Source organism: Leptodactylus fuscus, chromosome 2 (genome assembly GCF_031893055.1).
Source record: "Leptodactylus fuscus isolate aLepFus1 chromosome 2, aLepFus1.hap2, whole genome shotgun sequence".
Taxonomy (NCBI): Eukaryota; Metazoa; Chordata; class Amphibia; order Anura; family Leptodactylidae; genus Leptodactylus; species Leptodactylus fuscus.
The window spans coordinates 91153220-91297398 of record NC_134266.1 but is presented as its reverse complement, the minus strand read 5'-3'; the positions used below and the strand labels follow the sequence as shown (position 1 = coordinate 91297398).

The window sequence follows — 144179 nt, the reverse complement described above, 5'->3', positions numbered from 1 at the left end:
GAAGTGACAATTTCTATTACACTCTTTTTCTTGTGATGTGATTGCATTAATTGTATAGGATCACATTTATTTCATATATGTTATTGACCTTAACCCCTTCCCGACATGCGCCGTAATAGTACGGCGCGTGTCGGGTCTTTAACTATGGCGACCGCCCGGGAGCCGGGCGGCCGTCATAGCCGCCGGGTGTCTACTGCTTCAAGCAGTAGACAACCGGCTCTAATGCCTCCGATCGGTCCCCGGACCGATCGGAGGCATTAACCCCTCCGGCGCTGCTGTCAAAGGCGCTGGAGGCGCCATTTTCCCGGTGGCGCATGGGCGCCGCCATTTTGGCAGGGATCGCCGGCTCCTGGAGCATGCTCCAGGGCCGACCCCCCGTTGCCATGACAGCCGGGAGCCTTGTTAAAGGCTCCCAGCCGGTCTGCAAATTCTCTCTTTTGCAGGCTGGTGTATACAGCCTGCAAAAGAGATGATGCTTTTTTGCAATGCATTGCAATGCATTAGCATTGTAATGCATTGCATTAGTGATCAGACCCCTGGGGTTCAACACCCCTAGGGGGTCTAATAAATGCAAAAAAAAATAAAAAAAAAAGTAAAAAAAAAAATATAAAAAAATATAAAAAGTATTAAAAGTTCAAATCACCCCCCTTTCCCTAGAACAGATATAAAAGTAGTTAAAAACTGTGAAACATATACATGTTAGGTATCCCCGCGTCCGAAATCGCCCGCTCTACAAATCTATACAAATATTTTTCCTGTTCGGTACACGCCGTAGCAGGAAAAATAGTCAAAAGTACCAAACCGCCGTTTTTTCACTGTTTTAATTCTGATAAAAATTTGAATAAAAAGTGATCAAAGCAATAACATTTCCCGAAAATGGTAGAACTAAAAAGTACACCCGGCCCCGCAAAAAAAGATGCCCTATGCATCCCCGTACACCTATGTATAAAAAAGTTACGGCCGTCGGAATATGGCGACTTTTAGAAAAAAAATTTTTTAACACCGTTTTGGAATTTTTTTTAGGGGTCAAAATGTAAATAAAACCATATAAATTTGGTATCCCTGGAACCGTACCGAAACACAGAATACAGGGGACATGTCATTTTGGCTGCACAGTGAACGCCGTAAAACCAAAGCCCGTAAGAAAGTCGCAGAAATGCATTTTTTCTTCAAATCCACCCCATTCTGAATTTTTTTCCTGCTTCCCAGTACATTATATAGAATAATTAATGGTGGCATCATGAAGAAAAAATTGTCCCGCAAAAATTAAGACCTCATATGACTCTGGGAGCGGAGAAATAAAAAAGTTATGGGGTTTAGAAGGAGGGGAGTCAAAAACGAAAAACGAAAATCAAAAAATGCCATCGGCGGGAAGGGGTTAAATACCAAAATATTCTGTTGTTTTACCTATTTTTCTTTGTAATTTCAGATATATGATGATGAGACATGTTATATTCAGACTGAAGAGCAAGATGGCTGTGAGCAGTAGGAACGTATCAATTCCATTCCAGTTGTTCCTAAAAACAGAAAAAATATTTTTTTTAAGCAAGTGCAAATGTGTAATAAGAAATAATGGATAATAATAATAATAATAATAATAATAGGATAAATAATAGGATAATGCTCCCCTGTGATCCATATACAGAGTGTAAAGTTCGCCAGTGGTCCCTACACACAGTATAATGTTTTCCATTGGCCCCTCTCACAGTATATTGCTTTCCTGTGGCCCACATACACACTATAATGCTCCCTAGTAGCCCCACTATATTATAATGCTCCCCAGTGGCCTCCACACCCAGTATAATTCTCCTCAGTGGCCCACGCACAGTATTATGCTCCCCAGTTGGCCTTCATAGAGTATTATGCTCCCCAGTGGCCCACGCACAGTATTATGCTCCCCAGTGGCCCACGCACAGTATTATGCTCCCCAGTGGCCCACGCACAGTATTATGCTCCCCAGTGGGCCTTCATAGAATATTATGCTCCCCAGTGGTGATTCACACAGTATAATGCTCCCCAGTGCCCCCCCCCCCACACACACACACAGTATAATGCTCCCAGTAACACCCATTCACAGTATAATGCTCCCCAGGGGGTCACACACAGAATATATTGCTCCCTAGTTGGGCTCCACAGAATGTAAATCTCTTCAGTTGCCCACTCTCCCTAGTGGTCTTCACATACAGGATAATGCTCCTCAGTGGATCTCCACACAGTATAATGCTCCCCAATTCCCCAAGATCTCCCCTTATATAGCGAGTCCTGGTACTGGAGCAACTTAAAGATCAGGTTACAGCACAGTGGGGGATTACCTTTCCACTTGTACCTGTCAGGTGCAGACAGTAGTTATATATCACAGTATAAAACGCGATGACATGTTGCTTCACTCATGAACGGTCACCTACTTAAGGTTTCTAACAAAGCTTCTGTCTTGTTTTTAACATTACATTGAATGGTGACGGATACAACCAGAGGAGGCTTCATTTGCATATGTCATTCTATTACTTTTTCAGTCTGGTCAGAACAATGGATAAAACAGCAATAGTGCAGAGACTTTTGTAATGCTTGTACTGTGTATAATGGACAGTAGGCAAGCTTTGATTATAGAGCTGACATACAAATACAGGTATAGCTGTAGGTGTAACAGCTAGTCATCTAGTCATCTTTTTAGGAAATTCTTGATATTTACGTTGTACTGTATGGTGGTATTTGCGTCTACTTAGATACAGTACTTCACAATATATGTATTTTGTATTGCTTGTATTTTAGCAATGTTATAATTATTTGTATACTGTATGACTGGACATCAACAGATGGTATTACACAGGACATAATCCAAAAGAAGAGTGGCCCAAACTAAAATAATCTAGTTTGTACATACAGCATATTGGACCATTTACAGTGTAGTGATCAGGAAGTAAAATAGCTCCTACCATGTCTCGTTCATTGATGTTTCTCCTTTTGAAGTCATTTCCAACAATTGACAAAGCTCTGCAAATCTAAAAAAAAAAAAAAAAGCCGGCTGAAGCCAGCAAAAGCGGTGAGTGAATTATGTAATTTGTCCAATAGGTACATGGTTATAGCAGTGTCACATCCACTGTGTAAACAATGGGAGGAATAAATTCACATAGCAGATAAACAAAGCAGAATTTCTAAAGAAATATATTTAGAAAAAGGATTCAATTTACATAAGCTACCAGTATAGATAGCATCCTTGAGATGGGACAACCACTTTAACAATAGCCTCCTTGCAAATACTCTCAACCCCCACATGTAACCTCAGATCCTCCCACACCTAACCTCAGATCCTCCAAAGACCCCCTACTCCGTTCTACTCTCATCCGCTCTTCACGCAACAGTCTCCAAGATTTCTCCCGTGCATGCCCCATACTCTGGAACTCCTTACCAAGACATAAGACTGACCCCAACAATCACAGGCTTCAAGAAGGCCCTGAAGACTCACCTATTCAGGAAGGCCTACAACCCCCAATGCTGTCACCACACCACCATCTGAACAGTCTCTACACTCACCTTCTGTCTCTATCCCTCTTCCCTCATAGACTATAAGCCCTCGTGGGCAGGGCCCTCTATCTCATTGTGCCAGTCGGTCATTTTTAGTATTATATCTGTTTGTATATTTTGTGTACTGTATGTAAACCCTCAACTGTACAACAGCATGAAATTAATGGTCATATATAAATAGATAAATAATAATAATAATAATAATAATAATAATTTGCGTGTACAGTAGCTGTGCAGTGGGCCAGAATGAATTTTACCGCTGAGTCCTAAGCACCCCGGCCTGACACTAAAGAACACTATGTGACAGCACACTCAAGAGGACAATTACCTACCATATTATTCTTCTTGCGCTAGCTTTACACCTGTGCTTAGGTTTCCATTGTTTAGGTCCATGGGGCACCCGAAAGACGGAAACATTGTCTTCTTAAAAAGCAGTTACATGCGGAAACTGTGGACTCTGTAGTCTATAATGGGGTCTGCTGGGTTTGCGACGAAAACGGGGGAAAGAAAAGTACTCCTTGCAGGACTTTTCTCTATGCCAATTGTAAGTGGTATGTGGGATGGGGTCTTGTACAGACACTTGAATAGAAGTGTGAACCTAGTGTTAATTATATTATGCATCACCAGCTCCCAACCTGCTGCATATCACCCTGTCTGATCCAACATTTCCAGCATCTTACTACACACTATATAACCTGAGCCTACAAACTATTTATAGTCTGCTGATCTTACATCCAAAACGCACTATCATTTCTGTCATTTTACATACATTAAGGATTAGGCCCTATGTGGGTTCAGAGCTGCCATATGTTCATATACTGTACAGATGCACATATATCAAGTAAAGATTAGCAAGATGGTTTAATAACCAATAAACACAGATCTGAGTCAGAATACATGAACATGAGGCATAAAACAGGAAATCATAAGATACAAAGTAAAATACTGCTGCATTGGTGGAAAAAGAGAAAGGCATGTGCCGTGTCAGCTGTCTGCCTTACTATTTGTCTATTACATTATATTTATAAAAATCTTTGGAAAAACAATATAAAAAGTGTTATATTGGGTGCAGGGTCAGACGGTAGTGAATATGACTCTTTGGTATCATTTAAACCCTTGTGTCATTTACCTCTCCTTGGGCCTCGACTAGACATTACATGTATTAGTTTTGCTATGAGATAATATAAAATACATAAATATATGTATATACATAGTTGTCAATATATTGGTAAGTAGATAGATACAGTGCTCTACCTATTTAGCTATCTCATACCTATCCTGTATATTTTGTGTACTCTATGTAAACCCTCAAATGTAAAGCACCATGGAATTAATGGTGATATATATATATATATATATATATATATATATATATATATGTATATATATATAAAATAGAAAAAGTTGCCGCAAAAAGGCAATGAAAAACGGAGGGAAAAAAACGTGAGGTGTTTCCGATCCATATTATTCTGCAGCTGCGTTCTGCAACATAATGTAAAATGTTGCATTTTACAACCTGGAGCCCTGGTCTATGTGTGGTTTTCTTTTATTGCTACTTAAAGTAGAAAATCTTCGCTATGAAGACTATTGTCCTAATAATATTGTCCAAACCCTGCAGTCAGGTGAGTCTCAGATCTGGCATTCCAGCACCTCTGCCATATATTAAAAAATAATAATACGTTATTGTCATGATGAGAAGATGTAGAATCTGGATATTTAGATTAATTACTGAGATATACAAAATACAAACTCTGTACTTTTATATGTTCTGGTTCTCTTGTCAAGAAAAGCATTCTTAGATTGTAAGCTCTTGTGGGTATGTCCCTCAGTCCCATGGTGTTTATCTTTTTGTCTGTACTTGAACCCAACATTTTGTACAGTGCTGCAGAATATGTTGGCACTGTATACATAAAATGTATTATTATTAAAAGCACAGTCTGCACTGACATTACCATCAAAAATAACAGAACTCCTGTTTTGAAACATCCATCAAACTGTAACTCATACTCTGAGGCTTGGTTCACATCTGCGTTGTTCTCTCTGTTTTAGTCTGTCAAAGAATGGAAGATTATGTAGATAATCTGTTTTCCCTTAGCCCAAACAGCAGCACAAGATGGGGTATTCCTGCCCCTGTGTACTGTTAGGACAGGTGGAACTTTTAATAAACTAACTAGTTACCCTCCCATAAAAGGTCCAGGAGACCTCCCCCTCCCTGTGTTAGTCTCCAAGTACCATACCGACTATAATAATTTATCCCTTAACAAGAAAGGGAGGGAGCTTTGTGCTGCTGTTTGGGCTAAGGGAAAACAGATTATCTACATAATCTTCCATTCCCCCTACGCCCAAACAGCAGCACAAGATGGGGATTTAACAAGTAATACCCCTTCTAGGGAGGGCGATCCTGACAAGCAGAGGTCAGGATAGAATAACCAAAAGATTTTGCCTTGGAAACATGCCAGTCTAACCTATAGTGTCTGGCGAACGTCAAGTGGGAAGACCAAGATGCAGCCGCACAGATTTGGTCTACTGAGAGGGACTGCCTCTCTGCCCATGATGCAGCCACCGACCTGGTAGCGTGGGCTCGCAAAAATTCCGGAACCTGCAGCCCTTGTGTCTGCAAGGCCACTGAGATGGCTTCTCTGATCCACCTTGACAGAGTAGGTTTGGACGCCTTAACCCCTCTGTTGTGACCAAAAAAATTGATGAGCAGGTTTTCTGACTTACGGAATGGGCCTGTTCGGTCCAGGTATATTTGCAATGTTCGCACAAGATCCAGACTGTGCATCTTCTCCTCCCACTCCGAGGAAGGAGAGGGGAAAAAGGTGGGCAAGGTTATAGTCTGGTTTATATTTTCCACTGACGGAACCTTGGGCAGAAAACCTTGAACAAACCTAAGCTGGACTCTGTCTGGAAAAAAGACTGTGTATGGCTCTGATGCCGCCAAGGCCTGGAGCTCACCCACTCGCTTGGCAGATGTGATTGCCAGCAAAAAGGTCACCTTCCAAGAGAGGTACTTGAAGTCCACTTCAGCTAAAGGTTCAAATGGAGGGCCACATAGCCCTTGCAGGACCGCAGCTAAGTCCCATTGGGGAGCCGGGGGCCGAACCGGGGGTCGGAGCCTGGAGGCCCCTTTCTGGAATTGCCTTATAAGAGGATTCTGAGACAGTCTAGTCCCCAATAGAGCGGATAACGCCGAGACATGTACTCTCAAGGTGGCTGGGGACAATCCCTTGTCCAACCCTTCTTGTAAAAACTCCAGGACTGATTCGATGGATGTTGTATCGCACTGCCTCCTGGCTCCCCAATCGTTAAATACTTGGGTGATCCTCTGGTAACTACGATTGGTTGAGTCCGCTCTAGAGTGGGCCAGTGTTCTTAAAACGGCCTGGGACAATCCTCTGTCTCCACGTACGGTGCGGTCAACCTCCAGGCAGTGAGGTTGAACCTGTCCAGATCCTGGCAGAGCTGACTGTCTAGAGTTACCAGGTTTTGGACACACGGAAGCCTCCAGTAGGTCCCTCGACTCATTAACATGAGGTGGGTAAACCATGCCCTTTTCGGCCAGAACGGCATGATGACAATGGCCGATGTCTGGTCCTGCCTGAGTTTTGCCAACACCCTGGGAATCATTGGAATGGGAGGAAAAACGTATACTAGTTTGAAGCTCCAGGGTATTGACAGGGCATCGATCGCCAAGGGATTGCCGTCCCGGTACAGGGAGCAAAACCGTCCCACCTTGGCGTTGTGTTGGGTGGCCATCAGATCCACCTCGGGGAGACCCCATATCCTGGTAAGCTGTTGGAAAATTTCCGGGGACAGGGACCATTCGGCTGTTGTCACTAGTCCCCTGCTTAGTTGATCTGCCAGGACGTTGAGGTGGCCTTTGATATGTACCGCTGACAGCCGGGACAAATTCTTCTCCGCCCATGAAAATATCAGGTCGGTCACCCGCATCAAGGAGGGGGACCTGGTGCCCCCTTGTTTGTTGATATATTGGACGGCTGTAGAATTGTCTGTTCTTACTCTGACAGCCTTCCTTTGGAGATGGGGAGTCAGAGTCCGTAGTGCCAGAAAAACTGCCGTAAGTTCTCGCCAATTGGAGGAGCGAGTTCTCTCCTGCGGGTTCCATGTTCCCCGTATTAGGGTCTCCCCCAGATGCGCTCCCCAGCCTGTTAGGGAGGCATTTGTGGTCAACAGGGTCCAGGAGGTCTGGACCGTGGACCTCCCGTCTTTGAGTTGGGACCACCATTGTAGTGATCGACGGGCACTGATGGAAAGCTGGATAGGCTTCTGAAGTCCCATGGGACTGTGGTTCCATACTCTCAGGATCTCGAGTTGTAACGGGCGCATATGCCATAGAGCCCAGGGAACTGCCTCGATGGTCGCGGACATGAGACCTAGGACCTTCATCGCTGTCCTGATTGTAACCTTCCTGGTTCGGGATAGGTAGTGAACCGCTCGACCAATCTTCTCCTTTCGAGGAGAGGGCAGGGAGATCATCATACTGAGAGAATCCAGGTTGAACCCTAGGAATTGAATCCGGGTAGATGGAACCACTACTGACTTTTGCCAGTTTACTAGCCAGCCCAGTTCGCTTATAAATGCCACTGTGATGCTCAACTGCGTGGCGAGGAGCTCCCTTGACTGAGCTTTTATTAGCCAATCGTCTAGATATGGGACAATAAATATCCTCTGGAGGCGCAGGGCGGCTATGACCGGGGCCACTACCTTTGTAAAGGTGTGGGGGGCTGAAGTTATACCGAACGGGAGAGCTGTAAACTGGAAGTGATGTAATCTTCCATTTAGATATGTGGCAATCCGTAAATATTTTCTGTGTGGAGGATAGATAGGAATATGGAGGTATGCGTCCCTCAAATCCAAGGTGACGAATAGATCTCCTGGCTGCAGGAAAGGGAGAACCGACCTTATGGTCTCCATCCGGAACCGGACCTTGCGGATAAATTGATTTACATACCTTAGGTCGATAATCATGCGCCACCCTCCGGTCGATTTTGGCACTAGAAACACGGGTGAGTAAACGCCTTGCCCTTGTTCGTTTAGAGGGACGGGTTCCAATGCAGCCTTGTCGATATACTCCAACACAGATCTTTGCAGATGAAGTTGTCTGGTGCCCTGAAGAGGGCGGGTCCTCCTGCATCTGTCTGGAGGAAGGGAAAGGAAGCTTATCTTGTAGCCTTCCCGTATAAGTTGGAGAACCCAAGAATCCTGGATATGATGGTGCCAGGCGGTTAAATGTAAGGAGAGACGACCCCCCACCTTGGCCCTGCAGGCAAGGGGATCGTGACAGTCAGAAGGTGGATCTCTTCTCACCACCACGGGAGGAACCTCGACCGCCTCTTGGGCCCGAGGGGCGCCTACGGAACTGGCCTCTAGACATGCCTCTGGAGGGGGCGTAGCCCCGAAAGGATCGTTGCCTGGATCCTGTGGACTGGGGCAGGTTCTTACCCTTTGAATCGGCCAGACCCTCCATTATCCGGTCGAGTTCGCTGCCAAATAGCCTGCCGGGCTCGAATGGTAAGGCGCATAGATTAAACTTGGAGGCATTATCTGCCCTCCAGGGCTTAAGCCAAAGGGGGCGCCTTGCGGCGGTGGACAATGCCATGGATCTTGCGGCCAGCTTGACCTGGTAGAAGGCCGCCTCCGAGAGATAGTCAGACATGAGGGAAATATTTGTCATGGCCGACAGCAAGTCGTCCCGATGGACCCCGGAGTCAATATCTCTCTCCAGCTTAGAGATGTCTGACCGCAGTTTAGCGACTACCTCGCTAGCCGCAATGCCCACTGAGGCCTGTGCCGAGGAAGAGGCGTATATACGCCTCAGGGACCCCTCCGCCCTGCGATCCATCACATCTTGGAGGTTAGAGCCATCCTCCGCTGGTACTACCGTGTGCTTTGACAGTTTGGAGACGGCTATGTCAACCTTGGGCGGAGGGCCCCAGGAGCTGGATTGTGCCTCGGATAGGGGAAAAAGAGACCTAAAGCGTCTAGACGCAATGAATGGGCGTTCAGGGAACCGCCATTCAGCCTCCAGCCTTCTTACCAAGTCTGGGTCCGCCCTGAAGGCTCTGAGAGAGGTAGATGGAGCCTCCTCAGCCGCCTCCTCCAACTCCTTAGCCCGAACCACTCTTAGCAGTTTGGGCATCCTATCCACCGAGAATACCGGCTTAGATGGGTCCAGGTTGTCCTCTTCCGAGGATACCTCGTCCAAGATCTGGAGACCCTCCATCGGTGGGAGAGAAGGAGGTGAATCCAGGCGTGGTCTCTTGGACAATTGAGAGATTGAGAGTTTCATCTCTTTCATCGACTCCTCGACGAATTCCCTTACCCAACCGACCACGTCACGGACCGAAGTGTCTTCTGAGGGGGGACCCCGACACCCGCGACAACATTGATAAGCGTAGCCATCAGGCAAGGGGACTTCGCATTTGGCGCAGGCAAGGTGGCGACGCTTACTGGAAGCCTTCCTTTTAGGGTTATCCGCCACTGAAGAGGAGGATGACATCTAAGGAAAAACATATTACTCATTATTTTCCTTACCTTTGCAGCCTCTACCCTCAGGGCCCACCAGGGGGCATACATCACCTTTGAAGGAATTCAGAGCACCTGTAGTGTCAGGAAAATTTCTTCTACCTTCTGGTTGCCCAGGGAGAGTAGGAACCTGCAAGCTAAGCAGACAGGCAACCTACTCTGGGCAGACCAGGATTAAATAGGAAAAAAACGGGGGCGGGGCGGACCTTAGCTCCGCCCCTTCCATCCCCTCGGCCAGAGCCAGGATAGGGGGCACCATTCTACTCCCAGCCTAAGCTGGCTAGGAGGAAGGAGAGAAGGGGGAACACTATCCCCTTAAATTTAGCCCAAAAGCGGGGTGGGAACGCTGCTCAAGCGCTCCCAAAGTCCGGCCGAGCGGGGAGGACGGTCCACGCATGCGCGAACCGGATTCCCGCGCATGCGCGGGAAGAGCGGAAGTCCGCGGAGCACCGCTAGTAGTGCCCGCGGCGAAACAAGGAACTGCACATACAGTTCCTCCCCCGGCCGCCGGAAAAAACCTCCTCAGGCAGCGGGGAAGCCGGGAGCGTGTGGCGCCGCAGCGCCGAGAACAGAGATGCTGCCTCTCACCACCTCCCCCCCCCCCCCGGGGGCCGCGCCAGACCAGGGAAGGGAGGAGGCGCCGTCTGGAAAACAAAGAAAGCCCCAAACCCCAGGTAAGACCCGACAGCAGCAGCACAAGATGGGGGGAGGGGGGGGGGGGCTAGAAAAGGGAGATTTCCTCCACAAAAAAGAAAGGAATGTGTGGGAGAGGAGGAGACCTCTCCCTCCACCTGTCCTGGTAACAGGACAGAAAAAAACACAGGGAGGGGGAGGTCTCCTGGACCTTTTATGGGAGGGTAACTAGTTAGTTTATTAAAAGTTCCACCTGTCCTAACAGTACACAGGGGCAGGAATACCCCATCTTGTGCTGCTGTTTGGGCGTAGGGGGAAAGACTGCTAAACTAGCCAGAGCCGATGATTTCAGGCAGATGCTGTGACAGTCTCCTACAGAAACTCCGATACAGATGTAAACAGAACCTAAAATGTCTGCATTTTGAATATATTTAATCAAATAAAATTTAGATTTTTCTCTTTGAATATAAATTTCAGTACATTAACAGAATTCTTAATCTAATTTACATTGTTGATCAGATTTAAGTGATTTATTATATTAATACTAATAGTATTATACAATTGAGAACATCATTTTATTTATTAACCCTTTTGCACTGCAGCCATTTTTTTAATTTTTCATTTGGGCCTAATCCGGAGCAGAGTGCGCGACTGGATGCCGTTGCACTGCACCGGCATCCAGTCGCAGCTACCCGTATTTTGGTCTGGAACCTGAGGCAGCCTCTGTCTCAGGTTCTGGAACAAAAAACTCTGTGTGAACTTACTCTAAGTGTTGATGGTGGGCAATAATACAGCAGAGACCACTCTATTTCAGACCTGGTTTCTGCCATATTAATTACAGCAGATGTTAGAAAAGGGTTAAAATAAGAATTATTTCCAGAACTTAACACAACTACTTGTCACAAGAAAATCAATTATGATGTTTTTTTTCTTAGACTGTACCTTAGAGTCATAGTGTAACTATTCACTTACATTAATTGCCATCTTGTTCAATACTGAGTAATGTAACCAAAGCAGACAACAACACTGTATTATATGTACTGTATATGTTTTATGTGATTGTATATAGAAATATTTTATGTTGAGATTTTTCTTGTTTATGTATATTTTTTTATAAATAGTAAAAAATAAATAATAGAAAATAGTGATTTTATTTGACAAAAAACTAGATAAGTGATTTTCATTGTGAACAGTTTAGATAGGTCACCTGTCACAGAAAAACCTGTGTCCTTGTCTGGTATATTTGCCTGCCTGAATTTTTGCTTTGTACACCGAAAATTGGGTTGTGCCCAAACAAAAAGATAAGCTTTCTTTTCAGCAGCATTGAATGGTTTTACCTGGCTGTATGACTATCTTGTATTAAGCTAAGGCCACACCTAGTGACATGAAGTTACATAATGCGGCTGAAATACAGCAGAACAAATATAGCTGCATTTTTCCTTTCCCTTCTTTTTTTTTTTTCTTACAATTTGTCCATGAAATCCAATCTTATTCTTTTTGCTTGGACTATAAAAAATTGCATTTTATTCTACTGTATTTCCACAACTTAGTCCCAACTCTCTTAATATGAATTTTAGCAAAATAATACAAATTGCAGTCCAAACAGAGTTTTTGAGACATGGACTTTTCCAGTCCTCTGAAGGTGTCTACTACCTGGAACAGAGATGTGAACAGTAACTTCACTCAGTTCTATAAATTGCAAAGTGCAGCCTCCATGGATTGTATGTGTCTTCTCAGCATATCCCATGGTTACTCAGTTGGACTGAGAGATAGCGAATTATGAAGTCAAGTGAACACAACAAGCTCTCTGCCATGTTCCTCAAACAATTTCTGAATAGTGTTTCAGTGCAGCACCGCACATTATCCTGCTTTAGGCCGGGGCCCCACAGGTTGGAAACGCCGCGGGAAAAATCGCTGTGTTTTATAGTACTTGCAAAGTGGATGGGATTCATATGAATCCCATTCCCAATTTGCGGAAAAAAAATCGCAGCCCGGACACGTTGCAATTTTCAAAATTGTTGCGGTTTTGAAAATCACAGCATGTCAATTATATCTACGGAAACGCCAGCGGCTTTCCCGCAGATATAATTATAACAGAAAGTCCACGGAGGAAAACTCTGTGAACTTTCTGTTCAAAGCGCTGCAGGAAGAACCGTGATGCATTCATGCCGCAGTTCTTCCCGCAGCGCTTTAACGTGGCGTTTGTGACCCGTGGGGCCTTAGCCTTAAGAAGCCAATGACATCTGTTGGTAATTGTCTCTCTTATGAATCCGCCATCAAGGCATTTGTTGATATTTGATGTTTTTTTTCTCTCTTATGGATCCCCGTCAATTCCCGTTCACATGTGATTTATTTTTTTAACCTGAACTTTACAGAAAAAAACACAATGATGAAATGTTCTATTAAATAAGTAAGGCAATTCTGTAAATATACCGTATCTAACCTATATGGGGTTTACCAATGAGACGTGTAAAACTCACCCAGATGTATCTCTGCACGCTCCACTCGCTGCTTTCTCTCTTCTCCTGACACTTGCTCAGTGTAATATTTTTATCCATTTGGTTTCCTTTCATTTATCTCTGCTTGTGTGAGAGATATTTTCAGAGGGAAGGTAAGATGTAAGATGTTATCAGGAGTAAAGGAAATCACATTACTACTGTAATACCACAAACAGGGTCCTACTTATATCAAAGACAAGATCAGGCAACCAAAATGGCAAACATACTAACAGTAGAATCAATAGAGAGCTAGTAGGAAAACATATTTTATAGCTTTAATATTCTAGGCATATACTTCCATATGCTACATGTCCACATCAATCATTTGGAAATGATAAGTCACTTATTTATAAGCACATGTATATTAGTGTAGGATAAATGAACAGGAAGTGTTATCAGCACAGAGAGATGTTCTGGCTTGTCTACATAGATACAAATATAGATATGCACTGACATTTTTGTTTTTTTTTCTGTTTAGTTTGATAATAACACCGATTTGGAATACAGCACAGAATTAGATTTAGAACATACATTAAACCTCTAAATCTAAAAGTACTTTAAATAGGTTGTCCGGGCATTTTATTTTATTTTAAACATGTCGAGGGAGGTGAATAAAAATCTTAGTGTCCATTCACATGGAGGAAAATGGTGAGGAATTTGGTGTGGAATTTCAACGCTGAAAAAAAGCCTCCCATTGACTTCAATGGGTTCCTTTTTCTGCTAGGAACCCATTGAAATGAATGGGAGGCGCTTTTTTTTTTCAGCGCTGAAATTCCACACCATTTTCCTCCGTGTGAATGGACCCTTAAAGATGGCAAAGTTGGCGGCTATTTTAGTCACAAATCTCAAAAAGTTTGCAACTTTTTAACAACAAAATAGTCATGCAGATCCTTAGCGAATCTACCTAATTGTACAACTGACATTATACACCTAAAATATTTCCAGGTAGAGGAAGTGGAATGAAAATAATTTGCAACATTGTTTTATTTATACTCACACGCATATATATATATATATATATATATATATATATATATATATATATATCTAGCATATACACATTTATATACATTCATATACCATATATACTATATATACTCACATATATACATACACTCACACATTATTATAGCATACTGTATATACACACACATACCTGTATACAAACATACAGTCCTCACACAGTATACAAGACACATGCTTTAACCCTTAAGTACTATCATGGTGTCTATCATAATGATATGTGTATGGTCGTGGTGTATGATAGACACCATGATAGCACTTAAGGGTTAAACAAATGTACACATATACATATTAAACATTACATTTTCCAAAAAAAAAGAAAAAAATATACTCACATTTGTGAAGCAGCAGCAGACTCCTCTGTCCCCACACGGTCCGATGTAAGCGATGACTCACTCTGAAAAGGAGGGGGAGGGGGCTTGCAGAGAGATCGCTTCCTAAGATTGCACTGGCAGGAGGCCTCTGTGTAAGTGTCGGGGCCCTGGGAAACTTCCGGCAGCCATGGTTCTTTATTCATTACAGCGCTGCCAGCAGCCTGGGGCCCCGAGATTACTGTTCCAGCCCCTGCCACTAGCAGTGCTCAGTTTATCAATGCAAATGCACTGAGTGATTCTGCATTGAGGAAATGAGCACTGACAGTCAAGGCTCGAGGCCTACCGGGGGATTCCCTGGTTCCCCGGCGGGCCAGTCCGACCCTGCTCCCTGCTGTCCATATATGTTAATGTTTTTCATATCATGCATTTTCTGCTATTGTTATATGTGTGATTTTTTTTTTTAAATCATCCAATAAATTATACTTGGATTATGGATTATGCTCTCCTTTTGATATTTTTCTATAGCCTGTAATCCCACACTACTTGATACATGTTACTAAACAGGTTTGTTTCTTGATATCATATGGTAAGGTGAATTTTTTTGTGATCTGTTCACATGGTATCTGCTATTGCTGCAGTACCTATGGGGCAATGTGGCCCAGAGCCTGGGGGCTTATCCTGGCAGCAGGGGTGTTGCTGGACTGCTGGGTCCCTCTTCCTGTGGGCACTGTATTGAGGTAGTGGCAGTCACTGGTGCTGCACCCAGTAGTGTAGGGACCCACTATATAGAGGTTGCCGTGAAGTGGCTAGTGGGCTTGTACACCTTGATTTTTTCTTAGCACACAAGCCGTCTCCTTGTTTGTTTCCTACATCACTGAGGGCTGGTCAATGACATACAGTCCTATGAAAAAGTTTGGGCACCCCTATTAATCTTAATCATTTTTAGTTCTAAATATTTTGGTATTTGCAACAGCCATTTCAGTTTGATATATCTAATAACTGATGGACACAGTAATATTTCAGGATTGAAATGAGGTTTATTGTACTAACAGAAAATGCGCAATATGCATTAAACCAAAATTTGACCGGTGCAAAAGTATGGGCACCTCAACAGAAAAGTGACATTAATATTTAGTACATCCTCCTTTTGCAAAGATAACAGCCTCTAGTCGCTTCCTGTAGCTTTTAATCAGTTCCTGGATCCTGGATAAAGGTATTTTGGACAAACAATTCAAGTTCAGTTAAGTTAGATGGTCGCCGAGCATGGACAGCCCGCTTCAAATCATCCCACAGATGTTCAATGATATTCAGGTCTGGGGACTGGGATGGCCATTCCAGAACATTGTAATTGTTCCTCTGCATGAATGCCTGAGGATTTGGAGCGGTGTTTTGGATCATTGTCTTGCTGAAATATCCATCCCCGGCGTAACTTCAACTTCGTCACTGATTCTTGAACATTATTCTCAAGAATCTGCTGATACTGAGTGGAATCCATGCGACCTTCAACTTTAACAAGATTCCCGATGCCGGCATTGGCCACACAGCCCCAAAGCATGATGGAACCTCCACCAAATTTTACAGTGGGTAGCATGTGTTTTTCTTGGAATGGTGTTTCTTTTTGGACGCCATGCATAACGCCTTTTTTTTATAACCAAACAACTCAATTTTTGTTTCCAAAATGAAGCTGCCTTGTCCAAATGTGCTTTTTCATACCTCAGGCAACTCTATTTGTGGCGTACGTGCAGAAACGGCTTCTTTCTCATCACTCTCCCATACAGCTTCTATTTGTGCAAAGTGCGCTGTATAGTTGACCGATGCACAGTGACACCATCTGCAGCAAGATGATGCTGCAGCTCTTTGGAGGTGGTCTGTGGATTGTCCTTGACTGTTCTCACCATTCTTCTTCTCTGCCTTTCTGATATTTTTCTTGGCCTGCCACTTCTGGGCTTAACAAGAACTGTCCCTGTGGTCTTCCATTTCCTTACTATGTTCCTCACAGTGGAAACTGACAGGTTAAATCTCTGAGACAGCTTTTTGTATCCTTCCGCTGAACAACTATGTTGAACAATCTTTGTTTTCAGATCATTTGAGAGTTGTTTTGAGTAGCCCATGATGCCACTCTTCAGAGGAGATTCAAATAGTAGAACAACTTGCAATTGGCCACCTTAAATACCTTATCTCATGATTGGATACACCTGGCTATGAAGTTCAAAGCTCACTGAGGTTACAAAACCAATTTTGTGCTTCAGTAAGTCAGTAAAAAGTAGTTAGGAGTATTCAAATCAATAAAATGATAAGGGTGCCCATACTTTTGCACCGGTCAAATTTTGGTTTAATGCATATTGCGCATTTTCTGTTAGTACAATAAACCTCATTTCAATCCTGAAATATTACTGTGTCCATCAGTTATTAGATATATCAAACTGAAATGGCTGTTGCAAACACCAAAATATTTAGAACTAAAAATGATTAAGATTAATAGGGGTGCCCAAACTTTTTCATAGGACTGTACATTACTGACCAGCATTTGCTCAATTTTAAGCTTCAGGTTTTTTTTTTTCTATTAATTGAAACTTAGAATTAGTTAGAATTGCTATATATATTGATAGAAGTCTCTACAAGTCTCTTTCTATATCTATAGAAAAAATTTAAGTATCTTTTAGGACAGGGTCTTATATAAAGGTAAATTTAACTTCATTCTTTTTTCTCTTTTTTTCGGTTCAATAAATTTTTACATGTATACAAGTGTTGAAACATAACATACACCCTATATTTTCAATAAATAAGATTTCTGTAAAGTTTCAACACATGTGTAAAAGCACATTACTAATCCAAAATGTCCCAGTATTAAAATGTAAAAACTGTGCAAGAGCAGCTCGCACAAGTTTATGATTTATGAAGGAAGAAACACACCAGAATTGAACCTCCCGAATGCCTCTAATCCTAGGAGTTAGTGGGAAAATAGTGTGGGATTTGCTGCACCCACTGCTGGACCAGGGTTATCACCTCTGTGTGAATAACTTCTACACCAGCATACCACTCTTTAGAAGCTTCAGTACTAAAGGAACTGCAGATTGTGGGACAGTGTGCAAAAATCAGAGAGGCCTCCCTAGGGCAAAAGTTACGCAGCGCCTCAGAAGGGGTGAGAACAGGGCGCTCTGCAATGAGAACATGTTGTTGGTCGAGTATAAAGACGAGGGATGTCCTTGTACTGACCACAATTCATGTTAACGGCAGCACCTTTGTTCCTGTATGTGGTACCATACCACTACCAAGCCAGTCTGCATCCTGGCCTATACTAAGTACACAGGAAGAGTTGATCTATGTAACTTGAAACCATATAGTACCATGAGAAAAGTAAGAGTGTGGTACAAAAAGCTGGCCATGCACATCGTACAGATGGCAATGTATAACACTTAAGTGATATCACAATGTGCAGACAGGACAGGAACATTTCTTGAGTTTCAAGAGGAAATTATCAGGGCCATGATATTTGAGAGAGGTTTTTTTTTTTTTTTTTTTTTTTTTTAATCGACATTTATTTGGTTTTCTCATAACATTTGTAAAAGAACAAAACAGAAAATGTCAAAATGTCGTACAATCTAAGAGACATAACAGTAATCAACACAAGTCGTGTAACAGATCAATACACATGGGGGATGGAGAATCATCCTGCAAATAACGAATAACAGTTGATAAACTGTAAATATCATCGGTATTTCAATTAGTAAGTAAAGAAACATAAGACGTCCATACACTAACAGTGTCGTTCAGCAACCTAACGTTTGGCAAAGGGATGCTTATCGAACCAAGGCGAAGGGGGATCAGGAAGAGAAGTAAAAGGAAGTAGTAAAAGAAGGAGAGAAAGAAAAGGAAGAGGGGAGGGTCGAAACGAGGAGGTAGAGACAAGAATGAGGAGACAAAGGAAGTAAAGTATCCAACAAGTACTGAGGAGAAGATTAGAGAGAGGAATAAGGCAGGAACGTAGAAGGAGATATGTGAAGGAGAAAAGTGGGGAACAAAACATCTGATCAAGAATGATATCGAATCAGCTGCCCTATCCAAAGCCTGACTAATGTTTATTAAGAATCCAGGGAGTCCAGGTCTTTACGTAGCGTTCGTGAGAACGAGCGGACCAGCACATCAGTTCATTGAAACGCTTCACCTGATTGACCTTGTCTATCCACAGTGAAAGAGGGGGAGCAGTAGGATTTAGCCAGTACATGAGAAAGTTTTTTTGGTCAGGGTTTTGAGGCCGTATTCACTTCAAAATCAATGGGAGCCGCCAGCTCTTTTTTCCGGGAGCTGTTTCTTCTGCCTCCCGGAAAAAAGAAGTGAGGTGCTCATTCTTCAGGCCAAGTCACCTCGTGATTCGGCCTGAAGACACACCCTCCTCCGGACTTAGGCCCATTCATTTCAGTCGCGGCTACCCGGTTTTTGGATCTGAACCTGAAGCGGAGACGGAACCCTGTGTGAAGTTACCCTCATACTTCTGAAACTGAAGGTCCCTGTATTGTGCAACACTTTCCAAGTGAAGCTATTACAACAAAATCTGCCCTCCAAACAGAGTTCTGTCCTAATGTATGGGATGTCCACTTCCACATAAGGGACATTTCCATAGTTAGGAAAAAATGCTTAACAAATTATGAGAACATTTGAGTGAAAATGAAAAACAATGTTGCCTTCCATTTTCTCAGCCCAATTCTGTAAAACACATAAAAGGTCAATGTACTCACTATGCCCCTTGATAAATAATTTTTCTACTTGTCTTCAAGGGTAAGGCAAGAAAAAAATTGCTTAAAAACTTGTGAGTGCATTTTCTCTTTTAACCCTTGTAAAGATTAAAAATCTGGGGCTAAAGTGACATTTTATTATATTGTATTTATTAATTCTGTAAAACAACTGTAGGGTCAAAATGATCATTATACCCCTTGTGGGGAAGGTAGCTCGGTAGCAGCAGTGGTGCGGATCCAACCAGTCAGAGACAGGGACACAAAACTGTGGCAAACAAGTTTATTTTAAAAAACATCCAGAAAAATAAATATACCTTGACATCAGGCACAAAAAATTAGCACAGCCTTAACTTCAGGCAAAAACAGTGTGAAACAAAATCCTGCTCGTCTGAGCGCTAACTAACAGTATAAAAAAAAATTGAAATGCTTTATTGATACTGCATCACAAATAACCAAATAACTTTTGGGTGGAGGAGATTTGTCATGAAGGTATGTTTAGGCAAGCTAACCAAACAAACTTTCTTTCTGACTAGCGCAAATGGCGACATAAAATGTTAAATATTTTCCAACTTTTGATGACAGATTTCTGGTTTACAGGGCTCGATAATTCCCCCTCCCCTCATTTATACAAGGACCCATTATCATGGCAGCTTGTTTGAAACTGTAGCTGTGTGTACTGGACTCATACTGGACACATAATGTTATGTTGACATGCGACTTGCATCAATGAGCACCTACAGTTGTGACCCAAAAGTCATTCCATAATTTGTAATGCAGTTTTACTAAAGTGAGCAGAACAGAAGCAACTCTGAGGCAGCTCTGCAGCAGGTTTGGAAACTTGCACTGACCAGAAAATTCATTACAGTTGTAAAACCTTATGGACTTCACTCAGTATAACATCCGCAATAGCCACCAATACAATAATTTCTCCATCTTAATGCCCCCACACACTATGATGTCCCCACCTTGTAGCCCTCAAAAAGTATAATGCCCCCTCTTTGTGGCTCCACCACATTATAATTTTAGCCTCCTTGTAACCCACACAAAGTGTAATGCCCTCTCTTTGTGGCTCCAAGAGATTATAATGTCTTCTTGTAGACCCAACAAATTATAATGGTCCCCTGTTTGTGGCTTCCACATATTATATTGTCCCTCTGCCACTGACTAAGCTTTTAATATATGCCAGGAGAGGTAAAATTCCATTAGGCATGACCTATGACTCAACAGAAAATAGAGTAAGGATCCTGTTAGTTGGAAAATATGCAGGGCTATTACAGGCAATGAGCAATACTTGGAACCCTCATTGCCAATAATAGTCATGCCTAATAGTGCTGTCTGTTTGGCCGATTGCACCTTTCATGATGGTGATTATTGTTCTGTGTAATGAGGGCACTGCCATTGATATTCCATACCATTTAGTTGGCATTGGTCAGTGTAATAAAGTAGTTGCAAAGTAGAGTGCCGACCATCATGTTTTCTCTTTGATCAGCACTTGAAGGGTTGATATCTGGCTATCTAATACAACCTTAGAAAGTTGAATGGACAACCAGTTTAATGTATAGTATTAGTCATTCACTGGATATCAGGAAATGTGCTCTTTACCGTAGTAAGTAAATAAGCATACACTGGTACGGAACTGATAGCGACATGAATGACACTGTACATATAGAGAGTGACCTATATCCTTTTGACTTATGTTACTAAATAGGTGCTCACATCCTGCTTGGAGATCTTCGACATCACATGACTCACACAGTGGGAGAGTAGAGGTCTCTGCTACATATCGAGTTTGTGGTGGACATAGCACTTCAAAAGCATTACAAAAAGAGAAAGAAAAGAGATGAACTCATAGAAAATTACCTACTTGCCCAAAATGGGTTAAAATCTAATATAAGGAGCTGGTACGTTAGGACACCCTCGATAACATTTCGGAGGGGTCGGAACCTCCGTGACAGACTAGTACATAGTCATTTGGCACCAGTGACAGCAAATACATGGTTAAATAGACATATCCCCAATGGAATGTTCAGATGTGGTAACTGTAAGGCGTGTGAACATGTGAAACCTGGTTCCACATTCAGGAGTGTTCACACTGAAAAGGAATATGACATCCGCAGTTTTATTAATTGTGTCAGTGAGGGAGTCGTCTATTTGGCAACATGTAGTTGCCCAAAAAACTACGTGGGTATGACATCACGCCAATTACGTCAACGTATCTTAGAACATGTGGGTAATGTTAGACGTAAAGAAGATAGACCATTAAGTAGACATATTTGGGAGCATCATGGAGGTGACATAAAGGCGATTTATTTTCAAGGCATTGAACTTGTGAGACCCAGTCCAAGAGGGGGTGATCTGTATAAGAAAATTCTTCAGAAAGAGGCTGCGTGGATATATAGGTTACAGTCCCTGAGTCCCAAAGGACTAAATGAAAACATTGGGTATACATGTTTTATTTAAATAAACTATCACATTCTATACCTGTGTATTAGTTCTTAGACGGATTGGATTTGATTGACATCAATGTAAATTTTCCGGACTACTATTATTATGCTTTACCACACAGTAGCATATTTATATATATTCCCACCTGTCCTCATAGGTATATGTAAAGGTGTTAGTAGAACATTGTTCACACAGTGCGTTTTTTCAGGCGTTACATCTTTATATTATATGGTGCGGTTTAGACATACTGTACACATCCGTGACATCCTTCTCTGTAATCCACATAGATATTACGTGATACAGAGTCTGTGGCCATCTAATGTAGATGTTTTCTCCAAACGGATATGTAGAAGGAGAAATCTTGATTTGGACGCTTATATGATATATCTGGCAATCCTGTTCTGGAGCCGCTTGAAAAATTATCTTCACTTACCTGTCATTTGCTCGTTTCTGCGGTACGTCAGTATCTTACACGATCGCAGTACACGGGGTCAATGTACATGATTGCATGACACAGCAGCTTCAGCCTTCAATAGAGATAGGAAGGTGCGACCAATAGAATCGCGCCACGACACAGGAGGCGGGAGAAGGGGCGTGTCTTTGGGTTTATAGTCGTGAGGAACGCCGCGCTCGGCGGCATACATCGGTACCCTGTCCTACCACACGGGACAGGGGAACTGCGGTTTTCACCGCACTTCATCTATTTAACCACAAAACTCCTCCTGATGAACTGTCCTGATACAAGGACATAGAAACGCGTTGAGGGGATTTATGATAGAAGTGCAGGCAGGTTATCGGCAATTGATATGTAGCCTTATTATAGGTGAGCAGACTGGGGAAATGCTATGCCCAATACCCTAGCTGTGCCTGCTAAATTGGTCAGAGCCTAAATGTAAATTATATGGCTGTGACACATTATTTAACCCCTTATTTGCCATTATAGGGGTAGTGATATGGTGGTACAGGGAACAGTAGCAAATTTACTAGCCAGTTTATCCAATAGGCTCATCTGATAATCAACCTGACCCCATATATCTAAGTATGCTGGACTAATATTTTAGAATCCTTTTATGTTTATTTATTAAAAGTTATGTTTTAGAGTTACTCCCTCAGTGAAGTGTTGGTACGTTAGGATGTCAGAAAAATCACACCTTCCATAAAAGAAGAAGTAAAGGAAACTGCCAACCACTTCGGGAAAGCCTAACGAGTAATGTAACTTGCTTAGATGTGGATGAGCAGGATAGATGACAAAAGCTTAATCCCACATTAGGGATCTCATAGGAGATAAGTTATATCTCACCAACAAGGTAGAAGACCGGAAAGGAGAAATCTAGGGTTTTTGGCCTCCCAGACTCAATCACATAGTGCCCTATTCCATATTTGTTTAATCCAAATCCCTATTCTCCTCAGCCCTGAGGGGCTTAAGGCTAGATTGACATGACCGAGTTTCACTTGTGAAACTTAGTCCATATATGTGCCGCATATACTCAACATTGAACAAGGAGAGGAACGCCTACCATGATAGTTTACTATGATGCTAGGAGACCTTGCTTCGCAGTGACATACATATATAGTCACAGGAAAAACTTAGCCTTACAGAACATGGACCCCAACAACAGCGAGCTGACCACCACTTCAACAGTTCAGTAGAACTCACAAAGCACTGCACGGCCTTTAGCAAAGTGTGCACAACCCTTTATCAACATAAATAGCATTTTCAGCTTTTGTACCTTGCAATCCTGCAAGTGTATCATTCTGATGGTTCGGAGAAATCATACATAGACCCATGGGAGGCAGGCATAGCTATTGGAGTCCTTGGTCTGAAACAGTCACGAAAAGCTGTCTCACCATCTTCCTCTGAAGGTGACTGGTTGTCCATGGGCAACAGGGATCATCAGCCAGAAAAATATCCCAGGCCTACTAGATCTCCAAGATTTATAGCAAAATCAATTAAACACACTGCAGACTCCAGATACATTGGCCATGAACAGCAAGGTGAGGAAAAACTCATTGAGGAACCTATGCATGTAAGATTTGCCCCTTTTTGCCCAGTTCAAATGCAGCCGTGTCTGTTATACATAGCCATTCTGTGGAGCTAGTTATCCCCCCTCAGAAACAATCATGCCTTACTCCTGGGATCTTACTGTCATTATCGTTGCTGGTATTGTTATGGAAATATGAGAAGTCTGCGGCAAACTATTCCCTTTTACCATGATGAACACTCTAATATTGTTCAGTATATTACCCATAAATGGATAGTTATGTTATTTGTTACATGTCTCAGGCAAAAATTCAGTAGGTATGCACATTAGGACAACATGACAAATGTCAATACTAGGGTTGAGCGATCAGGATTGGAAATGTTCGGATTCTGATCGGCGATCGAGTAAATTTCGCGATCGGAATTCCGAACCCGATCTTTTCCGGCAGAATCAAGGTCGGAGGTTATTTCCCACAATGCTTGGCTACTGGCCAATCATTGTGGGAAAAGCTATAGTATCAGATGAGCGAGCACGCACCCATAGGAATTAATGGAAGTGGCTGGCACGCAGACTCTGCCGGCGTCCGGCCGCTTAACCCACTGCGTGCCGACTGCGTCCATTCGTTCCTATGGATTTACCGCAGCCTGCCACTTGTCTGCTTCGTCCCTCTTTTACCGTATACTCAACTCTGCTACATCTGAGATGTAGCAGAGCTGTGTACTCAACTCTGCTACATCTGAGATCCGGTTCTGTTCTTCTCGCTCCTCTTCTGTTAGAGATGCTGGGAGAAGGCAGGGCTTGTGGCTTAGGAGAGTGTGGCCAGGTAATGGAAGGGGAGACGTGAGTGATGCACTCACGTCTCCCCGTCTACACTCTCCTAAGCCACAACAAGCCCCGCCTAGTCCCATCATCTCTAACAATAGCCTAGGGAGGAGGGGGTGCGCACGGCGCTCTGAAGGCATGTCAATCAGAGAGGACTGGACCGACAAGAATGGGGAACTGCAGCGACAGCGGAACTGTGCAGGTAAGTGGACACCATGGGACCTAAGTAGCCGGGAAATTTTTTTTTTAATCACTACACAGCGTGGAGTCCAAAAATTGAAACAATTTTTGGACTACATGCTGTGTAGTGAATAGGATCTTTTTTTAAATCTGATCTTCGATTATTAAAAAATCCCTTTGACTTGCATTGGGATCGGGATCAAGTTCGAATGGAAAATGATCGGAAATCGGATTTTAAAAACGATCCTGAGATTTCAAGATCGGTTCAACCCTAGTCAACACTGTTACTTCTGGCTGTTACTGTACTGGCCATAGATCAGTGGGCACCAAGCTATGGATCATATATACAGACACTTACACTGGAATATTAAAAAGGCACTAAACCCAGAATCCAAACCAATAAAAATAATAAATAATTCCCTATATCATGCCTCACATCATCCCATGATATTTCTTGCTCTTCTTTTCTCTTAAATCATAATTACATAGCCCACCAATTTTTTATAGGCACTACATCAACAATTTTCCCCAATGTTACCATCTTACTACAAGCCTCTCTTAAAGGTGAACCCAGTACCTGAAGTTGCAAATAATACATATATTAATACATATATTAAAGTGCTATCTAAAGAGGGCAAAGATCCCTTCCTACCATCTCCTATTGGCCCATTTCATTAGTAAATCATATCTAAAACTAGTGACAAAACTACTGCCAAAAAGATTAGCAGCAATAATGGCAAATTTGAAAAAGGATTCTCAAGTTTGATTTGCATGAGACAAAGCAGAAGTGACTAACATATATAAGTTCCTGTTGGGGACTCGCCACTGTCAGTCTACATGGCCACCCTGGTGGTCTTAGCCAAAGAAAAAGCTTTTGACAAGGTCCGCTAGCCTAGTGTGGGATACGTTTAGAATACAGCATGATTTTCACATTTCCTCAATATATCCCCCAAAGCTGATGTATATATACCCCAGGTTTTTGAGCTACATACACTCCTATGAAAAAGTTTGGGCACCCCTATTAATCTTAATCATTTTTAGTTCTAAATATTTTGGTATTTGCAACAGCCATTTCAGTTTGATATATCTAATAACTGATGGACACAGTAATATTTCAGGATTGAAATGAGGTTTATTGTACTAACAGAAAATGCGCAATATGCATTAAACCAAAATTTGACCGGTGCAAAAGTATGGGCACCTCAACAGAAAAGTGACATTAATATTTAGTACATCCTCCTTTTGCAAAGATAACAGCCTCTAGTCGCTTCCTGTAGCTTTTAATCAGTTCCTGGATCCTGGATAAAGGTATTTTGGACAAACAATTCAAGTTCAGTTAAGTTAGATGGTCGCCGAGCATGGACAGCCCGCTTCAAATCATCCCACAGATGTTCAATGATATTCAGGTCTGGGGACTGGGATGGCCATTCCAGAACATTGTAATTGTTCCTCTGCATGAATGCCTGAGGATTTGGAGCGGTGTTTTGGATCATTGTCTTGCTGAAATATCCATCCCCGGCGTAACTTCAACTTCGTCACTGATTCTTGAACATTATTCTCAAGAATCTGCTGATACTGAGTGGAATCCATGCGACTCTCAACTTTAACAAGATTCCCGATGCCGGCATTGGCCACACAGCCCCAAAGCATGATGGAACCTCCACCAAATTTTACAGTGGGTAGCATGTGTTTTTCTTGGAATGCTGTTTCTTTTTGGACGCCATGCATAACGCCTTTTTTTATAACCAAACAACTCAATTTTTGTTTCCAAAATGAAGCTGCCTTGTCCAAATGTGCTTTTTCATACCTCAGGCAACTCTATTTGTGGCGTACGTGCAGAAACGGCTTCTTTCTCATCACTCTCCCATACAGCTTCTATTTGTGCAAAGTGCGCTGTATAGTTGACCGATGCACAGTGACACCATCTGCAGCAAGATGATGCTGCAGCTCTTTGGAGGTGGTCTGTGGATTGTCCTTGACTGTTCTCACCATTCTTCTTCTCTGCCTTTCTGATATTTTTCTTGGCCTGCCACTTCTGGGCTTAACAAGAACTGTCCCTGTGGTCTTCCATTTCCTTACTATGTTCCTCACAGTGGAAACTGACAGGTTAAATCTCTGAGACAGCTTTTTGTATCCTTCCGCTGAACAACTATGTTGAACAATCTTTGTTTTCAGATCATTTGAGAGTTGTTTTGAGTAGCCCATGATGCCACTCTTCAGAGGAGATTCAAATAGTAGAACAACTTGCAATTGGCCACCTTAAATACCTTTTCTCATGATTGGATACACCTGGCTATGATTTTCAAAGCTCACTGAGGTTACAAAACCAATTTTGTGCTTCAGTAAGTCAGTAAAAAGTAGTTAGGAGTATTCAAATCAATAAAATGATAAGGGTGCCCATACTTTTGCACCGGTCAAATTTTGGTTTAATGCATATTGTGCATTTTCTGTTAGTACAATAAACCTCATTTCAATCTTGAAATATTACTGTGTCCATCAGTTATTAGATATATCAAACTGAAATGGCTGTTGCAAACACCAAAATATTTAGAACTAAAAATGATTAAGATTAATAGGGGTGCCCAAACTTTTTCATAGGACTGTAATTCTTCTTAGGCAAAGGTACCCGTCAAAGGTGTCCCCTTTCAGCCTTTTTGCTCAATTTGGAAATAGAGCCATAGGCTCACTACTTTCACCTGGCATCTACAGGGATCTTGGTGGAAAATGACTATATCAAAGTGATGTTGCTCCCAGAGACCTCCCAGAGGTCTTGTTCCACATTGCAACATTGGGCACAATATTGGGCTTCAAAATCAAACTGCTCTGCCTTTACCAACTTTCACCAGCAGATGCCATTATACTTTGAGATCAGAATTTGGACCTGTTGAATTCCCTCTCTAGTCTCAAATATCTGAGGATAAGAATTGACAAAACAGGTGCCATGCCAACAGGTGACGCATTCACTGTGTGCAGACTAGGCTCTGAGGTGCTTCAGAACCATTCAGAATGCTGGCAAGGTATTTGAACTTCGCACTGACTCTCAGGTGCCTGCTATTAATTGTTACAAGCTAGGATATTGTGCTCTGTACATATCTGTTTATTTTTTGTTTTTCAGGGTACTTATTTATTTATTTTGCATAATTTTATAGCGCTATCATGATCTTCAGTACTTTACCGATATAGTCAATACTGCCCCAAGTAGGGCTCACCATCTAGATTGACTGTGAACCCTCGGATAGATCTGAGCTCAGATTGGGCACGATTTTCGATTTGGATAATCTACACTTTCCTGGTTTAAACTTTCTTGTTTTTTGTTGTGTATCCGGTCCTATTTTCAGGTTGCAGATTAATCTATTTTTCCCACTAGCTACTGTTCTTGATTCGGGTCTTAATTCGGCCAAGTCCATCCAGCCTCGTGACGGGCTCTAGTGAAAGCATCAGTGTAGCTTTAGGCTTTAGGTAGCTTATTCTATTGCTCTCTGCTAATCTCTCAGTATACAAGTATGTAGCTTTGGGCATTGATTTAATTGCAATCCCATAACACTATGAGCTGGAAAAAGCCCTACTAGCTCCCTTAGATTTGTCAGCTCTTTTACAAAACACCTACTTTAAACCCCAACATATAGGCAAACATTCCATTCCCCAAATTTCAGTCTTTTATACCCTACCTCTTTAAGTGATGTGACACAATGCCTTCTTCATCGTTGGAAAACTATCAATAAATATGTCATAAGCAAAAAGTTGAATGAATCTCATTTCAATTCATACATGCTGCCATATATGCATTTGATATCCCCGTTGCACAACCAGATTTTGGTGCCGTTTTAGCCGTTTGCCTAAGGCCCAAGGTGGAAGTGGTAGCAAAATGGCTATCCAAAGATGTCCCATCTACATCTGAAACCACTTCCCAATGGAAACATTATTTGGCAGATGACAAACTTGAGGAGGAAAGTAGAATGTGTTTAACAGCCAAACCCTTCTTTCGCAAATGGAAACGTTTTTCACAAATCAAGTGACCACGACAAAGATAATCTCCCTAAGGATCCGCTTTAAACACTATTCATAATGTCAAACTGAAAATCTGAATGGCACGCTAGGAAAATGAAAACAAGTGATTACTTTTGCTTCTATACTATGAGATCTAGATCAAAGGCATTTACATGTGGATATGTCACATAGTAAATAGAGACACGTAACCAAGATAACTGATTGTACTGCACTTTTAGACACATGACATTATTCCATAGACTAAATGTTAAATGCTGTTCTTTTTCTATATGTTTAATAGTTCATTGCAATGGACATATTGGGTGCATAATGCGTCTTTCTGCACTGATGTATAAGTTATGATGATCTCAACTTTGTAACTATACAATGTCTATCGATGAACATTGTTTGTACTTGACTTTTGAAATGCAAATATTAAAATAAAAAAGGCCGGGCCCTCCGACCCCGCAGTGACGACCCCAGTAAGCCAAGAGATGTTATTTGTCGGATCCATTTTTACGCAGTCAAGGAGGCTATCATGCACAAGATTAGGGAGGTTGGCGTGGTGGACTTTGAGGGCTCCTCTCTGTCGGTTTACCCGGACCTTTCCAGATACACTCTCCGGCAGCGAGCGGCACTGAAGCCTCTCCTCTCCCTTCTCCGGGAACGCAGGATTCCTTATCGTTGGGGCTTCCCATTCTCCTTACAAGTTCGCCGAGGTGACCGACTGCGATCCCTTGCTCATCCGGATGATCTTCCGACCTTCCTCCGTTCCTTGGGTCTACCACCTTTACAGCTTCCTGAGTGGTCCTCCCTGCTGGCAGATCCTAACCAATCCGGCCCTTTCCGTCTGCAATGGGATGCTGCGGATGATCCCGGTGTCTCCGGTTCGCTGCGCTCCCAGAGGCCGCAACGACAACGTAGACCCCCGTCTGCCCGGGGCTCCCAGGATTGACTTGTCCTACTGCACTTTGGCTGTTCGTGACCGGACTTTGTGAGTTTGTTCCGTGCCCTGTTTTTTCTTTTCATGACTTTCTCTTTAAGTTTGCCTTTTACGTTGTTGCCCATGATTCTAGATTGTTTGCACTTGTTATCTAGCTACTGCTTTGATCTCTCCCCTCATATGTATGTCCAGATGCCCGTGTGTCGGAGTTGGAGTAGCCTCGTGTTCTGTTTTGTCCCTCTCATTTTCCCTCTGATTCACAGTCAGTGTTCTGTGTCCTGCTGCGTGGATTGCCTTCTTCGTCCCCACATAGCTGCGTCCCTGCAGTGCGGGGTCATTCGGACACTTGTGCTCCTGTTCTTTAGCCTACCCTTGAGGGTACCTTGTAGTCCCTCTTTTTCTGTTCATATTTGGTGTTCTGTTTGTTAGTCCCAATTTTCCTTTATCCTTGTGCTTCTTGTTCCCTTCTTTGTGCATTGTTACTTGTGCTCTAGCTCCTTAGTTTCTGTGTCTTTGTTGTATAGTGTGGTTTCTCTGTCCTCTCCTTTGTTCTTCCCTTTTGTGTCTTCTCTGTCCCCCCTTCCCTCTTAATGTCGGAGATATCGGTCTCCTCCTTCAATGTTAAGGGGCTCAATGTCCCTGAAAAGCATTCGCAGGTCCTGTATGATGCCCATAAGCGTAAGGTACACATTCTTTGTCTACAAGAAACTCACTTCTTAGCTGCCAGCACACCTGCGATTAAGAACAGGTACTATCCTCAGTGGTTTCATAGTAGCAGCGCGGCGGGTAAGGTTAAGGGTGTGGCCATCTTTTTTCACAAAAATCTTCCTGTGAAAGTCCTAGATTCCTTAGTAGATGGGGATGCGCGGTACTTGTTCATAATCTGTGAGATATCGGGTGTTGTTTATACTATTGCTAATGTTTATGCTCCTAATGTAGGCCAGGTTCCTTTTCTGCTATCTACCCTGTCTGCACTCCAGTCCTTTGCTAGAGGTCACTTGATTGTATGTGGTGATTTCAATCTCCCGCTTAATCCTCTACTTGATACCTCCACGGGTAGGTCCCAGATCTCTTACGGTGACTTAAATAAAGTCAGGAAGGCGCTTAACGCCTCTCTGCTTTGTGATGTTTGGCGGATCCTCCACCCGACTGACAGAGACTATTCCTTTTTCTCCCACCCCCATGGCTCCTATAGTAGGATTGACTACATTTTCTTTTCTGATAACCTTCTTCCCTCTGTTTCAGCAGCCTCAATTGGAGTGGCCTTCCTCTCTGACCATTCCCCGGTCTCTTGTGCTTTTCGCTCGCCTGTTGCCAGCATGCGGTCTAACACTTGGAGATTGAATGAATCGCTCCTTCTTGATCCTCAATGCTTAGCAGAACTGAAACTTTCTACCTTGCACTTTCTTCAGGATCACTCTTGTGACACCTCCACTCCACCGATACAGTGGGAGGCCCTTAAGTGTGTCCTCCGCGGAGTGCTGATGAAACACGGCGCTCGTCTGAAGAGGGAAGCGGGTCGGAAACTTCGTTCCCTCCTGAGCGATCTGGCGACCTTGGAAGCTCAGCATAAGCGTACGCTCCAGCAGGCGACCTTGGCGTCTCTGACTGCCACTCGTCAGGAGATTAGGTCCCTTCTTGAGACGAAACATCAGCGGCTTCACCTATTGGGTCAGCGCTCGTTCTATGAGTGGGGTAACAAAGCGGGCCGCGTGCTGGCACGGGCTGTGCGAGAGTGCCATACGGCCCAACATGTCATGGCCCTCAAAACGCCCTCTGGATCGATCACTCACTCCACATCTGTGATTGCCTCAACCTTCCAGGACTATTACAGTTCCCTCTACCATTTACCCCCGCCGGGACAGGTCCATCCGGCTCCTGCCGCGGGAACCTCCCTTCCGCACTATATCGCCAAAACTGCTCTCCCATCTCTGTGTCCAGAGGACGTGGCTATGCTTGAGGCTCCCTTCTCTGAGGCTGAACTGGAACTGGGCATCACCTCCCTTCCAGGGGGCAAGAGCCCAGGCCCTGATGGCTATACGGCGCGATTTTTTAAGGTGCTTAAGGCTGAGCTGGCGCAGCCGCTTCTGCGCCCGTTTAACTCTGCCACTTCCGGGACCCCCTTCCCCCCTGCCTTTCTTCAAGCTCATATTACTGTTATACCCAAAGAAGGGAGGGACCCTCTGCTTTGTGCTAACTACAGACCAATCTCGCTCCTGAATACGGACGCTAAGCTGTATGCCAAGTTAATTGCCATCCATCTGGGCCCTTTCATGGGAGAGCTTGTACATCCTGACCAAGTGGGGTTTATCCCTTGTAGGAAGGCCCGGGATAACACCCTAAGAGCCTTCTCTGCGATCCATCATGCTCAGCGTTCGAGAACTCCCATGATGCTGCTGTCTCTTGACGCGGAGAAGGCTTTTGATAGGGTGGATTGGAGGTTCCTAGAAGCCACTTTGGCTCAGATAGGTCTTGGACCCGCCATGATTATGCGTATTCAGGCTCTCTACAGCTCTCCTATGGCTCAGGTCCGGGTCAATGGCTCACTCTCCTCCCCCTTCACTATTTATAATGGTACTAGGCAGGGCTGCCTGCTTTCCCCCCTCTTATATGCGCTAGTGATGGAGCACTTTTTAATCGCTATTAGGAATAACCCTGATATCCGAGGCCTGCAGATTCGCAACCGTCATCTAAAGGTGTCTGCTTTTGCGGATGACGTTCTCCTGTTTATCACTAGTCCGCTTACTTCACTTCCCTCTATCCTTAAGGAGATTAGTGCTTACAGCTTCTTTAGCAATTATAAGATTAACCTGTCGAAAAGCACAGCCCTAGATGTTTCGCTGCTGCCATCGGCCCTTGGTTCCTTGCGCTCTTCCTTTCCATTTTCATGGCCCCCTAGATCTATTAAGCACCTGGGAGTGCAACTACCCCGTGATTTGGGTGACGCGTATACTCTGAATTTTCTTCCAATACTGCGTACCTTGCGGTCTGATCTTGAGCGCTGGGACACCAAGGGCCTCTCGTGGCTGGGACGCATCAATTTATTGAAGATGAATGTTCTTCCTAGGTTGTTATATCTCTTCCAAACTGTCCCAGTGATCCTGCCCCCATGTTTTTTCTCGGTGGTTAACAAAGCCTTTAACAAATTCATCTGGGCCTCAAAACCCCCTCGTGTTGCCTGTAACACGTTGATACGTTCCAAAAGGAGAGGAGGCCTGGCAGCCCCAGATTGCGCCAAATATTATTTGGCGGCGGTCGCTACACGCATCCTTGATTGGCACCACTCAGCTCAGACTAAGCTCTGGATTTCTCTGGAAGACTCGTTGAGCCCCATCCCCCTTACTGCTCTCCCCTGGCTCCATGAGAAATACTGGTCCGACGATAAACGGTATCCGCTTCCTTACGTGGCGCGTCAGACCATGGGAGTGTGTCGTAAGTATAGTGCCATGCGCCTTCTCTTCGCTAATGATGGCCCTATGACCCCCGTTTCGGGTAATCCGGACTTCCCTGCAGCTCTGGGCTCTCCCTTTCTATCTTACCGTGTGGGCTCTCCCATCCTCCGCTTAAAGCAGGTCACTTCGTCTTCCTCGCTTCTCTCTCGATCTGAGATTCTGACCCAAGCCTCATGCTCGGATACACCACCCTTCTCTTGGCAATACTCCCAGCTCTCCCATTTTTACTCCTCTTCGCGGTCCTCCCGAGACCTTCATAGGCCTCTGTCACCGTTCGAGCGTCTCTGTATCTCCCCCTCCCCTCCCTCTCACACTGTCTCCCTTCTCTATGGTCTTTTGTTGGTTGGGGCTGAGGATTCGCCTCCGTCATTTATTAACGGGTGGGAGAGGGAATTGGGGGTCTCGTTCCCCCCAGGTATGTGGTCATCGGCCTTTCGTGCGTGTCATACTTTCTCCATATCATGTAGGGCGCAGGAGACCAACTTTGAGATACTTTCCAGATGGTATAGGGTTCCGGCCCTCCTACATGATATTTATCCCTCCACCTCTGATAGATGCTGGAGATGTCTCTCCGACCGCGGCACGATGGCCCACATTTGGTGGGGATGTCCTCTCCTTCGTCCCTTTTGGACTGGGGTCAGACAGGTTATTCGGCAGGTGACGGGGATTGATCTGGAAGATGACCCAGCCCCGCTGCTTCTTTCACTATTCTCCCGGATGTTCCGTAAACCCACCCGTAGACTTCTTGGATTTTTATTGGTGGCAGCTCGCTCTGTCATTCCCAGGCTATGGAAGTCCACGACCCCTCCCTCGCTCATTTGTTGGCTGAATGAGGTTCTTGCCTTGCGAACTATGGAAACCCTGGTGGCTGAGCTCCGTCAGGATGATACCAAGCATCAACAAACCTGGCTCCTTTGGAACCATTTTTATTATTCTGCCGACTTCCGTTCCCTCTTTCCTTCTGTGTCCCCTGTGTAATGTCCCCCTGTGTGGTTTGTTTGTTAACTTCTTCCTTATTTCCTCTGTCTATTGTTATTCATATGTTCTAAGGTTCTCGCATATGGTTTGTTCCTCAGCTCTGCTGCGCCAGAGCGTTTATCTGTATTGTGCCCATCTCCTTCCCCTCCCCTCCCCTCCCCCCCTCTCCATCCCCTTCTTTTTCCCCAAGTTTTGCCATTATTTGATACTTCTGTACATTATTTCCTCCCCCCCCAATCCCCCCCCCCCCTTCCAACCCCCCTTTTTCTTCCCCTCTCCGGTTTTGTGTAAAAAATTTTGGAAAAACTTTCAATAAAACTTCTAATGTTGAAAAAAAATTAAAAAGGCACATCCAAGCGGCCTAAAAGTTTGAGTTTCGCACCTTGTCTGAGAATGCTGTCATAGGACACATGCCTCTCTGAAATCCTAGCCTATATGTTTCACTACACATACATTAAATAACTAAAGGTATGTGGACAATTCATCTAATCACTAGGTTTGGCCATTTCAGCCCTTCCCATTGCTAGAAGGTGAATAAAATCAGTCATACAGCCATGAAATCTTCATAGGCGAACACAGCCTAATGCTAAGTAGGTCTAAACACTCTGAAGTGCTTACATTTTATAATATTCACTATACGTTAAATGCAATATATATCATCTGGTTCTTGCTGAGCCCCTGAACCTCTTGCATTTCTCTGAGAAACTAAAAAGCTTCCAGCCCACATGGAGAATCAGAGCTACAGTAGTTTATAGGGGCTATATCTTTTGAATGGGCGGACAGATGGACGGATTGTAAAAAGAAAAACACTAACTTGTTCAGGGACATAGGGAGAATCAAAGGATATATACAGTATATGTATATATACATATATATATATATATATATATATATATATATATATATATATATATATATATATATATATATATGAAGAGCTCAACGGAAAAATGGCCTAAGTCCACATTTTGTCATATTTCAAATTATTACCTAGAAAGCTTCTTTGTACCTCGTTCTATGCATTGGGTTTACAAGGTACCTAGGATTAATGACCTAAGTCCATATATTTCAATGCAGAAGAATTTACATTCAATGGAATAATGGCCTAAGTCCAATACAAACTTACTTACTTCACTCTCGTTGGTCATTTTTTCATTGAAATCGTGACTTCCGGTCTGTTGTTTATATTAGTGTAAAAACTTTTTCTTATTGTTTAAAAGGCTCTAAATCGACTTTTGCACATATTTAGCGCCGAAAAGGGAGGCAGGTAATTATTATTCTTCATCATTTAATAATAGTAGTAATTAATTAATAATATTAAATAAATAATATTTATACATGAAGCTGCAATTTTTTTAATAAATAATACAATTTATGATTAGGATTAACGGTGTTCATTAGCTGATTACATTGGATAGATATATTCCACAATAATGCCCATTTGCTTTAGGCTAAAACTTTAAATTTCGTTTTTCTCACAATATTGATTTTTGGACTTAGGCCATTTTGATACTTGGCTACAGATCCTCTTTAACTTAAAATGAGAAGGTAAGCAGTAGAAGGGGGTGGCAAAATGTTATTGGATAAAGGTATTGACTAAAACTTTGTATATAGCACCTTCATATTCTGGGGCATCTTACAAATCAGAGGGTATATGTTTAAGAACAATCAGACACAAGAGGTAAAATGGCTTCCTTGGTACGCTGGCCAGAAATTTTTATTCTCCAGCCCATCAGAAGGTATGTGATGTGACTGTTACTGAAGGTAATCTTCTTACTGGAGACTATATTTGTTAGTTATCCAATCCTTTTAGGTCCTCTGCTGTGTCATGTGACCAGCAATCACTCTCTCCAACTGTCTTCTGTGGACAGCAAGTCATGGCTTTCTTTTCAGTAAATAGACAAAGCTGAACCACACTCCAATAAAGGTTCTACATAATTTAATTGAGTTATAATAGCAACATTTTGGGCTGGAAATTCTTCATCAGGCAAGTGAAAAATAATTGGAAATATACAGATAACAATCTGTAGTTCGGAGATGGATTGTTAGGATCAGGCTCAGTCTGTTTTCGGTGTGAAGTACATAGTGGTACACCGGAGGAGTTACAGCCAAGTGATGACTTGTTCAAGAAAAAATCCTGATTTTTCGGGTGGTCAGCGACTTGTGTAGATATGGGATTGGGACCAGTGGCGTAACTACCACCATAGCAGCAGTAGCAGCTGCCACAGGGCCCGGGACATTAGGGGCCCGGTGACAGCTGCTACCGCTGCTATCATTATTCTCGGAGGTCTTTTCGGACCTCCGAGTATAATGATCGGGGCCCCCTGTTGGTGGAATACTTTCCACCAACAGGGGGCCCCGAAGCTGCAGCAACGTCTGAGACACAGGAGCTGCAGCTCTGGCTCCTCTCAGCGCTTCAGGACGCTCCCCCTCTCTCCCCCCTCCCTTTCTCTGCCTGTCCTCTGCCCACCAATGAGAGGAGAAGGCGGGGCTTATCCCTGCCGAGCTCCTGCCATCCTGCACTGAAGAGGAAGAAGGAAAATGAAACTGAAGATACACAGGTACATACTGGGGTTACTTATTAATATCAGGTACACAGGTACATACTGGGGTTACTTATTAATATCAGGCATTTGGGGGGATTACTTGTGTTTTAGTAACTCCATGTGCCTCATATTAATAGCAGTTAACCCCATCATGTCCCTCACATTAACCCCTGTGTGCCTCACCATAAGAGTTACTGATATGTCAGACATATGGGGGTAATAGTAATGAAGATACTTTATTATTACCTCCATGTCTCTCACATATCAGTAACTCTTATGGTGAGGCACACAGGGGTTAATGTGAGGGAGATGATGGGGTTAACTGCTATTAATATGAGGCACATGGAGTTACTAAATTGTAATGCACATGACCAGATTTTTTATCCACAATTTGTCCTAGTATAGCGGTCAGCGGTGAGGTGACAGTATTTAGTCCTGTAGGGGCCACTAAGGGACATAATACTGTGTGCAGTGGCCACTGTTGGGTATAATACTGTGTGCAGGGGCCACTATGGGGGATAATACTGTGTGCAGGGGCCTCTAAGGGACATAATACTGTGTGCAGTGGCCACCATTGGGTATAATACTGTGTGCAGGGGCCTCTAAGGGACATAATACTGTGTGCAGGGGCCACTGTTGGGTATAATACTGTGTGCAGGGGCCACTATGGGGGATAATACTGTGTGCAGGGGCCTCTAAGGGACATAATACTGTGTGCAGTGGCCACCATTGGGTATAATACTGTGTGCAGGGGCCTCTAAGGGACATAATACTGTGTGCAGGGGCCACTATGAAACATAATAGAGCGCGCAGGAATGTGTAGGAGGGACTCGGTCGAGATCTTCGGTGTCGGGGGGGCCCTATGTCAAAAGTTCGCCACGGGGCCCCGCCATTCCTAGTTACGCCACTGATTGGGACCAAATAGTCAGGTATGATGCTGTTGCTGTTTCTGTGCATGCCTGGGTCTGGGTATAAAATTATTATTATGCCCTGGGCTACCTTTCCTCCACTATTGGATAAAGACTCTCTTTTCAGTTCCCATGACAATCTCATTGTGACAATTATTAGTACCATGGGACCTGGGGCTGTCCACACCTATTGTTTCCAGTGACATTTCCTTGGATGGGACACACAGAAGGGCATTATTCCAAACATGAAGTCATGATACACAAAAGTACAAACAGAATCTGCAATATTGCTCAGGCATACAGACAGAAGGACAGAATGTGTCTAAACATGATACAGAAAACTGAAGCAAATATAATAGAGCTTTGCTTAGAATACAGACAGCACCTGCTGGATAAGGTATTACAACAGCAAGCACAGAGTGTCAGTGCTACACACTTTAACCCTTAAGTACTATCATGGTATCTATCATACACCACTACCATAGACATACCATTATGATAGAAACCATGATAGTACTTAAGGGTTAAGTATTTTGCTACTTCTTCAATATGGTATTTTCTGGAAAGTGAGGAACAAGATGATTCTTCCAAAACGGTGAAACCTTGTTATAACCTTTGACTGTGCAGTGGGTATTGGATTTTTGTGCTCGAGCTACAGCACTAGGACACACTACTGCCTGGCACCTTTAGGCACACAGAGCAGATAATTGTTGTATAATACAACTTTTTCCTGTGTCTTTTCTGTCTTCTGCCCAGTCCTCTGAGGCAACCACTTTGGCCATCTATCACTTCACAGTGTTTGTGCCAGTCAAGGGTTAAACCGAAAGCTAGCAGACAACTGTTGGCATGTGCCTGGAGAAACAGGACCTGAGCACAACCCATGTGCAATAAGGAAAGCTACTACACCACACGCTAGGAAGGGTTGCTGAAGTTGTGGAAACTTTTACACAAAATCTAGAGATAAATCATCACTCCGGTGATTACAGCAGATAAAAGTTTATTTATAAATGAGGTTACAGCAAAACGAGTATTATAGATAGAGATAATAAACCAGATAATAAACAGACCAAAGAGATGTAGCTACGGAGACTTCTGATAGGGCGGAAAAGTCTGACATATGTCCCAAAACAGGGGTTCTTAAGCCAAATTTCTCAGAACATCCCATTACAATCACCATGACTCTCATAGGAGAATTACGTAATTATACATGTGACTTCTGGCTAACTCTAAAGAACATTATGTGGCCTAAACATTACAGCTGTCTCTCCTCATATCAGCTGTTTTGACTTCTAAAGCGATGTTTCTGGACTGGCTAGGATCCAAATAACTGGATGAACATTGTTCTCATCACACATGTGACATGTGAAGATGTCAGCAATTAAGGATTTAGCAGTATACATATATACCATGGGATTACAATATATTAGCAATTAATTACTAGTAAAGACTAGAATGAGTTTTCTTTATCACTAATATTGAGTTCACATGGAGTTTTTTGGATGGGATTTTGATGCGGGAATCCGCCTCAGAATCCGCTCAAAAAAACGCCTTCTGCAGTTAGCCACGAATGGACGCAGTGCACCGGCATCTAGTAGCATCATTCTGCTCCAGATTAGGCCCAAATGAATTGGCCTAGTCGGGAGGGAGTGTCGTGCCACAGACGCCACGGCTGATTCAGCAAGATTGGGCAGGTCGCTTGTTTTTTCTACGATCAGGAAAAACCGCTAGCGGAAAAAAGAAATGAACGGCTCCCATTGAAGTCAATGGAAGGCATTTTTTGGAGTCGCATTCTGAGGAGGATTCAGCGTCAAAATCTGGACCGAAAAACTCTGTGTGAACTCAGTATTAGTGTTCTATTAGACTGATAAAAAGTTGTTGCTAACTTTTGCTGTGCAAGATCTGGCCCTGTGGCACACTGTGGTTCCTGTTATCTGAGTCAGTAAATCAGGATACTCCTTATATACGACTGTGAGGACTTTACCTCTTAACCCCACAAGGGGACCCATGGACTCTTATTGGACACCAAATCATGTAAGCGGTAAATAAATATAACACCTAGGTGTGATTTTAGTGGAGAAGGCGAACCAGAAACCTAAAAACAACTATCCCCAAAACCTGTATTCCGTTTTAAACCAGCTTTCTCTAACCAGTGCACCTGTGAGTTTTTTGATCATGTGGTTCCGGTCTGGTCCGAGATCATTCCAAGGGCTCGGTGGCGGGGCGCTCGGTCCCATAGGGCTCTGGAGCGCTCCCGCAAGGTCTTGAACGTGCGCGTGGCTAAACATGTGTGGGCTCTTGGGGGTGTGGCGATCCGCCATTCAGAATTGGATGGGGACAATAGGGATCTCTTGCATTCGGATGGGGTTCATTTGAACCCCATTGGCCTTGATATTTTTCTAGCCGAGCTGCAGGATGGCCTGGAGAGGGCCCTCCTTTTGGCTGGTGGGGTTGGTCGGTGCCAGTCGTAGTTTGTTTACGCTGTCCCCTCCGTGGCGGGAGTGTGCCATGTCTCGTGGCGAGCTGATCGAGGACGATGGGCCCGCTGTCCACCAGCAGGCCGTATGGGAGCCGTCACGGAAGTTATGTTTCTCGTATGATTTGAACTTGTTTAAAATGTTGTTAAATAAAAGCTGTGGCCAACCCACTTTAAATCCATGCCTGGTGTCTTGGAGGTTATTTGTAGGCTTGGTTACACCAAGGGGCGTTTAAGTAAGTGTTAAGAGGGGACCAGTCACAGCAGTCTTAGTGGAGAAGGCCGTAGCTTTATTTAACCAGAAACCTAAAAACAACTGTCCCCAAAACCTGTATTCCGTTTTAAACTAGCTTTCTCTAACCAGTGCACCTGTGAGCCCCCTTTTTCATGGACACAGATCCCACCATAGCTGACATCTGTAATAGAAGAAAAATCCAGCAGCAAACGAAAATACCATGGAACAAGAAAAAAGGCGAGTGAGGTTGGGTGTTCTTTTTGCCGGTCTTTGGTAGAATGTGATGTTGAATCGTCAAAACAAGGTAATTTATTGCAGGCATTGAGGCCCCCAGGCACCTTGGGCATCTGCTCTATGCAGCCTGTAATAGAAGTAGCAGGTGTAACAGAAGTAAGGGGGTCTAATAAATACAATATATAAAAAACGGGAAAAAAATAAAAAAATAAAAAAAGAATTATAAATTTGAATCATCCCCTTTTCCTAGAACACATATAACAGTTAAATGTACTGTGAAAAACATATACATTAGGTATTTCTGTGTCTGAAAATGCTCGCTCAACAAACGCGTAAAAATATTTTTCCCATACGGTGAACACTATAGTGGGAAAATAAAATCAAAAGAACCAAACCGCTGTTTTTCTGCTCTTTTGCCTCTGATAAAAAATTTTCTAAAAAGTGATCAAAGCAATAGACATTCCCCAAAATAGTAACTAAAAACTACATGTGCTCTGAAAAAAAGAATGCCATAAGCATCCCCATACAAACAAATCTAAAAAAGTTATGGGTGTTAGAATATGGCAACTCAAATGATTTAATTTTTTTTGCAATTTTTTTTATAGGGGTTAAAATGTAAATAAAGTGATAAATATGTAGTATCCCTGAATTGTATAGAGTATACTGGTGACATTTTTTTTCCAGCTTCCCAGTACATTGTATAGAATAATAAATGGTACTATTATAAAGAACAATTTGTCTCTCAAACACCTCATATGGCTCTGTGAGCACAAAAATCAAGTTGGGGAGTCGAAAAACGAAAATCGGGGTTAAACACAAAACGAAAATAAGGGGTTAATACAGTTGTTCCTTCAGCCAGCCCACAATCTCTCTGTATTATAAAAATGAATTCTTGTCTGTCTGTCTGTCTATCTTTCTGTCAGTCTGTTCTCTATGCGCAACCAAACGACTGGACCGATCTTCACCAAATTTGGCAAACAGATACTTCAGGTGTTCGGAAAGGTTTAAGATGAGGCCACAACTCACATGGATGTACCGTTCCGGAGATACAGCTTTCCCAACACCCTGACCCCCACCCCCCCTTTAGACAATACAAACCTGCAAGTCTTTCACTCATATTCCAACTGCAATACACACGGTCACTCCACATGAACAATCCAACACTGATATCCAAACTGAGATACACACATCAGAGGATTAGATACACAGGTAAGCACCCAGTATCACATGCCAGAGGATTAGATACGTGCGTCTATACACAGTTCCACATGCCAGAGGATTAAATATGTGCGTCTGCACACAGTTCCACAAGCCGAAGAATTAGATATGAGTATCTGCACACAGTTCCACACGCCAGAGGATTAGATACACGCGTCTGCTCAAACTACCACACGCTGAAGGATTAGATAAACAGGTCAGCACACAGTATCACATGCCAGAGGACTAGATATGCAAGTCTGCACACATTTCCACAACCCAAAAGATTAGATACGCATGTCTGCACACAGTACCACACACCGAAGGATTAGATACACAGGTCAGCACATAGTATCACACTCCAGAGGATTAGATACATGCGTCTGCATGCAGTTACACATGCCAAAGGATTAGATATGCACATCTGCACACAGTTCCACATGCCACAGGATTAGATATACGCGAATGCACAAAGTACCACATGCTGGAGGATTAGATACACAGGTCAGCACACAGTATCACACTCCATAGGATTAGATACATGCGTCTGCACACAGTTCCACATGCCACAGGATTAGATATACGCGAATGCACAAAGTACCACATGCTGGAGGATTAGATACAGAGGTCAGCACACAGTATCACACTCCATAGGATTAGATACATGCGTCTGCACATAGTTCCACATGCCAGAGGATTACATACACGTGTCTGCACAAAGTACCACACTCCAGAGGATTAGATACGCACGTCTTAACACAATACCACATGCTAGAGGATTAGATATGCATGTCTGCACAAAGTTCCACATGCCGCAGGAATAGATATGCGCATCTGCACACAATACCACACGCTGGAGGATTGGATACACGCCAATGCACACAGTTACACACACTGCAAGATTAGATATGCGCGACTGCACAAAGTACCACACGCTGGATGATTAGATACACTGGTCAGCACACAGTATCACACGCCAGAGGATTAGATACATGAGTCTGCACACAGTTCCACATGCCAAAGGATTAGATACGCGCGGCTGCACACAGTTCCACATGCCAGAGGATTAGATACGTGCATCTGCACACAGTTCCACATGCCAGAGGATTAGATACGTGCATCTGCACAAAGAACCACATGCTAGAGAATTAGATACACAGGTCAGCATAGAGTATCACACACCAGAGGATTATATACGTGCATCCTCACACAGTACCACATGCCAGAGGATTAGATACGCACATCTCCACACAGTACCACATTCTAAAGGATTAGATACGCGTCTTAACACAATACCACACACCAGAGGATTAGATACGCAAGTCTGCCCACAGTTCCACACACCACAGGATTAGATACGCGCCACTTCACACAATACCACATGCCAGAGGATTGGATACGTGCCAATGCACACAGTTACACATGCCACAGGATTAGATATGCACATCTATACACAATTCCACTTGCCAGAGGATTAGATACACGAATCCTCACACATATACGCCAGAGGATTAGATACGTGTGTCTTCACACAGTTCCACACCGGAGGATTAGATATGGGCGTCTATACACAGTTCCACATGCCACAGGATTAGATACGTGCATCTGCTCACTGTTAGGAGTATTTTGGTTCATTGCTTTCTATTTTTCTTACCTGGGGAGTTTTTGGCTGCGCGGTGTCTGGGGTGGCATCCTGGCGCTGCGGGGTTGTCCTGTCGTGGGTATTGGTGCACACCTTCTGACTTGCACGCGCGCACTGTTGGTAGGCAGCTTTATTTCCTGGTTGATTAGTCTGTCCTCCCATTTGCACCTGGGAGGAATGGTCTCTACTCTGTATTTAAACCCATGCCTCCCATGGTTCTGTGCTGAGTGTCTCTTTTACAGAGCTAGGCCTTAGCAGGAGGAGTAGGTGGTTATCTGGGATAGAGGAAGTTCCGTGGTTGGTTTTTGGGAGGTTTGGGTGAACAAGTTGGTTTATGTGTTTTCCCTTCTGTGTTCACCAATCCTACCTCTGTGTGTTATTGACTGTGTGAGTGAATTGCCTTATCCTTTGATTTCTACTCAGTTTCCCTGTGTTTGTTTCCTAGTGTAAGGTTCCTTCCCATATTGGTTTGGGGGAATCCTTTCCCACATTTTTCCTGTGTGCTGCTTGTGTTGTTAGTCAGCGCACACCCTTGTCAGTCCCTGTCAGTAGCAGCTTCACTTGTTCGTTAGGGGTGACCCCTTTAGTCTCCAGTCCCTAGAGATCTTATAGGGCATTCCTTCTCCCACTTCCCTCTAGGCCTACGGTATCAGTGAGAGAGGAGCCGTCGGGGTCAGGCTTAGCCTGAGAACAGCCGACCCACACCCGTGAGGCAGGGACCGGGATAGCTAGTGGGAGTAGTGCAGGGCGAGATTTCCTACTGCTATTCCTTAGCCCCGTTGCAGCTACCTGGACTGACATAACAGTACACTCAGCCGTAAAAAAAAAAAAAGGAAAGGTTCGTTTGCATTATGACGGACCTGAAACAGTTGTACCAGGCGGTGCAGCAGATCTCCACTGAGATGGAGGGGATCAAGCTACGAATGGATGCCATCCAAGCTTCTGACGTATCTCAGTTACAGCAGTTGACTCAACACACAGCCTCTCAGGTGGAGGGCATACAGAGGCAGGTGAGTAGCGCCCCTGTGGGTCGGCCTCTGGAGCCAAAAGTCAGCTTACCTGAACCCTTCCGAGGTAAGAGGTCAGATTTTTTCCGATTTCAAAAGGACTGTCTTTTGTATTTCCGGCTACGGCCGTTTTCCTCCGGTTCTGAGGTACAGAGAGTTGGGATTATTATTACTTTATTGAGAGATGATCCCCTCATCTGGGCACATTCGTTACCAGCCGACTCAGCTTGCTTACTAACTGTAGAGGCGTTTTTCTCCACAATGGGGTTACTGTATGACGACCCAGACAGGGTACGCACGGCTGAGTATAACCTACGACGTGTGGTGCAAGGGGATCACGCTATAGAGAAATATTGCACAGAGTTTCGTAGGTGGGCAGCAGAAGTACACTGGAATGACCCCGCTCTACTTAGTCAGTTTGAGACAGGACTCTCAGACCAGGTTAAAGACCATCTAGTTTCTCACCCTGTTCCGGGAGATCTAGATGAGGCCATGCAGCTGGCAATTAGAGTTGGACGGCGCCTCCGGGAGCGTGGAGACAAGAGTCCTGGGGGGGGTTAACCCTCCTCAATTCTCTGTTTTTAGAGAGGACACGGGGGACCAACCCATGCAGATTGGGGCCACTGTGCGAAGTGCTAGACCCAAGAGTGAAGGGTCCCGCACAGTACGCTGTTTTGTGTGTGGAGGGATGGGACATTTAGCAAGGGTATGCCCCTCCAGAGAATGGTTCGCCAAGGAGAGTAATAACCCCAGGTCTATTGAGGGTAAAGGGAGAAAACCTACTAAGGAGGGAGGTGTGTATGTTTCCTGTACTCAGACTGCCGGGTTGACCCTTGATGGATGGGTAAATGGGCAGAAGTGCCGGATTTTGGTTGATTGTGGTTCGGCAGTCAACCTTATTGACTCAGAGTTTTGCGAGCAACTAAGGGTGAGTCCTTTGGTCTTGAAGTCTCAGATACCGGTGTGGGCTATTGATAAGACCCCTCTACAGCAAGCTGTCATCTCCAAACAGGTGGAGGGTCTGGAGTTTATTGTGGGTGGCCACAGGGAAGAGATTAACTTGTTCTTATTGTCTAAGTTACCAGCACAAGTAGTGTTGGGGTGGCCCTGGCTGAAGCAGCATAACCCTATTATCAACTGGGAGACCGAGTCAGTAGTTTCTTGGGGGCAGGGGTGTAATGGTCGATGTCTGCCCATATCCGTTATGTCTTTGTCTATAGACAATTTGCCTCAAGAAATATGTGAGTTCAGGGAGGTCTTTGAGGAAAGGGCAGCCAAGACATTACCACCACACCGCACCTATGATTGCTCAATTAAATTTATACCAAATGCAGTGTTACCCAAGACAAGGTTGTACAATCTCACTATTCCGGAGAGGGAGGTGCTCAAGGAGTATATTGAGGGGAGTCTAGAGGTGGGGCGTATTCGCCCATCTAAGTCCCCAGTAGCAGTGGGGTTTTTCTTTGTAAAGAAGAAAGATGGAGGGTTGCGCCCTTGTTTGGATTTTAGGGAGATTAATAAAATCACGGTGCGGAATCCCTATCCCATCCCGTTGATCTCGGATCTATTCAGCCAGATTACGGGAGCTCGCTGGTTTAGTAAAATAGATTTACGTGGGGCGTATAACTTGCTGAGAATCAAGAAGGGGGATGAGTGGAAAACAGCGTTTAACACACCCCTAGGACACTTTGAGAGTCTGGTGATGCCTTTTGGTCTAACCAATGCGCCCGCGTTTTTTCAGAATTTTATTAATGATGTACTAAGTGCCGTCATAGGGAGGGGGGTTGTGGTCTATCTGGACGATATACTCATTTACACCCCGGATTTGGAGACTCATTGGGAGAGAGTGAGAGAGGTTTTAGATCTCCTGAGGGTTAACCAATTAAGTGCTAAGCTGGGGAAATGTGTGTTCACGGTCAATAAATTATGTTTCCTTGGCTATATCCTATCGGACAAGGGGTTCGAGATGGATCCTGAGAAGGTCAGGGCAGTCTTGGAGTGGCCGCGACCTGAGAACCTAAAGGCGGTCCAACGGTTCTTGGGATTCTCCAACTATTATCGCCAGTTTATTAAAGGATTTTCTGAGGTTGTGAAACCCATCTCGGACTTGACTAAGAAGGGGGCTGACTGTGCTAAGTGGTCGCCAGAGGCGCTAGCCGCGTTTGAAGAATTGAAGAAGCGATTCTCGTCCGCTCCCATTTTGAGACAGCCGGATGAGAGGTTGGCCTTCCGAGTGGAGGTGGATGCCTCCTCGGTGGGGGTGGGAGCAGTACTTTCTCAGGAGTTCGAGGAGGGTACGCATCCCTGTGCCTTCTTTTCTAAGAAATTCTCTGCCTCTGAACGGAATTATGACATTGGAGATAGGGAACTACTGGCAATAAAACTAGCGTTCGAACATTGGCGTCACTTCCTGGAGGGGGCCAGAAGGCCAGTCCAGGTATTTACTGATCACAAGAATTTGGTTTATCTTGGGTCGGCGAAGAGATTAAATGCACGGCAGGCCAGATGGGCTCTATTTTTTGCGCGGTTCCACTTTACCGTGACTTATGTGCCGGGTTCGAAGAATGTTAAGGCTGATGCTTTATCCCGGTATATGTCGACCGAGGAGGAACGAGAGGCGCCTGCCACTATTCTTGGGGATGGAGTGGTGGTAGCAGTATTGGGCGCGAAATTGGAGAAGGCCTTGATCGAAGCGCAACACGCTGCACCTTCCAAGATACCTAGAAACAAGCTGTTTGTCGCAACTACTCTCCGACAAAGTCTCCTGAGGGAGTGTCACGAGTCGGTTCTTGCTGGTCACCCGGGGGTTTCAGAGACCATGAGATTGGTGTCTAGGAATTTTTGGTGGCCAGGGTGGAGTAGGGATGTCTTGCAGTTTGTTCAAAATTGTTCGGTCTGTGCAAGAGCCAAGGCGTCACATACCCGTCCCCACGGTCTTCTACATCCATTGGAACCTCCTAAGGCACCTTGGACTCATCTGTCTATGGATTTCATCACGGGCCTTCCGGTGTCTAAGGGTTTCACGGTCATTTGGGTAGTTGTTGACCGCTTCATGAAAATGTGCCATTTGATCCCGTTTTCCAGGCTGCCATGTGCCAAGACACTATCAGAGGCATTTATTAAAGAAATTGTAAGGTTGCATGGTCTTCCTGAGGAGATCGTTTCGGACAGGGGTCCGCAATTTGTGGCTAAATTCTGGCGGGCTTTTTGCAGCAGGCTGGGAGTTACACTGTCGTTTTCCTCCAGGTTTCACCCGGAGTCTAACGGGCAAACAGAGAGGAAGAATCAGGATGTGGAACAGTTTTTGAGGTGTTTTGTTCGAGAGAACCAGAATAATTGGGCTGATTTTCTCCCCCTGGCAGAATTTTCCCTAAACAACCATGATTCCAACGCCACAGGCACCACACCTTTTTTTTGCTCCGGTGGTAGACATCCTGTTTTCGGAGTATTTTCTTCCATTTCTTCCCCAGTTCCGGAGGAGGAGCTATTTTCTAAAAAGCTGCAGGGGGTATGGTCCCGTATCCGAGAGAATCTGGTGCGGGCGTCGCACCAGGCTAAGGTCCAGGCGGATAGGAAGAGAGGAGAGTTGCAGTTCTTCCCTGGTGAGATGGTTTGGTTGTCCACCAAGAATATCAGGTTGAAGGTTCCTAGCAAGAAGCTGGGTCCCAGGTTTGTGGGTCCTTTTAAGATCATCAAGATGGTAAATGAAGTGGCGGCACAGCTGCAACTACCTAAAAGGTGGAAGATAAACCGGGTGTTCCATGTCTCCTTGTTAAAGAAGGCCAAGAAGGGAACGTCTCCAGTTAAGGTTCCACCAGTTTCTGAGTCCGGGGAGTATGAGATATCCCGAGTTCTGGATAGCAAATATGTTCGGGGGAAGCTACGGTATCTGGTGGCATGGAAGGGATACGGTCCTGAGGATAATTCTTGGGTTCTGGAGTCGGATATGTCAGCCCCCAGACTCGTGGAGAAATTCCACAAGGAGTTCCCGAAGAAGGATGCTCCTAGAGATTCCGGAGTCTTCTCCTTGAGGGGAGGATCCTGTTAGGAGTATTTTGGTTCATTGCTTTCTATTTTTCTTACCTGGGGAGTTTTTGGCTGCGCGGTGTCTGGGGTGGCATCCTGGCGCTGCGGGGTTGTCCTGTCGTGGGTATTGGTGCACACCTTCTGACTTGCACGCGCACACTGTTGGTAGGCAGCTTTATTTCCTGGTTGATTAGTCTGTCCTCCCATTTGCACCTGGGAGGAGTGGTCTCTACTCTGTATTTAAACCCATGCCTCCCATGGTTCTGTGCTGAGTGTCTCTTTTACAGAGCTAGGCCTTAGCAGGAGGAGTAGGTGGTTATCTGGGATAGAGGAAGTTCCGTGGTTGGTTTTTGGGAGGTTTGGGTGAACAAGTTGGTTTGTGTGTTTTCCCTTCTGTGTTCACCAATCCTACCTCTGTGTGTTATTGACTGTGTGAGTGAATTGCCTTATCCTTTGATTTCTACTCAGTTTCCCTGTGTTTGTTTCCTAGTGTAAGGTTCCTTCCCATATTGGTTTGGGGGAATACTTTCCCACATTTTTCCTGTGTGCTGCTTGTGTTGTTAGTCAGCGCACACCCTTGTCAGTCCCTGTCAGTAGCAGCTTCACTTGTTCGTTAGGGGTGACCCCTTTAGTCTCCAGTCCCTAGAGATCTTATAGGGAATTCCTTCTCCCACTTCCCTCTAGGCCTACGGTATCAGTGAGAGAGGAGCCGTCGGGGTCAGGCTTAGCCTGAGAACAGCCGACCCACACCCGTGAGGCAGGGACCGGGATAGCTAGTGGGAGTAGTGCAGGGCGAGATTTCCTACTGCTATTCCTTAGCCCCGTTGCAGCTACCTGGACTGACATAACACTCACAATTCCACATGCCGGAGGATTAGATATGCACGTCTTTACACAATATCACACAATGGAGGATTAGATATGTGCCACTGCACACAATACCACACGGAACAGGTTTAGATACACGCTACTGCACACCATACCACATGGGGAGGGTTAGATACACGCTTCTGCACACATTACCACACGTCAGAGGATTAGATACGCATGTCAGCACACAGTACCACACGTGGGAGAATTAGATACACGAGTCTGCACACAGTACCACACGCTGGAGGATTAGATCCACAAGTCAGCACACAGTAGCACACGCCGGAGGATTAAATACGCATGTTTGCACACAGAACCACAGGCCGGAGGATTAGATACACGCATCTTCACACAAATCCACACGCCAGAGGATTAGATATGCGCCACTGTACACAATACCACTCGCCAGAGGAATAGATATGCACCAATGCACACAATAGCACACAGGGGAGGATTAGATACGCGCCACTGCACATAGTACCACACTCCAGAGCATTAGATATGTGCCACTGCACACAGTACCACACGCTAGAGGATTAGATATGCACCACTCCACACAGTACCACATGCCAGTAGAATAGATACGTGCATCAGCACACAGTACCACATGCCGGAGAATTAGATATATGGCTCTGCACAGACTACCACATATTAGAGTTTTACTCCAGGTTTCCATAGCAACCCAGTTATTTTTCTTCACTACTTTACGTAGCCTTAAAGGGGCAGGGACCTATGGAGGACACTGTTACATAAGGTCACATACACACAGCTTTACTCCAGGTCTCCATAACAACTGATTGCAGGTTTTTCACTGATATCCAAAATGAGATACACATGATCACATGACGCCTATGGACACACACAAACGTTATACAAAATACACCACAAAACTGGCCAATTCTTATTGGGCCACTACACAAACAAAAAATTAAATATACCCGTGCAAAGCCGGGTCCTCCTGCTAGTTCTATATAAAAATGAATTTCTGTCAGTCTTCCTGTTGTCTATGCGTGGTCAAACAACCAGACCAGTCTGTACCATATTTGGCACATAGATAAATGAGGTGTTTCCAAAGATTTTAGACTGGGTTCAGCTCTTTAGGATTTATCGTTCTTGAGACATTTGCAAAAGTAAATATTGCACCACAGGCTTCTACATCAAGGACTTGCCTCCATATCACATAACCTATCCTAGCAAATAGAAGCTTGCAGGTCCTTCACCTGAAATACAGAATTGTCAAAGATTGCTCAATTACAATTGCTCTCTGTTTCGGCCATTATCAGAAAACAGCACTCACCTGACCAGTATTAGCCAATAGAAGCTCGCAGATACCTCATTCATAAAGGGGTTGTCTAGGAATTCACAGAGGAGGTGGGGGAACATTACAAAAAATTATACTTTTCTCCTGCGCTCCTGTATCTGCTGTCTGTTTGGGGTTACACCATGCCTTTGCTGCCAGGAGCCATGTGGTGTACATGAATGGCCTCAGAGATCACTGGCAGTGCAGGACTTCAGGCAATGAAGGCATGGCGCATGCCAGAACAGACAGCGGAGGTGGATACCAGAGCACTGGGGACAGGTGAGTGAATTTTTTTTTTTTAATGTTACACATTCCCTGGCCTTCTCTGTGTTATATCCAATTCCTGCACCATTCACTCACTAATGTTCTCTGTTATCAGTCATTATTACAGGACAACACTCACATAACCTGTATACACCAAGCCACTGTTGTCCTCTGTTATCAGTCACTATCAGAGGATTGTATCCACAGACGAGATAGACTGATGACAGCTGACATCAGACACTATGAGCAACTGTTTCTTTTTACTTTTTCTCCACTTGAAATCATTCCCCATTGCATCTTATTTTTTTTAACACATATTCAAGTTTTCAGTCATAACTCTTGAAGATGGGTGGCAGCTATGGTGAACGGATCTGACTTTGGTGGAATCCTTTGCACCCACACTTTATACCCCAGGCCACACCTGCTACTTTCTCTAATGTTTTTCTATGAAGCCAGCCAATTACATTTACAAAGTCCAATAATATAATAGACTTTTCCTTTAAAGCAATTGATATTCAGTTGGTGCTGCCAACAGAGCTGAACAAGTCACCAAGGGGTGTGAAACAGAGTAAATATCAAAGAACTGCCAACAGATTAGTTGGTCTGGACTTGTGGATGGAGGTAGTTCAGCCAAATTACTTAACGTACTCACACTTTTATGCTATGCAATACTATAATACTATTGTCAAACAATCTCTTATTCTATTCTTCTTGTTATTTTCTTGTGTATAAATACCTTGTCCTGTATTAAAAAGAAAAATTCTGGCTTAAGTCAGTGCAAAATACCGTTCTGATCTAAATGTACTTATAGTAATGCATACAGCAACAAAACCAACAAGATTTAGACTAGAGTGTCCTGCATGTTGATGGAGAAAGTCCTGTGTAGGGCTAACATTGGCGGAAATTAGTTGCTCCGCATAATCAACCCATATCTCAGATCACCACCCTGGCCTGGCCTATCTTCAAGACTCTCTTGGCACAGGCCATTTGAAATGTTGCTTTGGAAATAGTCCATGGTTTAAATATAAAGGGAGCCAATAAACTTCCCATCCAGATGATAGGAGTTGTGAGCGCCAATATAAAAATCTATGGGTTGAACCCTGAAAAAGAAGGTTAGAAGAGGCAATGGATCCTGATATTACTTTAAAACTGGCCATCAATGATCGATAAAAGAATTTGGTTGATCAATGGCATGAGAACTGGGCCCCAGGCATAAGAAGTATTGGCCCCCTCAGCAGGCTCTACAGAGAATGATGAAGTTATGTCATGGACAGGTGATATGAATGATGGTTCAGTGTGGGTTTCAACTTCCACCCATGTAGAAAGACAGGTGGGACATTGGAACCTTGACATCCTTGCTGATGTACCCAAGCATGCAATGCACGACTGTAATGATGGCACTGATGTTCCTGTGAGAGGGGGTGGCTTTTTGGTGCACCTTTTGTATGGTGCATGGAGGCTGTGTGTGGATAGTAATAATGCACCTCAATGAGCACAGCACCATCCTGGCTCCAAGTGAATTGGTGGCTAAAGTGTACTTATGGTTGGGAGTAAAGGCTCCACTGGAACACTGGTAGTACATAAACTTGACTGGTGATGCCATGGCATCATCAGCCCTCTATAGGGCCATTCACATGGAGTAAAATAGTGAGGAATTTGGTGTGGAATTTAATCGCTGAAAAAAAAAGCTATCTGCTATCAGAAAAAGGAACCCATTGAAGTCAATGGGAGGCTTTTTTTCAGCGCTGTAATTCCACACCAAATTCCTCACCATTTTCCTTTATGTGAATGGACCCTGAGGGTGGAAGATGGAATAGTTTAAGATGGATCGTGACCATGAATAATGACTGACTGAATATGCAAGAGAAAGAATATTTTGCACACATTTTGGGGTAAGGTCCCCAAGTGCCTTCTTGCAACACAAGATGGGCTTTTGGGATAAGCCAGATGATTAAACATGAAATCCTGACTTGAGATGCTCTGCCAGATTGTGATATTGGCAGATCCCACCAGCTTTGTAACAAAAAGTGAAGACACTGCTGAAGTTGATGTAAAACAGCCAGTTGATCCAATCTAGCAAAAGTCCATGGACGTCCCCCATCGTTCTAAAGAAGGACAGGTCCTTACAGTACTACACAGATTACCACTACCTAAATTCACATCCCCTGCGATTGCTTGGCTAACATGAACTTTCGTCTATCGGTCATACAAGTGTGTCCAATCACAACCAACAACAAATGTTCTGAGAATATGTTCATCAAGCCCAAACACTGAAAATTAACAGGTAAAAGTTGGTAGATTCCAAGGAAGTACTGATAAAAGGAAATGACAAAAACTTTGTCAGTGTTTATTAATTAGTAAAAGTATTGAAGTCATTTTTGTCTAATGAGTGTTTTTAGAAGCATTCGAGATGTCAACCTCAAGGAAAAAAGCTTCTGCAGTTGTTTGCGTGCTAATGATTTGCAAACACACACAAAAATCAAGGGGAAAAAATGACAGTGGCCCAGGGACTGGTTGCTGAAGAGAGACATATTATAACACTAGCTGGTACCCGCGACTTCGTCTGCGGTGATTGTAGAAGTGGGTATATACAGGCGCGGGTAAGGTTTTTGTACTGTGTATAAGGTATGGGATATGAAATGTAACTTTGTATCTTGTTTTTGCTGTAATTCAGAGAATACGTGAGACTTTTGTGTTGAAGTTAATTCGTATTTGAGCTGCTATACGGTGTTGTGAGAAACTTTACATAGTGACTTTGGGACAGAAGTATTTGAAGTTAACCCTTTCCCGCCGATGGCATTTTTTTGATTTTCGTTTTTCGTTTTTGACTCCCCTCCTTCTAAACCCCATAACTTTTTTATTTCTCCGCTCCCAGAGCCATATGAGGTCTTAATTTTTCCTGGGACAAATTTTTATTCATGGTGCCACCATTATTTATTCTATATAATGTACTGGGAAGCAGGGAAAAAATTCAGAATGGGGTGGATTTGAAGAAAAAATGCATTTCTGCGACTTTCTTACGGGCTTTGGTTTTACGGCGTTCACTGTGCAACCAAAATGACATGTCCCCTGTATTCTGTGTTTCGTTACGATTCCGGGGATACCAAATTTATATGGTTTTATTTACATTTTGACCCCTTAAAAAAAAATCCAAAACTGTGTTAAAAATTTTTTTTTTGAAAAGTCGCCATATTCTGACAGCCGTAACTTTTTTATACGTGCGTGTACGGGGATGTATAGGGCGTCTTTTTTTGCAGGACCGGGTGTACTTTGTAGTTCTACCATTTTCGGGAAATGTTATTGCTTTGATCACTTTTTATTCAAATTTTTATCAGAATCAAAACAGTGAAAAAACGGCAGTTTGCCACTTTTGACCATTTTTCCCGCTACGGCGTTTACCGAACAGGAAAAATATTTGTATAGCTTTGTAGAGCGGGTGATTTTGGACACGGGGATACCTAACATGTATGTGTTTCACAGTTTTTAACTACTTTTATATGTGTTCTAGGGAAAGGGGGGGGGTGATTTGAATTTTTAATCCTTTTTATTTTTTTAAATATTTTTTTTACTTTTTTAAAACTTTTTTGCATTTATTAGACTGCCTAGGGGTATTGACATGGGTGGACGGTGTCGCGGATTGTCAGAGCGGTGGGGGTCGCCAAACATGGCTGCTCCGGAGCGTTAAAGAGAGCCTTCTGGAGTATCGTTAAGGTGAGGGGCAAAGTGGTAAAGTATATGTATATGTGATTGTGTGGGGTTAGGGGCTAGGCTGTAGAGGGCAATATGAATTTTGTGGCTTGCTATGGTCCAAAGTGTGTGAGATTGCAGAGATGGTGATGTGAGTTTGGGGTTTGTGGGGGTCCTGGCACAAACGTATGTGCGCTATTGTGACAAAAAGTAGCCTATTGCGCAATCGGGTGTATTAACTATGTTTGTGGAAACTTTCAGCCAAATCGATCGAGCAGGTTTTGCGTGATTGAGTAACAAACATCCAAACATCCAAACGCACAAACCCACAAACTTTCATTTATAATATTAATAGGATGATATGTTGGTGAGTGAACTTTGATATGATGATTTTTGATATTATTTGCGTGCAACTGATGCCTGTGATCTAAGGGCCCGTTCACACAGACACAAAGGGGGTAAATTATGGGGCATAATCCACATCATAATCCGCCCCCTCACAATGGTGGTCTATGGAGACCGCTAGTGTTCTTTTTTTCGCTAGCGGCATGTTGCCGCTAGCTGAAAAAGAATTGAGCTGCCCTTTCTTCAGCCGGATTCCGCAGCTCATTGAGCCGCAGCGTCCACCTGGCAGCAGCAACCTCCGGAGTCAGCCCATTCATTTGAGCCGACTCCAGAGGCGGAAGCCGCGACCACGACAGTCATCCGCCCCACCGTCCCCCCGTGTGAACTTAGCCTAAGTCTACTGCATATGTTGGAACCTTTATTGACCAAGGAGGAAACTTGGATGCGCAAACCTATTGTAGCTGAGCAGCGTTTGATGGCAACCTTGTGCAATTTATCTCTCTAGAAGATTTAACATTTTCTACTGGGATATCAGCACAAATGCTTTGATGCATCATTCCAGAAACATGTGTGGCCATCATAAATATACGAAGGCTAAGACCCCATGGTGCGGAAAAATAGCTTTTTTTGTAGCAGATTTCGCTGCATAAATGCTTCCTATATATTTCCCATTCCTTCTATAGCCACTGGTGTTTTTGGCTAAACAAAAACACAGCAAAATCTGCAACCAAAACAGCATTTCCCCAATGTGGAACCAGAACCTAAAAGATAAATATATGACAGTGAGCAATATTTTAAATGTAAAGATAAATGGTGCCAATATGATAATGCAAACAGCAACCAATGTGAGAAAGTGAGAAAAATAATCACATCTATGTATAATGGGGAACATTTGTATTACTAGGACAATAATAATGTGTCCAGTTCCAGATACTATTGTGGCTGACTGTATGTAGGTTCTGGGTTAGGTCTGTAGTATTGTGTTGTTGCTGGGGATAATAATGGTAGGCCTCATCCACGAGTATCTGTATAAAACTGTGAACATTATTTGTGAGACATTAATAACTTGTGGTAAAGAAACTCTGCCCTGGGAAGGCGACACATCCTGTCTGCCACATTGTAACAGTAATTATTATTATTGTTTATTTACAGTATATAGCACCATTAATTCCATGGTACTTTACATTTGGGGGTTACATACAATACACAGAATATACAGGTAGCCATAATACGGTGGCACGGTGGGGTAGAGGGCCCTGCCCGCGAGGGCTTACAATCTATGGGGGAAGGGAGTAGAGACAGAAGGAGAGGGGGAGACAGTTCAGATGGTAGTGTGGTGATAGTGTTATTGGAGGCTTCCTGAATAGGTGAGTCTTCAGGGCCTTCTTGAATCCTGTGATTGTGGGGATCATTCTTATGTGTCGTGGTAGGGAGTTCCAGAGTATGGGGGATGCACGGGAGAAATCTTGGAGGCGGTTGTGTGAGGAGCGGATGAGAGAAGATTGGAGTAGGAGGTCGTTGGAGGATCTGAGGTTACGTGTGGGCAGGTAGTGGGAGATTAGTTCAGAGATATATGGAGGGGCCAGATTGTGGATGGCTTTGAATGTTAACGTTAGTAGCTTGAACTCAATTCACTGGGCTATAGGTAGCCAGTGGAGGGACTGGCAGAGGGGAGCAGCCAATGAAGAACGGGGGGGTGAGGTGAATTAAGCGGGCAGCACAGTTTAAGGTGGACTGGAGGGGGGCGAGGGTGTTTGCTGGGAGTCCATGGAGAAGGGCGTTGCAGTAGTCTAAGCGGGAGATTATGAGGGCATGGACGAGCATCTTGGTAGTTTCAGGGGTGAGGAAGGAGCGGATTCAATGGATGTTCTTGAGCTGGAGGTGGCAGGAGGTGTTGAGGGTTTGAACGTGTGACTTGAAGGATAGGTCGGAGTCCAGGGTAACCCCAAGACATTGTGCCTGTGAGACTGGGGAAAGTGTGGTTCCGTTAACTTTGATAGATGGGTCAGGTGGAGGGGCCATACTGGGTGGGGTGAAAATGATGACCTCCGTTTTCTTCGTGTTCAGTTTGAGAAAGCGGGAGAAGAGGAAGGAGGCTACGGCCGCTAAGCAATCTGGAACTCTGGCCAGCAGGGAGGTAATGTCTGGTCCAGAGATGTATATTTGGGTGTCATCGGCATAGCAATGGTATTGAAAACACCATGAGATTCTATGAGTTGGCCCAGGCCAAGGGTGTAGATGGAGAACAGGAGGGGTCCTAGGACTGAGCCTTGGGGGACACCTACGGAGAGAGGGCGCGATGAGGAGGTGGTGTGTGAGTGGGAGACACTGAATGAGCAGTCAGCGAGGTATGAGGAGATCCAGGAATGGGCGAGGTCTGAGATGCCAAGGGATGAGAGAATTTCTAACAGGAGAGAGTGGTCAATTGTGTCAAAGGCAGGGGAGAGGTCAAGGAAGAGGAGGATAAAGTAATGGTGCTTGGCTTTGGCAGTTAGAAGGTCATTGGTGACTTTTGTTAGGGCAGTTTCAGTGGAGTGCCGGGGTCTGAAGCCTGACTGAAGTCTGTCAAAGAGCAGGTTGGACGAGAGATAGGAGGAGAGTTCGGAGTGGACGTGTTGCTCAAGCAGTTTTGATGCGAACGGGAGCAGTGAGATGGGACGATAGTTGGCTGGAGAGGACGGGTCAAGGGATGGTTTCTTAAGTATAGGAGTGACAGTGGCATGTTTGAAGGCAGAGGGGAAGGATCCATTGGCTAGGGATAGGTTGAAGAGATGAGTTAGAGCCGGAGTAATGACTTCAGTGAGTTTGGGGATGAGATGTGACTGGATCGGGTCAAGCGTGCAGGAGGTGAGGTGGGATTTGGATATTAAGGAGGAGAGTTTTTCATCAGTGATAGTGGGGAAACAGGTCAGGGATGGGGAGCAGCGAGTAGTTGGGTAGAGGGGTTGTCGGGGGTGTAGGGTGAGACTGTCTCTGATGGTGTCAATTTTAGTTTTGAAGTAAGAGGCAAAGTCGTCAGCTGAGATAAGTGATGTCAGAGAGGGGGCAGGAGGACGGAGGAGGGAGTTGAAGGTGGATAATAGCTGTTTGGGGTTGTGAGAGAGTGCAGATATGAGTGTGGTGAAGTAGACCTGCTTTGCGGAGGTGAGTGCGTTCTTAAATGTGAGGTCTGCCTCTTTGTAACTGAGGAAGTCTTCCTGGGAGCGGCTTTTCTTCCAGAGGCGTTCTGCAACCCGCGAGGCTTGTCTCAGTTTTTTAGTCAGGTCAGTGTGCCAGGGTTGTCTATTGATCGGTCGGGCTCTGGTGTTTGTGTAGGGGGCCACAGAATCAAGGGCTGTGGTGATGTTGGTATTGTAGAAAGCAGCAGCGGCATCTGTGTCCTGGAGTGACAGAGAGTCAGCGAGTGGTAGGAGAGAGTCTGAGAGTGTGCAGGTGTCAAGGCAGTTGAGGTTCCTGCGGGGGTGTGTTGGTTTAGAGGTTGGGGTGTCTATTGGAGAGGAGAGGGCAGAGAAAGTCAGAAGGTTGTGGTCAGAGAGCATGGATGGAGAGTTAGAGAGGCTGCATATGCAGCAGAGGCGGGTGAATATGAGGTCTAGCGTGTGCCCCTTTATGTGGGTGGCCGAGGAGGACCATTGGGAGAGACCAAAGGAGGCGGTGAGGGACAGGAGGCTGGAAGCAGGGGGGTGGTCTGTGTTAATGGGGATGTTGAAATCACCCATGATGATGGTGGGGGTGTCTGTGGATAGGAAGTGTGTGAGCCAGGTGGTGAAGTGGTCGATGAAAGCAGTGGTAGGTCCTGGTGGTCACTATATGATGGCCAGTTGTAGGTTGGAGGGTGAGTAGATACGAATAGAGTGCACTTCAAAGGAAGGGAGGGTGAGGGCAGGTATTGCTTGGATGGGGGCGAATGAGCAATTGTCAGACAGGAGGACGCCTACACCTCCACCAGGTTTATTGTTGGGCCGGGGAGTATGTGAGAATTTGCAGGCCTCCGTAGGAGAGGGCGGCAGGGGAGACGGTGTCTGAGGGGTCAGCCATGTTTCTGTGAGACTGAGAAATGTAAATTCATTGAGAATGAAAAGGTCGTGGATGTAGGCAAGTTTATTACATACAGAGCGGGCATTCCATAGTGCAGCGGAGAGGGGAGGGGGAGGAGTGAGTGAGATTGGTTTGAGATTTCGGGGGTTCCATGCGCTAACGCCAGGTGTGGGGAAAAGGCCGACAGTGGGGAGTTGCTGGGGAGGTCAAGGATTAGGAGATACGTCACCAGAAGTAAGGAGGAGCAGGGAGAGGGACAGCAGCTGTAGGTAGGAGAGGGTGCAGGGGGGGGGTGGTATGTATCTGGGGCGGAAAGCCTGCAGGTTTGTGAGGAGCTGTGCAGAGAAAGTTATGTGGTGGGGAAGGAGAGAGGGAGAAATAAGGATTTCTTTACTGACAAGGCAGGTTTGGGGTGGAAAAGTTGTTTTTAGAAGGATTGGGAGAACAACAGTGATTAAGGTGAGAAGCATTTCTGTTAGACAAGTGAGCAGTTTGCAGTAGTTGGTGATTGTTATCAGTAATGATCTGCCTCTTCTTCTTACTGTGTATTTATAGAGGCAGCATGTTCAAGAACTATTACATGGGCCTCCGCCATGGTTTGGCCATTTCCCCTTTCATTTTCTTTGCGGTGGATGTTTCGTGCAGCTCAAGTCAAGCTGTGATGCAAAAGGCTGTGAGGTGGATGTTGTAACACTACAATGGAAAAGAATAAAAATATTATTTGATTTTTCAGTTTTCTACAACTACGGAAGGCTGGATTTTGATAGGATACAGTTTGAAGAATATTGAAACTTTACAAATTGTAGAGGAGCAATAGATGTCCACATTATTCCACCACATTCTGGATCTTTATTGTATTCTAACTATAAGGCTAAGCCCCCACATAGCTGAATGCAACAAAAAAGTGTTGCAGGAAAAAATCGTGGTGGCAATGATTTACATTTTTACCACAGAGCTTTTCACAGAAAGTCTGCAGAGGTTTCCTCTGCGAACTTTTTGGTTCCATTATTCCTACACATGTGGACAAAATTGTTAGTACCCCTCATTTTTATTCATTATTACTTTTGTAATCACTTTTATTTCTGTGACCATTGTGGGATTTTCTTTTATTAAACAAGGGGTACCAACAATTTTGTCCATGTGTATATAGGAAAACTACCAGTTTTTCAATAGGTATAGCTGACAAGCTGACATAACCGCTGTGGTTTTGGAAATAGCAGCGTATCCTATTTTCCTGTAGAGTGTGGATTGGACTTACTAGATCAACAGACCAAGATCAATGGACATTAAAAGACAAGTATAGACACAGTGCCCTCTGTTGATGGAAGCTTTCTGATGAAAGAAGAAAAAAATTTGCATGCATGTATGAGGTGTTTATCATGTTTTTACATTATAGTCAATGGGATCTGTCTGTGTCCGTTACTCTACTACTGTTAATGTCTGTTGCTTTCATACTATGACAGATGGCTGTAATATTGGTAGTGAATATGGCCTAAGTTTTGCATGAATTAAAGGAGTTGTCTGGCATAAACTAAAATTTTAAAACTAAGCTAAACTCCCTCCCTCCATCTGACTTCTAAATTATTCCCTTTAACAAAAAAAAAATGTATATTTTACACATATGCCTGGGCAATTTTTCTGATTTCCTGGAGATGTTCCGTTTTGCTGTTTCTGGAGACGGGAGGCCACCAGTACCCCCCCCCCTCCTCCTTCTTCATATTCACCAATGCACACATCCTCTTCTTCTGCTGGGTGTCCACTTTCTTCACAAGGAAGCTGGAGCCAGCGCCTATGCAATGGAACGCCGCCAGAAGCGAAGAGAAGCAGCATTCTATTGCCCATGTGTACAGAAGTCAACTCCAGGACGAGAAGACAGTTAACTATGATGGGGTGGGGAGAAGGTTGGGGGACTGAGTTAGTTAGCTAACTAGCTATAGTTAGTAGTCCGCGGGTTAGCTATGGAAATGAGAAGAAGGGGGGGTTGTGAGGGAGGAAGTGAGAGGGGGGATCTGAGTGAAGTGCAATAATGTATCATGGTAATTGTAAGCTAAGACAACAGGAAGCTACACCATCATAAACAAATGCAGAAGATGCTAGGTGCTCCCAGAGAAAGCCAGAAATCACTCTGCTAAAGGTGTTTGGATTCACTTATTAACCCGTTCATGCACTAACAGACCTTTTTTTAAAAAATAATTATTTTGCACAGAAAACCCCCTTTAATAAAAGGTACTAAATACATTATTACATTATTTATTACATTAGCTTTAGAATACATATTACTTAAAGAGGACCTTTCATCAGATCGGGCACATGCAGTTCTTTATACTGCTGGAAAGCTGACAGTGCGCTGAATTCAACGCACTGTCGGCTTTCCCGATCTGTGCCCGGTGTAAAGCGCTATCGGTCCCGGTACCGTAGCACTTTACAGTTAGAAGGGCGTTTCTGACAGTTAGCCAGGGACGCCCTTCTGCCCAGCAGCGCCTATCGCACTGTACTGTGGAGCAGAGAGGAACTCCCCCCCTCCCGCTCCTGATTATACTCGTCTATGGACGAGCATTGTGAGCAGAGGGAGGGGGCGTTCCTCCCCGCTCCACAGTACAGCGCGATAGGCGCCACGAGGCAGAAGGGCGTCCCTGGCTAACTGTCAGAAATGCCCTTCTGACACTAAAGTGCTACGGTAATGGGAGCGGTAGCGCTTTACACCGGGCACAGATTGGGAAAGCCGACAGTGCGCTGAATTCAGTGCACTGTCAGCTTTCCAGCAGTATATAAAACTGCATGTGCCCGATCTGATGAAAGGTCCTCTTTAATATACTATACATAAATTTTAGTTAAGAAAAAAATGCAAATATAATACCTACACATTTTTACTCCTTTTACAATCATTAGTTTACTCACCTGTGTCCCCCATATTTGAAAGCTACATAACTTCCTTGCCCACCATGTCCAGGTTGACTAGTTCAAACAAAAGAGTCAGGAGCGGTGAATATGACCTAAGCTTTTAACCTTGTTAACACTGTGAGATCTGCAGAAACCAGTCATTTGTTTACTTTACACAGCAAACAACACTATCTGCAGTGTATGGGCTTGGTCCTAGAACAAAAGATATAAATTAGGAGTTTTGCTAGTCCTGTGTAGTTGGTCTGAGCTGTGGCACATAGAGAAGATGAAGCATTTGCTTGTAATTCTGTTGTGTGCGGCAATTGTTCAGGGGGTGCTAAGGTAAGATATCTATCTATCTATCTATCTATCTAAAAGAACAAATGGGTAGCACTCCAAATTGGTGAAATCAGTTACTGTGGATTTATTCCATGCATTTGTTTTTTTGTCTATGTGGATTGGAGTTCTGTGCTGGACCTAGTGGACTTGCACCCAGTACCCTTTAAGGTCATGTATATACGGTGCTGTTCTTAAACCTTTTTTGGACACATGCACTTTAACATTAAGAACATGTTTTATAGCATTTCCAAGGGCAGTCCAGTCCTTTGGTTGGTTGGTGCATTTGGGGTTTATATTATGGTTTTGTCTTTGTTGCACACTTATTACCACATTATACATTTATGCGCTATTTTAACACTTTTGCTACCATCCCCACTGGATAATAAAATACATATTGTAATGCCAGTGTTTAACATAAGATATTCATCTCTATTGTAGAATACCTCTGAAGAGACAGAAGTCATTGAGGAAAACCCTCAAGGAAAAAGGTCGTCTCTCTAAAGTATGGACAAGACAGGGGCTGGAACTAATGCAGTCTTGCGATTCCCCTGAGACGGCCAGTGAGCCCCTTCTTAATTATTTTGATGTATGTATTATAGACCTTCCTTTCTATGTAGAATTTGATCTATTTATTAAATAGAAATCACTATAAAGTTATTGATATGTATTTTAAAGGGGTTTTTTTTACCATTAACCTAACATAATAATAATAATAATAATAATAATAATAATAATAACAATAATAATATAAATTTGCAGGCAATTGAAAGTTTAAAGTTTTTGCAAGTATAAATATCTAAAAATGTTGCAGAATTATAGAGATTTTCTTTAACCATCTTACTAGTGACAGTCTGTTTTCTTGATCAGTTGCCAATAGATAAGACCATGAATGCCGGAACTTTCTATACTCTGAATCCCATGATTTCCTTTTTATGGCATGATTATAGTCTAATGCATGTAATGTCCCTTACTGATAACCTCTTCACAATAAGGAAATCATGGCTGTGTATCTGATGAGTCCCAGACCATAGAACGTTCCAGCATTCATGGTCAGATCCATTGTCTACTGACTAAGACAACAAACCGTTACCACTAAGATGTTTAGAGATATTCTTTGCAACTCGACAACACTTTTAATTGTTTAATTTTCTAATTGTCTACAAATCTAACTAGGATTATGTTCATGGGAATATCCCTTTAACTGTATATCGTGTGCACTGAAATTTTTACATTGATTAATATTTCAGTACATGCGGTAATAAATAGTTAGATTCTATCATTAAAAAAAACGGTTTTAAATTAATAGCATGTGGGAATAGCTTTTTTTTAAAGGATATTCATCTCTTACCTTTATCTTGAAAGTCTGCGCCGCTGTTTTTGAATTTTTCTTCTTTATGCTAATTCCGCTCAGAGGGGGTGTGCCCTCCGTGCTATGAGCGCATCATTCCAGCGCTGACTTTCTTCTGCTCCGTCCAGCATTCTCCTCCTCTTCACTCCTCTTCTTACAGGAGACTACCGCAAAATGGCTGGCAAAACAGCCAACTGCGCATGTCCATCGGCCATTGTGTGGTGGTCTCTTACCCAACCCAGATCAGCACTACATTAACATGCAGAAGCTTGTATTCCTCCTGCAATTTGGGCTAAATGTACCAGCCCCAGTTACAAAAAAATCAGCCTCCCTAACCAAAAAAAAAAAAAAAACATCAGAAGTCGCCAAAGGTATATTATGACCTTATGGGGACACAATGTTTTTTTTAAAAAGTAAATAAAATAATTAAAAAAATACCAAATACTTAACATAATATGCCAATAAATTTCCCTTTTTACAGGTTTTAGACCAACCACCTACAACACCATAAAAAATAAAAAAAAAATACCTTAAAGGAGAGGAAAAATTATTTTAGGCTGAGGCCCCATGTTGCGAAAACACAACTTATTTTGTTGCAGGTTTTGTTGAATTTTTTTTTTTTTTTTTGTCAAAGCCAATAATGGCTACAAATGGAATGGGAAATACATAATACAAAATACATTGTTATACTACTCCCTTCTGCTCAATCCAGTCCTGGCTTTGGCTCAAAAAACTGCAAAAAAAAAAAATTAACCAGAAAGGTTAACCAGTGAAAACCAGACAGACTTTCCCTCCTCTTAGGTTTATATTTTTCTGGATAAAAAAAAAACACATGCAAAAATAAAAACAACATAAAAATAAATCATATGTGTCATTGAAAAAAGAAGCAGAAATTAGTTGATGAATGCAAATGATAAAAATGTTATAGTTCTCAAAATCGCAAAAAATCCCAAAAATTCGTCTGGTCCTGGTTAAAAAGCAGGTCTTTTCTTTCCGCTTTCTTCAGGGGGTCAGAGGAGAGACACTCAGTGTAGGTGTAAACATGGTGTAAGTTCATGGAAATTGAGTTCAATAGTGATGCAAGCAAGTAGCTGATGCAGATAGTGCAGACAATGAAATGCTGTCATACTGTTAGATTCAGCAATAGAGCAATGTGAGTGTTCCCTCCAACATTATGGAATGTGGACAGACTCATCTATTAGATATGTACGGGTCTTAAATGTCACCAGAACAGTCCACCCTAGACATGCCAGCGCTGCCAAGATATCAATGGTGAATTCTCTTGTGTTTATCTTTTTGTGGTGCAACAATTATTTCCTGATATAGGTGTGTTATGGCTGGTTCCAGAGACTCCTAAAGATCTCCTTAACCCCTTCAGGACTGAGCCACTTTTCAGCTTTGCATTTCTGCTTTTCCCTCCCCACATTCCAATAGCCATCATTTTAAAATTTTTCAGTTCAAAGAGTCACATGATGGCTTACTGTTTGCAAAACAAATTGTACTTTTATTGTTACCATTCAATATCCTATGCAATGTACTGGAAGCTGGAAAAACATTGGGAAAAAAAACACATTTGCGCCATTTTCTTTTGGGTTTAATTTTTACTATGTAGTAAAAATGACATGTTACCTGTATTCTGTGGCTCAGTACAATCACGGCAATACCAAATTTATATAATATTTGTAATGTTTTGATATTTTATATATTTTGAGTTTCATATTTTAATAGTTTGGGCATTATTTATTTTTATATGTGATCTAGGGAAAGGGGGGTGATTTGGACTTTTATATGTTTTGTGTTTTTTTTATACTTTAAAATTATTTTTATCTTTTCTTTTAGTTTTATTTTCAGACCCTCTAGAGACCTTGAAGCATAGGGGGAATCTGATTGCTAATACTGTACATTGCAATACTAATGTATTATATAATATAATATATATATATATATATATATATATATATATATATATATATATTATTGGCTTCTATTATATGCTGCATATTGCGGTGTGGCCCCCACACAGTACAATCTGAACCGCAGTGGCTCCCACACACAATACAATCTTCCCTGCAGTGGCCCCCACACACAGTACAATCTCCCCCACAGTGGCACTCACAAAGGATTATACCTGTATACTCCACAGTAACCCCCTCCCCACACAGTATTAAATGCAGCACAGTAGCACCTCTCTCCACACAGTATTAAATGCTGCACAGTAGTTCCCCCTCCTCACACAGTATGAAATGTTCCACAGTAGTCCCCTCCCCACACAGCATGAAATGGTCCACAGTAGTCCCCTCCCCACACAGTATACACAATTTACCTGAAGAGCTGCCGGGCGTCCTTTCTCCTGTTCACTGTGGGTGCTGAAGACTTAATCATCACGCCCGCGCCGGTACAGAGGTCACATTCTGCAGTCAGTGTGACCACGTGGCTTTCAGCTAGATATGCATTTGCACAACCAGGTGAGAGCAGCGATCGCTCACTAACTGGGAATCCTGTACCGGATTCTCTGTTAGTGAGTGATCCAGGCGACTGCACACGTGCCATCAGAGGGGGTTCTGTGTGCCCTCTCTGGCATGTGTGCCAAAGGTTCACCATCACTGTCATAGACCCTTTAATTTTCAAGTCTGGTATCCACCTTGTAGCCTCCTCCAAGAAACACTTGGACTATCAGTGGCATCTGACACAGACCAAGCAATCATAGCATCATTCTTTACACCTTCACAGTCACCACTATGGTATTTACCTGATAATTCAGCTTGTCAGGAATACAGAGCACTGTATACATCTAACTCAAAGCATACAAATGTAAAGTGACAGTAAAGGCAGTCCCTTACACATAATCAGTTCCATATTTATGTGGACAATGGAGCACACAAAGCCTGGCTTATCTTATTTTTTTTTGACCAATCATTGTGCAGTGCCCCATCAATCATAGGACATGATGTCCCCATCATATCTGGGACCATACTTCTCCAGCTCCATGTTGGATGTTTATGGCCAAATAGCAGAATTCTGGAGAATCACTATAGCCATATATACCATAGCAATATATGGTAAAGTTTTGTACAATGAAGGCAGCTCTTTAAAGGGATCCGATCATTAAAACCCATTTTTTTCTCACTAACACGTAGGAATAGCCTTAAGAAAGGCTATTCTTCTCCTACCTTTAGATGTCTTCTCCGCACCGCCGTTCAGTATAAATCCCGGTTTTCGTCAGAATGTAAATGAGTTCTCTCAATGCTGCGAGAGAACTCTCCAGTGCCACCTCCATCTTCTTCAGGAACGTCCTCTTCGTACGTCTTCCTCCAGCGCTGGCTTCAAAGCCGACTGCACATGCCTGCCAGCCGCAAGAGAATGGCCGCTTCTAAGAGAGAATTCTCTCACAGCATTGGGCATGCCCCCAGTGCTGTTTGAGCGCTGGGTCCTGCCCCCAATGCTGCGAGTGGCCTAATTTGCATACCGCCGAAAACCGGGATTTATACCGAACAGCGGCGCGTAGAAGACATCTAAAGGTAAGAGAAGAATAGCCTTTCTTAAGGCTATTCCGACGTGTTAGTGAGAAAAAATTGAGTTTTAATGATAGGATCCCTTTAAAGCTAAGTATTCAGTATATTTTTGGACATGAATATATAAATATTTTGAAAAAATACATAGATAAGACAGATAAGTCTTGATGACAATAGTGTATTATGAATGGTATAAGTCTCAACATAAATGAAAGCATCCTCTTCAAACCTTACATACATGCCCAGCCTACTGTATCTTCGTAAGCCTCAATTTTCATTTAGAGGTTTATCGCAGTTCAGTAGGATTCCCATCAAGCCCAGGTTTAACAATCATTGTACTAATAATGAAATATATGTTGTAAACTGAGTGGATCTTGCTGAATTGTATCACAAATGAATGGTTAAAATGAAGTCATATGAAGTATTTATCTAAATTACCCATATTATATCGGTATAGAACCCTGTAGCTGTATAGTAGCTCTGATTTCCTTACTTTTGTCCAGGAGGAATATTTTGGCCAAGTCTCTATTGGATCCCCCCCTCAAATGTTTACTGTGATCTTTGATACTGGCTCCTCCAACTTGTGGGTTCCATCAGTTTACTGCACAAACCAAGCATGTCGTAAGTATATATTTTAGCATATGTTACCTAGATCAGTCTAACATTATATTCCACACATTTACCTAAACACAATAATAGTAAATTCAGGGGAATCTTCCTATACCGGCTCCATTATATTGTACCTCTGTGAAATGCTACGTTTTTCCATCCGTGCACTTTGCTCAGTTCCGGCTCATTGCAGAGAAATGCATATGCTTCATATCAATTCATGCAACTGGGAGAATGCATTTGTAATGTCAGTTATTATTTTCATTTAAATGAAGTCGCAGATAAAAAAAATCCATTACATTTTAGATTTCTAATACCTAATATTGGATATTGGCTATCTATTGTTGTATAATTTATTAAAAGTGGTGCTAAGAACAAGTGGAGGAATTGCCCATTGCATCCAGTTAGATTTCATTTTCCAATGGGTTTCTGAGAGGTAAGATTTTGCTTGGTTGCTATGGGATAAATATCCCCCTTTGTTCTTCATTATTTTAATGATATTTTATCTTTTTGTCACATAAACAAATTGTACCTTTTTAGATTAAATATACTTAAATCATTGTACCGTATATACTCGAGTATAAGCCGAATTTTTCAGCCCAGTTTTTGAGCTGAAAAAGCCCCCATCGGCTTATACTCGAGTCAGCAGAAAAAAAAAAAATATTTATTTTTAGGAGGGGGGGGGGGGTCTATGACCAGCCACAATATTAATGCATAGAATCTCCCATAAAATAGTGCAAAAAAATAATTCTAAATCCCTCCTTTCCCTAGAATACATACAGAAGTAGAAAATGACTGTGAAACATAACCACATTAGGTATCCATGTGTCTGAAAGTGCCCGGTCTACTGAATATAGGGTATCTGCCTTGCTCCTGTTCCGTCGGGAAGGGGTTAATAGGAGCACTGCAGATACCCTATATTCAGCCAGACTGAATTCCAAGTGAGGGAAGAAAAAACAGTCCTCAAGCTCAGGGAAGGGGCAGACAGACAACCAAAACACCCCCTCCCCTTTCCCAGCACCTCCTGCACCCAAAAACTCTGACCATTTTAATTTTTGAAATTTTCCAGTAGCTGCTGCATTTCCCCCCCTAGGCTTATACTCGAGTCAATAAGTTTTCCCAGTTTTTTGTGGTAAAATTAGGGGCCTCGGCTTATATTCGGGTCGGCTTATACTTGAGTATATACGGTATATATTCTTGTATGATAAAACATGTCCTATTACTGTAGTATTATAATGGTGCTCTCATGTACAATTATTATTTCCTACATACAAGGCATCCAAAATTGTGGGGGTGCCTAAATATAATTATATGTAAATTCTTCAGGTATGTAGTTCTAAGGCAACTCCAGTTAAAATATATTGAGTACAAATGATATTGATTACCATGATGGTGAATCATATATACTGCAACCAAGCCATGTAATGATGGGAGATACAGCACTGTATGCATTATTTACAAGAACTATCAGTAACTAAAATTTCTGCTCAGTTAAACACTCCAGGTTCCAGCCAAGCAAGTCTTCTACCTATCAGACAGATGGTAAACCTTTCTTTATCCAGTATGGAACTGGCAACTTAACCGGCATCTTGGGAATTGATCAAGTTACTGTAAGTGAAATACCAGGCCATTGCAAAAAAAAATTGGGTTGAAAGGTACAGAATGAGACATTTTAGAGATGAGCGAGTAGTATTTTATTTTGAAACAAAAATTCAGTTTTTCTGTTTTACCTTGAGTCTTGTGTGGTTTCCACAAAAACACAATCTTGATAAATTTCTCCTGCGATTTCAAATAATAGAGACTGTGACTGCCACCATTATCACACAGGCAATTTTTTATGTCTCTGCCAGGTCTTAAATCCCAGTAATGGCAGCAACACAGTTGTTGTGTATCACATGCTCACCTCTTACTACCAGTAGATGGAGGATTGTATCAATTTCAGGCCTGTTTCACATCTGCGTTCGGGATTCCGTTTGGGGAGTCTGCTTGGAGACCCCACGAATGGAAACCCATACGCATAGAAAAGTGATTACCTGGGTAAACAAGCAGACCCCATAGACTATAATGGGGTCCGTATGGTTTTTGTTCAGTTTCCGCATGAAACATGCAGAGAAAAAAGTGCCACTTGCATGTCCGGATTGGCTAAAGTGGAGACTGGGCGCAGGTGTGAACCCACCCTCATTGTGTTATTTCAATAAGTGGCGGTCATTAATTTTTACTCACCTCCTGTCCTGGCCACCATCCTCTGCCACCTCTAGTCTGTGCTACACTTATGTCACAATGCTGAAGAACAACAGGATGCTATGTACAGTGTCCTGGTGTTATTCAGCGTCAGCTACTGTGCACCCTGGAGGCGACAGTGGAGGGCAGCCTGTACAGGAGTGTGGACAGATAATTATCGGCCACTACTCTGAGTGAGGGCGGGGATAAAAAAGGGGGTCCTAAACTTGGTGTGGGCTTTAAAGAAGGGGCCATGTAATTTGTGTGGAGGTATAAAAGAAGGTCATAAACTGTGTGGTCGCCATAAATAGGGGTCATATATTGTGGGTGGGCCATAAGAAAGGGGGTCATATACCGTGTGTGTATGCAGGGGCTAAAAAAGGTTGTCATATACCATATGGGGCAAAAAAAGGGGGTCATATACCATGGGGTGGGTCAGAAAAAGGCAGTTATATACTGTGTGGGAAGCCAATAAAAGAGGGTTGTCTACCAAGTGCAGGGGCCAGAAAAAAGAGGTCATGTATTGTGTGGTGGGACAAAAAAAAGGGGGGATTGTATATCTTGTGGGGGCCAAATAAGGGCATTTTTTGATCTGCCAGCTTAGGGGCATTTCCTATTTAGGAGGGCCCCATCACATAACCAATATATTATTGGGTTTTTTGTGAGGTTGCCCCTCTATAGTTTACATCAGGCAGCAGAGATGCTAGGTTCACCCCTGCAGATACCCACTACAGTCTAGTATCTACTATGCAGGTATGATACAGGAAAAGACCAATCTATGAGCACGGTTAGTAAAGCTGCTTTGAATAATATCCCTTCTATAACCACACAAGCCGCCAGAAGCAGAAAGAAGTACATAGAAATGACTTTCTTACATTACAAATCACATGCTCTATGAAATGAGACCAAGTTGTCTGAAAAGTTAGTGACCATTTACCGATAAGTGTCATCTATCTGGCTCATACATTCCTAATCTATGTTCTTTATCTCTTAGGTTCAAGGTATAACTGTACAGAATCAGGTTTTTGCAGAAAGCGTGTCTGAGCCTGGAACTACTTTCCAATATGCAAATTTTGATGGCATTTTGGGACTGGCATACCCTTCCCTTGCTGTGGATGGTTGCACCCCAGTGTTTGATAATATGATCGCACAGAATTTAGTACAGGAGCCGGTATTTGGCGTCTACATGAACAGGTAGCAGCACATTTCCAGAAAGAGATTATCCTAGCAATAAAAGATTTTTTTCCCTTTATAGTCAATGTATAATGAAATGTGGTGACTTTCTAAATTAGTTTTTGATTCAATTCTTCACCATTTCCAAGATTCCTGTTTGTTACTAATAGATGACAATCTTTATTGTTTACAATCAGATATGTAAAAGTACATGTTGTGCAATACAACCCACGAGTGTAAAAATGTAAAAGTTGGTTAAATTTTACTAATATCTATAAATCTAATTTCTTAGGAACCCCAACTCCCAAGAAGGTGGAGAGCTGGTTTTTGGGGGCTATGACACAGCACGTTTCACAGGTCAGCTGAACTGGGTGCCAGTTACTTCTCAAGGATACTGGCAAATCCAAGTTGATAGGTAGGTTTTGAAATTCTAAATCTAAAAGACCAAAGGCATAAGGAATGAAAGGGCTCTAAATATTTGTAGAGGACCTGTAACCATCTCCAACAAGTCCTGTTCTTTACATCAGTTGATATCTGCTGTTCCACTGATTCTAGTACACTTGGAAATTTTCTCTAGCCCCCACCATTCCTGAGCAATCAATGCTGTTAGTTTTTGTACCTGAGATTCTATTTAGTCTCTGTACTGTCAGTAGGGCGGTGTCAGGCAGGAGCAAACAAGGGGTGTGATTCTGAGCTCTGACACTGGTTGCCTCTGATTGGAGCTCTGAGTCACACCGCCTGCCTGACACCACCCTTCTGACATTACAGAGCCTAAATAGCACATCAAGGCATCAAAACTAACTGTGCTTGTAGCTCAGGCATGGTGTGGGCTAGAGAGAAAATTCCAACTGTGGTGGAATTGGTGGAGCAGCACCTATTAACAGATGCTAAGAACTTGATTTGGTATGAATATGTTTAGTTGTTTGGTGTTAATTTACCCTTAGGCTGGGTTTATACATTCAGATTTTTAGGTGCAGTTTTTGAAGCAAATTAATTAATTCCAAGTGTGGATTATAAAGGGAGAGAACATATAAAGCAATGGTGGTAAATTTCATCATTTTTAAAATCTACTTCTGGTTTTTGCTTCAAAAAATGCATAAAAACCTGAATTATTGAAATCACTCTTTATATCAGATAACACCATTTATAGCACATTAAATGCACATAGTTACTAATAAACCAATAAGCCAGTTCCATTTTTTTGTACAGCATCTTGGTAGGAGGACAACAGGCATTTTGTAGTCAAGGATGCCAGGCCATTGTAGACACTGGGACATCTTTGCTAACAGGCCCAACAGCTGATATTCAACTTATGCAACAGTACATCGGAGCTACTGAAACTGATGGAGAAGTAAGATTCAAAAATAAAATTCTTTATTAATGCAATTTTATAATAACTTTGTAATTTTTGTGATACTTGAGAGACTTTGAGCAGGGCAGGAGAGGGGGTTTAAGATGTCATAGGGGTATTTGTAAAATGATTTATACCGTTTTCATCACAAAGAAATTTATGACCAAAAACAATACATGGTCAATACTTATTAATTGGTTCTATAAGATTAGAGAAGATGGTATAATTCTTTATCTAGATACAGCACCACTTTTGTCCATGGGCTACAGTATATCTGGTATTACATCTTAATTAGAGATGAGCGAGTACTGTTTGGATCAGCCGATCTGAACAGCACGCTCCATAGAAATGAATGGATGCACCTGGTACTTCCGCTTTGACGTCGGCCGGCCGCTTAACCCCCCGCGTGCTGGCTACGTCCATTCATTTCTATGCGAGCGTGCTGTTCGGATCGGCTGATCCGAACAGTACTCGCTCATCTCTAATCTTAATCCCATTTATTAACTGTGCTGAGCTGCAACATCAAGCACATCCCATAGTCAAGGGTCATCTTGGAAAAAAAACAAAGTAACAATTTTTTTTTTCTTGTTTTAGTATGGTGTGAGTTGCGGTAACCTATATTCCATGCCCACGGTGACTTTTGTAATCAATGGCGTTAACTACGACTTATTACCCAACCAGTATACACTTCAGGTAAGTATTTCTGAATGTAAATTATTAAACTGGTACAGCTACAACTAGATCAGATTGCATTGTAATATTCATCTTATAAAAGATTTTGCATTTCATTGACAAATACCAGAAGTCATTGTATGGCCAAGACCCAAAGGGTTATGATTCATCTAAAGTGTTTAAATGGTAAACCTTTTTTTATTATCTTTGATCACCTCCCATGGGTCTCCACTTTATACACTCTGGGATCTGAAGAGACCTCAGAGTATAATGATAATAATATGTGGGTGGTGAACCCTATAAATTTCAGGGTAGGTGAACTTGAAATTATTGCAAAATTCATATCAAGGGAATATGGCATATTTTAATGTACGGAGGTCATTATGTGCCATTATACTGTGCAGAAGGGCCACTGTGAGACATTTCACTTGGTGAAGGGGCCACTATGGGACATCATACTATTTGGAGACTACTATGGGATGTTATACTGTGTGGAGCGACACAATAGGACATTATAATTCATGAAGGGGCAACTGTGGGACAATATGCTGTGAGTAAATGTGGCTTTATTCTGTGTTGGGGCCAGTAAAGAGAGTTTTTTGTTTACCTGGTGAGGGCTAGAGAAAGGATCTTTTTGTCATGTGGAGGCCAGTAAAGTGGCCATTTTACTATGTGGGCAACAGGAAAGGTGGCGATGTGCCCCTTGAGAATGGGAGGGGGCAGTCCTCAGTCAAATTATGCCCCTTTCTCTGGCTATGTATGCCTTAATACCTGGTAATACCTGGTATCCAATCCAATGATATTGTTTTGTTGTCTGAGACATGAGGGCATGTACAATGCAGAGCAGTCTACCCCCACCTACATACATTGTCACTTCTACTGGTTTCTTCATATATAGTTTTACCAGGAGTAATTGTAACATAGGAAAGAAATAGCTGAGAGAAGCCCAGGTGAGCATAATATAGGAGATTCAGGGGCACTGGATTCCAAATCCAGGTTGATCTGTAAATCAAATCCTACATTTCCAGCAAGTTTATCCCATAATAGATATGTCAAAGATGTTACACATTGCTCCAAAGATGTGCCACGTTTGCATCTAGTCGTAAACCACTATAGTAAATCTGGGCTACTGTGTTCCCATCTTAAGCCTGCTGGTTTCTAAATACAGTACTTCCTTAGTAACAAGGAGTGAACACCAAATTAGCAAGAAGGGAGACACCTAGTGGCAGCTGCTTTAGAGATAGTTTTCAGACAGAAAACAGCCCCATTTGTTAATTCGAGTATATTACATTGGTCCAGTATCACAGGCTCTGTTAATTGAGACTAACTTGTCTCAAAAGAGATTATTTAAATCTACAAAATTAACTATTTGGAGAGAATTACAGTCTAGACTGAAAAAAGGAGAAAAACTGGGATACAAACAGGAGAAAAAAGGAAAAAAACAGGAACGGTTGGTCAGTAAAGAACTTTGCACAAAAGAAAATCGGCATACAGCTAAAAGGTTTTACTGATAGAAAGCTGGATCATGGAAACTTTGTCCTACTCCAATATTGTTATCATTGTCACTGTTGGACAAAAGCGTCTACTAAGTAAATACGAGCTTGGGAATATACACAAAAGCATAGACAAGAATAACAGAATCAATGCTGGTGATTTACTTCCCATTGTAAAGAAGATAAACACAGCCCTTTTCTACCTGTCAGGACATACAAATGCAGCTTTGGATAATGTGATATGTGTTATCCACTCGATTCTGTCTCTGTATACTCAGAAAACATGTTCCTTATGTATGTTCCTTAGCAAACAGTATTAAATTGGCATTTATACTTGGCCTGTATTCTGTAATGAACATGACACAGCATATTGTGACTTACCCCTCCCAATTCAACTGAGATAAAGACTAAGTTCTGTATAAAAAGCCAAGGCAGTAACATTGTAAAATCTAAGTAGATAGTATTGGGTGGGACCCTCAGATGTGGTTAGCAGTTCTTCTGAATATAAATCACAATTAATTTAAAAAAATATTAGATATATTAAATATACCATATTTATGTAAGTAATTTAACATGACATGTTTACTATGATTACATGTTAACACTACATGATATTTATATGTATATGCATAGCTAAGTACGCACAGGTGTAGAAAGTGTTAGGTCAGAGTGGTGAGCCCAACGCAAGTGTGAACCTAGCCTTACACTGTAATAAAAGTATTCTATGTACTTACATGTTGCTCCAGCCTAAGAGTTTTCAATTCATTTTAAAATTACTTTTTATCTGCCTTCATCATTTACATATATCTAGAAACTTAAGAAATATAATGGTGATCATTCTGACAAATAAAATGCAAAGCTGCAGTAAATACTGACAGCATAGCAAAGCAAATATATCTGAAATTCTGGTTCAAGTTTTGGATACCATAGGGAATCTGTATTAGTGAATATTACAGACACACACACACACACACACACACACACACAAGATAGTACAGGTACTACACACATACACATGACAGACCCTAGAGTATAATGATTGGAGGCCCGGAGGAGGTGATTAAACATAAAATAAATGTTACATACGTCTCCTGAGCTCGGCGCTACTTCCTGCTGTCTTTGGCCCTCTTCAATGACAGACATGGGTTTATGCCGGCATCACCTGGTCCACTTGACATCTGTGACGTCATTGAAGAGGCCCGAAGACATCATTGGAGCCCAGTAGAAGTAAGTAACACTATTATTAATGTTTTCTCAACACCACTGGGCCTCCGTTCATTATACATTAGGGTCTAAGGGTCTATTCACATGGAGGAAAATGGTGAGGAATTTGGTGTGGAATTTCAGCGCTGAAAAAAAGGCCTCCCATTGACTTCAATGAGTTTCTTTTTCTGCTAGCAGAAAAAGGCACCCATTGAAGTCAATGGGAGCTTTTTTTTCGCACTAAAATTCCACACCAAATTCCTCCATGTGAATGGACCCTAAAGCGATCCAAGAGTATAATAAAAGCAGTTTAGGTTTGAATGCATTTGGTCAAAATGAAACCGCCAGTCAAATGCTGTGAGACAAATCTGACGAGGTGGACTCAACAAATACTGTTGCCGCAGGCCATGTGACATCCCTGTCAGTGATGTTCTAATGCTGTTTAGCGTCAGCGATGTGATATGAGACGCACAGGGCCTTCTAGAATACTGAAGGGGAAGTAGAGGTGGCTGTGGCCAGAAGAGTTACTCCAGTAAGAAACAGCCTATTATAAAAAATAAAAAAAAAAGCAGCAGGGGCCCACAGGCCCTCTAATGTCATGAGCCCCATAGCAGCCACTATGGCTACTATGGCGGTAGTTCCGCCACTGCCTGTGATTTCCATATAAGTGCATTCTCCCTGCCTAGAGACCTAATCTGTTGCAAGCCATCATGAACATTCGGAGGAGCACTCATGTTGGCTGTTACTTTCACCATGCAGCGCAACTGACATTCATTCCAAACTCTCTTCCAGGCCATACTGTTAAGCATTTGCTCTCTGGCAGACCCTCTGGCAAAATCACTCATTTGTGGTTTGTCAAATAATGGTTGTCAGGAGTTTATATATGACTATATGAGTGGGGTTAATTATCTACATTCCTTAAAAGTAATAGGGGAACTAAATGCTCATGAGGGCCTATAATGCATCGCAGGTAGTGCCAGGTAATCTAAGCATTTTAGGCGTGAAATAGGTGTAAGAACTTACCTTACATGGGATGCGGGGAGTGATAAGACAGGGGGCTATAAACTGTTATTTTACGCACCACCTTACATCAGTATAGATGATAGAACTCCTAGATTGAGTCTGTAGCTGGTTACGGGCTAAAGAAGTTTCAGTACCACTGCAGTAAAGGAATTTTTCAGTTTTCCGGTCTTTTAAACCTTGAAAGTTGCATTAACTTGACAAAGTACTGTTGAGCGATATTAAAGGGGTTGTCCAAGAAGTGGAGCAACCTGTATGGAAGCCGGGCGAGGTGTAAAATAAAAACAAAGCATATTCTCCTATCCCCGGCACTACAATGTCCATTGGATCACGTCAGAGTATGAGTGGCGAAGTCCTGCATCTCACAAGACCTCAGTGGTCACTGGAGAGGTATCGGGGACATCACTCACATATATCACCAGTTCCTTACTACAATGGATACAAGGGATTTATAAAGTCATCTTATGGGAGCATGATGACTGTAAAGTATGCGTTTGAACAAACACAAGATGCTAGTAGTAAGGGACAGTGTGTCCTGGAAACCAAGAGTGGAACCAAACCACTCTATTGTACCTCCTCATCACACCAGATTATAGTTAATGTATCCAATGTACATCTAAGCATCTTTATTTTAGCAACGGATTAGCTGATGTTTTTTGTTACATTACTGTTGCATTCTCTAAGACTGCTGCTAGGTGGAGACAAATCTCAGGATAGTTATTTTCAGAAATGACTTGTTTGCAGGTCACACATTAAAGAGGACCTTTCATGGTTTGGGGCACAGGCAGTTCTATATACTGCTGGAAAGCTGACAGTGCGCTGAATTCAGCGCACTGTTGGCTTTCACAATCTGTGCCCCGGGTGAAGAGCTATCGGTCCTGATACCGTAGCTCTTTACAGTCAAAAGGGCGTTCCTGACACTCTGACACACATGCAATAAATATCTGTAGTGCAAATCTCTAAGATACATCGCTCTCAGAAACATAACCCATGTTGTTAGATGTCGGATGGTTTTGTGTATAGAAGTGGATAGAGAGTATGGATAAAGGCTTGTCTGCAATACTGAACAAATGTATCTCCTTTTTCTCTAGGATGGAGAAAACTACTGCGCCAGTGGCTTCCAAGGAATGGATATTGCGCCCCCTGCAGGACCTCTGTGGATTCTGGGAGACGTCTTTATTGGGCAGTTTTATTCTGTGTTTGATAGAGGTTACAATAGAGTAGGATTTGCTCCTGTTGTTCCATATGAGCCCTCAACAAATGGGATATAAATTTTTTTTAGTTTTTTATAATGACAATTTTATTTAGCTCATTCATAGTCAGAAATCTCATTGTTAAAGATGATAATATAGTTCCTACACATTCCTATACATGTAGCAAACCTTAACTGGACATTAAGTCAAGGTAAACTTTTTGCTACCGTTTGGTGTCTGCTCAGCAGTGTCTGTGGCTATTGTCCGTACAAGATTTTTAGCAACAGACACTAGCTGGTCCGTTTGCAATTTCCATTTATTTCAATGGGATTTTATCTTGTGTCCTTTAGTGTCCGTTTGTGTCCTTTAGTGTCTGTTTACAACCTTGTCCATTTTTTCAAGCAGACAAAAAAATCCTACATGCAGCACTTTTCCATCTGTTTGAAAAAACAGACAGCAAGTGTCTATTATTGTCTCAACATTAAGGTCTATGGGCAACGGACATTTAACGGACAGTAACTTATAGCCATCAGTTACTGTCCATTTGTGTCCATTATGATAGGTGTCTTTTTTTTTTTTTTTTTTTTTTTTTAACAGACACCTTCTGAGCAGACACTAACGGTAGAGTGAACCCTACCTTACCTTGATAGGGGGAGTTCACACGGAGTAACGTGCCACGTGATGTGGCCGCAAAATAGTGCCGCGTATACGATGCCGGCTCCCATTGAAATGGGAGTGTATACGGCCCGCAAAGTCTCACACGGCGTATACGTGCCACATCACGCGGCACGTTACTCCGTGTGAACTCCCCCTAGAGCTAATGTTTGAAGCATCTGTATGGAATTATCCAGCAATAGACTTCTATACCGCACATATACAGTAAACATAATACAGCTGTTTTAAGGGAAACCCTTCACCATCTATACCAACTCCAGTTCATTCCCTCCCTTATTGCTTGGTGCTGTTTAGCTGATTTCAGCACAGTTGGAGTTTTTCCTCTAGACCCTACTATGTCTGAGTAATGAATACAGTTAGTTTTGATGCCCAATATGTTAATCAGTATCTATTCTGTCAAGTGTGTGGTCCCAAGCAAGAGCGGAGCTTTCTCATCAAATGAGCTATAAATCGCACCCTTCCCTGCTTTTGTATGACAGCATAGAGCCTGAGTAGCATGTGCGGCATCAAAAATAACTGCATTGATTGCTCTGGAAAGATGGAGTCTAGAGAAGAAATTCCAACTATGCCGAAATCATTGAAGTGGGGTCTATTAAAGGATGAAAAGAACTGGAGATGGTGGAAGTGGTGAAAGGTCTTCTTCAACATATCATTATTCTTACCGATGTTATATTGTACAATATGAAAGCATTTCTAAACTTCAGAATAAAGGACAAGCTGTTGAAAACCTGTCATTCACTGTATGGTTTGGACTTTAAAATAAATGTCCTGCTTTCTCTTCTTCCTTCAAAGCTATACAGATTAAGTACATCAGACCTCTGCTAAGACGTTTTATGCTTCAGAGACCCTCCATTATTTTTTAAAGTCCATCTTTGCACCCGCTCTATTTCATCTATGACTTAGTAGGTGGTATCTCTAGAACGGGACATAGTAGTCTTATTGAGTGCACTTGTTTGGGGGCTGTCTGATAGCAGGATTCCTGGATCCTTCTCTTCTGAAGTTCTTGCTAACACAGACTTTTCAATACAATACTCCTTATAAAGCATTCCTTTCTCCTTCTTCTACCATTAATATACCTGAAGAAGATTGTATCCCCCTCCTTAATACACTTGGCCACTTATTTTTCCTTCAACACTTTGAACACATTTAATCCAACATCTAGGCAGAGGGTTTACAGCTTTATATCTGAGCTCAGATTGATGTGAAGTCATATTAAGAATTGTACAGCGAGGAATTTTACACAATGAATTATAATACTTATCACCTTACATTACAATTTTATTGTCTAGTCTTAGTTCTGTTTCTCTTGTCTTATCACCCACATGATCGTTCCTGCTAAATACTTTGAACTTTCCATAAAACTCATTTTGACGTTTTTCTGGTTCATATAACTTCTGCAATATACGCAGCTTATTCCTGAAAATTTCAGGTAATTGTGTACTTCTCATTTCACATTATATTTTATGCTCATACATCACATCCTTATGTAAATGTAGAATTAGACTTCAGCATCTTTAATGTAGAAACAGTATAATACTTTATAAGCAGATTCGTTATAATAGGATCATTTTTTTTATGTATAGAAAATTATTATTAAGGATTTATGTAGTCAATTGATGTACATTGGGTACGGATAGTATTCAGACCCCTTTACATTCTTCACTCTTTGTTTCATTGCAGCCATTTGCAACAAGCAAAATAATTCAATTTATTTCTCATTAATGTACACTCAGCACCCCATCTTGACAAAAAAAAATAGAAATGTAGATATTTTTGCAAATTTATTAAAAAAGAAAATCTGAAATATCACATGGTCATAAGTATTCAGACCCTTTGCTCAGTATTGAGAATTTGCACACTTTTGAGCAGTGGCGTAACTAGGAATGGCGGGGCCCCATGGCGAACTTTTGACATGGCCCCCCGACCGACGCCGAAGACCTCGACCAACCCCCTCCTATGCATTCCTGCGCGCTCTATTATGCCCCATAGTGGTCCCTGCACACAGTATTATACCCCATAGTGGCCCCTGCACACAGTATTATGTCCCTTAGTGGCCCCTGCACACAGTATTATGTCCCTCAGTGGCCTCTCCACACAGTATTATCCCCCATAGTGGCCCCTGTACACAGTATTATCCCCCATAGCGGCCCCTCCACACAGTATTATCTCCCATATTGGCCCCTGCACACAGTATTGTACCCCATAGTGGCCCCTGCACACAGTATTATGTCCCACTGTGCACACCTATAAACGATTATTATACTCTGGGGTCTTTTCAGACCCCAAAGTGTAATAATCGGAGACTCAGGGGGAGAAAAACATAAAAAAAACCCTCTGTTACTCTATCTCCCGGCTCCTACGCTGTCGTCCTCCGAAGTAGTCCATCTTCAATGACGTCAGACGTCATATGTCCCGGGTCATTAGACATCAGACGACTAGGCCGAAGCCTGCCCAGATCGTGGAGAGGTAAGTAACAGTGTTTTTTGTTTCGTCAGGTTGGATGGTGAATGTTGGTGGAAAGCTATTTTCCGGTCTCTCCAGAGATGCTCAATTGGGGTGAGGTCAGGGCTCTGGCAGAACCAGTCACGAATGGTCACAGAGTTGTTCTGAAGCCACTCCTTTGTTATTTTAGCTGTGTACTTAGGGTCATTGTTTTGTTGAAAGGTGAACCTTCAGCCCAGTCTGAGCTCCAGAGCACTCTGGAAGAGGTTTTCTTCCGGAATTCATTTTTCCTTCAATTACAACCAGTCGTCCTGTCCCTTCAGCTGAAAAACACCCCCATACCATGATGCTGCCACCACCATGTTTTACTATTGGAATTGTATTGGGCAGGTGATGAGCAGTGCCTGGTGTACTCCACACATACCACTTAGGGGGCGTTCACACTACCGTCGGTGTCCGACAGGTAGTGTCCGCTCAAAATTTGGCACAGATATTAGGAGCGGACACTAGCTTTGTCCGTGACACCTGTCATTTATTTAAATGGGCATCGTGTGCATTCTTTTGCACTCCGTGCCCTTCCTTCACTGTCTGCATATAAAGATGTCCGACTTTTCAAGTGGACAGAAAAGCCCGACATGTAGGGTTTTTCTGTCCGCTTGAAAAGTCGGACATCTTTACATACGGACAGTGAAGGAAGGGCACGGAGTGCAGAAGAACGCACCCGATCGCCATTTAAATAAATGACAGGTGTCACTGACACAGCTAGTGTCCGCTCCTAATGTCCACGCCGGATTTTGAGCGGACACTAGGAGCGGACACTACCTGTCGGACACCGACGGTAGTGTGAACGCCCCCTTAGAATTAACTCCAAAAAGTTGAATCTTTGTCTCATCAGACCAGAGAATCTTGTTTTCTTATGTCTTCCCCGTGTTTATGTGGGCTTTTTCCCCACACTCCAAAGACATCCTGATAGGGGAATGTAGATTGTGAACCCTTTATGTGACAAGGATTAACAACAACTATAAAGCGTTGCGGAATATGATGGTGCTATATAAGTAAGAAAAATAAATAAGTCATTGACTAGCACCGCAGATAAAATGGCTTGTGTGTGTACTACAGTAGAAGGCCCTGTCCTAAAAGCTATCTAAAATGTTTGTACAGATATATACTCCTATCCATATTTATAGCAATTCTTACTCAGTTTAACTTAAATTTAGATTGTAAAAAAAAAAATGGAGGGAGATGCCTAGAAGCAAAAATCAATCTGCCAAGAAGAAATACAGAGGAATCACGCAGTTACTGTCCTGCTCACAATCCCAGAGGGAGTGATGTAAGCAGGTCAATAACTGTTATTTTCAACTGCCCACCTTTGCTGTAATAGGTTGGTCTGCACAAACTAACCAATTACAGTGATTGAAGAGAGAGGCGGGGCTTGGGGGGCCACTGGATCTGTGCTGGGAAGCTCCTATAGGCTGATCAGATTGATTGACCAATAGCAGCGATCATCATGGCTTGGGGCAAAAATTTCCCCCAGATATGGCACCAAGATTGTCTGCTGTCATAGACGATCTTGGCACGCTCCATGAGTCTGGGGACACAGTGACCCGGGACCATTGCGCCATGCTATTATTATGTTCCCATAAGACCCAGGCTGCTGTGCCGTAATAGGACCCGTCATGTAAGGGTTGAAAGGAGTCTATCAGGTCCAAAATGCCTTCCAAATTAATAAGCCTAAGCACTTAACAGCATCAGAAACATAGATTTGTGTCCAATTACCAATGAAGCAACAACAATATAAACAGTTTTACAAAGTGAATGGTAAGGCTCGTTTTAAAGATGACAGAAGTATTTACTAAATGTGTCAGAATTTACTAAAAATGTCAGCAGTGGAGACATGGCCTCTTTAGGGTTACGCTAGGTTCACACCTGCGTTCAGGTTTCCAGTTTGGGACCCCCCAGTATGGAAACCTAATCCATTTAAAAAAGTGGTTATTTGCATTATTGAAGCAGAGAAGGGAATGTAATTCCCAAACTGAGAGACAACACTGGTGTGAACCCAACCTTACCTGGAGAGCCAAACCTGGTATGGAAGTGTATTCATGGTAGCAAAAGGTGAAATTAAGGATAGCTGCACATGACCATGCTTCACCTGTGAAACTTGGTCCATGTGTTATCCAGATTTACCACTTTTAACGTCATGCTGTGAGTGGGACTTCTAGAAACCTAGTTATCTTTGATGGTGGGGTCTCTACCTTACAGCAACATACTATCCCATAGCAATTACAGTACAGGATAGTATGGCGCTGGGAGGCAGGGACTCCTAAGCATCATAGATAACTATACGGCTAGGAGTGCGGCTCCCAGCATGAAACACATGTACCGAGTTTCACAGGTGAAATATGGTTGTGTGCAGCTAATCTTACTAAGGGTGCATTCACACTGAGTATACGCCAGCTTATTCTGAACGTAAAACAGGTTCAGAATCAGCGGCGTATAAAGCAGTTCCCATTCATTTCTATGGGAGCTGGCATACGAGCGCTCCCCATAGAAATGAATGGGCTGCTTTTTTCACTACGAGCACTCCCATTGAAGTGAATGGGATGTGCTGGCATGTACGGCTAGCTCTGCTCATGCTGAGCCGTACATGTGGGCACTTCCCATTCACTTCAATGGGACTGCTCATAGTGAAAGAAGCAGCCCATTCATTTCTATGGGGATTGCTCTTATGCCGGCTCCCATAGAAATGAATTGAACTGCTTTATACGCCGCTGATTCTGAACCTGTTTTACATTCAGAATAAGCTGGCGTATACTCAGTGTGAATGCACCCTAATATAGAAGCCATTCCCCCATTGTGGAGCTTTTAATAGCATGTCTGAGGAGCAGTCTTCTAGTTTAGCTCCCTTATGATGCTCTGACTCCCGATCACAATTCCGGTTCCACTTTTCTCCTCTTGCTTGTCTTCCAAGCATAATCAGAGGAACCCAGGAACCAAATAAATTTTTTTTCTTCATTGACGATGGATGATACAGAATTTCTGAAGTGCTATGGGCTGCTCACAACTATCCATAACAATATGGCTATTGCCTAAGACCATAATCATTCTTACAACACTAATCCACCAGGAATTAAACTTTCAGCTCTATAAATTTATTACCTGGGCAGAAAAATTCTAGCTATTGTAATAATTTCATTTCACATTCACTTTTGATATGTAATTCTTCATATAATACACAATGTGTATGTTTTTCTTTACTTTGCACATGGTTATCATGAGTGGTTGGTTAATGTTCAGTCAAATATCTTCTGGAGAAAAAAAGGTAAAGTTGGCACATATGACCAACACTCATATAACAACAGATAAGACATACATAGTGTAGGGATCATCTCACATGGGGGTCAGCAATGATACAGTTTACACAGTCAGCGGGTTCCAAACTCCAAAAGTGCTTCATTCCAATGCTTCAGCACAAAACAGCATGCAAACAAAACAAACCTAAGCCAGTCCGGCTCTAACTTGACCGCAGGTAGCCTCACCATCCCTGTGCAGGCCTAAACCCTGGCACCAAACGCAGCAGAAAACTGACCTTAAAGGGATTTTTTTTTAAATTGTTTATTTAATGGGTTTTATCAGTAAAGAAGAACAATAAGAACGATAAGCCTGTATCAATCCACCAATCATACAATTATTACAACAGTGTAATACCGAAATAAAACAATATCAGGCAATAAAGTAAGAAGAAAATGATCCACATGTAAAAAAACACCAAGAGGGAGGGACAAGATGAGACAGGAGAACAAGAGGGCAAGAAGGACAAGAGAAAACCACCAACAAGGTAGGGTAGGATCCAGAAAGTAGGATATCACAAAGGCTGAGTGGCCCAAAACGTGTCCCAAAGGTTCCAAATAGCATGAACCTTCTCCTCCTCATTGTTAAGCACAGCTGTCAGATACTCCAGTGACCTGATCCTAGTGTGCAACTCTTCGAGCACAGGGGGAGCCGGCTGGCACCAATGCTTGGCAATCAAGCACCTAACAGAGGTGAGAAGTAAAAAGAGTTGTAGGGCTTGTTTGCGCAGTTTGACGGGGGGGGGGGGGGATGAAGGAGATAGGTACTAGGAGACAAGAGAAAACTAACCTCCATCACCCGTTCCAAAAAATCCTGAACTTGGCACTAATAAGGCCATAGGGAAGGACAGGACAAAAAAAGATGGAAGATATGTGCAGGGCGGGCACCACAATGCCAGCAGCAATCTAGGACAGACCTATCAAAAGAATGGAGAAGAGCCGGCGTATGGTACCAATGCATCAGCATCTTAAAAAAACACAACTCGAAGTCTTAGACACCCTATTCCAAATAAGGGACCAGTCAGAATTCGAGATAGACTACCCCAAGTAGGTCTCCCATCGAGACATATAAGGATGCTAAGGGCAAAATATCGGGATTAGGGTCCAAAAGGAGGCGATAGATATCAGAGACCAATTCCTACATCCCAGTACCAACCTTACAGAGCCTTTCAAACAGCATGGGGTTAGGTGCAACCAACCCCTAGAAAAAAGAGGAAGCGAGATGGGAAATCTTGATGTACGTGAACTCACTGGACCCAGGGAGGCCAAACCCGGACCGTAGCTCATATTTTACCACTAACACGTAGGAATAGTCTTTTAGAAAGGCTATTCTTCTCCTACCTTTAGAAGTCTTCTCCACGCAACTGTTCGTTAGATATTTCCGTTTTTCATCCTTATGCAAATGAGTTTTCTCGCAGCAATGGGGGTGTCCCCTGTGCTGCTTGAAAACTGTCCAGTGTCACCTCATTTTCTTTTGGCATGCTTCTCCACCGTGTCCTCTGCAATGTCTTCTTCCTGCTCTGGTATCTTCAGGATCTAAATCCCAGGCATGTGCAGTCAGCTCTGCCATCGGGCTTTGGGCAGAGCCGACTGGGCATGTCTGTTCAGCCATTTTCTTGTGGTCACTTACATGAGAGTACTGCATGCACTGTACGGTCTTGTTAGTGGCCACAAGAAAATGGCCGCAGATATGTGCAGTCGACTCTGGTTCTAGGAGTGTTGGTTGCTGTTATGTGACTGATAAGGTAAGATAAGATAATCCTTTAATAGTCCCACAGTGGGGAAATTTCAGTATGTTACAGCAGCATAGTAATACAGATACAGGATAATACTCCGTAATATATTAGGGAAGTAGACACACATATGCTGAGAAGAGAAGATATACTAGGAGTCCATAGCAGCTAAAGAACAGCAGAAAAAAAGAAGGAAGACGTCATAGTCATAATCATTAATTTTCTGTGCGGAGTGATCTTCGCTCGGTCTGATGTAGATTATGTAGCCTGATCGCGGTTGGAAGGAAGGACTTGCGATAGCGCTCCTTCTCACATTTGGGGTGAAGCAGGCGGTCACTTACAGTGCTGCCAAGTCCCATCAAGGTCCCATACATGGGGTGGGATTTGTTCTCCCACGTGGAGCTCCCCAGGGACAGTATCCTTCTGTCACCCACCACCTGTACTGGGTCCAGGGGGCTCCCCAGGACAAAACTGGCCCTTCTGATCAGCCTGTCAAGTCTATTTCTGTCCCTGGTTGATATACTGCTCCCCCAGCAGGCCACACCGAAAAAGATGGCTGAAGCAACCACAGAGTTGAAAAAGGCCCTAAGAAGTGGCCCCTGGACTCCGAAGGCCCTCAGCCTCCTGAGCAGGTAGAGTCTGCTGTGACCCTTTCTGTGCAGCGCCTCCAGGTGATCAGCCCAGTCCAGTTTATTATTGAGGAGCACGCCCAGATACTTATAGGTCCTGACGATCTCAATGCATGTCCCTTGGATCTCCACCGGGGTCGGAGCACTGCTCCGTTTACTAAAGTCCACCACCATCTCCTTGGTCTTCCCAGCATTAATCCTGAGGTGGTTCTGCTGGCACCATTCAACAAAATCCCGGTTTAAGTCTCTGTATTCCCTATTGTCACCATCAGTAATGAGGCCTACTATTGCAGAGTCATCGGAGTACTTCTGTAGGTAACAGCTGGATGAGTTGTGCCTAAAGTCAGCAGTGTACTGTGTGAAGAGAAATGGGGCAAGAACTGTACCTTGTGGTGCCCCTGTACTACAGATCACAGTGTCAGATGCACAGTCCCTTGGCGCTCACATTCTGAGAGCGGGTTGTCAGGTAGTCTAGGATCCAGTTGGACAAGTGTTGGTCCACGTTAGACTGTATGTTTACCTTTAAGTACCATATAATACGATATGATTGTTTGATATTTTGCAATGATAAGACTTAATACTTTTGGTTACCACATATTTTTGGGGGTATTGAGATATACACCCAGTCCACCACTTTACCATACACTTTACCACAATGGGCATTAATGATATTACAGTTCATGATGTTCTGTTTCATGACTCTTGCTTCATATAACTGCTTCCTAGCAATCCATAGGGCCATTCTTTACAAATGCTTTTATTGCTACATATAAATTCATTCTAACAACCACCAACAATTCTAACTGTTCCTTTTGTATACCCATTCTGTCTGAGCTTGAAAATAGGAGAAGTCAGGTTGCATTTGACTCACAGATGTCTGTGGCGTAATCCCACCACAAACCCAATGATTTTCACATGCTCGGCATTCTCTAGGATGGGTACATTGGTCATGGGACAACCTGGTGTAATGGAAAATAACGTTACCTCTAATTATGCAGAGAATAGAAAATAGATGAGTGTGACACATGACTAGGGGGTGTCTTCTAGTAATGTGCCCTATGTACAGGAATTCTACTGTTGTTTCTATCTTAGAGGTCATAAAATGCTACGGTCAGCTCTATGTTTCACAAGCTTCTTTAGAACATACAATATGTGGCATGATTCTTTGGATTTTTGCCAAAAAGGCTATACAACTTCAAGTTTGAGAATTGGCATGTGCTATGTACATATTATTCATAACCCAATCTGAAAACAGCTAGGCATGATGGTGTATCACAAAATGGTGTAATGAATGTGCACCTTCAATACTATAACCATAAACTGCTTTTTCAATACAGTAGGTCACATCTAACCCTTTCGCCGAAGCGTAAATTAACATTTCTGGGTCCCAAAACAAAATTTGTAGCAGTGCCATCCACTGACCATAAGCCACTTATGTAACTGGGACGGCAGCTTGGTTTGACCCAAACGCAGATGTGAATAGGGCCGTAACACACAATAGCAACAGTTTATGGTGGAAACAAACACCTGAAATTTCCCTTTAAAATTACCTTATTTTTTTGTAAATTAACTGAAAAATAAGAAAAACCATAATCTTTTAAAATATTTGAAATACACCTAACTTTTTGGAAATCAGTACGAATAATTGAAAAACTGCTTTATCTATGAAACCTGTCATTAAATGTCTTGAGACAGTTTTGTCTAGATATTTTAGCCTATTGTTAAATGTCTGACTTGTCACACAGTCATTGGCGGCTATTATGTTATGTAACTACGGTTGGCTGTGTTAGGAGGTGACTCAGCTGGTATTTCTATGGGAGACACAAAACAAAGCATAACAGATTGCAACACATAACAGAATGCTGTTCTCATATTTTAGTCTGTAACAATGGGTGCACACAGGCAAAGAGTTGGGTGGAGCAGTTCTTTTACCACTATATACTGCATACCTGAGACAGGTTTTAAATGTATGCTGCATACAAAGGTACATGTAGCAAAGTGTAACTTTAGAAACAGTGTCAAACTAGAATGTCTAGGGCCCACCAGAGGAATTCTTTCTAGGGGCCCAGCACTAGGACCCAGTGAAGGACTGAAAGCCTTAGGGCTCACCCAACAGCTTCCTGCTAATAGACTACATCATGCCTCTTTCACTAAAATTATACATATGTACTGACTATCTGGTGTTACTGAATATGTTTGCAGTATAGTTATCCCCTATAGTACTGTGCAGACCCCATGGCCAATTATGCATAGTACCGCACTACACATATGTGCAAGATTTATAGTGAGGGAGCAGTGAGGAAGACATAGCATGTGGTTGCCAGCAAAAATTTTGAGCCCACCTCCCAAAATATAATGCTCCACATGGTATATAATGCTCCACAGTGTTCTCCACAGTATAAAATGCTCCCCTGAGCCCCCCAACAGTAGCATATAAAGCTCTACACAGTATAATATGCTCCCTAGAGCTATGACACAGTATAATACCCCTTAGTGTCCTCATGCAGTATAATATGCTCTCCTGCAGCCCCACACAATATAATATGCCCCACATAGTATAAAAGGCTCCCCACAGCACCCTTCCCCCCCCCCTCAATATAATGCTCCACAGTGGTCACCACACAGTATAATAAGTTCTCCACAGTGCCCCCAGTATAAAGCTCCACAGTAAACTCAGGGTATAATATGCTCACAAGAAGCCCCGCACAATATAATATGCTCCATGGTGGCACCACACAGTATAATAGACTCCCCACACTGCCCCCCAGTATATGCTCCACACAGTATAATATGCTCCATGGTGGCACCACACAGTATAACAGACTCCACACCCTGCCCCCAGTATAAAGCTCCACAGTGGCACTACACAATATAATATGCTCCCCAGAGACCCCACCCCAATATAATGCTCCACAGATGCCCCAAACTGTATATTATGTTCTCTAGAGCCTGCTCTTCATCACAGTATAATGCTCCACAGTGGCCCATACACAGTACATTATACTCTCCACCGTCCCCCCACCAGTATAATACTCCACAGTGGCCCCAAACTGTATATTATGTTCTCTAGAGCCTGCCATTCATCACAGTATAATGCTCCACAGTGGCCCAAACACAGTACAATATGCTCCCCACAGTCCCCCACCAGTATAATACTCCACAGTGGCCCCTACACAGTATAGTATGCTCCCCACAATTCCCCACAGTATAATGCTCCACAGTGGCTCCACACAATATAATATACTACCCCAGAGGCTCCCCAGTATAATATGTTCCCCACGGTGGCCCCACACAGTGTAATATGCTTCTCAGAAGGTTACTAGTATAATGCTCCAAAGTGCCCCCCAGTATAATGCTCCACAGTGGCCCCACACAATAGAATATGCTACCAAGAGGGGCCCCCCCAGTATAATATTGGTGAATGTCCCCCTCCAATTGCCACAGTTTAAATGTCCCCACCAGCTAACCCCACTGTTTAATGTCTCTCTCCAGCTGCCTCAATTTAATGTACCTATCTAGTTGCCCCCAGTTTAAACTGGGGTAGCTGGAGGGGGGCATTAAACTGTAGGTGTACCAGGAGAGAAGCTTTATACTGTGGGGTCAATTTGAAGAGAACATTATAACGTGGGGACATACATTATTAGGGTGACTGTAGGAGCATTATACTGTGTAGGGAGTATAAAGAAAAATGCATGGGAATGGGCAGAGTTCATTTAAAAGTGAGCGGAGTTAAATTTGCCGCAGTGCGCATAGTGCGCCACATGGTTTATTCTTCTTTGTGTCCTCTGAAAGTTTGGAGGTATGACAGCTGGTATATGAGTGGCCACAAATAAGTGATAGATAAGTAATAAACGTTTTACTCATGTCAATTTGCTAATGTTTATTAATCCATTCACTCTACATTTCTTCTACCCTGGGACTTGTAGTACCTGTAGTTTTAATGAGGAATCATATAACAAATATCCAATGTAAAGAAGCATGAAATGATAAAACTCAACAGACTACATTGTAAGTCAATAGGAACTGTTGGATAAAGGTGGTGTCTGCCATTAGCCGAAGCCAACACTATGTTGTGGTTTTCATTTCTAACAGAATCCACAATGCAGATGTGAGCAGAGTCTTAATTTGTATTTTTTGAGAGTTCAAGTTTGTTAAAAATTGTATTGAGACTACAATTAATGTTGTATACAGTACAGACCAAAAGTTTGGCCACACCTTCTCATTCAAAGAGTTTTCTGTATTTTCATGACTATGAAAACTGGAGATTCACACTGAAGGCATCAAAACTATGAATTAACACATGTAGAATTATATACTTAACAAAAAAGTGTGAAACAACTGACAATATGTCTTATATTCTAGGTTCTTCAAAGTAGCCACCTTTTGCTTTGATTACTGCTTTGCACACTCTTGGCATTCTCTTGATAAGCTTGAAGAGGTATTCACCTGAAATGGTTTTCACTTCACCGGTGTGCCCTGTCAGGTTTAATAAGTGGGACTTCTTGCCTTTTAAATGGGGTTGTGACCATCAGTTGTGTTGTGCAGAAGTCAGGAGGATACACAGCTGATAGTCCTACTGAATAGACTGTTAGAATTTGTATTATGGGAAGAAAAAAGCAGCTAAGTAAAGAAAAACGAGTGGCCATCATTATTTTAAGAAATGAAGGTCAGTCAGTCCGAAAAATTGGGAAAACTTTGAAGGTGTCCCTAAGTGCAGTTGCAAAAATCATCAAGCGCTACAAAGAAACTGGTTCACATGAGGACCGCTCCAGGAAAGGAAGACCAAGAGTCACCTCTGCTGAAGAGGATAAGTTCATCTGAGTCACCAGCCTCAGAAATCGCAGGTTAACAGCAGCTCAGACTAGAGATCAGGTCAATGCCACACAGAGTTCTAGCAGCAGACACATCTCTACAACAACTGTTAAGAGGAGACTTTGTGCAGCAGGCCTTCATGGTAAAATAGCTGCTAGAAAACCACTGCTAAGGACCGGCAACAAGCAGAAGAGACTTGTTTGGGCTAAAGAACACAAGGAATGGACATTAGACCAGTGGAAATCTGTGCTTTGGTCTAATGAGTCCAAATTTGAGATCTTTGGTTCCAACCACAGATCACCAGACCTGAACCCAATTGAGATGGTTTGGGGTGAGCTGGACTGCAGAGTGAAGGCAAAAGTGCCAACAAGTGCTAAGCATCTCTGGGAACTCCTTCAAGACTGTTGGAAGACCATTTCAGGTGACTACCTCTTGAAGCTCATCAAGAGAATACCAAGAGTGTGCAAAGCAGTAATCAAAGCAAAAGATGGCTACTTTGAACAACCTAGAGTATAAGACATATTTTCAGTTGTTTCACACTTTTTTGCTAAGTATATAATTCCACATGTGTTAATTCACAGTTTTGATGCCTTCAGTGTGAATCTACAATTTCCATAGTCATGAGAATACAGAAAACTCTTTGAATGAGGTGTGTCCAAACGTTTGGTTTGTACTGTATGTATGATATGCATATTGCAGTACTGCATGATTAAGGCTAGGTTCACACTCTTCAGTTTATGGTTCTGATTCCGCGCTTTCCATTTGCATCCACCAAAATTTACTAGGATATTATGAAGACTGAAATTTTCTTTCTCCACTCAGAAACAGCAAATATGATGTTCTTTGTGATTTGCAGCGCTCACTGGATGTAAAGGATTGTGCCTCTTACCATGATTGACAGGAGACCCACTGAGTCTCTGTGACCCAAGGCCCACCCAAACCTGGAGCCAGCAACTATATTTACCTAACTGTTCGCACGAACCAAGGGGGAAAACAACCAGCTGGTACATCAACCTTGCAACAAATATTGGCACGCAGAGTGTCTACAGGTCTTTATTGAATTGTATGGACTCTGTGTGTTAAAAGGGCTCTATCATTGGGAAAAGTCATTTTTGGCTAAGCACATACATGCATAGCCTTTAGAAAGGTTATTCCACACGTACCTTTTGTATGTAAATCGCCTCAGTAGTCTTTGAATATTTTTATTCATATGCTAATTAGCTTTCTCTGTGCACTCCGGAAGTGTCTGTGATCACAGTCTGCTATTCTCTATGTGTGTGAGAGCAGAGAGATGAGTCATCAGCAGCAGCAGCCTCTGCTGTACATACACATAGAGAATAGCAGAGAGGAGAGCACGGTGATACTTCCAGTGCACAGAGAAGGCTAATTAGCATATGAATAAAACGGACTTATTCAAAAACTACTGAGGTGATTTACATACAAAAGGTAGGTGTGAAATAGCCTTTCTAAAGGCTATGCAAGTATGTGCTTAGCTAAAAATGACTTTAACCAATGATAGAGCCCCTTTAAGAGGCTCAGGAGTTTCCCAATAAATAATGAATGGTATACAGTACAAACTACAAATACATATAGACATTGAAAGTGGTTGCCTGAACATTTTATATTGATGGAATATCCTAAGGATAAGCCATCAATATATTGTCAATGAGGAGTTTGACACCTGGCAACCTTGCCAATCAGCTTTTTAAAGGGGCAGCAGTACACAGACATTGTTATGCACTGCAACACCTGTACTCGACTGCTGACTCTAGAGGCCAAAACAGGCCTGAGCTGCTTTAGGCTAAGGCCCCATGGGTCGGAAATGCTTCGCTAAAGCGCTGTGGGAACAACCGCGACGTGAACGCAACGCGGTTCTTCCCGCAGTACTTTGAACCAAAAGTCCACAGAGTTTTCCTCCGCGTACTTTCTATTAGAATTAGATTTACGGGAAAGCCACTGGCATTTCCGTAGATATAATTGACATGCTGCATTTTTCAAAACTGCAACGGTTTTGGAAATCGCAGCGTGAATCCCATCCACTTTGCATGAATCCCATCCACTTTGCAAGTACTGTAAAATGCCGCGATTTTTACTGAGGCCCCATGTTGCAGAAATGCAGCTTCTTTTGTTGCAGATTTTGCTGCGGTTATTTTTAGTCAAAGCCAAGAGTAGCTACAAAAGGAATGGGAAATATAGAGGAAGTTCTTATACTTCTTCCTTCTCTTCAATCCACTCCTGGCTTTGGCTCAAAAACCACAACAAAACCTGCAACAACAAAAAAAGCTGTGTTTCCGCAATGTGGGGCATCACTCTGGATTTAAGTAAGGTTAGTGCTCTTACAATATGTAATTGGTGAGAGTGAAGATAGGCTATCAATATACAATTTGCTGAAAGCTCCTTTAATGTATTGCATTAATGAGTTAACACACAGTTCTAAAAAATGTACAATTAATTTCCTAATCACAAAACAAAGAGGACTGGTATCTGAATTAATTTTGTCATATGTTTCCTTGAAGAAGTCCCTACCTGCTAGACCAAATCAGAAAATAATACTTCCTCATTTATCTCAGATATATAATGATATGGTTCTTCTTAGTAGGGTTACTATTGTGCTACCATACTGTATATAACAAGATTTTGGCAAGTTGCCAGTATCTTAGATTAGAGAATACAATATCATTTTTTAGTCTTGAATGGGTATTGCCATGGACATAATAATAATTACATTTGTAGACGACTAAAAGTTTTGATTCAATATATGCAAGGATATAAAAGTATAAAACATGTCTAATGTAATGTCACAAGCAGAAATCTCTCTACATTATTGTAAAAGACAACTGATGGGGAGTTGAAGAGCAGCCCATGTCGTACTTTGATCCTCCAACCATTACAAAGGGCAGCACTTCTACCAATGTAGATGGCCCATCTCGACACACCTAGATAAGTTCTTGGAAGTTCTGAACATGAGCCAAATGGTGCACCTTTGAATATAGTGGTGCTATGTAGAGATGAGCGAACAGTGTTCTATCGAACACATGTTCGATCGGATATCAGGGTGTTCGCCATGTTCGAATCGAATCGAACACCATGTGGTAAAGTGCGCCAAAATTCGATTCCCCTCCCACCTTCCCTGGCGCCTTTTTTGCACCAATAACAGCGCAGGGGAGGTGGGACAGGAACTACGACACTGGGGGCATTGAAAAAAATTGGAAAAAGTCATTGGCTGCCGAAATCAGGTGACCTCCATTTTAGACGAATAGTGGATTTCAAATCCGGGTCATATGAGAATGTGAACTTTGTGACTATGAGACAGGGATAGCTGTACAGGCAGGGATAGCTAGGGATAACCTTTATTTAGGGGGGAATGTTATTAAAAATAACTTTTTGGGGCTCTATCGGGTGTGTAATTGTGATTTTTGTGAGATAAACTTTTTCCCATAGGGATGCATTGGCCAGCGCTGATTGGCCGAATTCCGTACTCTGGCCAATCAGTGCTGGCCAATGCATTCTATTAGCTTGATGAAGCAGAGTGTGCACAAGGGTTCAAGCGCACCCTCGGCTCTGATGTAGCAGAGCCGAGGCTGCACAAGGGTTCAAGCGCACCCTCGGCTCTGATGTAGGAGAGCCGAGGGTGCACTTGAACCCTTGTGCACCCTCAGCTCTGCTACATCAGAGCCGAGGGTGCGCTTGAACCCTTGTGCACACTCTGCTTCATCAAGCTAATAGAATGCATTGGCCAGCGCTGATTGGCCAATGTATTCTATTAGCCTGATGAAGTAGAGCTGAATGTGTGTGCTAAGCACACACATTCAGCTCTACTTCATCGGGCTAATAGAATGCATTGGCCAGCGCTGATTGGCCAGAGTACGGAACTCGACCAATCAGCGCTGGCTCTGCTGGAGGAGGCGGAGTCTAAGATCGCTCCACACCAGTCTCCATTCAGGTCCGACCTTAGACTCCGCCTCCTCCGGCAGAGCCAGCGCTGATTGGCCGAATTCCGTACTCTGGCCAATCAGCACTGGCTAATGCATTGTATTGGCTTGATGAAGCAGTGCTGAATGTGTGTGCTTAGCACACACATTCAGCTCTACTTCATCGGGCTAATAGAATGCATTGGCCAGCGCTGATTGGCCGAATTCCGTACTCTGGCCAATCAGCACTGGCTAATGCATTGTATTGGCTTGATGAAGCAGTGCTGAATGTGTGTGCTTAGCACACACATTCAGCTCTACTTCATCGGGCTAATAGAATGCATTGGCCAGCGCTGATTGGCCGAATTCCGTACTCTGGCCAATCAGCACTGGCTAATGCATTGTATTGGCTTGATGAAGCAGTGCTGAATGTGTGTGCTTAGCACACACATTCAGCTCTACTTCATCGGGCTAATAGAATGCATTGGCCAATCAGCGCTGGCCAATGCATTCTATTAGCGTGAACTGAGTTTGCACAGGGGTTCTAGTGCACCCTCGGCTCTGCTACATCAGATTGCTACATCTGATGTAGCAGTGCCGAGTGTGCATCAGATGTGTAGTTGAGCAAAACTGACTCAGCACTGCTAAGTCTGCATTCGCATAGGAATGCATTGGCCAGCCTTCGGCCAATCAGCGCTGGCTCTGCCGGAGGAGGCGGAGTCTAAGGTCGGACCTGAATGGAGACTGGTGTGGAGCGATCTTAGACTCCGCCTCCTCCAGCAGAGCCAGCGCTGATTGGCCGAATTCCGTACTCTGGCCAATCAGCACTGGCTAATGCATTGTATTGGCTTGATGAAGCAGTGCTGAATGTGTGTGCTTAGCACACACATTCAGCTCTACTTCATCGGGCTAATAGAATGCATTGGCCAGCGCTGATTGGCCGAATTCCGTACTCTGGCCAATCAGCACTGGCTAATGCATTGTATTGGCTTGATGAAGCAGTGCTGAATGTGTGTGCTTAGCACACACATTCAGCTCTACTTCATCGGGCTAATAGAATGCATTGGCCAATCAGCGCTGGCCAATGCATTCTATTAGCGTGAACTGAGTTTGCACAGGGGTTCTAGTGCACCCTCGGCTCTGCTACATCAGATTGCTACATCTGATGTAGCAGTGCCGAGTGTGCATCAGATGTGTAGTTGAGCAAAACTGACTCAGCACTGCTAAGTCTGCATTCGCATAGGAATGCATTGGCCAGCCTTCGGCCAATCAGCGCTGGCTCTGCCGGAGGAGGCGGAGTCTAAGGTCGGACCTGAATGGAGACTGGTGTGGAGCGATCTTAGACTCCGCCTCCTCCAGCAGAGCCAGCGCTGATTGGCCGAATTCCGTACTCTGGCCAATCAGCACTGGCTAATGCATTGTATTGGCTTGATGAAGCAGTGCTGAATGTGTGTGCTTAGCACACACATTCAGCTCTACTTCATCGGGCTAATAGAATGCATTGGCCAATCAGCGCTGGCCAATGCATTCTATTAGCGTGAACTGAGTTTGCACAGGGGTTCTAGTGCACCCTCGGCTCTGCTACATCAGATTGCTACATCTGATGTAGCAGTGCCGAGTGTGCATCAGATGTGTAGTTGAGCAAAACTGACTCAGCACTGCTAAGTCTGCATTCGCATAGGAATGCATTGGCCAGCCTTCGGCCAATCAGCGCTGGCTCTGCCGGAGGAGGCGGAGTCTAAGGTCGGACCTGAATGGAGACTGGTGTGGAGCTATCTTAGACTCCGCCTCCTCCAGCAGAGCCAGCGCTGATTGGTCGAGTTCCGTACTCTGGCCAATCAGCACTGGCCAATGCATTTCTATGGGGAAAAGTTAGCTTGCGAAAATCGCAAACTGACAGGGATTTCCATGAAATAAAGTGACTTTTATGCCCCCAGACATGCTTCCGCTGCTGTCCCAGTGTCATTCCAGGGTGTTGGTATCATTTCCTGGGGTGTCATAGTGGACTTGGTGACCCTCCAGACACGAATTTGGGTTTCCCCCTTAACGAGTTTATGTTCCCCATAGACTATAATGGGGTTCGAAACCCATTCGAACACTCGAACAGTGAGCGGCTGTTCGAATCGAATTTCGAACCTCGAACATTTTAGTGTTCGCTCATCTCTAGTGCTATGATCTGCTGCTGTGAGATCCTCAATCTGTGAAATCCTCAACTTTGATGGGTCTGCGGTTCTCCATAGCCTATGTACCTTATATCTTAATATCTTTTTAGCTTAATGTCTATTAATATCTCAGTGGTTGGTTGTATTTGTATTCAGGGGTTGGGTGCATTTATGTATATTAATTTTTGTTTTATTATTTTTGTTGGATTATAATAACCCATTGTTGTTACCAATGATAATAATAACATTTTCAGAATGTTACCAATTTATTTTTATCAGGTAAATAAGAACTATACCAGGTATCTAGATTTCTTGCATTGCATTTTGGGGAATTTCTTAAATGACCAACACTGGAAAATGGATGTGGAAGTAGCACAACATTAACGCAGGGCAGCGGCGTTTTGCACCACGTAGTAGACAGTACAGAAGAATGAGACTGGCAGAGACGTCTCAGCCAGTCAGATTTACTATAACTCAAGTGAGATATAGGTGAAAACTATGCCAGCCCCTGGCTAGTATGGATCTCAATTCTGATGTACGGGACCTCCCGAGATAAGTCAGAAATATTAAGAGTATGGAGCACAGGAAATCTATTTCAGGAAATCCATTTTAATAAATTGTCCATGTTATGGTTATACACTGGTATTAAAGGGAGTCTATGTAGTGACATAGGAAACACACCTTTTTTGTGACAAAGTACAATTTTTCTGTTGAGAACATCAACTTGTAATCCATATGTAAATAAGATAATGGGTGCTCCTGGGATATGGCTGCCCCTAAGATAGATATAGAAAAGTGCCAGTAATACTACAGGTGAAAACAGGCGTTCTAACAGATTCATCCGCATATTCCACTAAAAGCCACAGAAGCATATAACCCCTCGTTCACATCTGCGTTTGGTAATCCATTCCTGGAGTCCGCATAGGACCCCAAAACAGAATACAAAACACATTGGCAAGTGGTGTGCAGTGAAAGCACATGGACCCCATAGACTATAATGGGGTCCGTGTGCTCTCTGCGCGCTGCCCGCACAAATCATGCGGGCATGAAAGTAGATCACTAAGTACTTTTCTGTCCACATGTTCTGTGCGGACAGCACGCGGAGAGCACATGGACCCCATTATAGTCTATGGGGTCTGTGTGCTTTCACTGCACACCACTTGCCAATGCGTTCGGTATTCCATTTGAGGGGGTCCCCATGCAGACTCGCCGAACAGATTACTAAACACAGATGTGAACAAAGGGTAAAAGTGGTTTAGAAGCGACTTTGTTGATGGCAGACTCCCTTTAAGGAAGGTTGGTAATCCCTAGCTATGACATATTATCATGTTAACATTATTGTTCAAATTCCCCTCATGAATTCCCCATGGAAGCTTCCCTTTGTGTTTCTGAGAAATGTTACTTTTTATGCAATGCCCAATCTTCTTCTGTCCAGCAGATCTTCACCTATTAGTCTTCTCATGAATAAGACTTTGCCATTAGGAAGTTAGCTACATCAACAAATCTAACCACGTTAACCCTTTAGACTTCTCTAGTTTTGCATTGTCTTCTTTAACAGTCTGTATATTTTAATATTAGCATACTCAACGTAATATCCGAACCTCTGAGATTTTCTGACAATTACAGTATAGGTAAAGCTGCATTAATAACCTAATGTGACCCACTTTAATAGTTTATGATTCATAATCATACAGTTTCTGACAATGTAGTGACAGTCCTGTGTCCTGACTTTCCTTCTGCTTTCTGCCATCATGCTCCAACCTATTTACCTCCTTATGACTGCCGACAGTCACAGCTTGAGAGTCGAGAGCATAAAGATTGCTGCACACACCAAGACGTTATTTCTTTGTGAAGCAGTTTTCTATAAATACACATATATCTGTAACAAAAAAGCAATATTTCACAAATATTTTTGTAACAGCTCCATGTATAGTAGTAGATGAAGAAAATGGAATTTTAGATTGCAACGTTTCGGTCGTATAGACCTTCGTCTGGCTAGATCTAAAAATAAAATGTATACAAAGCATACATTATAAATCATCACTATGGCAACCAAAAAAATAACATATAGGTATATTGCTGAGATATATTGCATCTAATTAAGTATTTCAATTATGTATGCATTAATAAAGAAATACAAAATAATAGGGAGACAAGAAATGTATTTTATATTTCATTATTTTATATTTCTTTACTTATGCATGCATACTTGATCTACTACCTAAGCTACATTATATGTCAGCAGTATACCTATATGTTGCATTTGTATACATTTCATTTTTATATCTAGCCGGACGAAGGTATATATGATCGAAACGTTGCAATTTTGTGATCTACAATTCCATTTTCTTCATGTACTATTATATATGACGTTACAAAAATATTTGCAAAATATCACATTTTGTTACGGATATATCTGTAATTAAAGAAAACCTCTTCCCAAAGAAATAACCTCTTGGTGTCTGCAGCAATCTTTATGCTCTTAAATCTGAGTTGGAGAACTGTTATCTAACACCATCACTGCCTAACAAGAAGTGTGCAGTACCAGTGATATAACTAGCATGCTGCAATCTTGGTCCCCAAGACTTCCCCATGAGCCCACTAAATACTATATGGTATGGGTATGAGAGCCTGCGTTAAGATCTTTTCATCCCCTTATTTTTTATTTTTTTTTACTCGAGTACCTTAGGGCACAAGAAGAAGTGTGCCAGACACAATAAGGAGTTCAGAGCTTCTGACCCTTTGAATGTATGGGAGCCTTGGAACAAAGTTATGCCAAGATGTTTGTACAACTCCCACAAAAATAAATAGAGGTTCCAGAAACAACATAGAACAGCCACATTCAGCTGTTTCTGTAACTCCTGGTCACCTCAACAGCTGAAGACACGGATAGAGCCACAGCAAGAAAGGCTGATATGAGAATAAGGCTGGGTTCACACTACTGCCGCTGCCCACCCAGGGGTTTCCGTCCTAAACCCCGGGGAAATGGAACAGGGGACAACTTGTCTGCAGTCCGCTTTAAAACCCTTTCATTTGAACAGGTTTTTAAAGGTGACCGCCGGTGTCCATATGTGGCCTCTCTGCCTGGACACAAAGTTGTACATGCAGAACTTTGTGTCCATGCAAAACAAAAGGTTTCCAGGTGGAGAGGCTGCATACGGACACCGGTGGTCACTTTTAAAAACACATTCAAATGAATGGGTTTTAAAGGTGACTGCCAGCAATCCGTCCCCTGTCCAGTTTCTCCAGAATTTAGGACGGAAACCCCGGGGTGAACAGCGGCGGTAGTGTGAACGCTGCTTAAGCCTTTGTTTACAACTTCTAAGCAATTACATTTTTTAACAGTTGTAAAAATTACTAAAGGGGTAGTCCAAGGAGTAGTAATGTGATCCAAGGCAGTGTGCGGTTCCCTGGGTCACTCTGCCTCCCTTCCTTTTCCGAATTCACAGGTAATTCATTCAATCATATAGTAAAGGAGAAGCTGCTCTTCTGTATCCTGTGGCATGTATCCAACTGGATGTCTCCCCGCTAGCTACAACTAGGAAACATTACTAGCCACCAGGGGCGTAACTTGAGGGGGTGCAGAGGGTACAGTGGTACCGAGGCCAAGTAAACTTAGGGGACCCATAAGCACTGGTATCAGTATAGAGATTGCAGCTTCCATCTGACCCATAAACCAAGGAGACCCACAGATTACCCAAATCACACTAAGGTTGATTAAAATCCTTATCACCCATAACCATCACTATCAAGAATTCGCTGTAGGGATGAGGTAGGGGCCCCAGACAAAAGATTGCACCGAGGCCCACAAGACTTTAGTTATGCCACTGCTAGCAACAATGGTACGAATGTTGTGGCTGAATTGTGTGAGCAGCAGAAGGCATTAAGTGAATACAGTGAATCAGTGAATCAAAGTATATCAAAATTCAAAATGATACTATTGCAACAAATGTAATCTATTCAAATATTTATCAGTTAATTTGTATATATTTTGCTATCTATGTACTGCATGTATATATATGCTCATACAAACTAAACATATGAAGAGTATGTAAACCACTTTCAACCCAACTTCTATTTATGAAATGAGAGTATGTGTACCTGGAGGTAAAGACTACATTACAAGAACTCATGCTGTTGTGACATTACAGTATGGTCTGTGCACGATTTAGAGCTCTCCGATCACATGTAATAGCTGCTGGCATCTTATAGTCTGCTCCTCCCATGAGCTGTGGTAGGAGTGGAGAGAACAGTGTTGTGCTGCTGTCAGTATAGGAAGACTCTATAAGAAGAGAGGGATGGTGGAAAGTTGTGACAGACAGTGTATAGGAGCCGAAGAAGGAGAAATACAATGCATTTTATAAAGGGAAACAGGTTGCTGCTATAAAGACTCTTCTAATATATAACATAGGGCAGCTGCACCCGTCATTTTACTGCAGAGCACAAGTGACGTGGAGGCCTCTGACAACAAGATTCCTAGATGACTTACTGACTTGAAGAATTTCCTCATTCTCGGTGTCTGCTCAAGTCCAAGAAAGTATAAAGAATAGCTTTTGGTGAGTAACTCAGAAACCAGATGGCTTTTTACTTGCTTTATAAGGAAAGTTTGCACCCGAAGGTACAACAAGTACAATATGTTGCTTGATTTTGTAAGAATATAAAGTAAATGAATTCCATGATTCTGTATATCATATAGAAAAATGTAAATCTATACAACTTCTCCCTTTAGTACTATAGCAGCTAGTGTAAACCTTGGTTTTTAGTACATAAGAAATCGCATTGTAGATCTTATCAGTGTTCAAGGAAAGAAAAGGTTATATAGTGAGGCTCTCCTTTAGGGTATGTTTTTGGATGGAAAATTGACAGTGTATTAAAGGGAGCCTATAAGCTCCCACACACATACACAACTGCTACCACCAGGTTGCAGAGCAAATGACAGTGATAGACATGAAATCTTTGTGACGTCTGTCATTCTAGTAGATTTGGAATAAAACATCTTTGTTATGAATTGCACCTGAGACAACTGGTCCATTAGGATTGTCCTGTAGCTATCTAGGGCACTGCTCTTGCTATTCAGACCCCTACCATCTCATGTATCACCCCTTGCTGAGGAGTCGATCCTCCAACTGCTATGACATCACCTAAGTAGTAAGATCAGTGCTCCAAGCACTGAAGGCCCACCCCTAAGGCTCCAAATGCCTCATTTGCATAAAATAATTAAAAAAAAAAAAAAGTTTTTCTCCAAATCTATAAAAGTGACATACATAACTAAGGTGTGTTATTCCTTACTGTAATGTACTGTAAGGTATAGTGGTGGCAGTTGAAGAGGCAACTGACTCCATTTAAAGCAGCATTTGGTTAAGAAATCTTATCTATAAACTGTGGGTAAAAACTGCACAGAATCCACATGAAAATGTTCCAGCAGTGCAGATTTTTGGATGAATATGTGAAATCAGACACATGCAGGTTTTGCCTCACATTTTGTGAATCTGCAACTGTTTTTTTCTATCAGTGTTTAAAGCAGTTGTCCAGCCACCAAATATTATTTTACACCTGTATAAGTGCCATAAAGAACAATCCAACCACACATATAGAATAATAAAATATAATAATACTTTATTAATTTACACTAAAAAGGTAACATACAAATATACTGACAACAATTACAATGGGGGTGTATATAGCCACATGTACCAGATTACCTGTATACTGCATAGAGAGGTGGGAAAATAAAGGAACAATACCACCAATAGACCAGTAGTTATCCATGGTCAGTGTCCCCTGACAAAGCCCATTTGTGGGTGAAACACGCGTCGGGCGTTCCTGATACTGCTTAGGTATGTGTGGGAGATATTAACAATATAAGTGCAGGTTATTGTGGTGACAACACTCTCTGTGTTATTATGGTTGGTTTACTACTATCAAGGTGATTCCCTCACCATGAGATACTGTTTGATATTGGTATATGATTAGAGTCTTGTCCCCTTTATATTGGTGGTATTGTTCCTTTATTTTCCTACCTCTCTATGCAGTATACTGGTAATCTGGTACATGTGGCTATATACACCCCCATTGTAATTGTTGTCAGTATATTTTTGTACATTTGTATGTTACCTTTTTAGTGTAAATTAATAAAGAATTATTATATTTTATTATTCTATATGTGTGGCTGGATTGTTCTTTATGGCTCTATATGGAATTCCCACACTAAAGTGTTAATATTAGCCTTGGTTGTATTCATTATATTGTTACCTGTATAAGTGGTTTATAAATTTCATGTAATACCGACACCCCACCACCCCCCTGGTTCTCCCGAGATGGACCCAAAGTTCCTTTCTCTACACAAAGTATACCCCAATTTTATATGGTACATGGAAGAGACCCCATGATAGATTTTGTATTTCATGTGATAACGCAAACCTTAATGAATGAATAATTAATTAATTAATTAGTTAGCTAATTAACCATAATTGATTATCACATGAAATATTTGCATGATGTCATCTCTACATGACTGATGTTAACCTCCACAGTGGCAGCATGGGAACAATGGAGGATTTTAATTTAATTCCATTGGCTATTCTCAGATAATATTCTGAAAATCTTGGACTACCCCTTTAAGGAATTACAAATATGAAGACATGGTTTTGATGATTAAGATACCAATATCAAATCATGAATCTGTATATTAATATTTTTTTCTTGAAATTTTCACAGTAGTTCTACATACTAGAACTTCGATTTTACTGGATTTATCAGAAAAACAAAGGAAAAACATTTTTCAGTTCATCATCCATGGTAAGAGTCCAGTTATGCTTGATGTTCAGACATGTAAATTAAAGGGATTCTATCATGAGAATCCCTTTTTTTAACTAAATAAAGGCTATTCTTCTGTTACCTTTCTTTTTGTGATCCGTACCGCCATTCCTGAGGAATATCCTCTTTCTTCCATATGTAAATGAGTTCTCAAACACCATATTGGGCGTCCCCTGTGTTGTCTGAAAACTCTCCTATGTCTTCTTCTCCGGACCAACTCTTTGCCGGGTCATCGGCTGCATCTTCAGCCAAAAGCGCCAACTGTGCATGTTAACATTGGCCTGTTCGGCCAATGGACATGTGCAGTTCATAATTCAGGCTATAATGAAAAAAAACATGGGCTGCTATCCTTTGTAAAATAGCAAATGCAGTGTAGTTAAATGTTTTGTTTATCTATTTTTTACATAAATTAACAATATTTTGCCATATTGCCCGAAGCTGATGTGAACTCTGCCTAAACAAGTGTCTTTTTATTTTATCATTAAACAGTTATATTTATAAAATTGGTAATACAGTACAGACCAAAAGTTTGGACACACCTTCTCATTCAAAGAGTTTTCTGTATTTTCATGACTATGAAAATTGTAGATTCACACTCAAGGCATCAAAACTATGAATTAACACATGTGGAATTATATACTTAACAAAAAAGTGTGAAACAACTGAAAATCTGTCTTATATTCTAGGTTCTTCAAAGTAGCCACCTTTTGCTTTGATTACTGCTTTGCACACTCTTGGTATTCTCTTGATGAGCTTCAAGAGGTAGTCACCTGAAATGGTCTTCCAACAGTCTTGAAGGAGTTCCCAGAGATGCTTAGCACTTGTTGGCACTTTTGCCTTCACTCTGCGGTCCAGCTCACCCCAAACCATCTCGATTGGGTTCAGGTCTAGTGACTGTGGAGGCCAGGTCATCTGGCGTAGCACCCCATCACTCTCCTTCTTCGTCAAATAGCCCTTACACAGCCTGGAGGTGTGTTTGGGGTCATTGTCCTGTTGAGAAATAAATGATGGTCCAACTAAACGCAAACTGGATGGAATAGCATGCCGCTGCAAGATGCTGTGGTAGCCATGCTGGTTCAGTATGCCTTCAATTTTGAATAAATCTCCAACAGTGTCACCAGCAAAGCACCCCCACACCATCACACCTCCTCCTCCATGCTTCATGGTGGGAATCAGGCATGGAGAGTCCATCCGTTCACCTTTATTGTGTCGCACAAAGACATGGTGGTTGGAACCAAAGATCTCAAATTTGGACTCATCAGACCAAAGCACAGATTTCCACTGGTCTAATGTCCATTCCTTGTGTTCTTTAGCACAAACAAGTCTCTTCTGCTTGTTGCCTGTCCTTAGCAGTGGTTTTCTAGCAGCTATTTTACCATGAAGGCCTGCTGCACAAAGTCTCCTCTTAACAGTTGTTGTAGAGATGTATCTGCTGCTAGAACCCTGTGTGGCATTGACCTGGTCTCTAATCTGAGCTGCTGTTAACCTGTGATTTCTGAGGCTGGTGACTCGGATGAACTTATCCCCGCAGCAGAGGTGACTCTTGGTCTTCCTTTCCTGGGGCGGTCCTCATGCGGGCCAGTTTCTTTGTAGCGCTTGATGGTTTTTGCAACTGCACTTGGGGACACATTCAAAGTTTTCCCAATTTTTCGGACTGACTGACATTTTTTAAAGTAATGATGGCCACATGTTTTTCTTTACTTAGCTGCTTTTTTTCTTGCCATAATACAAATTATAACAGTCTATTCAGTAGGACTATCAGCTGTGTATCCACCTGACTTCTGCACAACACAACTGATGATTCAACCCCATTTATAAGGCAAGAAATCCCACTTATTAAACCTGACAGGGCACACCTGTGAAGTGAAAACCATTTCAGGTTGACTACCTCTTGAAGCTCATGAAGAGAATGCCAAGAGTGTGCAAAGCAAAAGTTGGCTACTTTGAAGAACCTAGAATATAAGACAGATTTTCAGTTGTTTCACACTTTTTTGTTAAGTATATAATTCCACGTGTTAATTCATAGTTTTGATGCCTTCAGTGTGAATCTCCAGTTTTCATAGTCATGAAAATACAGAAAACTCTTTGCATGAGAAGATGTGTCCAAACTTTTGGTTTGTACTGTAACTCTTATGAATGTGAAATGCAGCGGAAAGTGACATTATGTTAGTTTTACTGTTTGCAGTCTATAGAAAAACACCATATAAGACTAAGTTTACATCTGTGCCGGAGTCTCTGGAGTCAGCAGTTACTGGCAGACATCTGGCAGACCCCATTATAATCTATTTTATAGTCTGTTTTATTGGTCTGGCTCTCCATTGTTCAGGTCCTCCATGAGACCCAAATAATGGAGAGCCGTGTGCAGATGTGACCCGAGCCTAATCATTACCAAAGTGACATAATATTACATACATACTTTTTTAAATCCCACACCCACTAAATCTAAATAGAAATGACAAAATTTGCGAGTCTAACAACACACATATCTGTTCTACATGTTTTAGGTCTTCATGTATTCTGATCAGAAAGTGGATCTGAAAATTAATATTATTGGTCCTATGGGGTAAGAAAAGTATATTCTTTAAGACACAAGTTTATTGCAAAATAGAAAAAAATATGCAGATCATGAAAGCTCTAGTAAGAAGGTCAGGGTGTGTTTTTCTTTGTTTTTTTTTTGTTTTGTTTTTTTAATAAAAATCAATGATCTCTTTATATATTTTTACCAAGCAGTGTTTAGTGTATGTATTCAGAAAACTTGCTGACAATAAAGCCTTATTTACATGATAACCGATGAATGTGTATGGCAGTGGCGTAACGAGGAATGGTGGGGCCCCGTGGCGAACTTTTGACATGCCCCCCCCCCTCCCTGATCGACAGACCTCAACTGACCCCCTCCTACGCATTCCTGCGCGCTCTTTATGCCCCATAGTGGCCCCTACACACAGTATTATCCCCCATAGTGGCCCCTGCACACAGTATTATGCCCTATAGTGGCCCCTGCACACAGTATTATGCCCTATAGTGGCCCCTGCACACAGTATTATGCCCTATAGTGGCCCCTGCACACAATATTATCCCCCATAGTGGCCCCTGCACACAGTACTATGTCCCACTGTGGACACTAGAGATGAGCGAACACTAAAATGTTCGAGGTTCGAAATTCGATTCGAACAGCCGCTCACTGTTCGAGTGTTCGAATGGGTTTCGAACCCCATTATAGTCTATGGGGAACATAAACTCGTTAAGGGGGAAACCCAAATTCGTGTCTGGAGGGTCACCAAGTCCACTATGACACCCCAGGAAATGATACCAACACCCTGGAATGACACTGGGACAGCAGGGGAAGCATGTCTGGGGGCATAAAAGTCACTTTATTTCATGGAAATCCCTGTCAGTTTGCGATTTTCGCAAGCTAACTTTTCCCCATAGAAATGCATTGGCCAGTGCTGATTGGCCAGAGTACGGAACTCGACCAATCAGCGCTGGCTCTGCTGGAGGAGGCGGAGTCTAAGATAGCTCCACACCAGTCTCCATTCAGGTCCGACCTTAGACTCCGCCTCCTCCGGCAGAGCCAGCGCTGATTGGCCGAAGGCTGGCCAATGCATTCCTATGCGAATGCAGACTTAGCAGTGCTGAGTCAGTTTTGCTCAACTACACATCTGATGCACACTCGGCACTGCTACATCAGATGTAGCAATCTGATGTAGCAGAGCCGAGGGTGCACTAGAACCCCTGTGCAAACTCAGTTCACGCTAATAGAATGCATTGGCCAGCGCTGATTGGCCAATGCATTCTATTAGCCCGATGAAGTAGAGCTGAATGTGTGTGCTAAGCACACTCATTCAGCACTGCTTCATCACGCCAATACAATGCATTAGCCAGTGCTGATTGGCCAGAGTACGGAATTCGGCCAATCAGCGCTGGCCAATGCATTCTATTAGCCCGATGAAGTAGAGCTGAATGTGTGTGCTAAGCACACACATTCAGCACTGCTTCATCACGCCAATACAATGCATTAGCCAGTGCTGATTGGCCAGAGTACGGAATTCGGCCAATCAGCGCTGGCTCTGCTGGAGGAGGCGGAGTCTAAGGTCGGACCTGAATGGAGACTGGTGTGGAGCGATCTTAGACTCCGCCTCCTCCAGCAGAGCCAGCGCTGATTGGCCGAATTCCGTACTCTGGCCAATCAGCGCTGGCCAATGCATTCTATTAGCCCGATGAAGTAGAGCTGAATGTGTGTGCTAAGCACACACATTCAGCACTGCTTCATCACGCCAATACAATGCATTAGCCAGTGCTGATTGGCCAGAGTACGGAATTCGGCCAATCAGCGCTGGCTCTGCTGGAGGAGGCGGAGTCTAAGATCGCTCCACACCAGTCTCCATTCAGGTCCGACCTTAGACTCCGCCTCCTCCGGCAGAGCCAGCGCTGATTGGCCGAAGGCTGGCCAATGCATTCCTATGCGAATGCAGACTTAGCAGTGCTGAGTCAGTTTTGCTCAACTACACATCTGATGCACACTCGGCACTGCTACATCAGATGTAGCAATCTGATGTAGCAGAGCCGAGGGTGCACTAGAACCCCTGTGCAAACTCAGTTCACGCTAATAGAATGCATTGGCCAGCGCTGATTGGCCAATGCATTCTATTAGCCCGATGAAGTAGAGCTGAATGTGTGTGCTAAGCACACACATTCAGCACTGCTTCATCACGCCAATACAATGCATTAGCCAGTGCTGATTGGCCAGAGTACGGAATTCGGCCAATCAGCGCTGGCTCTGCTGGAGGAGGCGGAGTCTAAGGTCGGACCTGAATGGAGACTGGTGTGGAGCGATCTTAGACTCCGCCTCCTCCAGCAGAGCCAGCGCTGATTGGCCGAATTCCGTACTCTGGCCAATCAGCGCTGGCCAATGCATTCTATTAGCTTGATGAAGCAGAGTGTGCACAAGGGTTCAAGCGCACCCTCGGCTCTGATGTAGCAGAGCTGAGGCTGCACAAGGGTTCAAGCGCACCCTCGGCTCTGATGTAGGAGAGCCGAGGGTGCACTTGAACCCTTGTGCACCCTCAGCTCTGCTACATCAGAGCCGAGGGTGCGCTTGAACCCTTGTGCACACTCTGCTTCATCAAGCTAATAGAATGCATTGGCCAGCGCTGATTGGCCAGAGTACGGAACTCGACCAATCAGCGCTGGCTCTGCTGGAGGAGGCGGAGTCTAAGATCGCTCCACACCAGTCTCCATTCAGGTCCGACATTAGACTCCGCCTCCTCCAGCAGAGCCAGCGCTGATTGGCCGAATTCCGTACTCTGGCCAATCAGCACTGGCTAATGCATTGTATTGGCGTGATGAAGCAGTGCTGAATGTGTGTGCTTAGCACACACATTCAGCTCTACTTCATCGGGCTAATAGAATGCATTGGCCAATCAGCGCTGGCCAATGCATTCTATTAGCGTGAACTGAGTTTGCACAGGGGTTCTAGTGCACCCTCGGCTCTGCTACATCAGATTGCTACATCTGATGTAGCAGTGCCGAGTGTGCATCAGATGTGTAGTTGAGCAAAACTGACTCAGCACTGCTAAGTCTGCATTCGCATAGGAATGCATTGGCCAGCCTTCGGCCAATCAGCGCTGGCTCTGCCGGAGGAGGCGGAGTCTAAGGTCGGACCTGAATGGAGACTGGTGTGGAGCGATCTTAGACTCCGCCTCCTCCAGCAGAGCCAGCGCTGATTGGTCGAGTTCCGTACTCTGGCCAATCAGCGCTGGCCAATGCATTCTATTAGCCCGATGAAGTAGAGCTGAATGTGTGTGCTTAGCACACACATTCAGCTCTACTTCATCAGGCTAATAGAATACATTGGCCAATCAGCGCTGGCCAATGCATTCTATTAGCTTGATGAAGCAGAGTGTGCACAAGGGTTCAAGCGCACCCTCGGCTCTGATGTAGCAGAGCTGAGGGTGCACAAGGGTTCAAGTGCACCCTCGGCTCTCCTACATCAGAGCCGAGGGTGCGCTTGAACCCTTGTGCAGCCTCGGCTCTGCTACATCAGAGCCGAGGGTGCGCTTGAACCCTTGTGCACACTCTGCTTCATCAAGCTAATAGAATGCATTGGCCAGCACTGATTGGCCAGAGTACGGAATTCGGCCAATCAGCGCTGGCCAATGCATCCCTATGGGAAAAAGTTTATCTCACAAAAATCACAATTACACACCCGATAGAGCCCCAAAAAGTTATTTTTAATAACATTCCCCCCTAAATAAAGGTTATCCCTAGCTATCCCTGCCTGTACAGCTATCCCTGTCTCATAGTCACAAAGTTCACATTCTCATATGACCCGGATTTGAAATCCACTATTCGTCTAAAATGGAGGTCACCTGATTTCGGCAGCCAATGACTTTTTCCAATTTTTTTCAATGCCCCCGGTGTCGTAGTTCCTGTCCCACCTCCCCTGCGCTGTTATTGGTGCAAAAAAGGCGCCAGGGAAGGTGGGAGGGGAATCGAATTTTGGCGCACTTTACCACGTGGTGTTCGATTCGATTCGAACATGGCGAACACCCTGATATCCGATCGAACATGTGTTCGATAGAACACTGTTCGCTCATCTCTAGTGGACACCCATAAACAATTATTATACTCGGGGATCTTTTCAGACCCCAGAGTATAATAATCGGAGACCCAGGGGGAGAAAACATAAAAAAAAACTCTGTTACTCACCTATCTCCCGGCTCCTATGCTGTCGGCCTCCAAAGTAGTCGATCTTCAATGACATCAGACGTCACATGACCTGGGACGCAGGCTGGAGTCATGAGACGTCAGACGACTAGGCCGAAGTCTGCATGGATCGTGGAGAGGTAAGTAACAGTGTTTTTTTTGTTTCTTACCTCTCCCGGTCCGCCAATCATTATACTCGGGGGTCTGAAAAGACCCCTCCGAGTATAATGATAGCAGCGGTAGCGGCTGTCACCGGGTCCCTAATATCCCAGGCCCTGTGGCAGCTGCCTCTGCTGCTATGGCGGTAGTTACGCCACTGGTGTATGGGGCTACTTACATGCTCTATGTACATTTTAATGGACAAAGATAGAGCTTGCCAACTTTCATGAAAAACAGTCTATCAAAAAAAAAAAAAAAAACAATAAAAAATGGACATGAATAGATCCATTTAGTGCTGTTGTTATTAAAATGGCCATGTGAATAATGACTAGGGCTAGATTCACATGAAAGAGGTCATGAATCCATAGGCCACCCATTTTCACAGATCCCCAATACATTTGAGTTTAGGGATCCGTGAAAATAGACAAAAATAGGACATGACCAATATAACAGTCATGTTAACCCCACAGCCAATTTTCATTTTTGCATTTCTGTTTTTCCTTCCCCCCATTCCAAGAGCCATAGTTTTTTCATTCTTCCGTTTACAGAGTGACACGATGGCTTATTGTTTGTGAAACAAATTGTACTTTGTAATGGCACCATTGAATATCTTGTACAATGTATTCGGAAAAAAATTCTGAATGAGATAGAATTGGAAAAAAAATGTATTTGCGCCAATTTCTAATGAGTTTAATTTTTACGGCATTCACAATATGGTAATTACAAGTTACCTGTAGAGATGAGCGAGTACCGTTCGATCGAGTAGGTATTTGATTAAATATTACAGTATTCGACATATTCGATTTCGATCGAACACCATGCAGTAAACGCAGTAAAAATTTGTATCCCCTCCCACCTTCCCTGGCGCTTTTTTGCACCAAAAACTGTGCAGGGGAGGTGGGACAGGAAGCAGGAAAACGTAGGCATCGAAAAAAAAATAGGAAAAAGTCTATGGGTGGCTAAATCAGGTGACCTCGGATTTATAAGAATAGTGGCAGCCATATTCGTGTCAGATGTGGTTTGGTGAGATAGGGAGAGACATCGTAGTGAGGGTCAGATAGCGATTAGCTTCTGCTAGGCAGGAAAACTGAAAACCAACAGCTCTTTTCAGAGCTACACTGCAGGAAGAATGTATATACTCAACCGTATATACAGTCAACCTGCCAAAACTTCACAAAAGCCTTTTTTAGGGCTCAAATTCATTACAAGTGGTATACACTATATACCTGTCCCATAGGAGTGAGAAGAAAGCTTAAAAGTGTCCTGTCACCTGTACATATCTGAAAATGTGTCAGGGTATGACAAAGGGACGGGGACATGGAAATCCAGCTGGGGATCCAGGCCACAGTAGGGCTACTGAGGATCCAATGGCTACTGGAGAGGGGCAGCCAGCAGTGCCCTCATCCACAACGTCAAGCAGGGTGCAAGGTACCCCGCTGACGAGGCCTGAGCACCAGGAACTGATGTTACAGTGTATAGCAGATATTGCTTCCAGCGGAATTTGTACCAGCCAGTCAGCCATTACATCCAAACGTGTTACTACACAACAGTCTGCCTCTCCTGGTGAAGTAGTGGTTGCGGCCCCCAACCAGCATGTCCTGTCCTCGGTGCTATTGACGAGGCACAGTTCCATGTTTCTGTGCCAGCTCACAAGTTCCTCATCCTCCTCCTCCAACACCGCCACCATCACCTTTAAAAACTAATTAACATAACCCCATTAAAGCTCACCTCAAGGGCCTTACAAATAATGTTTTAGGGCTCACCCCAAGGGCCTGAAAATTAATGTTTTAGGGCTCACCCCAAGGGCCAAAAACTAAAACTCTGCTGGTTAAAGGCTCAACTCACCTCAAAGGCCAAAAACTAAAACACTGCTGGTGCAATTCTCAATTCACCCAAAGGGACTAAAACTCTGCTGTTGCAAGGCTCAAATCACTTTTTTGATGATACAAGCACTATATGACCGCTCCACCAAGGCTCAACTCACTTTAAGGGCCTAATACTCTGCTGGTGCAAGGCTCAACTCACCCCAAGGGCCTGAAGCTAAGTTTGGGAGGGCTGACCCAAAGTTCCTGAAAAGTAAATTTTTGTATGGCTCAGCTTAAGGGCCTCTAACTTAATTTGGAAAGGCTCACCTGAAGGGCCACAAAAGTAATTTTTCGAGGTCTCACCACATCACGCATACAATAACAGTTAAGGGTGGGTGCTGTTTGATTTCCCCCTTGTCTATGCCATCTGTGGTTGTCATGGCAACGTGATTTAAAGGGGTGCATGTTAATGTTTCTTTAGCTTAAAATTTGTGTTTCTGTCCATACTAATGTAGAGGAAAGAAGGTTTCCAAGTATTTTTCCACTTTCCATATTGAGTTTGGAGTGTCTAGTTGATAGACTGTGATAGTGGGGTAATACTGGGACTTGGGCGTGTTAGATGCACCCAGGTAGGGGGCCACACAATGGCTCAGTGGGTAGCACTGCATCCTTGCAGCACTGGAGTCCTGGTGTTCAAATCCCACCAAGGGCATAAAACCATCTGCAGGGAGTTTGTATGTTCTCCCAGTGTTTGGATGGATTTCTATCCCATATTCCAAAGACATACTGATGGGAGAAAACGAGCATTTTTTCCCCATAGACTATAATGGGATTCGATATTTAGTCAAATAGTTGAATATTGAGGGGCTACTCGAAACGAATATTGAATATTTCACTACTCGCTCATCTCTAGTTACCTGTATTCTGCTGGTGAGTATGATCACGGCAATACCAAATTTATATAGTATTCGTAATTTTATAATACCTTTTAAAAAAAATTTAACTTTGCAAAATAGAAAAAAAATTTGTGTTGCCATATTGTGACACCTGTATCTTTTTATATTTACAGGGCTGGGAAAGGTGTCTTTTTATGCAGGACAATATGGAATTTTTATTGATACCATTTTGAGGAAGGTCTAATAAATATTTTAATAGTGCGGGCATTTTGGAGTACAAGGATACCTAAAGTGATTATTTATTTTCATATGTGATTTACAATTTTATTTTATTTTTTTCATTTTTTTAATATTTTAAAAACTTTTGAAAATTTTTATTTTACAGATTCCCTAGGGACCTTAAACCCTGAGGGGTCTGATTGCACAGACTATTCACTGTAAGTGTCCATTCACATGAAGTAAACGCATGCTCATTTTGGCAAAATACACATGTAAAGAATACACATGTAGAAATAAGACTCCCATTGACTTCAATGACATTTTACACGTGTATTTTGACGTGTATTTTGACGTGTTTTTTTACACGTTTAAAAAAATGTCATTGAAGTCAATGGGAGTCTTATTATTACACGTGTATTTTGCCAAAATGAGCGTGTGTTTACTCTGTGTGAATGGACCCAAATACTAATGTATTGCAGTGGATAGTTAAATTCCATGTGTTCTATTACTAGAAGCCCAGACTAAGCTCTGGGAGCCTACAATAAGCTTCAATAGCCTACAAAAAGTTGCACCGTAGCCCTGGCCTAAACTAGATCAGGGTTAGACCTTATTCACTGTCAGTGGTTTGCATCAGTCTTTGTTAGCCAAAGCCAGGAGTGGACACTCCACAGAGTGAGGTATAGGAGACAGATTTGTACTTGTTCTGTGTCTTTATCTTTGTACTGGATTTGGTTTACAAACACTGATGTGTGAATATGACCTTAGGCTCTGTTTACAGCTCTTTAGGTTGCAGCTTTCAGCATAACTGGCAGAAACAATAGCGCTGTTTGCAATGTATGAAATGTGATTGATCTGTTGCCTACAGGACTGGAAAGACCTCCCTTCTGAATCAATATGTACATAAATGGTTCCAAAATGACTACAGGAACACTTTGGGAGCACATATACTCACCAAAACTGTCCAGCTTGAAAATAAGACCATAAAGATGCAGGTTAGTTAACCAAAAGAAATCCAACAATATAATATGTTTTGTCAAGTTAAGAATGACCAATAAATGTGTACCTTGTTAGGGCTTATTCACACATATGTTTGTGACAGAAATGTTGGTACATTTTCCATGCTGAAATCCATGTCAAAAATACCAAACTGAAATTACATTATTATTAATGGGTATGGGTAATGGACGCCTCTTTTTTTCAGCCTGCTAAAAAAGAAACATTCTGCTCTACTACCTTGCTTCAATTCCAGCAATAAGTGCTGACAGTATGGCAGATGGCCACACACTGGCTAAAGATGCTTGTACACGATTGTATGCTAATCAGCTGCCTTGGATGAACAGCATGGGCAGCGCACTGGTGGGCATAGGGGACACGTTGATGTTACCTGTGTGCTGCCCTTGTACCGGCCATGCTTTCAGCGCAGCGTGGACTGTCGGCCCGCACACATTACCGTGTCATTTATGGTCATGTGTACAGGCCCATAGAAATTAATGGGTCAGTGTGCTATCTGGGCAAAACCTAGATGGCACAGTGACCATTCATATGGTCGCCTGCAGGGGAGATAAGTCCATTGAATGGAGCTAATCTGTGAATTTACCTGCAGCAGCACAGAGGGCAAACTAAAGGCTACGTCATGTGCCAGAATTGAATTCTAGGCCGGTCAGGGACTGATATAGATTTCAGCAAGCTCTCATACCAGGTGCAAGTTATAGTAAATGTTTTAGGCCAAGGTATCCTCACCTTGGCCCACCATGGTGCCTATCTCATTCTGTCCACTTTTTTGAAGGTAAGCTCATTGGAAAAAGGACAAAGTGGCGCATTATTTGGCACAAAATGGTCATGTGCTAAAAAATGTACTACTTTTACAAAACGGGAGTGATTGATTTAATACATTCTAACATTAAAACCTGTTGCAGAGGACTGTGGCTGTGATCAGGGTGCTATCCTTGTATTTTACACTGTCCTATTCATTTCTATGGGCCCATACACATGACCGTGAATTACATGGTCACGTGTGCAGGCCGACAGTCCAGGCTGCAAAATATAGAACAGGTCCCATTCCTGTCCTATTTTGTAGCCCTTGCTTCTGTGGCTGCTATTTATTTAATGAAAGGGTCCATAGAAGCATGGTCAGTGCATGTCCACTGTCTGCTGCACGTGCCTTTAATACATGGCTGCCCGGCAGCACACAATTGTCTGCAACCGGCCTAAATTTTTCAACAGTGTATCACCGCTGTTAAAATACACAACATTTTCTTTATAGTGGGCAGGAGAGGGTTTTTTTTTTTTGTTTTTTTTTACTTCAGTCTTGATATCCCCTGTATTGGCAGAGTATGGGCTCAATATATGGCAAGGTTCACATCCTCTGGCATTCCATGTGCCTAATGAAATCTATGCCAGCTTTAATGCCAGTCTGGCTTAGTAGACAACTGCACATGGGACCTGAAGATCTAGCAAAAGAAAACCCATTTGGCATTGAATTTGGGAGCTATTACCACTAGGGATGATTTCTAAAAACCTATTTGACCTAATGATATTGGACCAAATCCGACATTGGTCAACATTTCTTTCTTTACAACATTATGTCTGCATTACATGAGCTCAGGGTAGAAGATGTGTCTAATAACAGGTTTGTCTGTAAAGTGTTGAAATTGTTGTCCAATCCCAAAACGATTTTCCAGAATGTGATCTGCTGGATTCCGACATACATGTCCCACGCAGATCTGTAGGTGCTGGAAGCTGATCCGATAAATTGTGTAACCAGGGTGGGCTTCCAAGGATATAGGGAAGTCACAAACAATGAAAACGGCTGCAACACGAGTTCTGACATGACAAGATTTTACTGTGCCACCCGTGATTACGAAAGCTAGGTAACCAAAAAAATTTCACATACACTCAGCCAGAAAGCTGTGGCTCTTGTGCTGCACAACACAGTGCTCCCCAAGTATTTGCTACTAAGGGCTAGTTCACACGTGGGCAAAGGGGCGGATTTTGACAGCGGAATTCGCTTCAAAAACCGCCCCTTTAACATGGTGGTCTATGTAGACTGCTAGCTTTTTTTTTCCTCCTAGCGGTTTATCACCGCTAGTGGAAAAAAGAAGCGACATGACCTTTCTTCAGGCGGAAAACGCCTGAAGAAATGCATAGAAGTGAATGGGAGGCGAAAACCGCGCGGCAAAAAAACGCGCGGTTTTCGCCTGCAGTTTCTATAGCACATATAGGAAAAAAAACCCTAGCGAAAACCGCTAGCGAAAACCGCGTCAAAAAACGCATCAAAAACCGCGCGGAATGCAAAAAACCGCGTCGAAAAAACTCCCCGCGGTTTTTTACCTCGCACAAATAAGCTAGGCAGTTTTCACGTGTGAACTGACCCTAAAGTATAAGGCTTAAAAAACCAATTTATGTTCAGATACAGATGCACAAGATTCTGCTGCTTGTATCTGTGCCTGTGCTGAAAACCTTTAGTGCCTACACAGTAGAGGACACAGACGTTGCTATCTTGAGAAGCTGAGGATGTCTTGTATCTGCACCTACATTGAATGCTTTAAGAGCCTGTACAATAGAGGATTCAGTTTCTCATTATGGTAACCTACAGATGCCGTGGTTTCTTTACATACATGAGTGCTGAGAGGAGACTTAAAGAGGACCTTTCATGTCCTCGGGCACATGTGGTTTTAAATACCGCTAGAAAGCCAACAGTGCGCTGAACTCAAGACACTATTGGTTTTCCCACTATGTGCCCCGGTAGAAGAGCTATTGTTGCCATTACCGAGAGTTCTTCACTGTCAGAAGGGCGTTCCTGACAGTCTAGCTGGGAACGCCCCCCTGACAGTCTGTCCATAACGCTGTACTGTGAGGTGGCATTCCTTACTACCCAGTGAAGACGTTCCTCAGCGCTTAGCTTCATGACTGGGTGGTAAGGAATACGCCCTCTCACAGTACAGCACTACACACAGTACTGTCAGGAGGGGCGTTCCCAGTTAGACTGTCAGGAACGCCCTCTTGACAGTGAAGAGCTTTCGGTAATGGCACTGATAGCTCTTCCACCGGAACACATAACAGGAAAACCGATAATGCACTGAATTCAGTGCACTGTCGGCTTTCTAGCGGTGTATAAAACGCAATATTTCCGAGGACATGAAAGGTCCTCTTTAAGTCTGTCCCGAAAGATTTTGTCCTTGTACCATTACATGTCATTGTATTGCACTCATGAAATTTGTTGGGAAAGTAGCCAACCCCTTTTATGACATCAATGGCAATCTGTTAAAATGTAAATATAACTCAAGTATATTTTCATGATTATAGCAAGGTAGGTATTTACTCAGTTACCAATTTTTATATGTGAGCTTAAAAGTGCCATTCAAAGACTGACATATCCAGTTCTGTTTCTGTGACATCACAACTATTCCCATAACTCTTATCTATGCATACAGTACAATGACTTGAAAATCAGAGAGATAAGCAGTGAAAATTATTCAGAATTTCAATTTCCAAATGAAATCTTCTATGTATTTAACCAAGGTTTCTTTTTTTCTTAAAAATTAGATATCTTTTTGTGAACTTATGTAACATCTCTGCCTGTTCTGGTCTCTGCGCCATCCTCTGCTCGCATGCTGTGGGGCAGGAGGCGTGTGCAGTTTGATAAGTTGCTTAGAGTTTGTCGTTGCAGTGTCTGAACACTGTCCTATTCCTTCACCTTGTTAATTGATTTTCCACCACACCCGTCTCCTTCACCTTCATTTCCCTCTGCTCCTCTAAGAGTTAAGTTTTGTTTTGCCCTGTGATTGACAGCCTGCCTTCCTATCAGGTTCAGGGCGGGTTCTTCCTCTCTATTTATTCTTGATTCACATTCACATTGTTTCTTGCTATTGCTTTTTGCGTGCTGGCTTTTTCTCTTGCTGTTTATTCGTGTATTCTATTCTTGACCTCTGACTTTCCCTATTGACTTCTCTTTTGGATATCGATTTTGACACTGCATTGCTCGACTGTTACCGAACCTTGGCTAGCTGACCTCCCTTTGTTGTTGTTTGTCTTGTCTGCGTTTTGTGTTTCACGTATATAGGAAGGGATCGTCTCCAAGTTGCCGCCTATTACATAGGATAGGACTAGGCAAGCAGGAAGGGGCAGTGGGGGCTTCAGCTTAGGGCTCACTGTCTCTTGTGCCCCTTCCCAGGGTATCCAGCAGCTTCTGGGGAATTGCTCCTATTGCAATTCCCTTACAACTTATTAGTTATTTTATCTACCATATGTAAATCTTTACCAAAGAGCTCATTCTGGTAATGTCTAACATGCTAACAAAGTAAAATAAAATATATGTTCTTGTTCAATAGATCTGGGACACAGGCGGACAAGAACGATTCCGCTCCTTGGTGTCCTCCTTCTATAAGGGCTCCGATGGTTGCCTTCTGGTCTTCGATGTTACAGATTTGGAATCTTTTTTAAGCCTTGAAACATGGAGGACAGACTTTATGGATAAAATACAGTCACCTATAAGTAATTTCCCTATAATTATTCTAGGAAACAAAATTGACCTGGATGATCGACAGGTAAGGAAGTATGGAGTAATGATTGTCTGCCTGACTATCTAAGAAAAGGCATTGGAGCAGATTTATTAAAACTGTCTTAGTTGCCCACAGAAACCAATAACAATACTGCTTTCATCTTTCAGGAGTACAATACAAAATAAAAGCTTCACTGTAATTGATTGCTATGGGCAACTAAGTTTTGCTTTAAGGCCCCTTGTAGACGTCCATGGCGTTGGATAAGTGTGTTACCTGGATCCATTCATTTCTGTTTGCCCATTCATTTCTGTCGGATCCATTCATTTCTGTAGGTCCTGCGTGCCAGCTGACAGTCTGGGCCTCAAAACTTAGGACAGTTCCTATTCCTGTCCAGTTTAGTGGCCATGCTTCTGTGGCTCCCATTCATTGAATGAATGGGGCTGCGGAAACACAGCCAGTGCACAGGCGGCATAGGGATGACATTCGTGTGCCTCCTGTGCATTCATTTACAGCCGGCTAGCACACGGTCACGTACAACCTGCCCGAAACCATTTTAATAAATCTGCTCCTTTATTGTGTACTCTTGTATCCATCATCTACGAGTCTCAGAGAAGCATTTTTTGCTGTGTTTTGCTATGTGGGGCTTTAGCCTAAAGATATTTTTTCATTAGTTACATCTTGCTTGAGAACATTCTTTGAGAACTTGTATAGAGGTCTGACCTCCAGATGTTTTCCAAGTCACGCTAAATAAACTTCTAGACAAAAGCTTACTGTATAGAATGAGAGGAAAGCCAAAGCACTGTGAAAACTATCAAAGCAAATTAGTCGATTGTGTTACCATCTTTTTTTATAAATTAAATCTGGTTAGAATAAAGTTAGTGAAATTGTGATAGACCTGACAGATTCTTCTAGAAAATGCTTTGCCTTGCATAAAAAACCCATCAATGTTCACACAGTAGAAAATGAAGTGGAATTCCTCTTCATTTTTCGTCACCGGCATTTTCGCCGCGGTCTTGCTGTGACGGGATGCCGATGCACTGCATTAGCATTCCATCTCAGCTTCCCGCTACAGATTAGGCCTGGATGAATGGGCCTAATCAGCAGGGAGTCTCAAGCCTTGGACAGCGCTGCTGAATCAGCCGCGGGATCCGCAGCAAGATCGAGCAGAACTCTTCTTTTTTCTGCATCCTTCTGCGATTTCTGCCTCCCACTAAAAATGGGAGGCACATTCCGGGAGGAATCTGCTCGGGATTCGGGGGCGTAATCAGCCCCCAAAGCCATGGCAAAATCCTCCATGTGAACACAGCCTAAGGCTGTGTTCAGACAGGGTTATTTGGTCCAGAATTTGACGCGGAGGCCGCCTCAGATTCCAGACCAAAAAAAGGGCAGCTGTGACTGGATGCTGGTGCAGTGCATCCTGAACTCCGCTCCGGATTAGGCCCAAATGAATGGGCCTAGTCAAGAAGGAGTGTCTTCAAGCCGACGTCCAGCCATGGCATCCGCCTGACGAATGAGCATGTCGCTTTTTTTTCCAGGAGTGGCAACAAACCGATTTCAATGGGAGGCATTTTTTTTGGATTTTGAGGCAGATTCTGTGTCAACTTACGGATTGTTGGGGGCAATAAAAGGGAGCTATATATTGTGTGGGAGGCCAAAAAAGGGTCATATATTGTTGGAGGCAGGGGCAAAAAATGGGGTTATATACTGTGTGGGAGCCAAAAAAACAGATCATATACTGTGGAGGGGTGAAAAAGGTGGCAATATACTGTGTGAGGGCCAAAAATAAAGGGGTAGCATACAGAGTGGGGGCCATTAAAAAGGGGGGTCATATACTGTGGGGAACTAAAAATGGGGTCATATACTGTGTAGGGACAAAATAGGGGGTCATATATTGAGGGGGTAGGGGATAATTTACTGGGAGGGGGGCTAAAAAAGGGAGTCATATACTGTGGGAGGATGTACATTAAAAAACTGATCAACAACTGTTCGAGAGGCTTTAAATAAGGGGGATCATGTACTGTGTGGCGGCCAAAAAAGGGGTTGTATACTATGGATGAGCATATACTGAGGTGGAGCCAATAAAGAAGGGCATATACTGTGGGGGGCTTAAAAAAAAAAGGGGGAGGGCTATATACTGTGGGGGAGCTGTAAAAAAAAAGGGGGGGGGAATATACTGTATGAGGGCCATAAAAAGGGGGTCTTAGACTGGGGGGGGGCAAAAAAGCGGGTCATATACTGTGTGGGGGCTGGAAATCATATAAGGAATAAGAAAGTCATCTTTGGAAAGTGTAGAATCTGCCATACCAGATACTGTCATTGGTTTGATACAGATTTTGCTACTGGCAGCTTCCCTCAAATGGATATATAAGCAATTTTGCCATCCTGAGCTCTGGGAAATCTGAATATAAACCCCTACTTGCATTCTAGTGACAACCAAATTAAGTATTTTACAACTTTACAGAGAACAATTCAGGTTCTGCTAGAATATGTTTTGAGGACCCTGTTATTAAAGGAAACCACAACACAGTGTTAGATCCATTGCACGATGGACTCTAGTTGTTCTCACTGGTCCCATTAACCTATAATGGGGTCTGATGGACTCCACTGAACTCTCTTATTTAGTGGTATTTCATTTTCTGATAGTGATATTTTCTCTGAGGCTACGATCCGAGTTTCGAATGAAAGGTGAGTTCTCACTGACCTATATGTACATTGCCAGGTAAATGTGTTAATTTTATTGGTAAACTGCCACAATAACCATGAAATAACACTGATCACTAAAGAGCTGGCCTGTATTCCCTGTTGTAGGTCTCTCGGGAAGTAGCAGTTTCCTGGTGTGAAGAAAGAAAACTTCTTTATTTTGAAGTCAGCGCTAAAGACAACATCAACGTAGACCTGGCATTTGAGACACTTGCCAAGGAAGCGCTAATACACGTGAGTGTGGAGGTTTACTTTATTTGTCTTGTTATTTTCCTGCAGGAAAGCAAAATATGTAATAGTAGTGCCAGTATGAGAGAGTGCATATTTCTGCAAACCACTCACACTGCATTCAGGCTGCAAATTGAGTGTATATCGCACCCCAACACAATCCACTACCCCAAATACACGCTGCTGCCACCACCACTGCTGATTCCGATTAGCAAAAAGGACTGTGCAGTTGTGACTGCAAAGCTATGTGATTTGTGTGCCCTGTTGGCCTTTGTAGTATGTCTTTTGGGGTATGTCTCTAACAGCTTTGCACATCTAGACTGAAAATTTTTTGCATTCTTTGTTGTGAAATAGCTCCAGCTCAGCCAGATTGGATGGAGAATGTCTGTGAACAGCAATTTTCATATCTTGCCACAGATGCTCAATGGGACTTAGATCTGGACTTTCCCTGGGCCATTCTAACACATGAATATTCTTTAATCTAAACCATTCCACTGTAGCTCTGGCTGTATGTTTAGGGTTATTGTCTTAATGGAAGGTGAATCTCCTTCTCAGTCTTAAGTCTTTTGCAACCTCCAAAAGGTTTTCTTCCAGGATTTCCCTGTATTTAGCTCCATCCATGTTCCCATCAACTCTGACCAGCTTTCCTGTCCCTGCTGTAGAAAAGCCTCCCCGCAGCATGATGCTGCCACTGCCATGTGTCACAGTGGGATGTGTAAAACACTGTAGCACACTACCAAGAAGATTGACTTGACTGTTAGCAATTGTGGCAAACCTTCAGTATTAGTCTTCTACAGGTTTTCCATTTTTAAATGGAAGCAACAAAATTTACACTCACTAAAAATGGCAAAATAGACAAACTAAAAAAATATCATAAAATTGGTAAGGGATTAATATACAGTGGTACAGATTTACTATTGTGGTTACTAGTAGATACTTGCGTAGACGTGACACATCTTTGGTGCATCTAGTTTGGGCTAAACTTTTTCGAAATGCTAAACATGTGGGATTTTCAGAAAATGGGAATTGCCTAAATGAGCCATGATGAGCCAAAAGAGTGTTGTATAATTGTGTCTCAGAGTGGTATAAATGTATACTATGCAGTGTGTACATCAGCCAGATATGTATCTAAAGAAATCCATCCAGCATTAACCTCTGTGATACATCTGGCATATTGTTACAGATTGTCTAGGTATTAATAAATCTATGTCACTCTCTATATTAGCACAATGCAGAACCTTTAGGGCTCATGAACACAACAGAGTGTTCAAGCCCAAGGTGGGCAATTTTTTAATGGAAGGCACTCTGATGATTTTCAGTTGACATCCAAGTGCCCTCCATGAGAAATTCATTCCAATGGGGGGAATTTCATTCTATTCCGATTGGAGCCCCCCTCAAACAGTACACTTGGTTGTGTTATGTAGTTTTAGTCCAGTCCTGTCATCTCCTGCATAAATGTATGAAACAGATTTTTTCTTCATTGTCTTATTTCTGTATGCTTTATCCATTTATATAACGGTGTCTATTTTGTCTTTTTCACAGTACCAGGAGTGTAAAGAAAGTCACCTTGCCGATTCCATCAAGTTAACTCAAGTAAGAGACTCTCAGACTAGTTCCTGCTGCTGACAGAATCTTACCTTTTATTTCAGGGCGAGAATTAGTTGTTTTTTTTTATCTACATGGAACTGGACTGAGAAGAAATATCATCAAGTCAATTAGACAAATCCATAAGTGAAGAAATAACTTGGTGCCTTGGTGATTTACATAGACTCCTATGGAGGACTAGACCAGTTTTCAATTGTGTTATATACTTCATGCATATGGGTTACTATTGGCGTCTACCTATGGGAAAGGTTACACACCTTGCAATGTAGGCTGACAATAGCACAGAAAACAGCAGACAAATCTCCATATTGATGAATTGTATTATGTTTTAAATTATATCAAAGTTCATTACTTTTTTATTGGTAAAATTCCTCAACAATCCCTCAGTCAATAAATTAAAAGTGCTTTTTAACTTCATGTATTTCCTTCATATGGTATCTTTGTAAGGTCCTGGATTGATGCAGTTGTGGTTGTGGCTCACCTACTGAGAATAGCAGACACGTAAACTAAAAACAATTGTGTATCTTGAAGCATAAATTGAGCCGGAGTAACTGGTATAGTTATCTTAAGTCACAGTAAAAGTGATCCTACATCAAGGGTTAAGCAGTATTCACAATACAGACAGCAGAGGATATGAATATGTGTTGATTCTGAAATATTCAGAGGTAAATAATATTAGCTTGGCCATACAACTCCACTATTGGTTAATTTTGGTGCTGTGAAGTCTGAAGATCAAAACAAAGACCTGTGGGACCTGTGACTACAATATTTACCAACGAGCATTATAAAATGCAAGGCATTTACCCACACCCTCAGGCCATCTGAGGAAAGAAGCAAGGACATTACAGAAAAAAAAAAAAAAAACCTTACGTATTTTTTTATAAAAGTGCTGATTGTCATTTCTTGGGGGCTTACTAGAAGTAAAGATTTGTCCTGATTTTTTTCAGTCTGCCCCGGAGCCAGATCCTATGCCCATCTATAAGAGTATATTCTGGTTTAGTTCCTTTTATTGTAAGAAATTGTTTTGCATCATATTACTGTGTCATTTGTTACCCTTTTTTGTACATAGAGCACTGTGACTCTTTTCGTGATATTAAACTCCCATTAATAACTTTTGTTTTGTATTCTTGAACGAGAACACACAGCAAATTGTTATGATCCAAACCACAGAGACGATGGAATCAAAGAACATAGCACCATAAACCAATATAGAACTTCACTTTTACTTTGATATGTTAAAAATGATAAATAATCCAATAATAGAAAGCAATATGCTGTGAAAAGTTTACATAATCGATATGCCAGTGTGGTAAAATCACATAAATTCAAATATAGACAGACAGATAGACAGACAGACAGACAGACAGATAGATAGATATTTACATATAGATATTTACATACATACATACATACAGAGAGAGTAATACCACTAACTTACTGATGTAATATTGAAATGTACGTAACAATCTTACTAGAGGTAGGATGTAGATATGTTGGTAAGGAGTTAGTCATAGGGATGTCATTCAACGCAAACGCGAATAAGAGGTCCACCAGAGGGAGAGTCCAGATGCTCTTAACCTGTTTTACGCTGAGCTGACCCTAAGTACTTCTCTCTAACACCCAACGCGTTTCGTCCCACTGAAAAGAGAGTATGGAAACTAGACTTAATTTCAAACATAATATGCACTACAATTTTGGTGTACTTTTTGGCAAATGGTTGTATATTAAGCCTGACCCTTTTAAATAATCCCACCCCTTCCCCACCCAGCTTCTCCATTAGTTTAATATGATATAAGGTCTCCACTCACTTAGCCCGAGATGTCGATTCCATGAACCTCCACAACCAAAGTATAACCTGCCTGGCTGCCAGAAAAATATTTCAATAGACCTTTTTTTTATTTTCGATAGTGGGCCAGGTATGATCGACAGGAGCGCTTGTTAAGGCGTGGGATCCACTGATGGCCAACACATAGCATTGTACAGAAAAAAAAAATCTTTTCAGAAGATATTGACCCGGGGGCATCCTCAGCAAACATTGACCTGGGGACATCCTCAGCACAGTGCCCTCCACCTGCTCACAGTGACAGCAAGAGGATAAGACCAGCAGATAAATATGATGGAATTTATCAGGACCAAGATCTTGGCGTCCATTTTTACATCTATATTAAGCAACAAGAGTGGCCTGAAGTTCTTGCATGTCATTGGATCCCTACCTGTATTGGGAAGCACTATAATATGGGTCCGAAGCAATTGAGAAGGAAAAGGACAATCGTTGGAGCATAAGTGAACATGGAGAAAAACAGAATCAGTGAAGTCTTGCTCCAAGTCAGTAGAAGTGTCGGAATTGAGTGGGACAAGGGAGTTATCCCATAAATAAGGAAATGGTGAGGTTTCAATACATTGTAGGTGTGGTAATACATTATATAGACAAAGAGAATGTTTGTTTTTGTACCGTGTTAGCCAGTGGGTAGGAAATGTAAAAAAGAAAAAACTTGAGAGTCTTCAATTGATACCTTTTTTAATGGCTAACTAATAATGATGACAGATTACAACGTTTCGAAGATCTCGGCTTCTTCTTCGGGTATATCTAAAAACAATTTCTGAAGGATTCATATTTAAGTACAGAAGGACACTCAGGAATAGAATTCTAGGAGGGAGAGTGGAAGAAGGTTATTGGTTATTGGTACACACAAATAAACAATTCTTCAGTTTGCAATGTTCTTATCAGTTCAGAGCGTGCCTTTTATGGCTGTCTCAGTTCAGTAATTTCTGTAGGATGGCATGAACCCATGTGACAGATTCATCCCTTTCTGCAATGGTTGAAGCAGGGTCATAAACTTGTACTCATAAATCCTCCTGTCTTTCCTTGATTTAAAATTCCCTCTTAAAACCAAAAATTTCATGTCATTGGTGATATTATGATCTTTATTGCTGAAATGTTTTGACACAGGAAGGTCCATTCTTTGTTCTCTAATTGTATGACGTTGTGAGTTCATCTGCATTCTAAGCTTCTGACCAGACTCTCCAAAATACAGATTTTCAGTGGAACATTTGGTGCTTATTATTAAATACACTACATTAGGAGGATTTATGAGAAATCATGTCCTCTATAGATAAGATAATTATACATACACTGTGTGCAGAATTATTAGGCAAGTTGTATTTGAGAGGATTCTTTTTATTATTGTTCAACAACTATGTTCTCAATCAACCCAAAAGACTCATAAATATCAAAGCTTAATATTTTTGGAAGTTGGAGTGTTTTTTGGGGTTTTTTTTAGATTTGGCTATCTTAGGAGGATATCTGATTGTGCAGGTAACTAAACCAAATATATACCCATCTCACTTGTTTATTTACAGCAGGTAAACCAATATAACAACACAAAAATTAGAAATAAACATTTCTGACATTCAAAAACCAAAAAAATAAATAAATCAGTGACCAATATAGCCACCTTTCTTTACGATGACACTCAAAAGCCTTCCATCCATAGATTCTGTCAGTTGCTTGATCTGTTTACGATCCACAATGCGTGCAGCAGCCACCACAGCCTCCTAGACGCTGTTCCGAGATGTATACTGTTTTCCCTCCCTGTAGATCTCACATTTTATGAGGGACCACAGGTTCTCTATGATGTTCAGATCAGGTGAACAAGGAGGCCATGTCATTATTATTTTTTCTTCTTTTAGACTTTTACTGGCCAGCCACACTGTGGAGTATTTGGATGCATGTGATGGAGCATTGTCCTGCATGAAAATCATGCTTTTCTTGAACGATACGACTTCTTCCTGTACCATTTCTTGAACAAGGTGTCTTCTAGAAACTGGCAGTAGGTCTGGGAGTTGAGCTTCACTCCATCCTCAACCCGAAAAGCTCCTACAAGTTCATCTTTGATGATACCAGCCCATAGTACCCCACCTCCACCTTGCTGGCGTTGGAGCAGAGCTCTCTGCCCTTTACTGATCCAGCCTCGGGCCCATCCATCTGGTCCATCAAGAGTCACTCTCATTTCATCCCTCTGCAAGACATCTCACAATTTTTGACTTTTCAGAGTCTAACAAATCTCTCTTCTGACCCATGTTGCCAAAGGAAAGGAAGTTGCCTAATAATTAAGCACATATAAGGTGTTGATGTCATTAGACCACACCCCTTCTCATTACAGAGATGCAAATCACCTGATTTACATAATTGGTAGATGGCTTTCAAGCCTATACAGCTTGGAGTAGGACATGTATAAAAAAGATGATGTGATCAAAATACTCATTTGCCTAATAATTCTGCACAAGGGTATTGTGAGAAAGTGACAGGCAGAGTGCTGGAGTCCCGGCATATCACCCCCAGATTTCTAACTTATGTGTGGTCCAGTGCGGGTCTTGAATAGGCCTCAGCCCCAGGTGTAGGTCCCAGGCTCATTAATGGGCCATAAAAGGCTGCAGATCTTGCACTTCAAGGCAGATCCTGGGAGAAGGAAGTGCCTGGGTCTGTCCTGACACTGTGAGTCTGCTGAGACGGTATGGTGCTCTTTTTGGTTGATTTGTGTGGCTGGTAGTACTCCATAGACTAAAATGGGGTCTGTGTGTTTTCTGCACAGTGTCTGCACGAATCATGCGGAGAGAAAAGTGCTGCTTGAGACATCATACTAAATGGGCATTATACTGTGTGGGGAAACTAAGTAGACATCATCACTGTCTAAATGTGAATGAGGGAGTAAAGGTCCGCAGCTCTTGCTCGTAATAAAAAAGTATATTTTATTCCATTATTTTAAAATTTGGCAAAGAACACCATGACAAAAAAGTGAAAAAGGAAGAAAGTACAAAAAGTGAAAATAAAAGCGTTAAATATCACATCTCTGGCTTTGCTGACGCGTTTCAAAACCGCAAGGGTTTCTTAATCATAGCCTGATGGTTGGCAACCATCAGGCTATGATTAAGAAACCCTTGCGGTTTTGAAACGCGTCAGCCAAGCCAGAGATGTGATATTTAACGCTTTTATTTTCACTTTTTGTACTTTCTTCCTTTTTCACTTTTTTGTCATGGTGTTCTTTGCCAAATTTTAAAATAATGGAATAAAATATACTTTTTTTATTACGAGCAAGAGCTGCGGACCTTTACTCCCTCATTCACATTTGGATCCTTTTTCTTCTCCGAGTCCAGAAGAAATAGGTCGTGCACCTTGCATCGGTCGGTGAGTTCCTATATTAGTTTCTCTTTTTCTTTTTTATCATCACTGTCTGTTGTGCAAAGAAGGGTACTACCGTGTTTCCCCGAAAGTAAGACAGTGTCCTACATTCTTTTTACCCCCAAAAGTCTCACTATGTCTTACTTTCGGGGTATGTCTTATATTGGAAAAAAAATGACAGGGGTTGATGGATTGAAGCGGCGGCACGCGAGGAGTTAAGCGGCGGCCGCCAGCCGCCTCTTAACATTGCAATGGGAGCGTGCTATTCAAATAGTATTCGTTCATCTCTAACTTCAATTGTAACTTCTTACAATTGAAGTTAGAGATGTGCGAATACTATTTGAATAGCGCGCTCCCATTGCAATGAATGGAAGCGGCCGGCGCCCGCTGCTTAACTCCTCGCGTGCCGCCGCTTCAATCCATCAACCTCTGTCATTTTTTTTCCAAAATAAGAATTCTACCATTAAAAGAAGTTCTTTTCTCTGACCACGTCGGAATAGCCTTAAAAAAGGCTATTCGTCTCCTACCTTTTGCCACAGCCAGCGCCGCCTTCTTCCTCAGCTGCGTCCTCCCCTTCTGTGTCATCTTCTTTGGGCCTCATGGATGACGCATGCACAGTCGGCTCTGGCTGCGAGAGCCTGTTAGAGTCGACTGCGCATGTGTCATCCATGAGGCCCAAAGAAGACAACACAGAAGGGGCGGACACAGCTCAGGAAGAAGGCGGCGCTATGGCAAAAGGTTGGAGACGAATAGCCTTTTTTAAGGCTATTCCGACGTGGTCAGAGGAAAGAACTTCTTTTAATGGTAGAATCCCTTTAACTCCTCGCGTGCCGAGCGCTTCCATTCATTTCAATGGAAGCGTGCCATTGAAATGAATAGAAGCGGCTGGCATGCGGGGGTTAAGCGGCCGCCGGCAAAGTCGGCGTGACGCCGCTTTCAATCACATATAAGGCGCACCGGACAGCGCTGCGCCTTATAGTCCGGTGCGCCTTATATATGAACCTAGACAGGACTATAAGGCGCTCATGGGTAATGCGCCTTATAGTCCTGCCTAGGTTCATATACTTACTTTCGGGGTACGTCTTACATTAGCCCACCCCCCAAAAGTCCCACTACGTCTTACTATCGGGGGTGTCTTACTATCGGGGAAACACGGTATTACTGTTTGGGGGTATAAACGAGATGGTTGGGAATGGCCTGGGTGAAATGGCAAGACATGAACAGGTTTAGAGGAATGGCTTAACAAGTGGGTTGTTTTTTTTTTTAGGGGGCGTTCACATTATCGTCAGTGTCCGACAGGTACTGTCCGCTCCTAGTGTCCGTTCAAAATCGCACAGACATTAGGAGCGGACACTAGCTGTGTCCGTGACACTTGTCATTCATTTAAATGGCGATCGGGTGCGTTCTTTTGCACTCCGTGCCTGTCCTTCACTGTCCGCTTGTAAAGATGTCCGACTTTTCAAGCGGACAGAAAAACCCGACATGTTTACAAGCGGACAGTGAAGGAAGGGCACGGAGTGCAAAAGAACATTTAAATGAATGACAAGTTCACGGACACAGCTAGTGTCCGCTCCTAATGTCCGTGCGAGATTTTGAACGGACACTAGGAGCGGACACTACCTGTCGGATACTGACAGTAGTGTGAACGCTCCCTAATTTAATATTGCTTCTAGTGGGCTTATGAATATAACAAACAAGTACTCACTTGTCCCCGGCCCTCTCCAGTAGAGGAGGCTACATTCGTTCCCACAGCTCATTGTGCCTGGTGTTGCTGTAGTCAATCATAGGCCTCAGCAATCACCTCTTCACAGTCTTCATTACAAAGAAGTTGCATGCTGTTTGTGAAGAGGTCACTGCTGAGGCTTATGATTGTGCGAGAGGACCGCTGCAGCCAAATGGAACATCACTAGTGATGTCAGCCAAGGGACCTGTATACAGAATAACAGAGCTCCTGAGGCCCGGGGAGAGGTGCGTACCGTTATGTGCCAGAACACTCCTTATACATCTATCCCTCTTTGTGTTATCTGAAAGCTGAAAGGTATGGATAGGTCTAACCTGGGACATGTTACAAACCAAAACATGGAGAGAAACAGAAGTGGTATCACATATTATGGAACTCAAAAGGTAAGAGGGACTATGCACCTGCTCCTTATGCTAAAAGACGGCCTAAACATCTGGTAAAACAAACTGAAATTTTTGAGCATTAATATAAAGTTTCCACCAGACAGCATGTAAAAAATAAAAATATCTACTAATAATACAGAACAGCTAAGTTAATAATATATGGTAAACTAATACCAGCAGGGGGAGCCCAAGACCAGTATATACTAATCGTATTAAAGGAATTTCTTATAGTTAGAGAAAAAATAGCAGGAGGATGATAGGAACTGTGTAGGGAGGTAAGAAAAATAGTTCCAGATTTGAATACAAAAACAAACATGTGAGGACAACAGACAAGCCCTCTTTAACTGGTTATGATAAGATTAAGGTTATCATGGACGCATACCTCCCAACTTTTGAAGAACCGAAAGAGGGACAAAATGTGCGGCTAATTTAGCCCCACCCACTTTTGTGTTGACTCCGCCCACTCATTAATTTTTCATGTGCCCGCACACAGTATAATCCTCCTACAGTCACCCATAAATTATATGTCCCCCCTCTATCTCTCCCCCAGTTTCATATACACCCTTCATCTGCCCCCAGTTTCATGTCCCTCTTCCATCTCTGCCCCCAGATTCATGTCCCTCCATCTCTGCCCCCAGATTCACGTCCTCTCCATCTCTGCCTCCAGATTCATGTCCCCTCCATCTCTGCCCCCAGATTCATGTCCCACATCTCTGCCCCCAGATTCATGTCCCCTCCATCTCTGCCCCCAGATTCATGTCCCTCTTCCATCTCTGCCCCCAGATTCATGTCCCCTCCATCTCTGCCCCCAGATTCATGTCCCCTCCATCTCTGCCCCCAGATTCATGTCCCACATCTCTGCCCCCAGATTCATGTCCCTCCATCTCTGCCCCCAGATTCATGTCCCCTCCATCTCTGCCCCCAGATTCATGTCCTCTCCATCTCTGCCCCCAGATTCATGTCCCCCCATCTATGCCCCCAGATTCATGTCCCCTCCATCTCTGCCCCCAGATTCATGTCCCACATCTCTGCCCCCAGATTCATGTCCCTCCATCTCTGCCCCCAGTTTCATGTCCACTCCATCTCTGCCCCCAGATTCATGTCCCTCCATCTCTGCCCCCAGATTCATGTCCCCACATCTCTGCCCCCAGATTCATGTCCCCCATCTCTGCCCCCAGATTCCTGTCCCTCCATCTCTGCCCCCAGATTCATGTCCCCACATCTCTGCCCCCAGATTCATGTCCCACATCTCTGCCCCCAGATTCCTGTCCCTCCATCTCTGCCCCCAGATTCATGTCCCCCATCTCTGCCCCCAGATTCATGTCCCTCCATCTCTGCCCCCAGATTCATGTCCTCTCCATCTCTGCCCCCAGATTCATGTCCCCACATCTCTGCCCCCAGATTCATGTCCCACATCTCTGCCCCCAGATTCATGTCCCTCCATCTCTGCCCCCAGATTCATGTCCCCTCCATCTCTGCCCCCAGATTCATGTCCTCTCCATCTCTGCCCCCAGATTCATGTCCCCCATCTATGCCCTCAGATTCATGTCCCCCCATCTCTGCCCCCAGATTCATGTCCCACATCTCTGCCCCCAGATTCCTGTCCCTCCATCTCTGCCCCCAGATTCATGTCCCCCATCTCTGCCCCCAGATTCATGTCCCTCCATCTCTGCCCCCAGATTCATGTCCCCACATCTCTGCCCCCAGATTCATGTCCCACATCTCTGCCCCCAGATTCCTGTCCCTCCATCTCTGCCCCCAGATTCATGTCCCCACATCTCTGCCCCCAGATTCATGTCCCACATCTCTGCCCCCAGATTCCTGTCCCTCCATCTCTGCCCCCAGATTCATGTCCCTCCATCTCTGCCCCCAGATTCATGTCCCTCCATCTCTGCCCCCAGATTCATGTCCTCTCCATCTCTGCCCCCAGATTCATGTCCCCACATCTCTGCCCCCCAGATTCATGTCCCACATCTCTGCCCCCAGATTCATGTCCCTCCATCTCTGCCCCCAGATTCATGTCCTCTCCATCTCTGCCCCCAGATTCATGTCCTCTCCATCTCTGCCCCCAGATTCATGTCCCCCATCTCTGCCCCAATGTCATGCCGTCCTCTCCTTCATCTGCCCCCAGATTCACGTTCCACCTCCACATTAAACTTACCTTCTCCTCCGCTCCCTCGCCGCCTCTCTCGCTGACACATGCGGCTGAAGGAAGGAGCTGACACAGGTCAGCTCCTCGCTTCGCCGCTGCCCGCCTCTCTCCCTGACACACGCGGCTGAAGCTGCTCGCGTGCACGCTTCGCCGCTGCGTCTCTCTCTCTCGCTGACACATGCGGCTGAAGCGAGGAGCTGACCTGTGTCAGCTCCTCGCTTGCTGCTGCCGCCGGCTCCTGGCGTGTACATCGCGTCTACAAGCCAGGAGCCGGCGGCAGCAGCGAAGCGAGGAGCTGACACAGGTCAGCTCCTCGCTTCAGCCGCATGTGTCAGCGAGAGAGAGACGCAGCGGCGAAGCGAGCACGCGAGCTGCTTCAGCCGCGTGTGTCAGGGAGAGAGGCGGGCAGCGGCAAAGCGAGGAGCTGACCTGTGTCAGCTCCTTCCTTCAGCCGCATGTGTGTTCAACTCAGATCTGCGTCCTCTGGACGCAGATCTGAGTTGAAATCGGGACATACCTCCCTCCAACTGGGACCGCGGGACATGTCACCCAAATCGGGACTGTCCCGTGGAAATCGGGACGGTTGGGAGGTATGTGGACGCGTTAAGGTTTGTGTGGTCCTTTTGGAGACAGAGCTTCAGCGGGCCTCTTTTGTAGTAACTGTTGCGTCGCAGCAAAAAAAACTTCATGGGTGTTTTTTGCTGAGACAAACCTATTGGAATGGGCTGTAATAAAAGTAGATAGAACCTGTTCAGACATCGGAAAGTACAGAGAAATTTAGAAGCGGGCATCTGCCTCCAATTCCTCTTTATTTTCTGCCCCCTGGCTCATGGTGCAGAGCATCAGTATTCCTTTGCAGCTTTCCACCAATGGTTAGGCCCAAATTAATGGGTGTAATCAATGGGGAGTCGCAAGATCAAGCGGGATGCTTTTTTTTCCATCATCCTTCTCCAATTGTTTTCAATGGGAGGCAGAATAAGGTAGGAAGCCATCGATGACTTGGGGGCAAAATCTGATGCAAAATCAGTGCCAGGTTCCACCATGTGAAGAGGGCCTGATACACCGGTATTAATGGAAGTGCTCAATGCAGAACTGAGTGTGTCTCTACAGATACATAAAGCTAGCAAACACTGGGCCCCATAGCAAACGTTTGTCTTGAGCCCTCCACCCACACATGCCATAGAGCCCGCTTTCCTAGCTCTCACATGGTATATGGCCCCATTTACACACCATAATATCCCATAGATGCCTCCAGACAGTATAAATGCACGCAGTATTATGTCCCTGTTCCACAGTGGCCTCTACGGTGTTCCTTGCAAATATTTCCATCAAACATTAAGAGACTGAGAATAATGATAGCAGTTTCAGTTCGGACATTTTGGATCCAAACAGAACCACTAGGCAATCCTTATGAGATTAATTTCGCTAGGTTCACCCAACAAATACTCCTGACACAGGCAGGGCAGTTTTAACACATTGGTGGGTCCTGTACAAAGGTTTCATAAGTGGGTCTGCCACTTATGAAATACTTGACCTGCACACATTATAATACTTGACCTGCACACATTATAATACCCCCTCAATGGCCTCCATATAGTATAATGCCCCTTAGTGGCTCTCACACAGTATAATGTCTCCCTAGTGGCCCCATACAATAAAATGCCCTCATAATGTGCCTTCAAGGTTGCCTCCACATTTTCATGTCCCCCTCCAGGTTACCACCCATTGATTGATGTCCCCCCACTCCCATGGTTTCCCCCACAATGTCATGCCTCCCTCCCCCCCCCCGCCCCAAGTTGGCCACACACTGTCATGTCCCGCCCAGGTTGCCCCTACAGTATCACATTCCCTGATCCCCCAGGCTGCCCTCACACTGTCATGTCCCCCTCAGGTTGCCCCTACAGTATCACATTCCCCCACCCCTCAGATTGCCCCCACAGTATCATGTTCCCCCACACTGTCATGTTCTCCTCTGGTTGCCCCCACAGTTTTATGTCCCCTTACGTTTCCCCCACAGTGTCATGATACCCCCTATGTTGCTTCCACAGTATCATGTCCCCGTACCCCTCAGGTTGCCACCAAAGTGTTATCTCCCCCTCCAGGTTGCTCGCACAGTGTCATACCCCCACATTTCCTGCACAGTTTCATGTCCCCATTAAGTTGCTCCCTCAGTGTCATGTTCCCCCCACGGGTTGCCGCCACATTTTTATGCTCCCCTTGAGTTCATCCTCCCAGATTTATGTACCCCCCCCCCCCCGCGCGTAATTTCCCCCACAGTGTCATGTGTCCCTCAAGCTGCCCCCACAATGTCATGTCCCCCTCAGGTTGCCCCCACAGTATCATGTGCCCCCATCCCACAGGTTGCCCCCACAGTATCATGTCGAACAACCCCTGAGGTTGCCCCCACAGTTAAGGAGTAATAGGTGTGATGTAAATGGCATCACTACATCGTTCCTTCTGCCTCTGGAGCAAAGACAGCAACTGGGTGGTGAAGCAGGAAGCAGACAGCTTTCTACATCATCACTAGCTTCAACTCATCGATGTCCTCCAGATAATGAGTTGGTGCTACAAGGACCCACTGCTCTGGAGAGTGAGACAGCAAATGCAGGACTATCCCACTGTCCAAGAGGGGCCCCTGCTACCACAAGGACTGGTGCAAGTGCACTGTTGACCCTATAGTTAAAGTGGTGCTGGCCATAGGCCCTACTTACTGATTCTTCCTCCTGGTCTGTTATCTCTATGTAAACACACAGGTACCCCTCAGTCCAGCTGCCAAAACGCCGCAGCAGGCAGATCATCAATGCCAACAACACGCTCAGCGAGCTGCTAAGATCCTGAAACAAGCACAGGCACAGCGTGTCAAATAAGTTCAGCAGCAAGACAGTTTGAGAGCTGTCGAAATGCCGGTACAGGCAAACCATCAACAGCGGAAATATGCTGAATATAGGCGGATCATCAACGTCAACAACATGCAGACGAAGTAGTGGGCAGAGGCTAGTGGGGAAATAAAATAATTAACAGCCTTCCCCTCCACTTTCCCTCTCCATAGACTTCTGTGATTGATCTCGATAGAGATACAATTCTATCGGGACTGATAAAGAGATAATGAGGAGGACATAAGTGGAAAAGGATTAGAGATGAACGAACAATGAAATATTGGAGATTAGATATTCGCTTCCAGTAGAGCCATAATATTCGACTACTCCATCGAATATTGAATCCCATTATAAAAAATGCTCGTTTCAGGGGTAACCACTATTCGACTAAAGGAGAGTCACCAAGCCCACGAATAGCAGGAGGAGAGTGTTTAGGAGGAGCGCTGTGCAGTTAAAGCGCACGGACCCCATTATAGTTTATGGGGACCGTGTGCTTTAACTGCACAGCGCTTGCAGTTGCGCTGATAAAAAAGTCAGCTCCCTCGTAACAGCAAGCTGCCAGATCTCCTGACTAACAAGGACGAGCCTGCTGCAGAACACTGGCTCTGAATCGAATATTTACTGTGAATAGCTAGCAGTAGTATTCGATCGAGTACGAATATTTCGAATACCGTAGTATTCGATCGAATACCTACTCGATCGAATACTACTCGCTCATCTCTAATAAGGATATATCAACTTGTATTCAGTTGGTATGTTGTATTCATTCATTTCAAAGTTGTTTAATTTATTACTTAATGAATATTGATTAATATAGAAGTAGTATGAGAGAGTTTGTCCAGGGTTAAGGGGATATCGTCACTCCATAGGGAGAGACCACCAAATAGGTGTGTGGAGTCTTATTAAGCCATGAGCACTCCACTGCAAAGAAACATGGGAAGAATATACAAATCTGACTTCCATGATGTAATTAGGATGCCAGCGCCTCCAGTATGCACACCAATAGAGGGCGCTGACTGAGAATGTTCAAGTCTATCTTCCATGATGTAATTAGGAAAACAGAGTCTCAGTCTATAGAGGGCGCTCCCTTTAACATCATGCCGACCTTCTCAGAGGCCTTTGTTTGCAATGATGTTGGGATTATACCAGATACAGTCTTCTCAGCCAAGGACAGCTGTTTCAATGTACTTGCATCTCGTCAGCTTGGCGCAGAGAGGACTGATCTGGCAGAGGTGAGAGGCTTAGACAGGGTTAAGGGGATATCGTCACTCCATAGGGAGAGACCACCATATAGGTGTGTGGAGTCTCGCAATAGAGTTCTATTGGGAGGCTCTTTTTGGAGGCTGATTTTGAGGCGGATTCAGCATCAAAATCAGTGCCAAAAAACTCCATGTGCACTGGCCTTAAGGGTATGTTCACACATACATGTTTTTTGCAAGCTGAAAAAATCTGCTTCAGGAATTAGGAAACAGTTTGTTGACACATTTTTTTACATGATATGTATGGACCTGGAAACTTCTCTTTTTTTTCTGCTAGCTGAAAAAAAACGCTAGAGGAAAAAACTGCTACTGACTCCGATTGAATTGAATGGGAGGCGTTTTTTCAGGCGGATTATGAAACAGACTCTGCCTCAAAATCAGCCTGCAAAAAACTCCATGTAAACATACCCCAAGGGTAAGTTCACACAGGATTTTTTTGGCGGAGGCCGCTTCAGGCTCCGATCCAAAAACCGTGTAGCCGCGACTGAAAGCTGGTGCACTGCACCGGCATCCAGACGCGCACTTCACTCCAGATTAGGCCCAATGAATGGGCCTAGTCGGGAGGGATTGTCTTCAGGCGGATGTCGCGAGGCGAATCTGCCTGAAAGAATGAACATGTCGCTTCTTTTTTTCTAGGAGACAGAGCAAACGGAAAAAAGAATTGACCGCTCCCATTCATTTCAATGGGAGACGTCTTTTTGGTCAGAATTTTGAGGCAGATACGGCCTCAAAATCCTGACCAAAAAACTCTGTGTGAACTCTAAGGATGCAGGGAACAAATTTCCCCCCAGACCAGAGGATTTGGTGAGGCAACATCCAACATGCCCAATCACTATTTTTCTCAACAGGCACCTATGTACATGAGATAGATTCCAATCATATCACAGGGAAAATCAGCCATTTACCTCATTCTCTCAAGGGTAACCATTTAAATGTCAGTTACACCAAAGCTGGGCCAACTGTCCAAACATACTATTGAAGTTTATCAAATCCTGATAACCATGCACATTACAAGCAGGCAGTGAGGTAAGGGTCTTTTATCTCTTGATAATTTTCTAGACATTCCTGGAGAGATTACTAGACAATACTAGAATTTACCGGCAGTGCCGGAAATTTAACCCATACCAAACCATTAAGCAGTTAATGTATGAAACTGTGTCTGCTCTGCATTCTAGTTTGCCCTACGTCAGTCAAGTCCTCATGTCACTTTTCTGTTGTGCTGTACGGTTTAAGTCACCAGCAGTCTGCGTTCTAATTGGATTATACACTGATATTCTTTTAAATCTTCATTTAATTAAAGAGGCCCCTGGAGTGAAGGAATTTCAGTGGGTATCCGTCAGCCAGAGGAAAAGCAGTTTGTTTTCTCAGTTTTTGGATTCTAGCCTTTGTTACTTTACATGATCCCAAGAAACAAGATTTTTTTAATGATTATTCAATGTAACTAGTGTATTAATATTATAAAGGTGAAAGTTTGTGGGGTTGTGTGTTTGGATGTTTGTTCCTCAATGGAGGAATGGATTTTGGGGAAATTACACACACACACACACACACACACACACACACACACACACACACACACACACACATATTTGCCAGGAAAATCGCCACCGTGACCCTACAAACAATCCTCCGGCTTGGCTGCAGCAGCTGGCATTCTGCCAGTGCTGGTCTGTGCACGCACCTCCTATTGGTGCATGGCAGGCTGTGGGCGGGCTCTGGAGCCAGGGCTGCGGCACCATAGGTTGGGGCTGAAGGTGGGCGTGCCCATTCAGCAGGGAAACGCTGAGGAAGATGGCGGCAGCCCACATGGTCCCGGTGCCGCAGCTGTCCCAGGCCACCTACACAGCTCTCGGGCAGAGGAGGCTGCTGCACCCGACATACCACAGGTAAGTGCAGCGGGTACAGGGAGGTTAGGGTGTCCCAGGTAAGGGTGTCCCGGGGGGGGGGTGGGGGGGGGGGGGAGGCAACCACATTCCCCAGCTTCATGTCCCCCCCCCCCCCCTTCATTGGCCCCAGTGTAGTTGGACTCACCTTGCCACGCTCCCCCCGACGCTCTCTCCGCTCACTCGCTGCACATAGGTGTCCGGTGGCTGGCTGAGTATGGCAGGTACCCTGCAATACAGGCGCCGGTATTCGGCAATGCACTGTATGATACCAGCGCCTGGATTGCAGTCTACCTGCCTAGGCTGCAATACAAGCGCACGTCTGACAAGCCAGGGAGGCAGAGCGAGGCTCCGGCTGTCATACCAACCTGACACCCTCGCTTTGCCTCCTATACGCCACACGCAGCCAGTCGCCCGTCACTGATGTGCAGCAAGTGAGCGGAGAGAGCAGCGGTGGAGCGTGGCAAGGTCCAACTACACTGGGGACGATGTGGGGGGGGGCATGAGGCTGGGAGCAGAGATGGGGGGACAAGAAACTGGGGGCAGATGAAGGGGGGGACAAGAAACTGGTGGCAGATGACGGGGGGGACAAGCACCTGGAGGCAGAGATGGGGGACAACAAACTGGGGGCAGAGATAGTGGGGGGACAACAAACTGGAGGCAGAGATAGGGGGGTCCAACAAACTGGGGGCAGAGATGAGGGGGAACAAGAAACTGGGGTCAGATGAAGGGGGGACAAGAAACTGGGGGCAGAGATGGGGGCACAAGCAACTGGAGACAGAGATGGGGGGACAGCAAACTGGGGGCAGAGATGGGGGGACAAGAAACTTGGGGCCGATGAAAGGGAGACAAGAAACTGAGGGCAGAGATAGGGGGACAAGAAACTGGGGTCAGATGAAGGGAAGGACAAGAAACTGGGGGCAGATGAAGGGGGGGACATGAAACTGGGGGCAGAGATGGGGGGACAAGAAACTGGAGGCAGAGATAGGGGGGACAAGAAACTGGTGGCAGATGAAGGGGGGAAAAGAAACTGGTGGCAGATGAAGGGGGGACAAGCACCTGGAGGCAGAGATGGGGGGACAACAAACTGGGGGCAGAGGTAGCGGGGGGACAACAAACTGGAGGCAGAGATAGGGGGGTCCAACAAACTGGGGGCAGAGATGAGGGGGAACAAGAAACTGGGGTCAGATGAAGGGGGGACAAGAAACTGGGGGCAGAGATGGGGTCACAAGCAACTGGAGGCAGAGATGGGGGGACAACAAACTGGGGGCAGAGATGGGGGGACAAGAAACTTGGGGCCGATGAAAGGGGTCACAAGAAACTGAGGGCAGAGATAGGGGGACAAGAAACTGGGGTCAGATGAAGGGAAGGACAAGAAACTGGGGGCAGATGAAGGGGGGACATGAAACTGGGGGAAGAGATGGGGGGACAAGAAACTGGAGGCAGAGATAGGGGGGACAAGAAACTGGGGGAAGAGATGGGGGGACAAGAAACTGGAGGCAGAGATTGGGGGCCAAGAAACTAGGGGCAGACATGGGAGAACAAGAAATATAAGCGGTTCAGCGCCACCGCCAACCCACAGACGAAGTCGCGGGTAACTGCTAATATATATATATATATATATATATATATATATTCATATGCCTGAATAGCCTTTAAAAAGGCTATTCAGGTGCTGCCATTCTTTTTTTTAAAAGCCCCCCTCCCTGTTTTTATTACATACCGGTAAAACCGATATGTAAATTAGCCTGTCCATGCACCCTGAGCATTCCTCCAAACCACCGTGCACCCCCTGTGTCATACCTTGAAACCGCCCCCTCTTTAGCTTGCACTCTGAAAATTCCTCCTCCTCTTCCCCTGTAACTGCCTCCAGCATCTGTCATCTCGCTCCAGTACATTGAAATCTCAGGCATGCGCTCTCCCTTCTGAGCGCTACTGCACATGCCTGAGCACCATTTTTTTGTGGGCAGTGGAAGAAAGCACACAGAAAATGACGCTCGGGCATGTGCAGTAACGCTCAGAAAGGAGAGAAGGTGATAAGCTAACTAGGGGGTTTGAAGGTATGACACAGGGGGGTGCTCAGAGGCTTGGAGGAACGTCCAGGGTGCACGGACAGGCTCACTTACATATCGGTTTTACTGGTATGTAATAAAAACAGGGAGGTTTTTTTAAAAAAAAGAGTAGCAGCACCTGAATAGCCTTTAAAAAGTCCTTGCTATCCCCCTCCTGGGGTCACATACAGGTTGGGCACAGAGATGACAATGATTCCTCACCTCTGTGCAGGCTGCAGGGCTGCTCTTCCCCACTCCCCTTCTAGTACAGCTCACAAGATGCTTCCTGAGACAGGAGGGGGGTCAATTTAGAGTCTTGTTTCTCAGGACTAGATGAAGCTATCATAATGGTTTAAGATTCATTTTTAAGATGAGAATCTTATATTTAAAATGATACCAAGAACTTCATGATAGCACTTACAGTTATGGAGTGAATTGCTGTTACAAACGCTGCTGGGAATTGAGATCTTCAATGGGCTCTTAATGCCGAATAACGTTTTCAACAGTGAATCACTCCGTAACTATAAGAGCTATCATGAAGTTCTTGGTATCATTTTAAAGATGAGATTCCTACGGAATGGCGGTGCGGAGAAGACAGCGAAAGGTAGGAGAAGAATAGCCTTTCTTAAGGCTATTCCGACGTGTTACTCAGAAAAAATATGTTTGAAAGATAGAATCCCTTTAATTATTACCTCCGTATGTCTCACATATCAGCAACTGTTACACAGGGGTTAATGTGAGGGACATGATAGGGTTAATTGCTATTAATATGAGGCACATGAAGTTGCTAAACTAATGCACATGACTGTACTTTTACCCATGATTGTGGATAAAAGTATGGACCTGTACATTTCAATGGGCCCATACACATAGAGGCTGTTTTTGCGGCTGTGTGTCCGGGCCTAATTGAAGAGCTGAAAAATATAGAGCAGGTCCTATATTTGTCCTATACCTTTCCTACAACTGTCCTATACCTGTCAGATATCTGTCTGCATTTGCAGCCCTGTCAATTCATTTTTTCATTTTTAATCTATAGGCATAAAGTTGAAGCCTCACGTTGCAGAAACACAGCGTTTTTGTTGCAAATTTTGCCGCGTTTTTTGGAGCCAAACTCAAGAATGGCCACAAAAGGAATGGGAAATAGTTAGGAAGCTTCTTGTATGTCTCCCTTGTTCTCAATACACTTGAGCTAAAAAAAAAACAACACAGCAAATTACACAACAAAAAAAGCTGCATTTCTGCAACGCAGTGACTCAGCCTTAGGGTGTATCTTTTTGGGTAGTGACACCATATACTCAGGTGCTCCTAAAGCCAAATCCAGTTCTTGGGCACCAGCACTGTCATTTTGGTGTAAGTGTGACACCCATTAATTCCTGGATGTGGTTTAGCTGTCATCGCACCACCAGGAATTAAATGCGGCTAAAATTTATCATGTCATTGTTTTGCATCAGTATTTGTAAGCTAAAACCAGAATTGGATATCTTAGAATATACAGTATTATTAGGATGTGATAACTATCAAGGTTTACTGGGTGTCTGTCCTTTACTGACTTGACCTGTGACCTTATCTGTGAACCTGTTTCCATCATTTTCAATAAAACTTCTTCAGTAGTTATTTTATTCACTTTATTTCATTAGTTTCTTTATATTTTTAGGTAGAATAACTTTTTTTCTTTTTATAGAAACAATATGCTGAAACATTGGGAGTAATTTATCTATCTCTGTAGAGCTCTGGTGGTCCAGTGCAAGGTTTCATAAGTGTCTCTGCATCACCACCACTCAGACCTATCTCTTAAATTCAGAACACATAATGCAGTGCAGCAGATTTTTAGCGTCAAGCCGTGCCTCTAACCCACCCAATGTCCCCTTTCACCCCTTTCCTATCAAGTTCCTTTCTGCCCTAATATAGGAGTAGTGCTCATACATTTATATCGTACAGCGATGATTTCTCAACTACACAGTATAAAGTACCCTAAAGGGACCGTCCAAAGTATAGTGCCCCCCAGTGGCGTAACTAGGAATGGCGGGGCCCCGTGGCGAACTTTTGACATGGGGCCCCCCCGACACCGAAGATCTCGACCGAGTCTCTCCTACGCATTCCTGCGCGCTCTATTATGTCCCATAGTGGCCCCTGCACACAGTATTATGTCCCTTAGTGGCCCCTGCACACAGCATTATGTCCCTTAGTGGCCCCTGCACACAGTATTATACCCAATAGTGGCCCCCTGCACACAGTATTATACCCAATAGTGGCCCCCTGCACACAGTATTATGTCCCTTAGTGCCCCCTGCACACAGTATTATACCCAATAGTGGCCCCCTGCACACAGTATTATGTCCCTTAGTGGCCCCTACAGGACTAAATACTGTCACCGCTGACCGCTATACCAGGACAAATTGTGGATAAAAAAAAATCTGGTCATGTGCATTACAATTTAGTAACTCCATGTGCCTCATAGTAATAG

The 144179-nt window shown here is 43.4% G+C and overlaps 2 protein-coding genes across 2 annotated transcripts; both read left to right on the top strand.

Annotated features, from left to right (window-relative positions):
• The first annotated feature begins 61979 nt into the window (after positions 1 to 61979).
• CTSE (cathepsin E) lies at positions 61980 to 77985 on the top strand. Its single transcript, XM_075264101.1, has 9 exons — positions 61980 to 62055; positions 62491 to 62638; positions 67416 to 67533; positions 69013 to 69131; positions 70736 to 70935; positions 71207 to 71329; positions 72124 to 72265; positions 72860 to 72958; positions 77745 to 77985. Exons 1-9 carry the CDS (start codon positions 62000 to 62002, stop codon positions 77922 to 77924), a joined length of 1185 nt encoding a protein of 394 aa, XP_075120202.1. The 5' UTR covers positions 61980 to 61999; the 3' UTR covers positions 77925 to 77985.
• Positions 77986 to 101819: 23834 nt separating this feature from the next.
• Positions 101820 to 125237, top strand: RAB7B (RAB7B, member RAS oncogene family). Its single transcript, XM_075262679.1, has 7 exons — positions 101820 to 102113; positions 104275 to 104355; positions 106878 to 106936; positions 115023 to 115149; positions 119488 to 119703; positions 122467 to 122592; positions 124129 to 125237. Exons 2-7 carry the CDS (start codon positions 104353 to 104355, stop codon positions 124210 to 124212), a joined length of 615 nt encoding a protein of 204 aa, XP_075118780.1. The 5' UTR covers positions 101820 to 102113; positions 104275 to 104352; the 3' UTR covers positions 124213 to 125237.
• The last annotated feature ends 18942 nt before the right edge of the window (positions 125238 to 144179 follow it).

What these genes read in the sequence shown, in the direction of transcription:
- CTSE (XM_075264101.1), top strand. Translation starts at nt 62,000, where the DNA reads ATGAAGCATTTGCTTGTAATTCTGTTGTGTGCGGCAATTGTTCAGGGG. An exon ending in ATTGTTCAGGGGGTGCTAAG is followed by an intron (nt 62,056 to 62,490) that starts GTAAGATATCTA and finishes TCTCTATTGTAG; the next exon opens with AATACCTCTGAAGAGACAGA. An exon ending in CCCTTCTTAATTATTTTGAT is followed by an intron (nt 62,639 to 67,415) that starts GTATGTATTATA and finishes ACTTTTGTCCAG; the next exon opens with GAGGAATATTTTGGCCAAGT.
- RAB7B (XM_075262679.1), top strand. An exon ending in ATAAGACCATAAAGATGCAG is followed by an intron (nt 115,150 to 119,487) that starts GTTAGTTAACCA and finishes CTTGTTCAATAG; the next exon opens with ATCTGGGACACAGGCGGACA. An exon ending in CCAAGGAAGCGCTAATACAC is followed by an intron (nt 122,593 to 124,128) that starts GTGAGTGTGGAG and finishes TCTTTTTCACAG; the next exon opens with TACCAGGAGTGTAAAGAAAG.